General features: G+C 36.6%; 1 protein-coding gene and 1 long non-coding RNA gene across 5 annotated transcripts; one reads left to right on the top strand and one right to left on the bottom strand.

The window, feature by feature from the left end:
* Positions 1–47,990: 47,990 nt before the first annotated feature.
* Positions 47,991–96,975, top strand: LOC128868187 (box A-binding factor). Of its 3 annotated transcripts, none has more exons than XM_054110029.1 (7): positions 47,991–51,167; positions 80,926–81,412; positions 81,716–81,926; positions 90,796–90,968; positions 92,037–92,201; positions 93,454–93,550; positions 94,359–94,690. In XM_054110029.1, the coding sequence occupies exons 1-7, from the start codon at positions 48,295–48,297 to the stop codon at positions 94,688–94,690; spliced, it is 4,338 nt and encodes a 1,445-aa protein (XP_053966004.1). In that variant the 5' UTR covers positions 47,991–48,294. The 3 variants fall into 3 exon arrangements, with proteins under 3 accessions (XP_053966004.1, XP_053965989.1, XP_053965996.1); XM_054110014.1 differs by having other exon boundaries at positions 47,994–51,167; positions 93,838–96,975; XM_054110021.1 differs by lacking the exon at positions 90,796–90,968 and adding an exon at positions 91,611–91,723 and having other exon boundaries at positions 47,995–51,167; positions 93,838–96,975.
* On the bottom strand, positions 91,071–119,213 carry LOC128868215 (uncharacterized). Of its 2 annotated transcripts, XR_008455083.1 has the most exons (5): positions 116,254–119,213; positions 94,386–95,125; positions 93,066–93,804; positions 92,021–92,402; positions 91,071–91,318 (listed from the first exon to the last, which is right to left on the bottom strand). It is a non-coding gene; the product is annotated as an uncharacterized LOC128868215 (long non-coding RNA). The 2 variants fall into 2 exon arrangements; XR_008455082.1 differs by lacking the exon at positions 93,066–93,804.
* Between the last annotated feature and the right edge of the window lie 24,966 nt (positions 119,214–144,179).

The raw sequence follows: 144,179 nt of genomic DNA, 5'->3' as shown, positions 1-144,179 counted from the left end.
ACATTCATATAACATTTCATGCAGGCATATACATATGTACATACATACATACATATGTACATAAGTAAGTGCCTAAGTAAAAAAGTGTGTACATACATAAATGTTCACTAGATTTGTTATGAACTAAATGCGAGTACTTACAAATGCATACATACAAATATTCCATCTTTTTTAAAATCTTCAGGTTACCTGGATTGGTGCCTCACTGCCTCTCGGTATTGTCCGGGTTCGAAAACTCGAGCAGGAAACGCCAAGCTTCCGAGTGTATTTTTGCCAGGAAAAAGCTCCTCACAAAAAACTATTTGCCTTTCAGAGTTGGTTTAAAACTGTAGGTCTCTCCATTTGTGGAACAACTTCAAGACGCCCGCCACAAATAGGAGGAGGAGCTACAGAGCTCTGCCAAACACCTAACTGAAGTGTACGCACCAATTATTTATTTTTGTCCAAGATAGGAAGGTGGAATGTAATACGAAATAAGCTTAAGCAAATCAGAGGCCTATATTATTTTATGAGAGGTCTAAACAAAAGCCTTGGAATAGTCAGGTAGATACCTCTGAAATAAGACTTTTTTTCAATTTCAAACGTTTTTCAAACGAAATTCGACATTTTTAAGAGCAACAAAATGCATTGTTGTATGAAACGTAACAAGCAATGAACTGAATATTGTTGACAGATGACAGACGAAAAAAACAAGACGTTTGGGAAGGCTTAAAAATACTCCTAGCGACATCTATGGACTAATAGCTGAAAGTCTCATTTCATAGGTATCTATGGTACTTGTACTTGTAGTAATGGGTGATCAGATTGGATATACTTTTTCCAATAGGATTTGTTTGACAGATCACGCGTGACTGCTGTCAAACATACAATACATACATATATACAATACATATTTTTTCAGTATTCATTGACATTTCATCATGGAAAGACTTACGACCCAACAACGTTCAGTAATCGTACGATTTTATTACGAAAATCGACGCTGTGTGAAAAGTGTTCATCGCGCAATCAGGCCAATTTACCATATGGTGTACGTAACCGTCCTACCAAACGCCCTATTCGACAAACCATCAGCAAAATTGAGAATAGTTTCACATAAGCGGATGATAATCGATCGATTAGACCAAATATAGTCCGATGTGAAGAGAATATTGCGGCTGTAAATGAAAGTTTTGCCGAAGACCCGGAAGAATCGATTCGGCGCTGATCTCAACAACTTGGCCTATCTTATGGCACTACTGGCGCGATTTTACACAAAGATATTGGTTTGGAAGTGTATAAAATACAGTTGGTCCAAGATTTGAAGCCGGCAAATCTTCCAGAGTGTCATAATTTCAGTAGTTGGTCTCTTGAAAAGCTCGCCAAAGATCCGCATTCTGGGACCTGAGTTTTGTTCAGCGATGAGGCTAATTTTTGACTTAATGGCTAAATCAATAACACAATTGCCGTATTTGGGCTGAAGAGCAACCCAAAGCCGTTCAATAACAGCCACTACATCGATTAAAAATAACCGTTTGGTGTGTCCTATGGACTGGAGGAATCATCGGTCCATATTTCTTCAAAGATGACGCTGCCGCCAATGTAACAATAAATGGCGAACGCTATCGCGCCATTATAAACAATTTTTGGATGCCGGAAATTGAAGCCCGTGATCTCCAAAGCACTTGGTTCCAAGAATCCAACAATGCTGCACTTCTTGCTATACAGTCCATGAAACTATGGATTTACTGCATCGTCGTTTCGGTGAGCAATTTATCTCTCGCCTCGGATCAGTGGACTGGCTACCTAGATCGTGTGATATCACACCTTTGGATTTTTAATTGTGGTGGTATGTAAAGTCTAAATGCTTTGTGGATAAGCCAGCTTTGATTGGTCGATTGAGGCATTGGAAGTCAACATTACTAAAGTTATTCACGAAATACCAACCGAAGTCCTCCGGCGAGTCGCGAGTCATTCAAAATTGGTGTTTACGGATGGCTGAATTACGGTGCAGTTGCGGCCAACCTTTGAAAGGGATTAGCTTTAAAAAATAAATCTAATAAAGATTGCCCAATCATTTTGAATTTCCGTTGTGTTATTTCAATTTAAAGTTCGATACCTATAAATTGATCACCCTTTACTTGTATCTGTTGTACTTGATAGCCTTAAAGCTATACAGTCCCCAAAAAAAGATTTTAGAAAACTCATAACCCTAACAACCCCTGCGCACTCATCTGCACATGATTGGGATGTAGTCCACTGGCTCTAGTCATTTCTGCGACCGATTCCCGGAGACTCCTTAAATAAGGTGCTATAGCGCGGAAAACATTGAGACATCTCCGGCTCTATTTTCAGTTTTATAAAGGAACTGGGCTTGGATGAGGTACTGTGATGAGTAGAGTGCACAAAAGGCTATGACGTCCAAGTGCAAACCTCAAATCTATCTAAAACGCATTGGAAACTTGTCACTACCTGTTGAAGGACGAACACCTAACTGAACTCGCACAAAATCGCTTTGAAGAAAATTAAGGATTTCTACAAGTAGCCGACGGCTTTCCTCTTATTCGAAATTACAGACCTTGCGCGTTCATGTTTTTGGAAAATTCCTAACAAATTTATATTTGCCTCACCTTTAACTGGAAAAAAGTTTGTTCTTAAATGTTTACTGATAAAATGTTAAACTAAATACCAATTATTATTTACCTACATACAGTATTTGCATAAGCATTGAGAGCAAAGAACTCTCGATTTGATTCCATTCGAATCGAGCCTCTGCGCAAACAAGTTGTGATAGTGATAATCAGGTTTAGGTTCCCAGTGCTTCGTACCACACCTCCAACTTGAGTCAAAATTCAACTGCAAGTACATACGACAGTACATATAAATATGTATGACAAGCGGCAGTGTACTCTGATAAGGATACCACAACGATAAGGATAGTCATGAAAATCGAAATCGGAGAATGACAACATATAAGCGCACACACATGCACACATTTCATAGATGACGGTTAAAATTAGTGCAATCGCTTAGCCAGCAAAAGGCTTTATCGCTGGGCGGCGGAGACGGCTTGTCTGGGCATTGTGAGCTCATATCACGACGATGAGCCAGTATCAGGGCTTCCGACAAGTGATATCTTCCTGGGCCCGCTTGGTCAATAGGCCAACGACTATCGGCTGAACCAATGATATGTACGTCTGACTGGAATGGCGCTAAATGTTAGACTAGTATTGGTTTGCATGGGTGTGTGTATGTATGTTTACTTTTCCAAAGGTGATATGAAACTTTTGTGATAAGTTTTAATCAGGAATTTGTTATTGCGGTTTTTGTTTTAGAATTTTTATTAGTAATTTTAATTTCTGTTCGTTATGTTGTGTTCGCTCTGTCGTAACTTAGTTGCGATGATGATAAAAACGAAAACGGGCATTTTTTAGATTCTTTTCCCGGGTGGTAGGCGGACATACGCGCTTGTCGTTAGTCGTAGGAATACGGTGAGCAAAGTGGGAAGCGTCGCGTAGTGTAGCGTCACACAACGTTTAACCATAAAAACTGTTTGTGTAGCGAAATTTTATAAAGAAAAAAAAAAAAACAATTCATATTTTAATATTTTTAACGCAGTATGTTGCATGTTGCAATTCAAGCAATCAGTGTCCGTGGTAATACCATATTCACATCCATGCAAATTTCTTGTGAAAATTCGTGAGTGTTTAATCCCGGTTAGCCGCATGATTATCGAGCGCAGCGGGGGTGGGGATGCTGCTAATTGGGACGGTTGGTAAGAAAGCGAACTTACCCTGCAAGACAACTGAGCATCAAATAAGTGGTTATATTATCCTGCTGAAAAATTACAAAAGTGCTTAGAAAATCAGGCATTTTTGTTCTAGCCTTGAGAAAACACTGAGTACTTTCGGATTGTGATATTTATTATATCTCTTTTCCGCTAACAACAGTTCCATATAAGTGAAAAAATTTAACTGCAGTGTCTATATCTATAGCCAAAACAACTTATTATTTTAATGCTTACATTAAAAAAAAAAACTAACTAAAAAACTGCGTATTGTTGCCATCACAGACCCTTCAGCATCTAAAGAGCTCACCATTGTCGTGTAGGAGCAATTTGTGGGTGTAGCGTTGTAAACACCTTTGAGCTCACGTGTGCATACCAATATGAAGACATGCAACCACACATACATATGTATGTATATTACACGTATAAATCCACATATGTTAATTATGTGCGGCCTATGTGTACCTATTTTAGAGGTGAATATGTGACAAATTATCATCGCATACTTTGAAAAAGTTACCACGACTTTGTAGGTAGCTTAACAAATTGGAATTCAGCGGCTACCTCAGTTTAACCAACACAGCTGCGGAGAAATGCCAACAATGCTCGGCAGTGAAGCGAACGTGTTGACGACTCGTAACACCGCCAGATAGTTGACAAATATTGCCAATAAACATTGTGTACGCCTTCCAAATGCGCTTTGAAAAATAGGGGGAAGAAAAGAGATTATAAAAGTCATCTGAGAGCGGTTAGACGCAATGCCTTTTACTCGTAAACGTGTGATTGTGTGAGCGCATGAGTGTGGCTATTTTTAAGTGTTGTTTTGCATTGGCACTTATGGGTAAGTTGTTGTGTGTTTGTTTTATTTTGTTTGCGTGACCAGATGCCCAAAGCAATGCAATTATTTTGAATCCACGATGCTTCCATGTGTTCACACTTAAGCCGCAAAATGTCCCTGAGACGCCCACAAAAATGATGGACAACAATATTATATGATTGTAAAATATAATGTTGGCATGTATGTACATATGTACATAAGGGGTTTAATTTAATGTCATGTACATACATACATCGATTTTTTATACATAATGTCGAATAATATTTTCTGGCTAGTCATCGCGGTACGTATAAATTTAGTTAGTTCGCGGCTAGTGAGAAATAAAATAACTCTCAAATGTCGTCGGACAGATTTATGTATATACTTATTTATCTACATATGTACATACATACATATATGTATATAATGTGTGATCAGATTGGAGGTACTTTGTACCAATAGGTGATAGGCGTGACTTTTGTCAATCTAAATAAAGTATTCATTAACATTTCATCATGGAAAGACTTATGCCTCAACTAAGTTTACAAATCGGAAACGATTACAAAAAACGTCGCTCTGTGAAAAGCGGCTAGGCCAACTCATGATGATGAGCGATGAGGTCCGATTTTAGCTTAATGGTTAGGTTGATAAGCAAAAGTGTCGTATTTGGGCTGTAGAGCAACCCGAACACATTCAGGAACAGCACTACATCAACTGAAACCAACCGTCCAATTATTTAGGGTATTGCCGTACATTCTTCTGAAAATTAGTTTATTTGTAGCCTTGAAAGTCATAAGAAGGACAAATTTTGTGAAAAAATTAATAATTTAGAAATGCATTCAATGTTCAAAATTTTGGTATTATATAAAGTTTTTAATGTGAAATATCGGTTCGGACCTTTTAGACCTGAAATTTGTTTCGTTTTTTTTGCTTTTTAAGATGCTTTTATCAAAAAAAATAAATTTTTTATATATTTGTTAAGAATTTTTGGAAAGAATTTTGGTTTTTGCATTTTCGAAAAACACCCTCGGATCTCCTATTTTTTCTTATTTTTCACTATGCTCAGTAGTACGAATATCTGAAAGTTTCATAGTAGGAAAAAAATTATTAATTTATTATCAGGTTGTTGACATCTAAGCCAGACAGCTGTTCCAGACTCTCGAACAGCGGTTTACCCAGAGTTAACATTCTGTCCTTCCATAGGGCAGGGCATTCGCAGAGGAAATGGAAGATTGTTTCCTTTTTGTTTACAACTGTGACAGCAGTATTGTGAGGTATGCCCATTTTGGCAGCTTGTTCTCCCACAGACCAAAAGCCAGTTATGACTGTCGTTAGTCTTCAGGCGTCCCGTCGTTTCATGTTTATCAATGTTGACGATTGCTTAAGGTTGTAGGTGGGCCATAACGTCTTGCTAATTTTGCATTTCCTCTGGCCTCTCCACCTACAATCTGCGATTTGGAGGTATTTTAGGGAAATTGCACTCTTGACTGGACCTAGTGGTGTGAATACCGATTCTGCAAGAGCGTTATTCATGTCAGATCCCCTTCTTGCCAGTTCATCCGCTTTTTCATTACCTTCGATGCTCCGATGTCCCGGGACCCAGATTACGGTAACTTTATGGTTTTCGCTCAAGGTGGTAAGGCTAGTCCTGCTTTTTTCTACCACTTTAGAGGTTGTTGTAGCCAAACCCAGTGCCTGGATTGCAGCTTGGCTATCCGAAGGAATATCGATATTGCCCTTAAAATAGGGATCTGTGATTAGTAGCCTACAAGCTTCCCCAATTGCCAGTACTTCCGCCTGAAAGACAATACAAGCATTAGGGAGACGCACAGATCTTTCAATTTTAAGTGTATGAGAATATATATCATCTCCAACACCACAATCCATTTTACTGCCATCTGTATAGACTTAGCCTGTAAGAATTTATTATATTCATTGGCTTAATAAATAAATAATTAAATAAACAAAAATTCTAGTGATTTATGCACGTGAAGTGGTTCGTGTGCGCATTCGAGAAGACAAAAACTCAGAGAGCACAAGCGGTCTTAACTGTGCAGAATTCGTTGTTGTATTCACGTCAAAATGCTCCTTAATCTAACGGCGGCGACCTTAAGGGGGGATCCTCATGTAGAAGCCTGAAAAAATCGATTTTTTTTCGATAATCTGAAAATATAGTATATTAAAAATAAACTGTGAAATTTTCATGCCGAAACTCTCAATATTATAGCTTTTACAGCCTACTAACTAGGTAAAGAGCGGTCCGCGCGCTCCTGTACCTCAAACTTTAAACCCATTTATCTCGAAACAACTTTCAACTCAAAAAGTTATCGACCGATTTATTTGAAGTTTGGTGAGGTCTTTCTGTCCATTACTATCGGAAGGATAAACCTAAAATTTCAAATATTTCGCGTTGATAAATTACTTTTTTGGGGCTAAAAATGTGAATAAAATAGCTCTAAATTCTGCCTTTTTTTAAAGGCTTATTTTATAATTAATTTTATATTTGTTTTTTAGTTTTGTAGGTTCATCCTTTCCGTTAATATGTTATAAAACAAAAACAATTTAATTTTTTTGTTTCAGATCGATAGATTAAGAGTAATAAATAGAGCAGTTTGGGACCTCGCGCCGTAGGCAGCCGACAGGAAATAATCCTGAGCCGCCATTTTGGAAAAAAATGAAAACATTGTTTTTTGTGCTCTCGAAAGGTTAAATTAAGTTGTGTTAAAGTTTCAAAATAATATATTGTAGTTATTTTATCACCTTTAAAAATATGTTTAAAAAATGACCGATTTTGAGGCTTCTACATGAGGCTCCCCCCTTAAGTGAGCAAAGAAGCGGCGAAAGCGGCGAAAACAGCTATCATAGCTTAAGTTACTTCTTCAATTGTTTTTTTGTTAATTATAAAATGTTAAAATATAAGAATGTGATAATAATTAAAAATGTATAAATTGTGGGTGCCATGTGGCATTTTTATGAGTAAATAGGCACGTATGAACGTGTTTGAAATTACGTAGAATGCGTCGGTAACGATGTGTAAGTATACATTTAAATAACAACAACAACAAAATAAGAGGCATAAAAATGAAACAACATTGCCGAAGGACAACAATGCCATGAAAGTAAATCGCCCACGACCGCATTAAATAAAACCAAATAAGTGAACAATTTTACATTCAACAACAAATGCAGAAACCAAAGTGTAAACAACAAATAACAAAGCCTAAATAAAACCGAAAACAAAGCGGAAAAATAGCAAACAAACACATCTGAAAAGAATTAGTGAATCACACAATGAGACACACACAAGGGCACAAGGGTCAAAACAAATACAACAAATGTAACGACAGCAAGGCAAACAAAAGGAAACAAAGGCAAATAAGTGAATTAATTGTAAATGACGGGCGACCAGTGGAAAGAACGTGTCCCCATACGTAGACATATGTATATATGTACATACTTACACAAGTTTTCTGTATGTATGTGTGCAACTACGTTGAAAATATTTTATTATGGCAAAAGTATGTTTTTAAAATTTGTACCTGACGCTCCTGCACCAACAACAAACAGCCAGCGCATGCACTCGTACGCCTGTGCGCTGATTCAATAGCCAATGCGCGCCGCTGCTCACGTGTCGCATCTACCTGTGGCCATTAAACACACACACCTCCGTCTACATACATACTTATATTTATCATTATTTGCCAGGATATGTCAGGCTCATTTTCAATTTCGTTTGTCCTTTTGCACTTGTGTCTGTCTGTCTATCTGTTCATCAGTTTGTCTGGGTGTCTTTTATTGACTAAACGTTCGACCTGTCGCAGTTAAGGTTCGGTTTTTGCCATGGGCTGGCCACTTTTAAATATTTCAAAGAGTGATTGTTGTACGATACTTAAAATGTGTGTTGACAGCAACAGTAATGTCTTTTTCCCTAATTTAAAGTAATGACCGTACCAAATGAACCTGCAAAGAGCGATCCATTGCAGAGATTAGTGGTAATTGGTGGGTAAAATTTAGTGGCCTATTGATTTCAACTTCTTATCTGATTTAAAAGTCAGTAGCAACCAAAACCTCAGGTTGCTGTTAATTGAAAGGGATTTGAAATGTTACTTTAATGTCATTACGTAGCTCATGGAATGCATAAATAAACGAGGTAATCGCTTGGCATAATACAGCACAGACATAAATCATTGAGTGGAAGTGGAGGACCTAAAGCTTGACATTTGGTTCCGATTTGTATGACTAATGGAAGTGAGAAATAGGGGTTTCTTATTCTCGGTTGGCTCCGCAATCACTTGGGTAGTTTTAGTATTCGAAATAACAGAAGCGCGACGAATTACCAAGTTTCACGTATTTTTATTATTATTATAGTATTCATATTTTTAAAAAAGTGTAGTGCAATCTTTAACAAAAACCATATAACTCAAATCTTGCAAAATTCATAAAAACTTAACAAATTTCGAAAAAAAGGTACACCCAAATTTAAGAATTTTTTAGAAAAAATTTGGGTATACAGTTTTATAAACATAAATAATTGGCGCGTATTCTTCTATTAGATGTTTGGCTGAGCTCCTCTTGCTATTTATGGCGTGCGTCCTGATGTTGCTCCACAAATAGAGGGACCTACAGTTTTAAGCCGACTCCGAAGGGCAAATGCTTTTTATGAGGAGCTTTTTCATGGTATAAATACCCTCGGAGCTTTGCCATTGAAAGCCGAGTGGCCATTACAGGTGACGAAGTTGACGAAGCTTGAGTACCTGCTTCGGCTTTCTTTACCTTCTGTTTTCTTCATTTGATATGTCTTTCAGATAGACCAGCACATGCATTCGAAGCCGTAACTTAAGCCATTTTACTGGTACTCTCCTGACTTGCCCAAGCTTTAACCATTGTCAGAGACTTACGCGGTACCAGAGAGCCGTCAGAGGCTATTGAGAGACTTTCCACCATCTCCACATTCTTCACAGCTTCGATATCGGTATATAGCTCTCACTCATTCGGATCTCTATTGACATAGTCAATGTGCCATTTTTCACCGCTAGTAGCGTGCTCCGAAGCCCTGCGTGTCAGTTCCGGTCGTAAGGGGACGTGGGGTTTGGGTCTGCACATCCGATGCCCTAGACGGGAGGATTTCCCAAAGGTGGGTGAGCTCATGCAGATAAATCCTTGTTTAGCCTCCTACATTAAAAGTGCATTTTATACCTACTGCAGGGTAAAGTAATAAGGGGATAAGGAAAGGACTTTATAGGATATCGTGGTAGGAATGACTGGTGGACGTTGGTACGGTAATCTTCGCATGGTGATTGAATGACTACCAATTCGGCCGATCCGCGGATGGATGATTAGTCAATCCCCATATGGAGCTTCTCACTTAGTTCGTGGGGAGTTAGCCCCCACGAGATGGGGGTTAAGCCACCACTTAATCCTCATCCCCGCGGAAGGAGACCAACCTGATGAGGCTTACAAATGCTAAGCTATAACTTATTTTTGATACTCCACACATTTATAGTAGATTGTTTAAGTCATTTTGCAGTAAAAGAACATCTGACGAGCGTAAATGGAGTAAGTGGAAATTTTGAAGGCGTAAAAATTATACTTCCCTGTCCATGTGAAAGCTTAGTGAATGTAAAGCTCGTGCAGCTATATGCGTATTTATGTACATATATATGTACAATATGTATGCCATTTTATTACGGAGTGACCATTTTAATGCTAGAAGTAAATACAAATTTATATTACGTAAATACTATATGTATGCCCGTACGTACATATGTATGTAGGCACGCATATACTTTGTTAGGCATATGTACATATGTATGTATATGCCTAAGTGCATGAATATTTCCAGCGAATAATTGAAAAAAATATGTACTCGTATTAAAAATTGTTTAATATAAATCACTTTGTTTTGCAACATCCATCGACGTCGTCGCTTTTTCCTTTCCCCAGCTCAGCTTATGAAAACACTTGCAGTTCAGTACAGTTCATCTCAAGCGACGCTGAATCGAGTCGCGTTTTTCAATTATTTTTATTAAAATATTGCGTATGAGTGAATGCGAGTATTAAAATGAAATATAAAATAAATTATAATAAATATTATTTTCCATATGTATGTATGTATGTATGTATGTATGTATGTATGTGTATATGAGTATTTAAAAGCAATTGTTATGGTTGAACTTTGACAGGAAGTCGTTGAGTAAATAAGTCCACTACGAAATTAACACAATAAATAACCATTTACATACATATGTATGTATGCATGTGCATATACATATATACACAGTGACAAGTGCGAGTATTACAGTTTCTTTTGTTTTCCAAACCCAAACCAAGCAACAGGCAACAGGCAAATCAAGTCAAGCCCAAGTATTTTAATTCTTTCTTGCTTTGTTTTACATATTTTCACTGCGCAGTGGTTTGATAAGACCGAACTCATATACGACTCGTATGTAAGACTCATGCACACATTGTACATATGTATGCACTTATTATATATACGAGTACACACATAAGTATGTACATTTGAATTCTCTGCGGGCAGTGCCGCAGTCATAAGGGCAAAACGCTGAAGCTTGCGATCAAGATCAACACAACCGATTTTTTAATGCAAGTAAATGTCTTATTTCGCTTCATCTTCTCGATTTGTTTGCAATAAAAATTGACAATCTCCTTCGTTTAAAAATCAACAACTCCACCACTGTTTCGACTGTTGCCAGGCAGACTTTGAAGAGTTTCGTATTTGTGAGTTTTCTATAGGGTTTTCCTAACAGAGGTGTTATTTTGATATTCAAAGAAAAATGCTATTTTTTAATATAAATGATCGGATGTTTATTTCATTATAAAGAGGAAGCTATGCCGTTAATAGTGGAAAATAACATCAAGCAAATGACCACCACGACCACGCTTACAGGACAATATCCTTTTCATGAAATTTTCCATAGCCGAATTGTGAATTGGCTGCTCAATGTCCTCGATAGCCTACACTGGTCCGAGGCGAGAGATAAACTGCTCACCGAAACGACGATACAGTAAATCCATGGGCTCACGGGCTGTATCGCAAGTAGCGTCATCTTGTTGGAACCAAATGTTTTGGAGATTACTGGTTTCAATTTCCGGTATCAAAAAGTCGTTTCTCATGGCGCGATAGCGTTCGCCATTCACGGTTACATTGGTGACAGCCTCGTCTTTGAAGAAATATGAGTCGATGATTGTTCCAGCGCATATGCTGTTTTCGTTGGATGTAATGGCTGTTCTTGAATGACTTCCGGTTACTCTTCAGCCCAAATATGGCAATTTTGTTTATTGACGTAGCCATTAACCCTTTCGGTCCGAACGGGACTTATATGTCCCGGCAATGTTTGAAGATACCTACAATTTTGATGGGACAAAAGACTTTTATTTCACCCATTGCAACTATTAAACATATAAAATAATTTGTATTTCCGTTAGCGGCTTTCCGTACCGAAAGGGTTAAGCCAGCAATGGGTCTCATCGCTGAACACCATAAGTTGGTCTGAACGCGCGGTGAAAATTTTTCAAGAGCGTCGATTTTCGTAATACATTTCGTAAAATGTACGATTTGTAAAGGTTGTTGAGGCGTAAGTCTTTCCATGATGAAATGTCGATGAATACTAAAAAAGAATTATGTATTTAGTTTGCCAATAGTCATGCGTGATCTTTGAAAGAAACCCTATTGGGAAAAGTACCTCTAATCTAATCTCCCTTTACATACCACTTTGATCAGAAAGTTCGCGGAATATATTGAGAAAATTCAAAATACAAGCTCATTACTCAAAAGTGATGTTAACGGCCTCAAAGTACTCCCCATCAACTACAACGGGGTTATGCCAGCATTTAATCCAGCTATCGCAACATTTCTGGAACTCTATTTTTGGTATAGCCAACAGAGCCGTCTTTTGATTTTTTCATTACTTCCTTTCGATTGTTAAAACGCCTTCCCAGTTGTAAACCATTAATCCATAAAAACTGTGAGTACCACCCTTTTTTACTGAAAACGACGTGGTTTTTTTGGGTCTTGATTCATTCGGAATTCTCCACTTAAGCTGCTGATGTCTGTAATGCGTGTACTCGTAATTTAAGCCCACGTTTCGTCTCCAGTAATGATGCGTTTGATGAATGTTGGGTCGGTTTCAGCTTGGAAATTATGAATTTGGTGGTGTTCGATATCAACGCGGCCCCTGTTTTGCGTGTAACTCAAGTCTTTTGGGGTCAACTTTGCAGCAACACGGCGCAAGCCCAAATGTTTTTGTTGTTTTAATAATAATAGAAGCCCAAATCATAAACTCCAATGTCTTGAACGGATCCATAAGCAATGTTCAAGTCATCTACCAGCTCACTGTTGGTCTACTGGTTAATTTGCGGTTGCTGATCAACTTTTCTTTCACTTTATTGATGGTTTCATTAGTTTTCAAGCTTTCGATGGTAAGGGCCAGCTACTAAGTTCGTCATATTCGATGGTTTCACGAGCTCTTCTGAAGCGTTCATGCCACTTGTAAACGACTGTCGGTTATTTTCTTTAGAGTATCATTACCAAAACAGTTTTCCAACATTTCTAAGGTTTTCGCACAATTGAATCCAGTTTTAAGGCAAACTCGTTGATGCAAATTCGAATCCATTTTTAAAACTGTAAAAAATCGAAAACAAATGTCAAGCAATGGCCATAATATTTTTTTAGGAATGTTAATCGCAAATATGGCAACCTGACAAAAAAAAAAACCTTAAAAACGATGTGTGTACCACCTTTTTAAGTGTTCACCAGCGAAAAATCGCTTTTTAACATCACTTGGCTTCCACTTGAATGGCACCCGTAGTCCTTGCTTTTGAATAATTTCCGTAGTTTTGAGACGTTTCAAAGTGAATGGTTGCATCACTACCAATGAATCTGGCAGTTATTTTTGTGCTTCATCAATTTTTTTTTTTTTTTTTTTTTTTTTTTATTGAAACGTTATAAATATTTAAATACATTTCATTCTATTACACCTAGTTCACAACTATCAAGTAATATTATTTTATTAAATTCAACAGTATTTACAGGAAATACGTATATAACTGGAAGACACCTGACAGAAATGTACATATATTTGTCAGTCATCGAAATTTCTGGAACAAGATCATTTGGTTTTTTTCGTTTAAGTCTCCGGCATTGGTCATCTAAATTGGCAAGTCGCCGAGCCTCCGGGTTAGTATGTTTTTCGAGCCTTTCGGCATGAGCTACAGCGTAATGTTTGACAACTTCTGATACTAATGACATCTTTAGGCGATGTAAATCAGTGTTCCTCACATACCATGGCGCGTTTACTGCGTTCTTTAAGAACTTGTTTTGAAATCGTTGTATTTTTTCGATATGAGTTTGTTTGGCACAGCCCCATAGCTGTATACCATAAGTCCACACAGGTTTAAATACTTGTTTATAAATTAAAAGTTTATTTTGTATGGAAAGAGGAGACCTCCTTCCAGTAAGCCAGTTTAATTTTTGCATTTTGAGGTTTAATTCCACGTGTTTTATTTTAACGTGCTCTTTCCAGCATAGTTTGGCATCAAGCGTCATCCCTAAGTACTTCGCCGTATTGGAGTAAGGAATTTTCGTGCCAGAAATATATACAGGATTATATTGAATTTTTTTGTTTGTAAAATCCACATGAAGTGACTTGGCTTCATTAAGTTTTATACGCCACTTTGTAGTCCATTCGGTGATTTTGTTAACATCTTCCTGAAGTTTGCGAGAGGACTGTGTCTCATCATCTCCAATTGCTAAAATGCACGTATCGTCAGCAAAGGTAGCTATAGTGCTAGTCTCAGAGATCGGTAGGTCAGATGTGAAAAGCACGTAAAGTATAGGGCCAAGGATACTGCCTTGTGGAACCCCGGCTTTAATTCGCTTTAGGCTTGAATAAGAGCTATCGCACTTGATCCTGAAATATCTGTTACTTAGATATGAAGTAAATAGGTCCGAAAACTCCTTTGGAAGCAAGATTTTAATTTTATGGAGTAGTCCGTCATGCCATACTTTGTCGAAGGCCTGAGCAACATCGAGACATATGGAAGAGCACACTTTTTTCTTTTCAATTGCTTCTTCTATCACATTTGTGATCCTATGCACTTGTTCGATTGTTGAGTGCTTTGCTCGAAATCCGAACTGGTGCGTAGGAATAGGGCGTTTGTTTTCAATCAAAGGCTTTAACCGCTACAGAATTATTTTTTCGAGTAGTTTGGACATTATAGGTAGCAAGGAGATTGGACGGTATGATGACACTTCGTGAGGACTTTTGCCAGGTTTTGGTATCATTATTACCTCTGAAATTTTCCAGTACGTTGGCACATATTTTAGCTCAAGGCATGCATTTATAATTTTTATTAGCCGAATCAATGTTTTTTGCGGAATATTATTTAAGGTTTCAGCGGTGATAAGATCGAAGCCGGGTGCTTTTTTAGGTTTCAGGAGATTTATTTCACGCTTTATCTCTGCAGGCGAAGACAAACAGAACTGGTTTTCAGCTTGATGAATATCTGTAAGCAATGGTGCATGATGTGCTTCATGAGGCTTAAATGTTTTTTCTAAGTGATCAGCAAAGACTTCCGTTTTTTCAATATCGCTCTTAGCCCACAAGCCATTGGGTTTTTTAATTGGAGGGTTTTGTATAGTTGGTCTTTTAAGGTATTTTGTAGATTTCCATAGGGAGTAGTCAGTACTTTTTTCCGCTGTTAGTTCCTGTACATAGTGATTGAAGGATACGTTTTTTAGTTTATTAATTTCTTCTCTTAAATGTTGAGTAATTTTATTTAACAAAGTTTTTAGCGATGGTTGTCGGGTTCGTTGCCACTTTTTTCTTAACTTTCTTTTTTCGGCGATAAGGGAATATATTTCATTTGGATAACGAAGTCCAGGTTGTTTTGCTGTTTGAGTTGGTGTGCTATACCATGCGGCATTTTGGATTTGTTGGGTAAGCAATAATACTTCTTCATCAATTTCATTATGTGACGAGAGTGTATTTTGTTTTTGAACGTTTTGATTAAGCGTATATTTGAAATACTCCCAATCAGTAAACTTGTTGGTCAGTGTAGGCGCTTGTTTTTTAAGTTCAATGCCTTCACTTAGTTTTAAATATACAGGTGAATGATCTGAATTTAGGTCTGTTCCTTCATATACTAGCAAGGATTTTTTGCAAATTTTTTTACAATGAAGAAGTCAATTAGATCTGGAGTTTTATTTTGGTCTGTTGGCCAATAAGTAGGTTTGCCGGTGGAGATAAATTCACAGCCAGTTTCTCTTGCAGCTTTATAAAGTTCACGACCTTTAGTTGTTGTGAGTCTCGAGCCCCAATGAACGTGTTTTGCATTGAAAACTCCTCCGATTATGAGTCTCCCCATATGCTTTTGAAGTAGTTGTTTATACTGCTCTGATTTGATATTATGTCGTGGAGGACTATATACCGCAGTTAAGCATATTTCGTTCGTTTCGACATGCTATGCTAGTGGATTGAAATTCTTCAATGCAAACTTTTTCTTTTTCAATATGTCGTATACTATTTTTAACCAGAATTGCACTTCCTCCTCTGGCGTTGTTTAAAGGGTGATTTGTATAATAAGTGCTGTAGTTTTTCATCTTTGCATATGTATGGGTTGTTAAGTGAGTTTCTGATATAAGACACACATCTACTTTTTCTATTTGAAGAACTAGTTCTAATTCGTTCAAATGTTTTGTTAAACCGTTCGCATTCCATGCCATAATTCGAAGAGATTTCTCCATCCTTATAAATTTTTATTTGCGAGCTTTTCGAGTCGGTCCAGACGTTTTTCCAGAGATTTATAAAAAGTTTCTTGCTGGTTTAGGAGCGAAAGAATTTGGGAAAGTGAATCATTACTATTGTTTCCATTGATTCGAGATTTAGGTATATTTTCTCTTGCAATATCTGCATATGTTTTTGTTTGTGCTGTTTGGACTTGGCCTTGCTTCATGAATGAGTCATTCTGAGTCTTTAATAATTTTCTATCTAGATTTCCTTTGAAGGCATAAGTTTGACATCAGTGGTGTTTCTTGCAAGGCTTTTATATATGGTGGCGCAAAATCGGAAGATCTATAATTTTTAAAGACGTCGTACGTCTATTATATAGGGTTTTTCAATAAGGGCGGGTAGATGTTGAAATGGAACAAAATGGCGTTTGCTATGTGGCACGTAACGCCGTCCTGCTGAAACCACATGTCGTCTAGGTCCATATGGTTCAATATGGGCCATAAGAAATTGGAAGGGCCCCCCCGTCTACCGAAAAATGGGCGCAATGCGCGCAACGTTTGCGTTAATGAACACTCATTTTGATAATAAAGTTTTATTATTTGAACGTGCTGTTCAATCGTGTAACTTGCCATGATGATTTGGCATAAACAACTGAATAATAAACAAAAGATTTGACAGATTTCACCAAAACAAAATGGCTGCCACAGGGCGCCAAAATCGACCCGCGCCAATTGAAAAACCCTATATATGACCCTTGTGAACTAGACAGCTGCAGTATACAAACAGACAAGCAATGGAGCGGGTAAAAGTCAAAGTGAAGATTTCCACCACTCAAAATCGTTCTTTTTATTTTGCAAAAAAATATTATTTAAAAATATTTTGCGAAAACAGTTATTCAAAAACAAAATTGGATGATTAATTTTGCGCCCTCGGTATGAATACATTCATATGTATTTGTCGATGTATTTTTGTTAATATGCACGCACATACGTAGACAGATATGTATTTATACCTGATCAGACAGGCGTCGCTTTATTGCGGCTGGATAGACTGGCTGCTCTTTACAAGTACGCATGGACTTGTAATTATACTTGTATATGCATATGTACTATATGCATGCATTTGCATATGTGTGTATAAGCGCGCATTCTCATGTCTCGTACATATATGTATGTACATATGTATGTCGTGTATGGTTTAAGCTGTGTGGCAATGCCACGTCTTACGAGCTATTTAGATAGATATTTAAAAAGTTTTCCATGCCATCAGGGCGCTGAAGAAAGTGTGTGTGTATGTATTTGAATGAAAAACAATGGTGGATTGAATTGAAATTGTTGAAGAAAATAGTTAATTCTTTAAAATATTATTATATTCGTCGAATTGCTTGCGTCAAATCGGACTCTCTCCATACTAGTACGGAACGAGTCCATTTCGGTACGATAACAGTTCGTGTTCAGTTCTACATCTGATTTTCTATCAATGTGACCCAGTCCCCCCCCCCCCCCCCCCCCCCCCCCCCCCCCCCAATTGCTCGATAAGAAGAAGATCTAGAGACCGCGATGAATTATCAAATGTCTTAGACGTTTAGTGTGTCAACCATTTCTTATTAGTGTTGTCTTTTTGAAAGATTCAGCTTCCCGACAGTCTCTATTTTCAACACTAGGGATTACATTATGCCTCAGAATATTTCAATAGTCAGTTTTGATTGTTGAGAACTCAATGTAAACTAGGCAATCAAGTTCAGATGCTGCCATACAGCCTCAGACCATAACTGAGTTTCCGCCATGTTCGCTGGAGTTTGGGAAACATCGGTCGATTATGTATTACAATTTTCAAAGTGTATTATCGGTGCAGGAGTGCATTGATGAACTTACTTCGACTTTTGGTGTCGCATCCCATTCAGATACTGTAGTCAAATAAAGCCATATGGCGTCATTTCTTATGGCTTTGTAACACTGCGTCCTAACAAATGGTCGCTCGTATTCGGAAAATCTTCACCGAGACAATGCGAACTCTCACTTCTCGGCTCACCTTGTAAAGTTCAAAATAAACAAGTCTGAGCTAAATTAGAAACGACAGGAGCTTTGTTCTGATAACTTCGAGTTTATTTGTTCAAAATAGTCCTCTCTGGCCTCGATACACTGTTTTGCGCGAACTAAACGATTTTCGAAAGAGTCTTTCAGGTCATTGACAGAAATGTCCTTCAAGATATGGGTACAACACATTTAGGCGGTCTCTACGGACGCAACACGTTTTCCGTTCATGGCCACAGGTAATTTTTCGAATAGGTAGAAGTCACAGGGAGCCTATCAGGCGATTATGGCGAGTGATTGATGGTGAAAATGCGATTTCTAGTCAAAAAATCCGTCACAATAGTGGATCGATGAGATGGTGCATTATCATGCAATAAGCGTCAGCTTCCTCCTTCATGGCGGATTCGACAAATGCGATGCAACAAACGCTTCAAAATGTCGACGGTTTGGCCCATTGGCACGTTGGGGTCAATTCCCTTGGAATCGTAAAAAAAAATTAGCATCGACTTGATTTTTGACCCAAACGCGATTTTTTGGGTGGTGGCTCGTCTGGGGCTTCCATTCGGCACTTTGACGCTTAGTTTCAAGTTTATGTTGGAAACACCTCATTTCGTCACCAGTTACAAAGTTGTAAAGGAAGTTCTCGTCTTTTCTCGCCTCTTCAATGAAGTCTTTTGAATGTTGAATTCTGAGCAATTTTTGGTCCTCAGTTAACTTGTGCGTAATGGAACGTGCCCAGACCTTTCGTAAACACAAATTAGCAGTTTGGAGATATTCAATTACGATTCTATGAATTTCTACGATGATTTCGGTTAATTTTTTATAAATTGACGAACAGTTTCGATGGAGTTTTCGGTGACTACTGATTTTGGGTGGCCCGTATGTAAATTGTCACTTATGCCCTCACAATCATCTATGCAACGTGTAAAGCATTCATGAATACTAGCACGAGATAGACAATCATCGCCATTAACTTTTTTCGTCAGTTCGAATGTTTCGGTAAACGTTTTATCGATTTTAAAACAAAATTTCATATTAGCCCTTTGTTCGAAACTCATTTTTGTACCGGTGACACAAACATACTGACACTTTAGACGCAATAACTTCGCTTCCACTGAACCGAATGTTACCAAGCTTTCACTGGAAGTCAGTTAGGGATGTTTCTTCCAACGCACTAACTCATTAAAAATGGCGCCATCAAAAACATGTTTATGACGCCAGTCTTGTTTATTTTGGACTTCACCTTGTACCGGAGAGTTTTCAAGCACTCAAAAGATTCAAGTAATGGGGCATCCGCCTTACAACACTGATTTGGCAATTAATGATTTTACTTTGTTACCGAATATCTTAAATATAAGTAAAATACAAGGTCGATGCTTTGAAAATTGGTTCAAGCGAATGCAGAAGTGAACTCTTATTGACTTTCAAGGAGAATATTTTAAAAAATAATAAAGCCATTTTCATTATTATTTAGATTGAAATGCTCATTAAAGCATTCCATTCATCTTTTTAGAATATGATTGGTGTCAGCAAGTAGATTTCCACTACCGTCCCTACAGTAGATCGTCCTAGGGTTGAACTCTAATCTATCATTATTGTGTTCATACCTGATGTAGAAAAACGGAACTAACGTCCTTAACCTACAACCCAAAATTAATTTTTGCATGTTTCGCAGTTTTTTTGCATTATTTCATTATTAAGCGCAAAATGTAAAACGTAACCCTTCTTTTCTACTCAAAACAAGAAATGTGAAGTAAAAGTTTGCTTACAAATTTCTTTATTGTATAAAACTGGCTCAGTTGTTTCACTACATTCCTAAAGTAAGCGCCTACGTGTACGTATGTATCCATAGACTTTTTCTCACCCGTAAAGTTCTATTAGAATGAACCATCAAATGGGGAATCGTTTTGTTGTTCATGAGCCATGACTTCAATTTCAAAAACCGCTTGGTGTGTTCCCTGCCCAGCTAAGTAAGACAATACCTGTCCGTCATTTTAAAGTCAATGGGAGCCACCTTCACAGACGCTTACAATGGATACTTAAGCGTGTTGAAGTCAGGTATTTCATGCTTGCCTACTTCTAGGGAGATAAGCGCTGCAATGCGTACTTCTTTTGACAGGTAAACAGGTAGGCGAGTAAGTAAGCAGTTAAGTAGGTATGCAGATATGTGTGAGTTCTGAATGCGAATACAATTTTATCAGTTCGGTTAGACGAACGCGTATATTTATGCAATGAGAACGTTAGCAAACCGGTAAATGACCTTTACCGTATTTGCTGCTTACGTATACGAAATTGGTTACCACAGGTGCGGGTGAGTTGGTGTGGAATAATTTCTGTGGTTTAATTGCGGCTTAAATTAGTTTTATTTGTGTTTTTAGTTTATCAACAAAAGAATTAGGCGAAAATTTAAATGAAATGCTAAAGCAAAGAAACCTAAAATTATAAATGAAAAGAAATGATTAAAAAAAAAAAGTAAATCGCAGAGAAAAAAAATCTATGGCATAGCGTCCAATAGGTTTTCATAGCACTCACAATAAATCATCAGTGACGCATGTTAAAGTGACAACTGCATCAGGATGTGGCTGGGCATTGGACACCATATGGCCAACAAATATGTATGCAAGTATGTATGTGTGACATACACAAGCGCATTCGGCTGATTGCTCTCTCGAGATGCGCTATGAATTCGTGCGTGTTTTCCAGTCAATCGTTTGATTTATTATACGAAAGGATAATGCGCTGCCGATTGTTTGCTCTTTCTGCGAGTTTGTTGTCGTTGTGGTGCTTGTTTGTTTGGTTAGGTTAATTGTCAAAATTCACACTTGAGCAGAGATTATCATTGAAGCGTGGAAGTGGTCATACGAAAGATTTTGTGCTGCCATGCATGTGTAGATATGTATGTATGCACATGAGTACCAATATATACACACTTATAGCATACGTTCGATATGTGGGACGTGTAATTTATGTGAAATGAAAAGTGAGAAAAAGTGGACTGCATGGCTTTGTAAATATGCACAAATGTGTGTACTGCTTACACATACGTACATATGTATAGGTATGTATGTGTAAGCAGGCACTTTACTTTAAAATTTCTCAATTTGGGAAAATAATCAGTTTAAGCAGTTTTTTATGATATTTCCACAAAATGAAATGATCTGAGCTCTGTTCTAATTATGTAATACAAATCGTTGTTACTTTTTATGAATCCTTTAGTACCAGCACATAATTTTTATATGGATGTCCCCAGAGTGTGCCAAACGAACGATTGTCAAAGAACATCCCCACACACACACGCATACATACATACCAGTACTGCTTCGCATAAAATTCATAAACGAGAATTTCAGTTTTTTCTAACAAACTTACTTTCATATCTAAGTGGAATTGAAGTTCAGTAAGAAGATATCTGTTTTGACATATTTATGACTGGGCCCAGGCGTTAAGGTTTGGCTGAAAGATTCTTGCGTGAATGCACATACGCGCATACGCACTTATGTAGGTATTTATGTTTATGATTATGCAAGAACAACACTTTCATATGTACATTAATGTTCATTAGGGTGCGTCGTTTTTTATATTTAAAAAAATTTTTTTTTAATAAGTATTTCTTACACACTATGAAATGCAGATTAATGTCTAGTTGCTAAACCTGGACATTTACAGAGAAAGTGCTTCTCTAAAAGATCCTCACAGCTTCTGTAATGAGGGTTAAATGGTAAACCTAGCTCTTCCGCTTATGAGCCGAGCGTTCAATGACCACCAAGCAGAGGTACGAGTTTGAAAATTTAATGGTGTGGAGTTCCCAGGACTTTCTGAGCCCTCCTTCTATTGTACTGTGGCCACAGGGTTTTCCAAATAGCACATAAAGAAATTAAGCTCCATCTTTTCTGCGCTTCCTAAGAAATAAGTTGTGCAATTCCTCTCTGACAACAGTCAGGGGGACCTCCGAGAAATGTTACCTGTACATCCAAGAGATTTGATCTCCTCCTTACAGGAGTTGGCTAGTTTGGATCTTCACCATGGCATAGTCAGAGCCTTGATTGCATCTTGACTATCAGATAAAATGTTAATATCTCCCTTGTTTCCATGTTCCCTAAGCATTTTGCATGCCTGCAGGATCGCAAAGACTTCTGCTTGAAAAATACTAGCAGTGTTCGGCAGTTTAAAGGAGATAGATAAATTGGTTGATTTAGAGAAATACCCAGCTTCGACTCCCGATTTCATCTTGGAGCCGTCAGTGAAGACAGAGGTGTCAGTTGTGGTACAGACTTTCCCCCTCGTTCCAATCCTGCCTACTTCGAAAGATTGCCCTGACTCGACCCTCAAACTCTAGTTTGCGGATAGAGAGATTTGTACGAAGCTCCGAGAAATACGGTGTTAATTGCCCAAAAATGCTACCATGTCCCTTGAGCGTACCTCCAGAGGCCAATCTCCTGACATAAAATCGGCATTCAGGGCAGCCCTGGAGCAAGTGCTACATGCTCCGGTAATGCTAATACAAGCAGTCCTTTGCACCCTCTCCAGCTTAGTGATGTTATAGACCTTCCCACCAAACCAGGCATCCGTCGTTAAAATTGGGAGAAGCACTACGTTGTACATCCACGACCTGTGGCTTGAGGCCACATTTATTGCCAATTTTTAATGTGTAGCTTCCAATGAGGTTTGGAGTCAATTATGACTCTAAGATACCTACATAAAGATGGAGGTTTATATTTTCTGGCAAATAGCACCAGCTTCGTTTTGTCGAGGGAAACGGTAACGATATCATTACGACTACGTATGCTACTACCTTTACCCCACCCCTATTTAAACGAGTTAGAACTTCGTCAATAGCTATTAGCCAAAGGTGGGGAGAGCGAATTAAATTCTCCAAAAGTTCTAGAAATCGGGGCATTGGAAGCATAATTAGTTCTAACAATCCCTAACTAGCAAATATCATAAATTCATAAGTTTCGCTGGGGAATACAGAAATTAATTTTCTCGAGTAGCGATTTTTTCAAGAGTATATTAAATATATCAAAATAAGTGCTCTGTATAAGTATTTGAAAATTTAGAAGACCCTAAATGGTGTAGCCTATAGCTTCTTTAACATCTCTTCTTATCACGATAAAGATGTATAGTTAGCCCGTAGTTCTTTAAATACCTCTTTCGTGAATGATGGTTAGAATTGCTGTACGCCCCTCTTTTGGCGCGACGAACAATAGAACCACCCTACGCGTGTGCACTTGCTCGATGCTCTTATGGAGGTTTAGCTATGAAGTGTCATCGCTGTATTCCAAGATGCTGCTCGTATCTCATGTCACGCTGACGTATTTATGTACATCTCTACGGGTATATTTAGTACATTTTTGAAATTTGGTATTATATTGCAAACGTAAACGGCAGTGTTACATACAAATGAAGACTCAAATAAAAACTCCTATTTTTTGTTTTATGAGGAGCTAAAAGTGTATGTAAATGCATTACTGTGGTTTTACAAATAAAATTTAATTTGTGGGTCAATGAAAAGAGAGAGAGAAAAAATGTGAAACTTGTGGTTTTTAATGTTGCTGATTTATTTTCTTTAGTCATTTTCTTACTCACTTTACACAACAGCAATCCTGTTCGAATTCCATATAGTGGCTATGTGGATTGCTCTTGAAGTGGAAGGATCATTGAACTTAAGGCAGTTTTTAGCTTCTCAAGAGAGGCCAAGTTAGGTTAGGTTGTAGTGTTTGTCCACTATTGTAATGCCGCATAGGGAACTGGTCTTTATCTCTCAAGCTCACGGAAACTGTTCAGAAACTATAGAAGATCTTTGATTTCCAACGCGCTGTTCATTTTGACAGCTAAAACAAGATCCGTGATGTGTCGAAAATTGAGTTTATTAAGCCAGGTATTTATAAAATTATCGCTTTTTACTTGAATTTTCAATATTGGATTTTTTTTTATTTTTTTTTTGTCGGGACAACTAGCAAGTGCAGCACTCAAACATTAATTGAGTCCATTGTACTACACTTGGATTCCCTTTAAATTTTCTTTAAAAATCTACCCGATCTCCGAAGAAATCTGAGTAGGAGCCAATATGGTCGCTTCTTAACACATCAGTGCCAAAGACACACAGGAAGTGGTCTGCCGTCTCATCCTCCTCTTCACAAGTTGGACAGAGTATACTGTCTGAGATGTTCAACCTTTCCATGTGCTTTGCCCACAGAAAGTGGCCCGTCATCAGTCCAACCAGCCGTCTGCACTCCCCTCTGCCTAATGACAGAAGGGTTTGCGACAGTCGATCGGACATGACAGGTAACATCAGTTTTGTCCATCTGCAGCCTCTCTCAGCCTGCCAAGCTCGCTTGTGGGTGGTAGTTACCCATTTGCTAACCGTTGCTGTGATGGCCGCAGAAGGGAGTGGCAAAACGGGCTCTGGGCCAAAGAAATTGGCCTCAGAGCTCATCTTAGCTAAGGAGTCAGAGGTCTCGTTACCCGCGATACCCACGTGTCCCGGGACCCATGTTAGCATCAGGCTATTATGTCTACCGACATAGTTCAGCCTGGACTTACAGGACTTGACTACCCCTGATGTGGTTGGAGGGCTGTCTAAGGCCATAACCGCAGCTCGGCTGCAGACACATATAGATCTGCCTCTCCATCGTTTTTCCACAACAAAGTTCATCGCTTTAACCGCATACACCTCCGCTTGAAACACAGATGCATGCATTCCAAGAGCGAAGTGCAGTTTTGTCCCGCTGGATTCCACGTAGACCCCTGAGCCGGAGCCATACTCGGTCCTAGAGCCATCCGTAAAAATGCGAAAACAGTGTTTGCCGGGCTCATTTTCTGAGTCTTCCCACAACTGAGCCTCTGGTAGTACTACACTGTATCTCTTTTCAAGTACGACTCTTGATGGCATGGAGTCAAGGGGCATGGAGAGAATCGTTGGATCGATGTCCATGCCTTCTCTGTGTTCCAATGCCGGACAAGGGCCGTACCAGTTCCCACTGTGTTTCAGTCTGCAGATGGCCTTCAAGGCCTCTCTTTGGATGAAAGCATCAAGTGGTGGTAAACCAATCAGAGCATCTAGTGCCGGGCCTGAAGTAGTCGGAAAAGCTCTGGTGCAACAGATGGCCACAGTGCGATGTAGTCTCGATAAGGTCCTCCTGACTCCCACTAGAGAGAGTCTACTCATCCAGACCACTGATGCATAGGTGATATGGGTCTTATCATAGCCGTGTAGATCCATAGGACCTTGCTAGGAGAGAGACCCCACGTTTTCCCAAAGACACCTTTGCACTGCCAGAAAGCTGTCAGTGCTATGAATGCCTTTGTTTCAACGTGTGATTTCCATAGGAGCTTACTATCGAGGATTACTCCAAGATATTCAATTTCCTTGGATAGCTGGATTGTGACTCCTTTTAGCTTTGGCAGAACGAGCCCATCAAGCTTCCTCCTTCTGGTAAAGAGGACAATACCAGTCTTGGCGGGATTTGCCGATAGTCCATTCGCACAGTACCAAGTGTCAATCCGATCAATATTGGATATTAGTTTCAAATATTTGAAATCAATTTTTAATAGGAACTCAAAACTTTTTCACCATCTGAAAGTTAGCGAATTGGCAACCACTGGCAACTGGAAGAAAGAAATCAGCTGATATGGAAGAAATCGAAATTCTGCTGATCACTGCGCACAACTTTCTGCCCATAGATGCAGAAAAATGTTGCATTGTTGAGTTTACATTTACACTAATATTTTGGGCGTTGCTAAGATAAATAGTGTCAGCTGACTCGGGGTTACATACCGGCGAGTTTACGTCTTGACTAATTTCACTATTAAATAAATAAAGTAAGTAATTGGTGCGTACACTTCTGTTAGGTGTTTGGCCGGGCTCCTCCTCCTATTTGTGACGAGCGTCTTGAAATTGTTCCACAAATGGAGGGACTTACAGTTTCAAGCCAACTCCGAACGGCAAATATTTTTTATGAAGTTTTTGCGTGGCAGAAAGGTTTGGCGGAGGTTTGTCATTGGCTGCCGAGGGGCGAACGTTATTCGAAAAAAAACTTTTTCTATCATTTGGTATTTCATGCACGAATATTCGAACCTAAGCACGCCCGAATGGTAGTCACGTACCAATGTATTCGGCTGCGGCGAACTATTACTGTTGAGTTTAAGTTTACTTATAGGCGATTCAGTAAATAGAACCAGGTATTTCAGGATTCAGAATACATTCTCCATTTTGGTAAATTCATATCCAAATTCATGAGTTCAGAGTATTTTTCTGAGCTCAACTTCCTCAAAAAATTATAGTATAATGACCCCAATCTTCCCATCTTCACCAAGTCGTTTCTGTATCTGTTTCGTTCGGCCTATTAGCGTTAAGTTAGTGCTCATAACTAACAGGCTGAGGTGTGGATTTTAGTCGGCTCTTAATGGAGAAAAATGCCTCTTATTAATACTGCTATTAAATAAACGGGATAGAGGGAAAGTGAAGAGAAATTTTTCTCAGTTTCTACATAGTCACTGTTCAATTTTTATACCGTTATTCGAATATAAAAAGCACACAAAGTTGCTACATATAATTATTTTTAAGTCGCTTTCCGTTAAAGTTTTGGAAACAATTATATAAAGCACATACCTTGCCATATAAAAGTTCAGCAGTGCATCGCCTGATCTTAAATAAAGTTCATACCACTGCCACATGACTCACGCCATATTTTGTGTCCGTGTCTGCTTAAGTGTGAATGGCTGCAAAAAATGTATAAATATAATATGAATTTACAGATGCATGCACAGTTATTTTACCCTTATCAAATTGCGTTCAAGTGCACTCCACAACACTTCGACAGCTCAGGAATCCTTTTCATTCAGCACTGATATGCTGCAACTAAGTAGCAACATTTGCATTTAAATACAACTCAAGTGTCTGCGGTTGGCTCACCAATAGCGGAGATTATTAATTGTAAATATGCATAAATATCATTATCAGCATCGTTATCAAGTAGTAAATTAACCAATTAATTCTACTGGTTTCAAATTTTTGATAACAACTTTCTCGCGCATTCATTCATCTCAAGTGATTTGATAGTTGGAAATAAATGTTTTTTTTGCTGTTTTTTGGTTAGCTATTATTTTTGGTGATCAAGTGGATATCCTCCAAATGCAGTTAAGTAAACTTTTTTGAATTTGTTTTAAGTGCATGTGCATACATATTTATATGTTTATTATATGCCACAAATAGCCAGGCACCAATACTCAAATTTTGTTTAAAAAATTCAATTCATTTATAGATTTGCGAGGAAAAGAAGAAAAAATATGTGAAGTTTTACCATTTCTAAAATTTCTAAAGTTGTTATTGAAAAACCCTATAGGATAAAGTATCGCGTCTTGAAATGACACAAAAAAACTGCGAGACACGTAAAATTAATTTTGGGTGGTAGATTAAAGATTTGGGTTACGTTTTTCTGGATCCGGTAATTTTTTCAGGCATTTCGATTTTGAATTTGCATTTTCTCTCATTACATTCAAAGATCATTTCGCTAGGACGATTGTAACTGAAAAATATGAACGAAAATATAATGATTTTCTAAGGCAGCTAATTCAAAATATTATATTAATTCAAAAAATCAGATACAAAATATAAAAAAAATTTAATACAAAAATTTTATAAATAAATGTAAAAAAATCCCAAATTTGTAATAAATGAATTGTTAACTAATTGAAAAACGGAAGCCTTCTAAATGAATGTTGAGTTTTGAAAAAATCATAGTTTCAAAAGAGACTGCAATTTTTTTCGTTAAAATTTTTGGGTAAATTGCTTGAGAGGCAGTGCAAAATTCTAATATTTTAAGAAAAGTATCTGATTCAGAAAAATTTCACACAGATTGGTAACAATAAATTAAAAATTTTTCCACAAAAACATTTTTAAAAAGTATATTTTTGATTAAATAAAATTAATTAAATATGGCTGGCCTCCAACACCATCACACAGAGGCTACAATCAAAGGCCTCCGCATCATCTGTAGAACACTATGGCAAATCAAACGCAGAAAGTGGCGACGGATACGTCACACGCTTAGAAAACCACAAGGTAGCATCACCAGAATGGGGCACTGGACTGGAATCCGCAAGGGAGCAGAGGTCGCGGTTGGCCAAAGATTAATGGGGACCAGTGTATCAAGAGGATTTATTCTCATTAGATACCGCATATTTGACAATTGCCCAAAAAAGTATTGGAGTCAATTGGTGTAAGGAAATGTTGAAGAAACTCAGCCGCGATGTTAAAAAGCACGTCATAGACATCATAGATTGTAACAGGCGACCATGTCGTAGATGTACCACTACAAAAACTTAAAATAGTCAATTATGATTAGTACACAACTATTTCTTTGCCACAAGTTCTCGGAGAATTAAGGAAAACAAACCGCCGAAGAGGAGTCATCCTTTACCAAAACTTCATCCTTCACTCCAGAGAGCTTTTGAACATCCAAAACATCGAATTAATGGATTATCCACCCTACAGCTCTAATTTGGCATCTGCTGATTTCTTTTTGTTTCCGAACATCTAAAATAATATGCGAAGTCAAAGTTTTTCAACGCCTGAAGAAGCTATTGAAACCTTCCAACGCTTTTTATATATCCCTTCTGAGTGGCAAAACTGCTTTGAAAATTGGTTTAAGCGAATGCAGAAGTGTATTGACTTCCAATGAGAATATTTTGAAAAACAATAAAGCCATTTTCATTCTAATTTTTTCTGTTTTAATTATTGGGCGCTAAATGCAAAAGGCAACCCTTGTAAAACAAAGAATAATATTCTTAAAATGCATGCAATTCGTTTTATTTGTTAAAAAACAGTGTACAGTAGTTTTAGGTTTATTGAACTAACTATCTGAAACTAATTTACAATGAAAGTACTTGGATCATGCGGACAACTAAAGGCAGAATTTTGGTGATCAAACTCCAAATGTATTTGCATGAAGCTAAAAAGATTTATTTGTTACATTGTGAATTAGATTTATTTTATTTTAATTAATAGCATTGTTTTTTTATTTTCATTATTAATTTTTTTTTTAACATAACGAGAATTTAGTACAAAAGATCCCTTGAAAGAAATTCTGGTTCCGCGCCTGTGCCAAACCCAGTGAAACACTCAGAGTTTTTTGCATCATTATGCAATTTTTTTTTATCATAATTCATTGAATAATTTACCTGAGCGCATTTCAAAAAAGTGTAAAAACAGTTAAATTTCTTATTTGTGTGAAATATCTGATTTGGAGTTAGAAGTGGAATTTTAAAAGGGCGTCCTTTTGGCTCTTTTTTTTTGGAAAAGTTTAAAAAAGTAATGCATTTGTAAAGTCACTGGAAGGTGGACTCTATGTTCCACGAGGAGATCAGAACAGTTCTGGAAAATCACTTCTTGGAAAATTTAACTAGGGGACTTCTCAGGCACATGAACTAAAATAGCAAATAATTTGACTTAAAATATTCCCAGGGAAAATAATCTATCTAATATTGGTTGCCAATCCATGCGATGTAATCAACTGCTTGTAAGTCGTTTATAGAAAATTTGCATCATTTGTTCGTGCTGGTATAGCGATTTGGCATCAGAGACTGAATAATAAGCCATACAGACTCTGCCAAAACAGCATGACCGCCACAGCCTGTCATCGACCCGGAGCGCATGCACTAAACACCAAGTAATCAGTTGCAGGTTGCAACCAATTACGAGCGTGGCGAAGCCTTTCGCTACCGTGGGTCAGCTACTATATTTAAGCTAAATATGCGTGTTAGCCTAAAATAAGAAATTATTGAATGATCCTCATGCGCTTCAACAGCCTTAAGGCACACAAAAACACTTTCCGACCGCTACAGTTACGCGTTAAACATTTCTAAACACCCAGCGTATTAGAAATGTGGAATTTGGGTAAATTGTGCATGACTGTGAAAAGTAAAAGCAGCGACAACCAAACTCTTGAAATTAATTTAAAATTTAGCTCAGTTATTATGGCAAACAATTCGCCTCCGTAGAAATGACGTAGGTCCATTTTTAAATGTCTGAGCAATTTTCAACTACACCACAAATTAGGTATGAAAATTAGAAAACACAAATACTTATGCATTCGCGTGCATACACTGCTATTTCATAAAACTCTTACGCTCATCAAAAACACATAAAATATTATGAGGCATTGAGTTACAGATTCTATAGACGCAAGTGGCAAGCAAAGCGGCCACGCAGCCGAGGACATTCGAGCGTACCGAAAATTCGAAAAAAGGTGAAGAAGTTCAAGCGCAAGAACAGAAATCATGAAGTCAGTGGCAAAAGTGTGAGAAAGAAATTTTTCCATTTAATAAGCGAAAATTGAGTCCATGGTTTTGGGAAGATTTTACATGTTTGTGTTTACATTTGTAAATATGTATGTGCAAGTGAGTATTTAAATCATGTGGGTGCACTTGTTAGCGAATTGCAATAAGGTGGACGTAGAATTTTCTTAGTGAAAAGTCGTAAAAAGTTCCTTTACTGCTAAAAGTGCGTTTCTATTTTCCTGGCTGACTAGACAGCTGGCGTGCAATTGGTGGCGTCACGGGCTCATGAAAATTTCTCAAGTGGTCAAGTTACGTAAAAAAACCATATTTTCATATAAACATACAGAAAAGTCATAAAAATTGAAATTAAAACTTTCTAGAAACTCGTACATTTGTACATATATTTAAATGTTCACATATTGCATGTAGTGGCGAGCATGAAAGGAAATGCGATATTGCATTGTAGAGACGGAAGTTTTATAGCCTTTTTATGCCCTTTTGTCTATGCGCCATGGATTTTCACTTGGAGTCAATATTTTTGATTATTAAGTCTGCCGAAAAGGCGTGGTTTATATACGAAATATGCTTACTAATATGTAATACCATACGAGTAAAGGGTTTCCCAATAAGAGGTGGTATTTTGATAAAAGATCAATGGTTTCGTTACTTGTGTGGCACGTAGCGCCGTCTTGTTGAAAATAAACGTTGGCCAGATCAATACCATCCAATTCCGCCCATAACAAATCGTTAATCATCTCTCGATAGCGCAATCCATTCACCGTAACTGTTGCTCGAGCTTCATTTTTCAAAAAGTAAGGTAAGTAAGGCGGCCGCCGTAGCCGAATGGGTTGGTGGGTGATCACCATTCGGAATTCACGGAGAGATCGTTGGTTCGAATCTCGGAGAAACCAAAACTAATAAAAACATTTTTCTAAAAGCGGTCGCCCCTCGGCAGGCAATGGCAAACCTCCGATTGTATTTCTGCCATGAAAAAGCTCCTCATAAAATATCTGCCGTTCGGAGTCGGCTTGAAACTGTAGGTCCCTCCATTTGTGGAATAATATCAAAAACGCACACCACAAATAGTAGGAGGAGCTATGCCAAACACCCAAAAAGGGTGTACGCGCCAATTATATATAAGGTCACACATTGAGGATAGAGAGGCTTTTCAACTCTTGGATTTTCTTGCCCCAGATCCGACAATTTTGCTTGTTGACGAAGCCACCGAGGTGGAAATGGGTATCATCACTCAAGATGATTTTTCGATGGAATTCCGGATCATTTTCATGCATTTCAACGACCCAATCAGCAAAGACACGTCGTTGTTGATGAATGGCCGGCTTGAGTTCTTGAGTTAACTGGACTTTATAAGCCTTAAGACCCAACTATTTAAGCAAAATACGGTGGAATGACGTTGGTGGAATGCATAATTCCAAAGAACGACGAGTAATGGATAAACCTGGGTTTCTTTCAACACTTTCGGCTACAACAGCAATATTTTCGGCTGTTCTTGAACGACGTGTACGGGTTTTATTCCTCACATAACTAGCTGGTCCCAACAGTTCGAATTTTTTGACCAGTTTCTGTATTGCGGTCCGATTCGGTGCTTCACGGTGAACCAAAAATGTTCGAGTTTTACGAACCGTCTCTGCCAAAGTTTCACCATTTCTATAGTGAATTTTAATAATTTCAATGCGTTGTTGAGGCGTGTATCGTTCCATATTTATTAATGGCGTAGTTTCTACTTGTCAAATATCAAAAAATGACAGCTTCAAAAGTGACATCTACCGAAATAGCGGGTTATTCAAAATGACACCTGTTATTGGAAAACCCTTTGCTTGCGTCAGCGTAACTATACAAAGTAAAAGTATTTAGAGCAAAAATGTTTTGGAGCACATGACGGACAATTTTTTTTTTAATTTATATATACTTTTTTTAAAGTCCGGTCACACGTGTGTGCACATTATTTACTTATATATGTGTGCTTGTAACGGGAGTTTTTACACGTATAACACTTTTTGGGCCAAAAATCACAAGTCGCATTTCACTAATAATGCGTGGAATGCTGGCTTCAGAGTTGCAGTTGGCTTATTAGCACTGATCAGACGTACCAACTAGAGCTCCAGAGACACGGGTATCGAGTAATGGGAGTAGCTCCTTAATCGCTCGAACTCGTTCACTACTCAAATGCTCGAATATTTGTTCGAAAGCTTCGAGCTTTTGAACAATTTGAGCAGCTAAACAAATATTGCAAAATTTTATTTGTCAGCAGTTGCTTAATTTTCCAAACACTCTGTAAAAATAATTTGTAAAAATTAACCAAAAATGTTGACAAAAAAGTTAAGGTTATGTAAAGCTGGCTGATCTGCAAAAATATCTCACTTAGACCCCTAGGGTTCATTGTGTTGCTAGTGTCTGGCATGTGGCTGGAGTCAAAGACATCATTTTACATATTTCATAATGCACGTCTTCGCGAGTTTTAACGAGCCGTCCAGCCTTTTGTTAGCAAATCCTTCAATAATGGAAAATACGTTGATCCCAGGCACATTTGCCGAGCCCTACAGAGGTCTAAACTTATTTTTCGGTGCACAATGTGGGGTGAGACAGTATCCCGTCAGTAGTGCAACCAATATTTTACAGTTTTTCCCAGACAGTGATAAAATAAAGTTAGCAGTTTTAGTATTCCCGGTCCTTAGCTTATTTTTTGCAGTTTTGTACGAGGTTGAGTGTTCCCATATCGACTGCGTTTCCAGAGCTAGCTCCTCATTTAGTTCCGTTTTCAGAAAGAAGAGTGTCTGATGTGCTCAATCTGGGCAAGCGATAAGGCAGGTATTTGCGAGCTCGTCAACGCTCTCATTTCCTTCTATTACTTTGCGTCCTGGTATCCAGTAAATAGTGACTTGCCCATTTCCGCAGAGTTCATCTATTTTGGATCGGCATTGCTAAACACATTCCGAGTTAGTGCAAGGAGCTTTAATCGCCGCTTGACTATCAATGGAAATATTTGTCCGAGTATTAAGAGCAGTTGATGCTAGAGCTAATTCAGCTGCTTTTGTTTGTTGCGGCATAGATTCTAGCTTGAAATGTACTACAGTAACTTGGGAGTCTCACAGATTTTTGAAGATTAATTTGCGGACAAAGGACAGCCGCTTTTTTTCCTTTTGCCATTTTGGACCCAGCTGTAAAGAAATTGTATGGAGGATATTTGGATTCTAGACCTTTTTGCCATCATTTTTGCTCTATAATGACGTTAGGTCTTTTGCCAAATTTAATTCGAGGAATCACATACTCTGACCTTCCGTTTGAATTCAGTCAGAAAAAAGTCAAAATAATAAAATTATTACTTAATCGAAGGTTCGAATCTTCGTGCATGAAACAGCAAAATGATAAAACATTTTTTTTCTAATACTTGTCGCCCCTCGGCAGACAATGGCAAACCTCTGAGTGTATTTCTGCCATGAAAAAGCTCCTCATAAAAACTATCTGCCGTTCGAAGTCAGCTTAAAACTGTACGTACCTCCTTTTGTGGAACAACTTCAAGCCGCACGCATCACATCGGAGGAGGAGCTCGGCCAAACACTTAACAGAAGTGTATGCACCAATTTTTTGTTTAATTTTATTTTACTACTAGAAAAAGTTCGAAATATTCGAACTAACACTCACTCATTAGACGAGACCATTAAACAGGTGTGCATGCGTTCTTGTTGCTTCAATTTCCCATACTCTTCCAAAATGTGCCAACAAAATAGAGAGCTCTAGTACTAACTGCAGAAGTAGTCCTGATGAGGAAACCATTGACAACCCTATTTCTTGAGATCATTTGACTGTCAAAAACTAGTACGGCAAACTGCACTGTTTTACTGCAGGTGATAAACGAGTGGTGGGGTTCAGCTCACTAGACACGGCTAAAGCCTGAGCCAGCTCCCAGGCGAGAGAGGAGACATCTCTTCGACGAGATCCAGCAGCAGGCACAACTGCAACTACTGGACCGGGTAGTTTATAGACACACATTAAACGAGATTCAATGGGAGACTTTCACCACCTCCCTAAACTCCCGATGCTCGAATGCTGTTATCGGAGTCCAATCACCACTTGTTGCAGACGAAGAGTTTCATCTGCCTCGTGGAACTCGCGTACTTTCGGTACAATTACGTTCTGGATAGCAGGTTAAACTCTTACTTATCCAGAATCGACCCCGACATACTCAAAATAAGTCCGGCATGTGAAGGTATCTCGTACGATACTAACCATCTATCCTCAAAGATTATTCAAGAATGTAAGAAAAAGCTTAATTCTATTGCAAGACGCAATACTCTTGCATCTATATGAATTGGCCAACTGCGGATCAGCGGCTACTCCACAGGGAGCAGAGCCAATAATCGGCTTCAGTTCTACAGGAATCATGAATAGGATCGGCGATTATGTATGCAATTTACCAATCTACATAAAAAGCAATGGTCCAGTCTACATAGAACGCTGCAGAACTGCAAGGAGTTTTGTGACAAGCCCGAACAGAAAACGGTGGAACTTTCTTCTAAACTGCACTATTTAGCATTTAGCCGACGGTTGGTATTCATGTGGGGAACCAGAAGAGAATGTTGAAGAATATGTTATCCTGAGAGAATATTCTTGCATGACGATAGTCCTATGTGTTTAAAAACACCCGTTATATACATATTGATTGCTTAACCTTAGTCACCTTTATACAAATTAAATTTTAAAAATGATTGATAATATTTTTAGCTTGAACTTTGTTCAACTCGCTGAATATTAGGGGCACTCATTTTGTAGAGGCATCAAACAAACACTGATTGTCACTTCGAACGATGACTTGAGCTTTTCACATATATTTCATTGACTTAATTCATTAACAAAAAAAAAAATTTTATGAAATTTTAATGTACCGCAGCAGACGTCATAGTTATTTATTATCTCCGAGTTCAAATTATAATTTTTTTCATATTTTTCAGCAGCCAATTAAACACAAATGCGCTGAATACTTTGTAGCTAAAGTTTAATTTGTATGCACATAAAACGGGCCTGAAGCTAAAAATATGTTTTTCCAAATTTTTATATAATTGCGTGTATTTTTTTTATATTTTACTAACATTTGCCCGTGGTTTCACTTGCGTATAAAATAAAATTCCTATAAAATACTTAGCAACATAATTTTTGAAAACAGTTTTTTTAAAGAGCAAGGCGAACAATTTTTGTTTTTAGTTAACATTTTTTTTATATCTGTTTTAATGTAGATACATATTTTATATTATGAGGCAATTCCGATACTTTTTGAAATGAAAAATAAGTAGCAACGCCATTCAAAAAATACTTGTTAATTCTCAACTAATGTTCTCAACTTAATTTGCGTGATATACACAACCTAATACTTAATTCGTCTGTACTATTATTTACCACCTGCGTCTAAGTGTTAGGTGGCAACGCCACACACAAGTAATTTTAATTAAAGCTTTGTGCATTGTTTTGAACATTCTTTTTTGATATCCTTACCTAAACTTTTAAATACATATATGACTAAAATGAAGTAACTACACATTTGCATTGATATAAATATGTATGTATGCAATTAATCAATTTCATATAAAAAAAAATTGATGGCATCACTTGTTAAGAATATTTTTGTTTTGAAACTTGCTTAAAATCCTTTAATTTTACATTTATATCTTAGTATTCCTTGTGGAAAGGGACTAAATCAACACAGCGCCACTGTTAGAATTGACTAGAGAAACTGGGCTAAGACAAGCGATCAAAAAGCGATTCTATTTGCTGCGCACTTGGAAAACAGCCTTAGCCCTAATGAAGGCACTGATCAAACTGCCCTGAGATCGATGAATATACTATTTTGTTACATCAGAAGAAGTTAGTAAGGAAATGAACAAAATGATGCTTAAAAAGTCACCTGGATTTGATTTAAAGTCCTGAAGTCCTTCGTAATCTGGCAAAAAATTGTGCCTCCACTTTAGGTGCGTACCTATATATTGGAAATTCGTCGAATTTTTTATGATACATGAGCCTGGTAAGCTACTCAGGAAGTGTCTCCTTACAAGCCAATATCTCTGTTACTTTATTATTACTGTGTTAACATCGAAGCTTTTAAAAAAAAATACTTTTAAAGCTCTACAGTCACTCATTCACTAATTTAGTTTCAGAAAACATAGCACAACGCTCGATCAAATACACAGAGTCGTAAGTACCATAGAAGGCACTATGCAAAAGGAAAAAGTGTATTCAGCCATTTTTCTTGATGTATTGCAACTTTCGACAAAGTATAGCACGAAGGACTCCTCCCAAAGCTCAAGTCCATGCTGCCACCCAATACTGAGAGGTGCTTTGGTCTACTATCTTAAGGGGTTAGGGGTAGTCAGAGGCCCGAAAAAATGATGATTTTCACGAATTTTTTTTTGCTACTTAATTAATTTATTTAACAAAAATAAAAACATAGCATAAAAACATCATGTTTTAACTTAACTTCACCAAAATTTCAAAAAAAAAAATTAATAATTGCAAAAGTTATCGCTGTTTGTGTGAAGCCCGTTTCTCCAGAAGTCCCTTGCGGTGAACATCACAAGTCCTTGCAGATTCATCTAAAACCAATCGGATGAGAAAAATTATTTTTATTGATAGATAATCTCGAGCCGGATCGAAGCTTTTTTTTTTTTTTTTCAAAATGAACAAAATGGCGGCCTCAGAAAATTTTTTCCAGATTTTAGAAAAAAAAACCAACAGTTAATTGTTAAAAAAAAATCGAAATTTTTGAAAAAAAAAAAAATCCTTCGATCAGGCACAAGTTTTTTATGTTTTTCAAAAGCTGTATAAATGTTATTGAAATCTACGTAGCGGTTTTTAAGTTACAGTGTTCACCAGTTTGAAAAACATAGTTTTGAGAAAAACGCATTTAAAGTTTTGCTATCGGCTCCGGAGCGGCCGAGCGCCTTAATTGTTGAATAACTTGAAAAGTATTTGTCGGATTCACTTCAAATTTTTACACAATATTTTTAAAACATTATACTTTAAGAAAATGCAAAAAAAAAAATCGATTTTTTGAAAATTCTGACTACCCCTAACCCCTTAATGATAGGTACTTTTGCGTAAAACACGAAAAAAATATTCGTCTCCAAAATATAAACGCAAGCGTTCCACAGGGAAGCATTTCGGGTCCTCTACTATATTTCCGGCATACCCATGATCTACCATCGGCAAATCGGCAAGTAACTGCAACATTTGCGGATGACACTGTCATACTGCATTGACTGCAATAATACCTACTAACGAAAACGCAACGAATAAGCCACAAGAAGCTGTTAACCTTATCGCTACGTGGGCCAATAATGTAGTAGTTTTTTAGTGATGCTCTTTCGAAGAAATTTTGCTATATTCATATTTGGTGATAAGTAATATTTGCCGAGCCTATAACGTCCATCACAGACTTTGCAGCTGTTTTACAGCAAATCCATCACTTTAAAATAAAATCACTTTGTAGTGATTACAAAGACTCCAACGACCGAAAAACCTCAAAACAAAGTATGAGCCAAGTAGGAATATGAAAATATTGCAATCGGGCAGATTATGGAACTCACTTCCGAGTGAATTTTAATGCAAAGCCAGAAAATTTCAAGGAAATTCATTCGGAAGAGAATTACAGAACCTGCCCGAATAATTGCAAATCGCTCATTTTTACATACTTCATGTCGATATCAACAGTCTGGCCAAAACTGTACCAAACCACAATTGAAGTTTTTGACTACCCTACAAGAATTCGATGATGGAAATTAATGTATAGAAAATTTTGCTTTCAATATTTTTGATTTGGCTGTAAATTAGTGCAAAAGAGACCATACATCTATTTTTTTACATTCAAACAATTATACGAAAAAGTAAAACAAATAATACCAGAACTCAAAATAAATACTATTTACTTTGTGCAGCCTAAAAGCGCGCGAGTGGCCTCAACATTGGAAAGTCATAAATATAGGTATATATTTTACAAAAGCGCCTTTTCGGCGTTGGAAAGATCAGGTGAAACGCGACCACCTGAAGAAGAAGAAGAAAGCATTTTACAACTTTTTATTTACAACTACAATATTATTTTACATTTCCTCCTTCGAAATGCTATTTCAAGAGATTTATTAAAAATTCATCAACTTCAATTTAAAAACATTCAAATTGTATTGAAATGTTTGAAATTGAACTAAATTAGATAACTACTTTAAGAGAAGGGCAGGGATCAAATGACATCAGTTGAAAATCATGCAGCTGAATAGAATAAGAAAATCAATCGCTATGATTAAGAAGAATTTTTAGCCTTAGTTATGTATTCATTGCTAATCCGTGTTAAAAGACTACTTTGTCACATAATCGGTTCTTAAAATAAAGGTAGTAAAAATAAAAGCTTCTGTACATAATCTGCCAGACATTTTCAGGTGTTCACAACAATTTTTGCAAGGTGGTTATCAATAGGTTGAAGTTTTGTATTTGCCTTTGTTTGTTTCCATTCTTAGTGAAGTTTCGAAATTCGAACAATCCATTTGGAGAAACAAAATACATCTAATTACTCCAGCTATCTCACCTTCTATCAAGGGGAATCTATGTTATGTATGGTGATATGAGCAGATTAACTGATTTCTTGTTTTTGTTTTCTTGAACCTTTAACATTAAATTGTTAGCACAAAATGAAATGAGGAAAGGCCGTTATATTTTTTAACTCTACTCTTACATAAAATGTGGTTATTGGTTAACCGTCATAACCTTTAATAGATGCGCGTTGCTTTCTATAAATCTGTTTTGGTTCAATCACCTTTGTCGTTTCGAATGTCAGTGCACTGCAATTGGCAAACATTTCATATTTTTAGTTGTGTTGTGATACTCAAAGTGCTTTGATCGTCACCGGTTATCGAAAAGATAGCTTTTTCGAATTTTGAAACTTTCCTTTTATTAGCGCACACATTTCCGTTTTTTTTTGTTTGGTTTTTATGATGAGTGCAGTCAATTCAGATATGTCTGTTCATCCATCCGCCTGTGCGTCCTTTATAACAATGGAGTTTGATGCGCATTCTTCGTTATCAAATATTTATCAAAGGTAGGTTGGAACGATGAACTGTATGAGCTTTACGACTACATACAGGGTTTGATTGAAAAGTAATGAGCCTTCCCGTGTCTGCCAAGCGATCAACCGAATCGGCTGGTAGGGGAAAATGATTGTTGGACCTTCCCCTTCCACTAGAAACCGGTCCCAGTTCGCTGGCAACAGCGGTGCAGTCAACATCGCTCCGCGCGTGAAAGCTGTTTTAAGAGTGTGTTAGGATTTTGCAGTGGCGAAAATGCAGCGATCTTTGGAGAAACGTTACTCGATCAAATTTTGCGTAAAGCTAAACAAAACGAGTACCGAAACCTACTCCATGACCATGCTGGTCATCTTTTTTGACTCTCGAGGCATCGTCCACAAGGAGTTTTTACCTCCAGGAACCACTGTAAGCGCGGCATGCAAAACCGCGTCGCCCGGGTTCGGCCCGACCTCGTCAACAATTGGACCCTTCATCACGACAATGCGCCGGCGCACACCGCCTTCCTCTGCACCTCTGCATTTGCCAAGATGGAGGTTCCGGTGCTCCCCACCCTCCCTACAACCCAAACCTGTCCCCTCCGGACTTCTTCTTGTTCCCGCGCCTGAAGGGGAGACGTTTCGACTCCATCGAGGCGATCCAAAAAAGTGTGACAGCCTAATTGAACGCGATTCCGGCAGATGAGTTTAAAAAAAGTTTCCTGCAGTGGCAGGATCGCTACCAGCGGTGTATTCACGCTCAAGGGTCCTATTTTGAAGAATATTAGTGGTATAAGCCAAAAGGTTTAATAAAACTGCTTAAAAAAAACAAGGCTCATTACTTTTCAATCAAACCCTGTAGACATTGAGCAGTGAATAAAGATTCAGCGGCTACGTTGGCTGGGCCATGTCGTCCGGATGGATACAAACGCTCCAGCTCTGAAAGTATTCGATATAATATCAGCTGGGGGTAGCAGAGGAAGAGGAGGGCCTCTCCGCGCTGGAAAGATTAGATAGAGAAGGTCTGTGCTTCACTTGGGACGTCGAACTGGCGCCTGTTAGCACAAGACAAGAAATGACTGGTGGGTTTTGTGAGACTCGGTTAAAGTCGCGCAAACGGTTAACGCGCCAATCAATTAGAAGAAGTTTATTCTTACGAAGTAAGAAATTGAAAAAAAAAATTTATTAATGGGTGATGCAAGTTTTTGTGTTTGGAAAGTATTTGTGTTATTGAAAATTGTTTTGAATTTTTTTTTTACCATTTGGTACCACAGGTTTTGACAAGGTTAGTCATGTAGCGTTGCGCAGTTTTTTTTTTCCTTGTTCACTCCTCTCGGGAGCAAGACTCAGTCTTGCGTTGGTTACGTTAATCGATTTTGATTTCTGACAGCGTAGGTGATTAGCCTGCAGCTAAATGATGCGCAGTCAAACAATGGTTAAAATGCTTATGAAAATGGTCGTTTTGGAAGAGATGCAATTCACGCATTGCCTGATTTTTCATCATGAGCGTTGAGGCAGATAATAGACTGTACAGATAACTAACTTCTTATGGTCTCAATCGGATAGCATGGACCTGGATTGTATGCTTTCTGCAGAAAAGCACCACAGCGTACGAAACAACTTCCCGTTGCGAGCGAAGTTCCCCGGATGCATTGGCTCATGAAAAAACAAGGTAAAATGGCAGCCAAGATCTTGCGGTTTGACATCATTGGACTTCTTCCTCTACTACGTGAGAAGTATGGTTTACGTCAATAAGTCCGAAACGATTTCAGTGCAGAATAACGAAGTGATAAATGATATCCAGTCCGAACTTAGATTAAAAGTACATACAAAGAAATACTATTTGCTTATGGGATTAGGGGTAGTCAGAGGCCCGAAAAAAGCTAGTCAATTGCTTTAGCTTACAAAAATAAAAATATCACATAAATACATCATGTTTGGACTTGACTTTAGCAAAACTTCAACCAAAAAAAAAAATAATAATTGTAAATGTTATCGCTGTTTGTGTGCCCCATTTCTACAGAAGTTCCTTGCGGTGATCATCACAAGTCCTTGGAGATTCATTTAAAATCAATCGGACACGAGAAATTAGTTTTATTAATAGTTCAAAAAACATAGTTTTGAGAAAAACACGTTTAATGTTTTGTTACTTGCTCTCGAACACTCCGGAGCGCCTGAGCTCCATTTCTTAATTGTTGAATAACTCGAAAAGTATTTGTAGGATTCACTTCAAATTTTCACACAATATTTTAAAAATATTACACTTTAAGAAAATGCAAAAAAAAATTCAATTGTATGAAAATTCTGACTACCCCTAACCCCTTATGCACATTCTGGGTTGCCAGAGAAGTTGTAGTGAACATTTAGAGTAAATGCCACAGACTAAAAAATATGATAAAATAAAAAAAAAAATTAAAAATTATTTTGAAAAATTTTGTTCTGGTTTATTTATAAAAGCAAATCAGCGCTCGTATTTGATCAAACTGTAATTAGTTGTATGTATTTACATTGCTTTTCGTAGGTAATGCGACCAACACAAGAAAGGCTTGAAACTCTTTTCGAAACCCCTCGAAGTTCGATTAAATGGTTTAAGGGGACAGATTCGAAATTTTTTTTTGTTTGTTTGTTTTTTTTTTTTTTTTTAAATATATGAAATATTTTTAGAACGTAAATTTAAGTATTTCTTATATTATAGATCGTCAACCGTGACGACTCTATTCTTTGCGTTCGAGCGCTGGGAGAGGTACAGTTAAGATGCCGACTTTAGGCGCGTTTTTCTCAAAACTACATATTTCGAATTGGCGTACACGATAACTCGAAAAGTTATTGACCGATATGCCTGAAATTTTGCACACATTTTTTTATGATATTACTTTCTATGTGTTTCAAGTTTTCGAAAATTTCTCGAAAAATTAAATTTTTCGAAGCAAAAATAGTAGGAAAATTCGCACCGAAATTCATTTTTTTTTTCAATTATTGGTAATTCATATAGAAATTATGACTTTTCGAAAATTTCTCGAAAAAATAAATTTTTCGAAGCAAAAATAGTAGGAAAATTCGCACCGAAATTCATTTTTTTTTTTCAATTATTGGTAATTCATATAGAAATTATGACTTTAATGAACAAAAAAAATTTTGGTTTTTTGTATTTAGGTCACGTCACTGACGCCAATGCTACAATGACCGCCGATTGAGAAGCCCCGCTGCGACCTTCCTGGAAGAATTGAGTGTACATCCGCCATTTTAAATGATTAAAATAAAAAAAAATTTGTATTATTTTAATGTATAAATAAACTGTATGCCAATTTTGAAAAAAATATATTGGCTTCTTCATTTTAAATAATTTCAATGAAACTCAGAGAAAATATGGCCGTTTACAGGTATCTGCCCCCTTAAAGGCATAAAGACTTCTAACTTAAAACAAGCACATGCAATCAAATCATCATACGAAGCTTCTACAAGTTGGCACAAAATTAATCACCCTCTCGCAAGATTTCATATTTATTTGGAAATGGCGTCGTACGTCAATCGTATTCGACACTTCTGATCTAGACAGCCGTAGTAGACAAATACACAAGCACTGAAGCGCGCAAAGGTAAAAATAAAGACTTACATCACTCAAATCTATTTTTTTAATTTATTTAGCGAAAAGATTATCCAAAAACCAAATTGCCTGATTAATTTTGGTGCCACCTTCTGCCAGTGTAAGAATTTTGTTTCCATATGACGTAAGAAAGTCACATGAAATTTATTTATGTAATATTTACGAGGAGGTACCTAATTACTTATTCCGTATTTGTTATTTGCTTTCGAAACCCAACCGAGTAAACACATAAATGCACTAAGTAAACAAATAATATTTTCGATATTTCTTAAACTTGTCCTTGAATGGTGAAATCGAATGTAAAGCAGCGAGAACACTTAAGAAATCAATCGCTTAGAAAGCTGGACAAAAACCGCAGGTAATGATCCTTTCAACACGTGCCGTGCAGGATGTTTCATGAAAACAAATTTGATCAGTCTGCCTGGTGAACAATAATAATAAATTGAATGAGCAAAGGGCCAGCTCAACACGCTTACGAAAATATAAAATGCCATTTATGTACATACATACATACGTGCATGTACCTGTATTTGTGCTGTTTGAAGGATTGCCAAAATATTTTTGTAGACGATCCTTTTTGTATTTGCTTATTATTTAGTTGTAGTTGTCGAAATGAGTAAACAACAAATGGTAGACACAAGACATACCGTCGGACTAAATAGAAAATAAAGAAAGGAAAAGTAGAAGGACACAGTGAATGTGGCAATGATGTGGAACGTATGCCAGGTAATGTAAAAAATTACGTATGTACGTATGTATGCGCGTACTTATTTTTTCTATTCAATGAGTGGAAGATAAAATATTTTAACTTTGGGAAATAATATCCACTGGGCTGACCTTTAGACTAGCATAGGTACGTACATATGTATGTATGTACTTAACATTTTTTATACCCGCGCGCACCTCAGCACAAGGGTATACTTTTGGTATAATTGGGCATAATTTTTTCCCATAATGGTGGTATGTGGTTAGCGGTAGTCAGAGGCCCGAAAAAATTATGAATTTCAATAATAAATCTAATGTACATAATTGTCTATATCTATCTCGATTCCTTATGGGGTTAGGGGTAGTCAGAATTTTCAAAAAAATTGATTTCCTTTTTTGCATTTTCTTAAAGTATAATATCTTAGAAATATTGTGTGTAAACTTGAAGTGAATCCGACAAATACTTTTCGAGTTATTCAACAATTAATAAAGGGCGCTCGGGCGCTCCAGTTTTTCTCAAAACTATGTTTTTTGAACTTGTGATCACTGTATCTTAAAAACCGCTTGGTAGATTTCAAAAAAATGTTTACTGCTTTTAAAAAACATAAAAAACTCGTGCCTAATTGAAGAATTTTTTTTCCAAAAATCTCGATTTTTTTTTTATTCAATTAATTGTCGGTTTTTTCTCGAAAATGTGAAAAATATTTCCTGAGGCCGCCATATTGTTAGTTTTGAAAAAAATCTTCGATCAATCATAAGATTATCTATTAATGAAACTAATTTTTCTTGTCCAATTGATTTTAAATGAATCTCCAAAGACTTGTGATGATCACCGCAAGGGACTTCTGAAGAAACTGGCTCCACACAAACAGCGATAACTTTTACAATTATTACAATAATTTTTTTTTTTTGAAATTTTGCTTAAGTCAAGTCCAAACATGATGTATTATTGCTATGTTTTTATTTTTGTAAAATAAAACAATTGACTAGGAAAACAAAAAATATTTAAAATCGTCATTTTTCCGGCCTCTGACTACCCCTAAACCCTTAAAATAAGTCGCGGAAAACGTTGTTTTTGTTTTGGATTGTTTTAAAAAAAAAACAGATATTCCAAATGGATCATTTACACCTTAGTGGACACAAAAGGCAGCAGATTAACCAAATTGTATTGTCACTCGAAAAATTTGCATGCAGTAGTCTGGTCGGGTCTACTTTAATGGAGTCGAGACTAGATTAATGCAACTCAGGAAAATGAAATTAATCGTTCGAGTCAACTTTCGCAAAAAGGTTTCAGCTAAACTAAATGTTGAAACCGAAATAATCTTTGGCGTATTGACAGTCTGTCTAATAGAAGCGTGACTTACAGAATTCAAACTTAGAATACCGTTATAAAGAAAAAATATTTAACCAGCATATTTGAAGAACTGTGCTGCAACTGACCATGATTCTTTAGCTATGTCCTAATAAAAATCCTTCATAATAAGTAATGAGAATGCTTACGAGAAATAACGGTGGATATCTCTAGGATACCGGTTTCTTAAAGAAAACAATATAAACAAGTTTAGGGAATTTTAAGCAATCAAGTTTTCTTTAAGAAATCATCGACTTACATATTTGCCCTAATTTATTGGTTTTTTTTTATAATTGACGCACACATCCCTGTTAGGTGTTTGACTTAGCTCCTCCTCAAATTTGTGGTGCGTGGGGTGATGTTGTGCCACAAATGGAAGAACCCAGAATTTCATCTTAAGTCCTTTACTTGCGCACCTCCACTTCTAGACAGCGTCCGCAAAAGGCACTGGAAGTAATGCCAAGTCTCAACGCATTGACGGCTTACGGGCAATGCCTGGTAAGGGGTCTTTCAACAATCGAAAGCTGAGATCTTGCCAGCCTTGGAAAATTCTGATCCACGTGTGTCCAGAGGCATCTCAATATTACAAGTTGGTGTACTGGACCTCAATTTTCACCTAGCAAACAGTCCTTTAGACTCTCTTCAGCTGCTTAACTAATGTTTTTCTTCACCAGACGAAGACTCCGAACAACAAAATTGGCTTAATAAAAATGTTGTAGAGCCAACAACGCTACAGCTACAGACGAGAGGCCCACTTTTTATCAATGGTACCACCACAGCTATGCAGGCCAGTTGTTGCTTCTCAATTTTGGGCTTCCCCGTTAACTTTTTGTAAAGTCTTAGATCTTAAAGGCGCTGGACCCTGCAGAAAGTCTCAACGAAGCACCCCCTATTGAGGGGATTGAGCTCTGAATATCTTATAACACAGTAGCCGGGCACAGTCAATGGACCACTTAGTAGATACATTTGGCAAGGCAGGGATGCCAAATCGTACAGGGTACCCAAAAACTTTCCTCTTACAATAAGTACCAGGTCAAAAGGCACCACCATATAGAGTGAAATGTGCAGTTATTCAAATTTCTCTACAAGGAAAATTTGGACAAGGAAGTTTCTTATTTGTATATTTGTATTTTCATTAAAGTTTCTTGTTGAACTCCTATTGAATATCACACATTTCTTGGGGAGAAGCCCTCACTTTTTTTATATTCTCTTTTGGTGATATTATTTTTCACATATAATTGTTAAGAGCCGTATTTCGTACAAAAATAGTGAAAGAATCTACATTTTTATATGTCTAGACCTTTTAGAAATGCACCGCGAATCGAATCTAAAATTATAATTGCTCGTACGCCTCAATGATAAACAAATTATTAATTATAATTATTTTGTAGAAATAATAAGACATATAATTTAATATTTTTTACTTACAATATTTTAATTATTGTAAATATAAAAATTAGAGCTTTTTAATTAAACAAAAATTTTCTTTAAAAAAATATATTTTAATATCGTTTGTAATCCTTTCCATCGTTGCGGTTAAACTGTCTTCCGCAATAATTTATAAAAATATTATACATATATATATATACGAGTCTAATATAATTTAATAAATAATATGCTTACTTTTTAGTAAAATTTGAACTTTAATCTTTGCCAAAAATATTTATTATCTAAAAACAATAATAACATACGAATACTTATTCTACTTTACAAACAAAATACCCCTAGTTCATAATAAACGAATCCCGTTACTCTTTTCTATTTGCATATATGCAAATATCACTATTTTGTCATGCCTGGAGTACCTAAATATATACGCCAATAAAGGGTACCTACAAATACACTAAAGTGGGCGTAGTTTACGCAGTCACCCTCGCCAACGACATTTGTAGAAGCGAGATAGCACATTGAAAGCTGCAAAATCACTGTGTGCAAAGCAGACAAAGCGAATGACAGAAGCCATCAATAAATCTGTGAAGTGGTGAGTTCCACTGTCACATAGTGCTGCGCTTTTAGTGCTACGGCTTTAGTAATGGCTGAGGTGGATTGAAAAGTGTGGATACAAAAGCAAAAATCAACAAGTAGCCTATTAATTAAATGCTTGGTTGAGTGAGGAGAAAAGTTTTGCGCTTGGCTAAGAGAGAGCGAGAGAGAGAGAGAGAGAGAGCATGGCACCCAAATTTTTTATACTGTGCGCATACGCTTGTGGTTAATGAGCGGCATTTGCTAGTGGTTTCAAATGTGCCAGTGAGTTGCGGTGGGAGAGTAAATGAAGCTACTTTGTTTGGCAGCTAATACGCGTGTGAATGCTTTCGGATATGTGTGTGAGAATGCTTTATGTGATTGTTTGTTTGTTCGCTGGCTAATGCTGATTCCTACGAGAATTGAAGTGACTTGTGGTTTTTGTCTGAAGTTGCCTTTTCTCTGCTTTTTGTGCGATGGTATGGTGTGGTGTGATGTTATGGAAGCTGGATGTGCTACACAATTGCATTGGTTTTGTTGTTTTCAATAAGAATTTCAACGCTCTTCACATTTGCTGCTGTCGTTTTTATATAAATTCATGCATATGTATGTATATACATTATTTTATTTATTTAGTTTGTAAAAAAACATTCATTTCAGATTTTTTCGTATGAATGTGCGGCAGCTTTTTATTAACAGCAGTTTAAGTAAAAAACGCGAACGAATCGCTAGGCGCGGCGCGTGCATTTTCGGAAAGTGGAACCAAACAATTCTAATAAAAATTAAATTTGGTATACCGATTAGTGTGTGACGTGTGATAAAAGAACGTTTTTTTGTTAAGTCCTCACTAACTGAAAGTTCTTGCAGTAAATTGTACAGTTCTTGTATAAAATTTTATTTTCATAAAAATACTTGTAAACATTTGCAAGAAAAACTAAAAAGTGCTCAAATGCGCACGGTCAGAGTAAAACAATGAAATTTCCTGGGCGCAACAACAACAAAAGCTTCACAACAATAGCCGCAGCTCATAGTGCTGGCGTCAGTAGTGGCATGCGCTCCTCAAAATATGCAAACTCCAATAAGGACAACAACAAGGATACTGGCAAAGACCGACGTATGCCAAGTTTGTTGTCGAATGCGGTAAAAATGAAAATTACAAAGTGCAATGCTACCAAATTGGCGAATGCAGCCAATGGAAATAAAGGCTCAACAGCAACAACAACAACTACACCATCAACATCATTCAATAACAATATCGGCATATTGCTGAGCGAGAATCATATAAAGCAGAGTGCACCAGGCGCACCAGACCCACAAGGATTGCAATTATTGAGCCAGCTCTATCGACCCACGCAAGGAGGTGGTGGAGAGAGTGGGGAGTTGAATGCCAGGGGATCATATATGTTGAATGTGTCTGGTATTGGTGGTGTCGACAGTGCATTGTTACGCGCGCAAATGCAACAACAACCGCTCTACTTGCGGCAGCAGGATAAGCTATTGACTGAAGACGCAACAATAACAACTTTAGTGGAAAATCGCTATGCGCTCGATGTTGCAGTGCCTATGGACACAGGAGTGACAGTGAGCAATGCTATGCGAAAAGAAGAACAACGTAGCTCGCCACAGCCAATGCTATCCGGGCTGGCAAGGACAACAAAGACGTTCACAGGGCCTGAGACGAGCTCGGCAGAGCAGTCAACCGTGCAACAACAACGACAATGTATGCGCAGCACAGACGAGAATGGTGAGCAGGGAAGAAATATCCACTCTCATGAAACGACCCCAACAGTGTCTTCGTCATGCACATATGCGATCTCGCACTCGAATACTCGATCGTCATCACCACCACCACCACCACTACCAAAAACACAATCGAAACCAGAACACACACAAGCAGAACAACAACAACAACCACCTTCGTCGTCATCTTCGTCCGCACTGCCTTCGAATTCGCCATCGCATTTGGCTTCGTTGCTTGCGCTGCCTGCCAGTTCGCCGTCGCCGTCAGCGTCTTCTGCGGCAGGGACAGCGGCAGTGTCCGTGTCGTCGTTAAGGTCCGCGACACCACAACTTATATCAGTTGTCAACGAAACATCAAACCAAACGGTGTTACGTACGATCGCTGAAGCCCGAACAACAGCAAATGCAACAGCGACAGCAACAGCAACATATATAGTAACGGCCTTTGAACAAACGTCAATTGACACAAAGAGAAAAACTCCCACAACATTTGCAACGAATGCAAATTTCGAAGTGAAATTAGAGAATAACGAAGACGTCGAAACGGATAACCAACACCAGCAACGACAAAGTAGTGACGTCGTTGTTCGGGATGGTGTCGGCAACACGGATCAACAACAGTTAGCGTCGCGAGATAAAAATGCCAAAAAAACTGATAAGTGTCGAAATGCGATAACAACGTCTACGACGATAACAACAACAAAAATCATAACACCGACAGCAACAGTGCCGCCGCTTGAAACGACAAATGTCGCGCAAATATCGGTTATCAACAACAATAACAACAATAGTAATAACAGTAATAGCAAAATAGGTGTTTGTGTGAACAATACGAATTCAAGTGAAATTAAAAGTGTAAAAATTAGTGATGAACAAAAAGAACAAGTGGAAATCCGTAAAGCAACGGTAGATCAGCAACAAAGCGATTTATTGCCGTTGCACTATCGAGGGGCGAACAATTCAGTGATTATAGCCAACTTTAGCTGCAACAATAGCAACAGTAATAACAATACCACGACTAGCGCTGAACACTACGAACAAGAAGAAGAGCAACCAGCTGCAGTACAAGAGCAACAGCAACAACAACAGATTTTGCAACACGAGCAGCAGCAGCAGCAAGATCAGCATTTTGCCGAGTCGCACTATCTGCGATACGCCCAAACACTAGTGCAGGATAACATCACCGAACAACAACAACAGCAACAACAATTGCTGCAACTCACCTCGAATATACTCAACGGCACCGATCCCAATTTAAATTTGGTCGTCGCTGCGGAGTTGCAACAGCAACAGCAGCATCATCAACAGCAGCAACAACAACAGCAACAGCATCACCCACATTGGTTGTCCGCGTACAATAGCTGTGCCTACGATCTATCGCGACATCACCAACAACTGCAACAGCAGCACCATCAGCAACATTTACTACAACTGGAGCAACAACAACAGCAGCAACACCAACAACAGCAGTCCAAAGAGCTGCTCGATAAAACCGATTTAATTGCCTTGCATCCATCACATCTGCTATTTCCTTCACATTTGACTTCAGCGGCGCCTTACGTACACTCACCTCCGCCCCATCTGCATCCGCACACACACCCGCATCATTCACAATTTATCGACGACAATATGCGCAACAATTTTAGTTTGTACGCGCCTTACGGTAGCAATCCACACGAACATCTGCAACACCACGCGAACACCGGCGCTGCGCCCAGCAGCATCGATGAAGTCATACAGGATACACTCAAAGATGAGTGTCTCGAGGATCATCATACGGGCGTCAGCTATTGCACACTGACGACAGTGCCCGACTTAAAGGATGCCTACCATCATCAGCATATGTTGGCGGCGGCAGAGCAGCAAGTGTTGACACCCACCCAACTGCATCAGTTGCATGTGGCCACACATCTTCACAACAATTCGGTTAGTTCGGGTGGAGGTTCACCTTCGCCTACGTCACTTTCACATGGCGGTGCGGCAGATGTCTCCAGCTTTACACAACTCACAAATGCGACTACCTATCGTGATGTCTACGGTAGTTTTACACCTGACCACACAGTCATGTCGCTTTTTCCGTCCTCGCTGAGTCCGGTCTTGTCTGGGTGAGTGAATATATTTTTTTTAATTTTATTACTTCTTTTTGCTTATTAAACTTAAGGGATACGAAAGAATTACAAAGTGGGAATAGCTTGTGAAAAGAAGAAACCGTTCGTACTGCTTAAAAAGTTCTATAGATATAAACGATTTATGAAGCCCTAGATTGGGTGCCCAACTCAGCTCTATCTTAAGTTTAATAAGGGAACTCGGGTTGGCTGAGGTATTGTGATAAATAGAGGGCACAAAAGGCCATGAGGTTGAAGTGAAAACCTCAAAGATAATTTAATCCATACATCTTAGGCACTTAATCCCCGATGAATTAAAGCATCTCTCATTTGAATTTACTATCAACTTTTCGTTGCTTTGTTTTGAGACGCTTTGAAGTTGAGCTCCAGAAAATAATTGCTTTCTTGCATATCTTGATTTTGACTTAAGCCACGTCCAAGCTTTGTTTGGCTTATTCAAATCTTTGCTGGCCAGTCCTTTGCAGAGTCGAAGGTGTTAAGGCAATTCCTACAACGTGGCGCAGAATTAAGCATTCAATTTTGTTTTTGAATAACTTTTTTTGCTAAATGAAAAAAATATTTTGAGTGATGGACATCTTTATTTTGACCTTTATGCGCTCCCTTGCTTGCATGTTTGTATACTGTACCTGTTCAGTTAACAGGTGCCAAATATGATTGACGTAAGACGCTTTTTGCCAAGATTATAAAACTTGCGATAGGGTGACTAATTTTGCGCGATAAAAGTAATGCATATTTTTAATTAAGAAATGCGATCATTTATTGAATAAAAATTAAAGATCTGTCTTTAAAAAACGCTTTGAATTAATCACTAACCAGAAAAGTTCATATTTGACGAGGTGTAAACATAAACATAACAGGACGATTCTTCTACATATGGTTCAAGCAGCTCACAACGTCCGGGATTAGCCCACGTATCCTCTGGTTAGCTTCCGAACACCCGTTCGGGAGTGAGCTAACGTGAGAAGGCGAAGCATCCCAGCATAGCTGGTTGTGCGCTGGGTTTGGGACCCGCCACTTAAAAAGCCCCCCCAATGAAAACAGCAACAAAGCCTCGGATGAGAACTTCCAACACTGATGACGACCCCTGCAAACGAAATAAGGAATACGATTTGAGGGCATGCACCTGGAATGTCCGGTCCCTTAATGGGGAAGGTGCCTCTGCCCGGCTGGTTGATGTCCTCGTGAGAGTAAAGGCTGACATCACTGCCATCCAAGAGATGCGATGGACGGGGCAAGGTAAGAAAAACCTAGGACCTTGCGACGTCTACTACAGCTGCCATGTAAAGGAGCGCAAATTCGGTGTAGGATTTGTTGTGGGAGAGAGACTTCGTCGCCAAGTACTGTCGTTCACTCCGGTGGACGAGCGTCTCGCAATAATCCGCATCAAAGCGCGATTTTTTAACATCTCGCTAATTTGCGCCCACGCCCCGACGGAAGAGAAGGACGATGCGACCAAGGATTCTTTCTATGAGCGCTTGGAACGTTCCTATGAGCGCTGCCCCCGCCACGACATAAAAATCGTGCTTGTCGACTTCAACGCCAGGGTGGGCAAGGAGGGAATTTTTGGTCCCACAGTCGGAAAATTCAGCCTGCACAACGAAACATCCGGCAACGGACAGAGGCTGATCGACTTCGCCGGGGCCCGAAACATGGTAGTCTGCAGCACCAGATTCCAGCATAAAAAGATACACCAAGCTACTTGGCTGTCCCCTGATCGAAAAACGCGAAACCAGATCGATCATGTTGTGATAGATGGAAGACACGCTTCTAGTGTATTAGATGTACGTACGATCCGAGGAGCCAACATCGACTCGGATCATTACCTTGTTGCAGCCAAATTGCGCACACGCCTCTGTGCAGCAAAAAACGTACATCTACCTACGCAAAGAATGTTCGACATCGAAAAGCTGCAATCACAATAGACAGCCAGAAGATTCGCCACTCGACTCTCACTCCTGCTCTCGGAGAGCACTGCCCAACACACCGGCATGCGCGAGCAATGGAGCAACATTTCTCGGTCCCTACGTACCGCCGCCGAAGAAGAATTCGGATTCCGGCGAGCCCGAAAAAACAATTGGTACGACGAGGAATGTCATGCTGCCGCAGGAAGAAAGGATGCCGCCTATAGAGCCACGCTGCGATCGGGCGCAACGCGAGCCATGTGGGATCGCTACAGAGAGCTGAAAAAGGAAGAGAGACGTATTATCCGAAAGAAGAAACGTGAGGCCGAAATACGTGAGTGCGAGGAAATTGAGATGCTGGCCAATAGGAACAACGCCCGAAAATTCTACCAGAAAGTTCGGCGGCTTACAGAAGGTTTTAAGACCGGGGCGTTTTCCTGTAAGAACAAAGACGGTGATCTGGTGACTGACGTACAGAGCAATCTTAAATTATGGAGGGAACACTTCTCGAACCTGTTAAACAGTGACAGCTGCGCATGTCATAGAGAAAGTGAAGATCCCGATACCCCAATCGTTGACGACGGAATTATCGTTCCGTTACCCGACCATGACGAGGTGAGAATAGCAATATCACGGCTCAAGAACAACAAAGCCGCGGGCGCCGACGGACTGCCGGGTGAGCTATTCAAACATGGCGGCGAGGAGCTGGTAAGGTGCATGCATCAGCTCCTATACAAAATATGGTCGGATGAAAGCATGCCTGCCGATTGGAATTTAATCCATAAGAAGGGCGATCCTGCAATTTGTGCCAATTACCGCGGGATTAGTCTTCTAAATATCGCCTATAAGGTTCTAGCGAGCGTATTGTGTGAAAGGCTGAAGCCCACCGTCAACCAACTGATTGGACCTTATCAGTGTGGCTTCACACCTGGAAAGTCTACCATCGACCAAATATTCACAATACGCCAAATCTTGGAAAAGACCCATGAAAGGAGAATCGACACACACCATCTTTTCGTCGACTTCAAAGCTGCATTCGACAGTACGGAAAGGAGTTACCTGTATGCCGCTATGTCTGAATTTGGTATCCCCGCAAAACTAATACGGCTATGTAAGATGACGTTGCTCAACACCAGCAGCACCGTCAGAATTGGGAAGGACCTCTCCGAGCCGTTTGATACCAAACGAGGTTTCAGACAGGGTGACTCGCTGTCGTGTGACTTCTTTAACCTGATGTTGGAGAGCATCGTACGAGCCGCAGAACTTAATCGCTCAGGCACAATATTTTATAAGAGCGTACAATTGTTGGCGTATGCCGATGATATTGATATCATCGGCCTTAACAACCGCGCTGTTAGTTCTGCCTTCTCCAAACTGGATAAAGAGGCAAAGCGAATGGGTTTGGTGGTGAACGAGGACAAAACGAAGTACCTCCTGTCTTCAAACAAACAGTCGGCGCACTCGCGTATCGGCACTCACGTCACTGTAGACAGTTATAATTTCGAGGTTGTAAAAGACTTCGTTTATTTAGGAACCAGCATTAACACCGATAACAATGTCAGCCTTGAAATCCAACGTAGAATCTCTCTTGCCAACAAGTGCTACTTTGGACTAAGTAGGCAACTGAGCAGTAAAGTCCTCTCTCGACGAACAAAACTAACACTCTACAAGACTCTCATCATGCCCGTCCTAACGTATGGCGCAGAAGCGTGGACGATGACAACATCCGATGAAGCGACGCTTGGAGTGTTCGAGAGAAAGATTCTGCGTAAGATTTTTGGACCTTTGCACGTTGGCAACGGCGAATATCGCAGGCGATGGAACGATGAGCTGTATGAGCTTTACGGCGACATAGACATAGCGCAGCGAATAAAGATCCAGCGGCTTCGTTGGCTGGGTCATGTCGTCCGAATGGATACAAACGCTCCGGCTTTGAAAGTATTCGATGCGGTACCAGCTGGTGGTAGCAGAGGAAGAGGAAGGCCTCCTCTGCGTTGGAAAGATCAGGTGGATAAGGACTTGGCTTCACTTGGTGTGTCCAACTGGCGCCGGTTAGTACGAGAAAGAAACGACTGGCGCGCTTTGTTAAGCTCGGCCAAAATCGCGTAAGCGGTTATCGCGCCAATTAAGAAGAAGAGAACATAAATTTTAGAAAATTACGCGCCCTTCAATGTACGTAAAGCTGCGATTAGGCGTGTCTGTGAAATACTTCACATTTGTTTTGATATTTGCGATAAAAATTTGAATATTGAAACGAAAAATTAATTGACTTAGTCGAAAATTATCTGTGCTCTTGCGACAAAACGCAAATGTTATCAATAATTCTTCTTCAATATCAGCTGTTTATGGTTACGACACCACTAACGGCTAACAGCTTAACGGTTGCATATCTATATATGTACGTAGTAGTAAAACCAAAAGTAACCACGTAACAAAATCTTCTAACGCTCACACAACAATCAAATTGTGCTCTAAAAAATTGGTTGTTGCCTGACGGTGGCACCAAGTATTTAAGGATTAATAATGTGGAACGAATTCACCGCTAATCGAAAACAGTAGAGTGGTGAATTGAGCCCGTACCCCTCATAATAGAGGTCTCTTCTATTCGCCACTTATCTACTCAGGCTTACTTGACGAACAATTTGCATGCGAAAACAACAAGAAAGTTATCGAGCAAAATTCGTCGCTAGCGAGTACGGCTGTACCTCATAAAACTGGTATAACTCACCATTTTACAAACAAATGTAATTTTAGGCAGCTCTATTCTAGCGCTGCCCAGATATGTTTATTTATACCAGTAGCTTCATCTATTCGCCAATTGCTAACGCTTGCCGAAGAGAAGAGACCCAGGCAGATTTTACCCCATAGTACGACTAGCAACAAAGGCGGAGGAGATAAGAACATACTTAAGTTTGTGGAGATTAGCTTCAAAAAGAGATTTTAATCAATATAATTCGTCAACATGATTTGACACGTCTCTACTAGGCGAAAAATTTGCATGCAAAAGCAATAACAAAGTTACCGAGCAAGATTCGCCACAAGCGGGTGTGGCTGTACGTCAGAACTCAACTGTCAACTGATAATGAACTTTCTGATATTAGGCAAGTTTCATTACTAATACTCATTAAGTGCTTCCAAGCAATTGTCATTTTTGTCAGTTCTTATCCTGTGATGCCAACGTACCTTTATTTATATATATTTTTGTCCTTTTCGTTTATTTCAAGTCTAGAATATAATTATAGTTTTGACCACTTAGAGCTAATATGAAAGGACATTTAAAAATCTTAGAAAGCTTCCGACATACTCCTTTTTCTTCTTGATGTCGTATAATAGTCAATACGTTTTCAGTTTCCACAAAATTGCGTGTAACCTTAAAAAATACCTGCAGGAGGGGTAGTTTTGCTCACAAAACACGAAACTTTGTCTAATCTCCGAAACTACTACAAAAATTGAAATGCAGGTTTCAAAAATAACTTCTCGCAAGTGTTTTGGGGCAATTTCCATCAAAATGAGTTCGCTGAAAGAAGGTTAACTTACAAGACACACATTTTACTTGTTACTTAGTATAAGCTGAGAAACGGTATCTACCAAGCAAACGACATAAATATTCTAAACTTCAATGATATATATGAGCATACATATATACGAGTGTATATATATAAAGGATAAAGCCATAAAATAAGAGCTCTTGATTTATTCCATTCGTTCACAAAAAAGTGCAGAATGGCTGCGCTGTTTCCATTTTTTTGGGAAGCAGTGAAAACTTTAAAAACAAAAGGCGATTTAAAGGCATTTGAAGTGGTGATTCATACACAATCCAACTAGCGCTTCTGTAAGAATATATATCTGCTCCAACACCAAAATCCATTTTAGAGCCATCTGTATAGACTGTAATGTCGAAGTTGTTTAGTCAGAGTCCCTTAAGGGATTGTTCATTAAAATTTTTATATAAATTTTCTAGTTATATTTAAATCAAATATGAATTAACAAATTTTTGTTTAATGCAAAATTTTGATTTCATACCATTTTTGGGTCCGTTTATTTATTATTTAAATTCAGTTTGTGCTCTTTTCCTGAATTGAATTGCGAAAAACTGCCATACAAAAATTGGATGATGGGAAGTAACACAAAAAAAGTATTTTTACTAATATATAAGCAAATTTTTACAACATTTTTGGTTTGGTTATAAACTAGAAGGGCGGTCTCCTCTGCATAATCTTTTTTTACATTCAAAAAATTTATAATATATGAAAGAGTAAAAAAAATAATATCAGAATTCAAAAAGTTATTTACATAAAGGGTGGTTAAGTTTCAAGGGCTGGTGTTGATTTTGCATAAAATACAATTTTTTTAGGAAATTATTGTCATTTCTCTTTATTATGATAATATTAATATTATGATAATTTTAACAATATATGGCTCAATTACGTATGGAATATCGGCCAAATGACCGCCGCGGCATCGGCGGCACACCTCCATCCGATGGCCCAAATTTCCGATGACGCTGAGGCATAATTGAGGTTCTATGATGTTAATGAGCCGAATTATTTCATCCTTTAGCTCTTGAATTGTTGCTGGCTTATCGACGTACACCTTTTCTTTCAAATAACCCCAAAGAAAGAAGTCCATCGGTGTCGTTGACGTTTAGGTGTGGTTCACATTCAACATCGGCCCTTGAAATTTAACCACCCTTTATAAGTCTCTTACAATGGGCCCGTTGCGGCAGCGAATTCGACTGAGAGCGAAATAAATAATCAGAAAAGTCGGAAATAACAGACAAGTATAACTTAATGCGTAATGCAAGGTGTCCTTTCGAAAAGTGGAGCACTTAGTTTGTTGGATGGCAGGCGAAATTCCTGATAGCACACAAGATGAAATAGCCAATTTGCTCCCCTTGTAGTTCTATAGCTGGGCTCACTTGATGAAACATTTTCATTTGAAAGCAAACCCGATAACTTTGGGTTAGTTATCTTTTCTCACTTTGGCCTTAAACATGTGACAGCAACTTTGCTCTGGCATTGCCGAATATTTTCAGCAATAGTGACCAATGACGATAGATCAAATGGATGAATCACTGTTCTTGTGCTAATGTATTTATCTAGTTACTTAAGTATCTATAAGTATTATTTGACCCATCCTATTGTATTATTATTAAGTAATAATGCACAGCGTCATCTAATGTGGCCAATTCTCTTGACCGCTAGCTTATAAATAGGGGCTTCTAATGAACTTAATCTCTTCTTTACGTATTGTTCCATATCACCAATAGATTTGTAGTCAGACCTCCTACTTAGGTGTGCGAGTGTTCGTCTTGCGAGAGCCTAAACATTCGCAAAAGATGTGCTCTGACGTTTCATTGTCCAGCGCGGAAAAACGATAGACGTTATTAGATTCTACTAATCTTAGTTTACATCTCTATATAGCTTTAGCAGCCTACTTGATGCTCTCCTAGAAGAAAAGTTAAACTATTTTAGCTACTTCCGTCCCAGACTTTCCATCCAGTGTTGTATGAACTCCGTGACTTTCTGGTGGAACCAAATGTAATTTCATTTGTTTTTTAATACATTTACTTTAAGGTGATATTAATTTTCATGACAAAGTGGAATTTACCCTTGTTAATTTTATTGTTAAAAGCTTTAAGTTGTGAGGCTCAACTTCTTAATTGACTCTTTTCTTACCTACTTCATTGAACTCATTCCTAGATATTCATTTTTTCATTTTTCAGAAAAATTAATTTGCATTTTAAAAATCCCCGTTTTCATGTGAATATTCAGACATATGTATACTATTTACATATATTTTACTATTATGAATGCTGTGTATATATTTACATACAGTGGCGCGCTTGACTGAGTGAAAGATGATTTTGTTTTAATATTTACAATGTTTTTCGAGTTAAAATTATTCGTTAAATTTGTGTTTTAATATTTTCTATTCTTTAACCAAAACCATAAAAATCAAGCTTTCAAACTTTATATAAGAATTAGAACATTTCAAAAAAAATTTATTTAAATTTTGAAATTTTTGCTTTGGATTTTTTTTTAATTTTCGGGTACTCAAAGAGATGGCTCATGAAATTTTAGTGAAACATGTTTAAGTTCTAAGCGGGTAAAAATTTGCTTGGAGTTTTATTAGTTTTTGCTCTGACACCTTTTTAAACGTTTTTCGTATAAAATTCAATTTCTTTTGAAAGCAAATGCACAAGGCCATTTGCAATGGAAATCAAATAAGAAAAATCAACTGTAGGGCCTTTCAAAAGTGACGCCTAGATGTCGGTAGTGAATCATTTCTAGACTGTATCGTTTTTTATGTCAACTTCGACATTTGTCAAGTAAGCAGATGTAAAATTTTACACGATAGAACAATGCTTTTAAGGGGTTATATACCTTGTGAGCCCGAAAAAATGGACGATTGTCATAATTTTTTGTAAATATGTTTTAGAACTTTTATTCAAATGAGGCATATATCATACTGAAGGGTAACTCTCGAAGAATACATTTTGGTGTTTTTATTTTAAAAAATGTTATTATTTATTGTTGATAACGCCCCTCGCCCGAAATCCGTTTTTTAGAAGAGGCTTGCGGTGATCACGGTAGCGCATGAGCAGCTCAAATGAAATCAAAAGAATTAAATGATTATTGTAGAAAAATGTTTTTTAGTGAATCTGAACGGTTTATTTACCCAAAAAAATGTTTCTCGACATGAAAACAGATTTTTGAGGGGTTGCAAAATTAAAAAAAAAAATTAATTCCAGCAAACTATGCAACTATTTATAACTTTGAATTATGAACTTTCAGATTCTCGAGGTTGTAACTTCGAATAATTAAAAAAAAATGTATGCAAATCGTTCAAATAGTTTTTGATAAATGATAATGATCACCGCGACGGTAATTTTCAAAAAACACGACTTCGAGAAATCGCGTCTAAAGTTTTGCGTGCACTTCTCGTTCCAAGAAAGGTCGCGCCCTTCCACGGTCTGTAACTTTAGTTCTAGTGCTCCGATCTTTATGATTCTTTGAATTAATATTTTTAAGATGTACTTTTAGAATATGCCATAAAAATTTTCGATTTTTTAGTCCAACCCCTTAAATTATTGAAACTTATAATGGAAATGATCGACCTTTAAAAAAACGCAAAATTGAGATTTTTTTGGTGTTAATAATCGTTCGAATGAGTCGACAATTCAAAGGTTGGTGAAAAAATGTGAAGAAATTGGTTCTGTCGCGCATAGAAAAAGGACTGGCAGATCAAAAACTGTGCGTTCTGTTGAGAATATTGCGGCTTCAGCGTAAAGTGTTGCTGAACCACCTGCAACATCGCCTTCAACATCAATAACTCGACGTTCTCAACAATTAGACATTCATGAATCGACTGTTTGGCGGTGAACATTTAAATTATGCCACTTTTCACATATAATTGTATAAGAGCCATATTTTGAATAAACTGAATATTTTGAAACCAGAAAGAATCTAAATTTGTACATATTTTAGTTGAAAACAACATTTGGGCGCAACGTTTGAAAGAGCTTTTATGAGAAAATTGCAAGAGCCATCGTCAAACAAATTTTTTTAGATCAACGCGATTTCCTGGCGCTGAAAATTTTCAGTTTACTACACAAAAATTCTTCTTTCTTAGATGAAAAATTTAGATTTTTTTTTTTAGTTCTATATTAAGTTTGAAGAATGACCACCATTAAAAAAAAAATAAAAATTATTAACTTTTTAATTTTTTTTAACTCTATATAAAGTTTAAAGAATGAGCAACATTTAAAAAAAAAGAAATTTAACTCGAAAAACATTGAAAATATAAAGAAACTACATATACAAGGTGGCGCAAATTTGATCACTCTATCGGATGGCTTACGTAGTCGAATGGGTTGCTGCGTGACTACCATTCGGGTGTGCGTAGGTTCGAGTCTCCTTGCAGAAAGCAGAAAAATGATAAAACAAGTTTTTTCCAATACCGCTCGCCCCTTGGCAGGCAATGGCAAACCTCCGAGTGTATTTCTGCCATTACCATGCGAAAAATTGTGTGCGGAGTCAAATAGGGCGAGGAGGAGGAACTCGGCCAAGCACATAAGAGAAGTGTACTCGCCAATTATTTATTTTACTTTATCGGAAGATTTATAATTTTTGCAAATGACGTCATTCGTCAGCTGCAACATACAAACAGACAAACAATAGAGCGCGTAAAGGTCAAAACAAAGATTTCCATCACTAAAAATTTTTTTTTTATTTCGTAAAAAATTGTTAAAAAACAAAATTGAATTATTAATTTTGCGCCAGTCTGTATACAGTATGTTCATACATACACACAAATAATATACATATTTAAGGTATTTCAATCTATTTTCTAATTAGTCAGTTATATGTAGTGAAGTGTGTCTGAAACAGGTGCAGTTTTACCTGCAAACATATGTATATATTCGCTTATATAGTTATACACACATATGTAGATATATATTTAAATAGAGCACAACGCAAACTTTCAGACAACTCAATTCAGTTGTACTAAGAAACATAACTTATGACAATTAGGAATTTCCGGAAAACCTACTGAATTTCGTATTTGTTTTTTTCATGAGTGATTGATGAAATCATTAAATGTTTGCACTTTGAAGCCGAAGTCTAGCGAAAACGCAAAAAAGGCGCCGAAATGCAAAGTACACGTGATACACAAGCACTTACGTACATACGTGTGTATGTATGATTGTGTGACACTAAAATATAAATGTAAGGTAGCAGTTGAAAAATTAAGTTGCATTTGCCACTACGTAAAATACTATGCGAGTGCATAGAAGTTTTGTTGAAGAAAGGTTCACTTTTTTTGTGACGCCTCAAAAAAGTGCAGTGCCAATTTTTTAGGTTGCGAGCAAAAGGCGCGTGCTTTTTTACCCATTTCAAGCGACGAGTTGTAATTTGATTTTTTTTGCTTTACGCGAAAAGTGACAAGTCAATCAGTGCCAGTGTAAACGTCATACGATTCACATTCACCTGTGCTCACAGAAACATATGCACATACTTACATATGTATGAGTGTGTATACATGAATGTATGTATAAGTATGTACAGCAAAGCACTCCTCCGCCACATTTTACACAACGGTTTTTTTTCGTCGCGCTGATGACTAACTGTATCGTGATCGACAATTGATTTTCAATTTTATTATTGTCATACAGAAAGCAAGAACTCCACAAACACACATGCATATGTTCTACATACACACATACATATATCAATTTATTAACGTGTCTGCAAATGTGTAGTTTTTCCTTAGAGCCCACCGTCTTCCCTTATACTCTGCCTACCTAAAAACATAACTCAGTGCTCCTCTACAGAAAATCTTTCGCATTCATTGAGCAGACCAGCCGGGCTGTAGAATGTGTTTGTAACGAGCGTACGCGGCTTTGTCGCCTTCACATAAACATATTCATTATTACTGTGCGCATATCGTGTTTCCATAAAATAATATAACAATGTCATAACAATGGTGAGTAAGTTGGGCGAGGAAGGAGTAGAGGTATAAAAATAAAATATACAGCAGAGTAGCTTTGAAAACAAAATATGTATTTACGCTTAGGTACCTGCTACATACATACACATACATATACATACATACATATATATGTATACATATGCTTATATGTATGTATATTCCTGTGCGTTGTTTGCGAAAAAAAACGTTAGTAACTTAAGGAAAATATAAAGCCGAGCAGCCGCAAAAACATGCATCATTTTCTATGCAAACATGCAAACTCAGGTGTTTTCTGTGCCACCGCGTGCTCTTGCCACGTCCTCCACCCTTGCAGCAACCACCTGTTGCTGTTATTGCTGCTGTGGCGTATGCGCCGCGGTTTAGCGTAGTTCCAAATGCGACGTGCGGCAACTCTGATTCTCAGCAGAAGGTGTCAAGAGGCAGCAGCAAGCAGCAATTCTACTCCCAACGGCCACTTGCTCGTAATTTTAGTATTTCAACAGCAAGGTTTGTGGCTGGTGATTTGCACGCAGATACATATACATAAGCTGAGATATACATACATACATATGTGAAGTATGTCTACAATCGTTAAACTGAATTTTGAGGCAGGTTGCTTTTCATATGCAAAATTTTGCACTGATTCTATTTTCTGTGTCATTCCTTGCTTTTGCGTACGCTAATACTCAGATGTGCATAAAAGTGGAGTAGTTTTATAGGGGCGTATACTGTTTACCTTCAAGCTTCACTTGTTTTCATCAAATGTATACACAAAAAAAGTTTATAAAAATATACAAAATAGCAAATTATCACTCAACCGCGTTCTAAATACACATTCCCGGTAAATCAAGTACATGCGCGAAATTTTCTTATATGGAAGAAAAATCCTAGCAGCGTCAAAATAAAAGAAAAACTTGCCAAAATTCAACGATATTTTGTAGCTACTTGAAACTTGCACTTTGTTATACTAAAATTTAATGGTCTATAAAAATGCATAGCCAGAAAAATTCTAGAAATTATGGTTAAAAAGTTAATAGATTTGATAGAATTTTGAGAAATTTTAATCTTTGCATTATATAAAGGGTGGTTAAGTTTCAAGGGCCGGTGTTGATTTTGAATAAAATACAATTTTTTTAGGAAATTATTCCCATTTCTCTTTATTATGATAATATTGGTATTGCTCAATTACGTATGGAACAAAATATTGGCCAAATGGCCGCCGCGACCTCGGCGGCACACCTCCATCCGATGGTCCGCATTTTCGATGACGCTGAGGCATAATTGAGGTTCTATGCCGTTAATGTGCCGAATTATCTCATCCTTTAGCTCTTGAATTGTTGCTGGCTTATCGACGTACACCTTTTCTTTCAAATAGCCCCAAAGAAAGAAGTCCAACGGTCTCGTTGACGTTTAGGTGGGGTTCACATTCAACATCGGCCCTTGAAATTTAACCACCTTTTAGATTAGGTTCTGGTGATAGTTGGTCCGTAAGACCGTTGTGATACCCATGTGAGCCACGGGAACCTCATTTATTTATCTTCATGAAACCATTTTGCGGCTCTTATGAAGCGCAGGATTGGTCCAATCCTCACGCCAGATAGTTCCGTAACAGAATTGAAAAAGTATCTACCTAGAAAACCTGCTCTGCTTTCGGCTATGGCTGGACAAATTTAGAGGAAGTGCTGAGCTGATTCTTGCTCTTCCTCTTCCTGATATCTATAACCTCTACAATATCATGGAAGAAAACTCCTAGTCTCGAGGCATGCCTGCCAAATAGCCAATGACCGGTTATACAAACCACGACCTTCGAGATATCACCTCGTGAGAGGCTAAGCAATTCCTTTGTCTTTTTTTTTTGTTCATTCGCGGCTATAGTATGCCAGCTGTTATGCAAGTGTCTTCAGCTTGCTTATTCAAAAATAGTTATTTTTAAATATTTTTTCAAAGTAATGGCCATCTCGCATACTTTCCTCGTTTTGTGAATGGCGCGTGAAAAAAAGTTTCTCTTTTCTGCTAATCATCGGGCAATTTTTTGGAGATTTGGCAACTGAGAGTCATGAGAAAACCGCATGGCGCGTGAAGATTAATTCGCATTAGGGAACACCACTTCGCATGCAATTTTTTATATTCTGGTGGGTTTTTGGATCGAAAAACGGTTTAATCCTATTAATTGTTGTCGATAGCTTTTAATTGTTAAAGTTTTAACGGATTTTAAAACTCATATCATATTATAATTACAATTAAAAAAACTGTTGCTGTCCGCATATCGTAGTTTAGAAGCAGAAAACTCGATATAATTAGCAGTGCAAGAAATTAGTTGTTGGTGTATGGGGATATACATTTGTATTGGTGTGTGTGTATGTAAATTCTGGCTTCATACGTATAAACTGGATAAATTAACTATTCGTGTAAGAAATTCACTGAATAAGCGAATTATGCGGGCTTATAACAAAATTGAGGCGAAATACCTACATGCACGTAAACACCCATACATCCGAATAAAGAGAGGACAGTAAGCAACTGGTGCACACGTGTCACACGTGCCTGTGCCGAGCGCTGAAGTGTGACCAATTTCCGGTTAGGAAGGGTTAAATGCAGTTGAGCTTAATAGGATACCCAGGGTAGGCATCATTGCAGTATTTACACACATAAGTGTATATGAGAATATATAAAGTCTTGGCCATAAAGCAGATAACTGTGTACCGTAACAAAAATTACGATAAATATCGTCTTGGGCAGCCAGGTGGCCATCAAATCAATGGAGGCAGTTATACTAAGAGCAAAGGTTGCACAGGAATGCCTGGTAGCTCTAAATGATATTAGCACCGTCTTCAATGTCAGCCCTATATGGGTTCCGGGTCATAGCGATATTGAAGGAAATTGCAAGGCCGATGAGCTAACCAGAAAGGGTACTAATCTTCTACTACTTGAAAACAGAGGCAATATTAGTATTCCTATGGCAACTTACAAATTAAGGATAAAAAATAGTATTCTCCAATAGGTCATGGAGAGAAGAAAATGCTAACAACAGGCTAATTTGTCCGCAAATAGATAAGAAAAGGTCAGCAGAAATGCTCAACCTCTCAAGAGAGAACATCTTGAGGGTTATGCTTGTGCCACCGGTCATTAGCTATGATATTTGGCAGGCATTCCTCGAGACTAGAAGTTTTCCCACTTGATATTGTAGAAGTTCTAGAGATGAGAAAGTGGAAGAAACAGTTCAGCACTTCCTTTGAAATTATCCAGCCTTAGCTTGGAGTAAAGCAAGGTTGTTAGGAAAATACCATTTTGACTCGCATACGAAACGGTCTAAGTGAGTTGGCTTATGCCGACTGCCACAAAAGCTTAACCTAACCTTACATTTGGAGTACATTGGGATAAATTTCACTTCCAATTCGGTGATATATATTTAGAAAATATGCTAAGTCAAGAGTTATTAGCCAAGCCTAGTTGGGCAAACGATATCTTTCATTACGCTGCAATTTTCTCAAGCAGAACTGTATCACCGGGTACACACACACACTGCACGTCCCAGTTTCCTTTCCTCCATGCATTTGTAGGAAAATATTGCATATGTATTTGTTACATGCACACATGCACCACTATATAAATACCTGTGTGTGGGTGCTGCATGTTTTTTATGGTTTTCGTAATGAGCACCCGCACCATTATTATGAGGCATTTGTCGCTGCCGAACAGTAGTTCACACAATTTGTGCGAACTTGAGTAGCTAAATTTAACTAACATTTTCCTTGTTTTCACATTTGAACTACATTTTTTTACCATTTTCCTATTCTCCCTCCTTTTGTCTCTCTATTCTACGCTTGCGCTACAAATTTAAGTATTTATTGAGGCTTTTGCATTTTCCTTGTACGAGTAATTTTAATTGGAAACGTGTTTTGCATAGTGAATAATTGTTTGGCGTTTTCGTCGTCAAATTTCAGGGCGAACGACAACATTGAACATTTAACACTCAATGTAGGAGTATTGCAATATGGTAATATAAGTTTGTATGTATATGTGTGTGTGCTTTTTTTCATAGGTGTATGTATGCGTAGTGCAATGTTTAAAAATTTGCTTTGACCTAAAGGTGTTTTTGTTTTTGTTTTGAGAGCTTTAGAGCTCTCTGTCAAAGCCGAGTGCGTTTGCTCAGAGCAGCTGTTAATCCGTAGCGCTGTGGGTGGAACTTCTCTTTGAACATGTAGCAACAAAATAACGGAAATAGTAATTTTTCTAACGATCATTCTTCGTTAGGCAATAAAATGGCTGCTCATGAAATTCATTTGATGTTCAACGCCGGCTTAAATATAATATTTGGGAGAGTTGATTTGTAGAGAAAAGTTAAAACTGTCTTTTAGATCGAATTCAAAATAAGTAATATAAGAAATGAAAAATATTTAAATTATGGATCAAAAAACTTCGAGTTCATAAATTCTAATTCTGTTTATAATAGGAGTTCAAGTGCGGGGAAAAATTGTAGTTGTGAACTAGCAAAAAAGATTTTTCAAAGGTGACACCCAGTTGTAAGTAGTGAATCATTCCTATGAGATATCTTAACAACGCATTCAAATTAACGAAACTTATTATCGTGATTTTGCTGATCGAAATAATCATTCGAATGAGACGACAATTCAAAGGTTGGTGAAAAAATGCCAAGAAACTGGTTGTGTCGAGAATAGAAAAAGGATTGGCAGATCAAAGACAGGACGTTCTGTTGAGCATATTGCTGTCGTAGCGCAAAGTGTTGCTGAACAACCTTCAACATCGATATCTGGACGTTCTTAACTATCAGGCATTCATGCATCGACTGTTTGGTGGCCATTTAAATAATGCAATTTTTCACATATTTTTTACTAATTATTTAAATTGTTAAGATCGTATTTGGAATGAAAATAGTGAAATCTGAAAGCGTCTTAATTTTTACATGGTTTGTTTAAAAAAAACATCTAGGCGCGTCTTTTAAAATACTGTTTACTACCAGTTCAGTTTTCAGCTTAACCAGTTCGTGTTCTATCTTTTTCCATGTAAGCAAGTGATATTAATAACACGACAATGTCCTACGAAATATCAATTGTCTTCTTCTTCTTCCTTGCTTTTGTCCCATTTTACTTAGGGTCAGCAGTCCTAGTTCATAATCGCCAATTTTTTCGCTTTCGATCTGTTTCGTCCATGTACTTTATAGTGGGGTCGCCCTGGCTTCCTCGGCGCCGTAACGATGTTCAATGAAGACGGCTTTCTTGTATTTTTTGCTCAATTGCCATGATTTTAAGGCTTCCACGAATGCATCAGTTTGGTACTTTGTCCAATGTTGTGACCATTGTCAGCCGTCTCAGCATTTCCATTTCTGCTGTTTGAAGTTTTCTTTCGTGGGTGTTTTCTTGTTTAACGATGCTGAGTTTGCCCTATGCTATACATCTTCATTGACTTCTCCGACATTTGTTACAACGTAGCTCAAGTACTTAAAAATGGAGGCCTTGTTTGGTGAGCTGCCATCCAGCAGGATCGATGATCTGTTCTACGTTACCGGAACGACACGGACTTATATCCGGCCAAGGACTGGTACTCCTGCAGCATTGCTCGTCCATGTATGGGGAATGTTTATGCTGCTACAACAACAACAACAAGGCTTATTGATGTTGAATTGGTGGAAAACTTGCAACGCATGACCTCTATCTTTTCCCTACTTATTTTCAGCCCATGCGACAAGTTAATGGCGATCATTCGGTGGGCTATCCGTAGGGAGCAATAATTGATAAGCGCGAATGAGATGGCAGATGGTTCCTGAAATTCTAAAGTCGGATGATATTGTAGTGACAGGTTTTATTTACTGTCGCACTTGCGTTAAAGCCCTGAAGTATACCAGAAGCCAAACATTTGGAACGCCACAATTGCTGCAAAAGCATTCAGGATTCGTTAGTTTTGACATCTGTCGGAGTATTGGACAAAAATGAGGCCTTTGAGCAATGCATGCTTTGGGCCCTTTTCGGCAGTAAATGGTATAGACTCGCCATCACCACGGCCACGGCTCGAAATGTTTTGTGACACGAGCCACTCGAGACCTTTGAGACCTTCGATTGATTCGAATGGAGCTGGTGACTCGAAAGCAGCTTTTGGTTTTGTAATCGTATTTGAAGTATTTTTTGTTTCGAAATATTTAAAAAAAAAGTTACAATTTGTTTAAATTTTTCGTTGAACATATATTAATTTAATATATTTGCTGCATTTCCTATATACACAAACTAGTTTTGTTGTACTTCATTTGCAGATACTTCTTCGCAGTAAAACTTCTTTAATACGAATCCCAGCATATGAAAAATCAAAATTTCCAGACTGAGATTTCAAACTAAGCCGAAACAGCCATTAATTTCAAACAGAAATGGACGCGAGTAAGATATTCTGCCTCGTTCTAGGCTGAAGTAAAATTTTAGGAGCGCCAAAAAGTTTTTAATTCATCGTTAAATTTCTAGAGAATTGAACTCCAATAAACTGGAAAAATTTTTTTCAACTGTATACAAATTCTAGTAATGTCTCTAAAATGAAAATGAAATTAATTCTTTTTAATTTAAAAATTTTTACGAATTTTTATTTTGTGAGCTCAAGTCAAGCAGACGTAAGAGTTTCAGAAGATAACTCCTAAACGAGATCGCCACACGACACATTTTTTGTTTTTATTTAATTTTTTTATTTTACAAAATTTTTTTTGCAGTATTATTATTTTGTGAGCTCAAGTCAAGCAAACGCAGGAGTTTTAGAAGCCGAGAAGTATTATTAATTTAATAAATTTTTTTTTATTTTATAAAAATTGTTTTGCGGCGCTAGTAACAGAAGCCTTCGGCGTAATAAAAGTAATTTATTTGGTTGTTTTATTGCTAAAAGAAGTTATTTGAAGTCTTTAGAATAGTTGGAATCATTTAAATTGTAATTATAAAATACATAAAAAACAATTTTTTGTTTAAAAATGCTTTTATGTACGATTTGTTTTCTTTGAGAGACCTTATGTTTTCGAGAAGAGCGAAAAAAGGAGAAAAATTCTTTGCGATTTAAATGATTATATTTTTATCCGAATATTTCGTTTCATGTTTCATTCAAGCAATTATTTATTTGGCCTGTTATGACAATGAAAAAAAAATATTTTTAATTCATATCTTCTTCTTTTCTTTTTTTCTTGCTTTAATTCATATCGACTCAATATTGTTTCGCTAAAAGAGGTTGTACTGTACTTAAAATATATATATTTTGTATATATACAATCAGATATGTACATACATATATATCAATTGTTATGACAATTAATTGTTGTTTTTGTTTGGCTGCATAAATTTGATCCATCACAACAATAACAATATTACCCACAAAAGCACAGAAAAAAACATGCAAAAATCAACTAAATAGCAACATTACCAACAGTGTGAATGTGTGTATGTAGGTATGTATGCATGTAAGTAGTTTTGTTACTGTTCATAACTTCCTATATAACGCTGAGTAAGAATCGGCGCGTACACGTACAACTCGACAAAATATTATATCAGCAGTGGCGAAAAACGCTTGCATACATACATCCATGCATGCATTCTCATCTATACATACTTACGTACATACGTTTTGCGATACAAACATTGCATATGTCCAAGAAAAGAATACTAAATATTTGTGTATTTGCACTAACGATGAGATAATTTCCAGCGCACGTTCAAGTGACCCACCACCTACTCACCCATCAATTGCACCAGCGATCCAAACCACTGACCACCTCCGTTCCAATGCAAGAAACGCGTCAACCATGCGGCGGAATTGATGGAGTTCACTTTGTGTGCGCTGGTATGGCGTTGGGTGTGTGGTGTGCTATCCAGCTACACCTGCTTATCACGCAAAGACGCTGCGCTGGCATGCACTCGATGTGACACTTTGTCGACTGCTTAGATTTGGAAATTTGATTGTGTCCAATGCTGGTCGGGCAGAGTCGAGAAAATATTGCATTTTGACGCGTTCACCAGCAACACAGCGCCCATAGATCCATTCTGCAGTGGCAAAGAATTTTCGTTCTACTGCTTTATACTTAAAGTGCAATACCAATTCGCTTTTAGCCAGCTATCATTATTAGTAGTGTTGTTGGTGTTTGTTGGTACTATTGCTGCTGTTATTGCTACCAACTTTCTTGCTTTGCTTTGTTTGGCTTATGGGCAGTATAAGATTTTTGTTTTTCCGCGTTTGCAGCTTCATTATGCAAAGACGCGTGCCGTGCGACAGACGTTCCGCTTTGACTTTTTCAACTCGTTTCTCAGTTTTATTTGCTTTTTGTTTGGTTTTATTATTTTTAGTGTTCCACTAAGTCGTTTTATGTTTGTCATTGTTAATATTTTGCGACTCAGTCAACAGTAGTGACAATTTTCCCACTGAAGTGAAACGTGTTCGAACGAAATTAGCGACGCGCAGGCAATGCTTCTAATGTGACTTTCTTCGTTTTTTCAACCAATTTGTTTGTGCGCGTGGAAAGAATTTATATGGGAAATAGCGGATGAACACTAAAAAAGTGATTGTGCAGACATTTATGTAAAATAATGAAAAAAACGAAGGCTTTGAGAAATTGAAATTTTCTAAAAGTTAAAGTTCGCAGTTTAAAAAGAAAATTCGAATGCGAGTTTTATTTAAACAACAGTTAAATTTATAAAAATATTTTCATTTGATTTGTAGAAAAATATGAAAAAATATAAATAAAATAATGAAAATAATACAAAATGAATGAAATGAATAAAATAGTATTAGAAAAAAAAAAACAAAATAAATAAAATGAAATAATATATAAAATAAAAAAATAAAAATAAAATAATAAAAAATTAATGAAATAAAGTATGAAATTAAAGAAAAATATGGCATAAATTAAGTATTATAAAATAAAGAAAAAGTTTAAAATATATTAAATAAAAATAATAAAGATAAATAAAAGAAAATAAAATATACAAAAAACATGAAATAAATGAAATAATATAAAATAATAATAAAAAGAAGAAAGAAATTTAAAATGTATTAAATAATTAATATAAGAAAAAAATAAAATGGATGACATAAAATATGTAAAATATAAAATAAAAAAATAAATATAAAATAAATAAAGTAATTCAAAATAAAATAATGTTAAATAAAGAAAAAAAAATTTAAATAAATAATATATCGCGTACACCTTTTTTGAGTGTTTGGCCGAGCTCCTCCTCCTATTTGTGGTGTGCGTCTTGATACTGTTCCACAAATGGAGGAGGGACCTACAGTTTTAAGCCGACTCCGAACGGCAGATATTTTTTATGAGGAGCTTTTTCATGGCAAAAATACACTCGGAGGTTTGTCATTGCCTGCCGAGGGGCGACCGCTATTAAAAAAATGTTTTTCTTAATTGCTGTTTCACCGAGATTCGAACCTACGTTCTCTCTGTGAATTCCGAATGGTAGTCACGCACCAACCCATTCGGCTACGGCGAAGTTAAATAAAAGTAAAGTTAAATAAAGTTAAATAAAATAGCACAAAATAAATAAAATAAAATAATATAAAATAAATAAATTTAAATAAAATGTAAAATAATATAAATTCAAATAAAATATATTTTTCTTTGTCATAATTTTGAAAGTTGTACTAAATAATACTTAGTTTGATAGCCTGCTTTAAATGATAAAATAAAATATAAAGTAAAAAAAAAAAATAAATAAAAATTATATAATATAAATAAAATTACATAAAATAAATGTAGCAATACAAAATAAAATAATATAAAATAAAGAAAACGATATAAAATAATATTAAATAAAGAAAAAAAATTTTAAATCAATAAAGTGAAATAAAAGAACACAAAATAAATTGAAAAAAAAAAAAATAAAATTGTATAAAATAAAAAAGTTTGAAGAATATAAAGTCAAATAAAGAAATGTATTTCTTTGCTATAATTTTGCAAGTTTTATTAAAGGATACTTCCTTTGATAGCCTGCTTAATAATTATATCTACAAATGTGGCAAAATATCAAAAACATCAAAAATCAAAATCAAAAAAATCCGTCTCAGCACCCAAATTAATGCCCATCGCATTGCGTAATAATTGATGGGCTAGGCTAACCCCTGACCCATTGATGACATTTCTTGCCTACGTTCGGACGTGAACATCTATTCACCTTAAGGCCGCTTTGTAGTAGATTCGATTAATAATACCTCTAAGAACCTAGTCGTATGATTTTAATTTTTCCATTGTTGGCTTTGTAGCATCATACCAGGTTTCATTATCTGCTTATGTGGAAGTATTATTTTTTATTATTATTAGGTAAGTCCGTTTCGTAATTTGCATCGATTGTAATATGGAGGTATTTCAATGTGTTTGTATACATATATATACAGAAGTTTTGGCTAGAATCGATACTTAAAGTATGATAGTGAGCAAACGATTTTCTAACGAATCAGCACCCGATTTTTAAAAGCACTTTTCAGTGCTCAGTACTGGATATTAAATTGTAAATAGCACTCAGTATGAATTCATAGCACTCTTTAACTGTGTTCCAATAGTCAATGAACGGGATGGGAATACAAATTTTACAAATGTAACAACAGCGATTAGATCCTGATAGAGATCTGATTCAATTTGTGATCCATTCTGTTCGCTTTGGTTTTCGTTCTTAGTTGGCAGCGCACCTTTTTGTTATTGGTAGCACTGACAGGTGAATGAAGTGATATGAAGAAAATTAGAAAACCTTTTTCGAAAGTTTTTATTTCCAAGATAAGTTTCATGTTGAATGAGATTTTTTGAAGAAAATTTAATGCTGCGCTATTAGGCGCATTTGAATTGATTAGCTCTTGGAAAACTTTGCTGAAATATCAAATAAAAATCGGTGAAATATATTTTTATTGAAATTGTATATTATTTACAGGTTCTTCATCTTCCAAACAACTTGTTTTGTGTAGAATACATCCACATACGATGATTTTAGCAATTGAGTCCAAGTCTGTATTTTCCTTGCAGCCCGAATATTCTTTTGCATATCCGCTCATATTCAGATACCTTTGAAGATATTCCATATTTTATGGCCCCCCGTTCTAGTGAACCCTTTGCATACTTTCAGCATACCAAATTTTTCATTCACAAAATATTTCCTTCCAAGCAAAACTGTTGCAGATCAATAATTGAAATAACTATCGAATGCATTTGAAGAGCGAGCGTGAAATGAAGCAAAACAACAACAGAGTTGTAAATAATAGCAAATATAATATGACAGCATTCCCTTTTAAAGCAATAAACGATCAACTGGCAAAGAAACGCGATGACTGTTTATACAAAACGCCATTGAAGCCACTTTTCTGGTGACTACCCAGCCAGAAGTGTGGCCAGCAAAATATCCCTTTTTGTCTTGGCTTTGCCCGCTGCCGCTTTTTTTATACTTTTATTGATTGTGACTAGAAAAATATTGAATTTGACTACCAGTCTTTTCATTCGAAACGAGTTGTAGCGGGGAATAAGTGCCTACTCGCATAAACAAAACAACAAATATCCATTGAGCTACTGACTTGGCTGCTGCAGATCAATGATCAGCGTTCAAATGCAGCGCACAGCACATACTTTTGAATGACTGCAGAGTGTTTTTTGCTTTTTTTTATTTTTCTTGTTTTTTTTTGTGTTTGTAGATCCATACAAACGAATTTCACTTATTTGAGGCCTTGTATTTCTCTAAACAAAAAAACTGTATTATTTGTGATGCAATTGTTGTTGTCGTCATCACTTAAAAATTTGCAAGTTTTGCGCTTTTTTGCGCTCACATCCCAGAAATTTGTTTATAATTTTGTGGAGTTATTCCACTTATTGAAGTTATTTTTGTTTTTGGGCGCACTGACAAATTTTTATTAAGTTGCGTTGTGCATAAAAGCGGATTTATTTGAGTCATTTGAGAGCTGTGTAAAATTTTGCGCATTTGCTCGTTTCTTTGCAACCCTTTGAAGGTTTTTATTTTCGGTGAGTGTCTCTTGATGTTTCATGCATTGCTGTATTGGTTGTGTTTACTAGCCTGTTACGAATGTTGTGTTTGTTCGTGGGTGGTCGGATTCTCTCACTAGAGTGTCGTATTGCAGATGCTGGAGGAGTTGAGGAGTTATGCGAAAGTACACCAAAGAAGTGTCGCAGATGGGCAGTTTTCACGTTGTGCGTTTTTCCAAAATACGGTTATATAAATATGTATAATGGCAAAAGTAGGTCAGGAGAATCAACATAAATTCATGTTTTTTACTATTGGCAGACTACAGTAGGGATGAACACTTATTTTAGAACAAATTGAAACTGATTATGACGCGTAAATATGTACACCTATGGCCAAAATAATAGAAACACGTTATTTTTATCACTTTTTTAAATTGTATTTTCATTAATTTTTTTACAAAAATATTATAGCTTATTATACAATACAAGAAATTTAATACAAATTAAGATTTCAAACGTATACAATTTATAAGAACTCGATAAATTGTTATTAAAATTCAGTCAAATAGTAAGCGGAATTTTTGGTACGTAGTTTTATAGCTCATTAAACTCTAGTGCAAGGTGGCGCAAAATTAATCATCAATTTTGTTTTTAAATAATTTTTTACTAAATAAAAAAAAAAATGGTTTTGAGTGATAGAATTTTTTATTTTAACCTTAACGCGAATAATTGATAATATGGATTTTACTGCAGCTGTCTAGTTCACAAGTATCAAATTTGATTGACATACGACGCCATTTATAAAAATAGAATAAGGTGCAAACTCGAGGTGGCTCAAAAATCGCGTTAATTTTGGATAATTTTTTTCAATGAGGGTATTGAGTATTTTCTCCTTATAACGATTTGAAAAAAAAAAAATTATTAAAATTTAATGGGATAGAAAACTGGGCATCAAAAAAACAAATCTAAAAAATAAAAAAAATAAAACAATAAGAAAATTCAGGCAAAAAATTAACAAAAATCAATAAGGAATTCAGGGGAAAAAATTAACAAAAATAAATGAGAAAATTCAGGCAAAAAATTAACAAAAATCAATAAGGAGTTCAAGGGAAAAAATTAACAAAAATAAATGAGAAAATTCTGAGAAAAAATTAACAAAAATCAAATCAAACAAATTCAGGGGGAAAAAGTAATAAAAATCAATTAGAAAATTCAGGGAAAAAATTAACAAAAATCAATGAAAAAATTCAGGGGAAAAATTTAATAAAAATCAATTAGAAAAGTAGGGGGAAAAATTAACAAAAATCAATGAGAAAATTCAGGGAAGAAATTAACAAAAATCAATGAGAAAATTCATGGAAAAAAATTAATAAAAATCAATGAGAAAATTTAGGGGGAAAAATTAATAAAAATCCATGAGAAAATCCAGGGGAAAAAATTAATAAAAATCAATTAGAAAATTCACGGAAAAATTAACAAAAATCAATGAGAAAATTCAAAGAAAAAATTAACAAAAATCAATGAGAAAATTCAGGGGGAAAAATTAATAAAAATCAATTAGAAAATTCAGGCAAAAAATTAACAAAAATCAATTAGAAAATTCAGGGAAAGCAAATAACAAAAATCAATTAGAAAATTCAGGGAAAAAATTAATAAAAATCAATTAGAAAATTAGGGGGAAAAATTAACAAAAATCAATGAGAAAATTCAGAGAAATAATTAACTAAAATCAACCAAAAAAAAATTCAGTTAATTAATTAACTAAAATTAATGAGAAAATTCAGGGAAGAAATTAACAAAAATCAATGAGAAAATTCATGGAAAAAAATTAATAAAAATCAATGAGAAAATTTAGGGGGAAAAATGAACAAAAATCCATGAGAAAATCCAGGGGAAAAAATTAATAAAAATCAATTAGAAAATTCAGGGAAAGCAAATAACAAAAATCAATTAGAAAATTCAGGGAAAAAATTAATAAAAATCAATTAGAAAATTAGGGGGAAAAATTAACAAAAATCAATGAGAAAATTCAGAGAAATAATTAACTAAAATCAACCAAAAAAAAATTCAGTTAATTAATTAACTAAAATTAATGAGAAAATTCAGGGAAGAAATTAACAAAAATCAATGAGAAAATTCATGGAAAAAAATTAATAAAAATCAATGAGAAAATTTAGGGGGAAAAATGAACAAAAATCCATGAGAAAATCCAGGGGAAAAAATTAATAAAAATCAATTAGAAAATTCAGGGAAAGCAATTAACAAAAATCAATTAGAAAATTCAGGGAAAAAGTTAAAAAATTAATGAGAAAATTCAGAGAAAAAATTCATAAATCAATGAGAAAATTCAGTGAAAAGATTAACAAAAATCAATGAGAAATTTCGGGGAAAAAATAAAAAGAATCAATGAGAAAATTCAGGGGAAAAAATTAACAAAAGTCAATGAGAAAATTCAGGGGAATAAATTAACAAAAGTCAATGAGAAAATTCAAGGAAACAAATTATCAAAAACCAACGAGAATTTTGAACCACTTCGAACTTACAGCCAGTTGTAAAATCTAATGGCCTATAAAACTGCGTACCCAATTTTTGTTTGAAAATTCTGATTAAAAAGTGTGAAATTTTTATGAAAATTTGCTCGAATTTTAGTGCAAATTAAAAAAAAGAAGGGCTTGCCAAAACCAGTGAAAATACCGGGATTCTATTATTTTGACCATGGACGTATGTATGCACATATGTATACCGACAAAAATGCGAAATTAGAAAAAATTCAAACGAAAGGATGCTACCTACTCAACAAACAATTAATTTTTGTGAGCAGTATTCATCATGCATTAAAAAAACACTTTCCAGAAAAGTGAACTATTTTAAAAAGTGTATATTCGAACTATCTCAGGCATCGTTTTTTTCGATTCCACTGCACAAAGCCGACGACAGTTATTGAGTAGAGTTGCGTTATGGGTCTGATTCTTCTTCTTGTCCAACAAAATTTTAAGCTTATGCTTCCATGAGGGAAGTCTTGAAACTGCATTAATTTGTTTTTTTTTCATTCTGTTCTGTTTCTCTGTTATACTGGTAGAACTGAAGTTATTTGCCTTTAGTTTTTGTTAAAATTACGAAATTGGAAAGTGTACTTCGTTTATTTTACAAAATTTGCTAGATGACAGAAAAAAAAAATATTTTAAAAATATTGTTTTTTTAAGTATTTTAAAATAAATATTTTTCTTATATCATAAAATACTTTTAATACTAGAAGTATTTTTACGTCACCACAGAGCATTTCAAACAATTGCACGAAAGGATAAATTAACAAAAAAAAATTAAATGAAAATATCATCAAATGAATAAAATTATCCAAGAAAATTAAAATGAAAAAATCGTTAAATTCAATACTTTTTTTAATTTTTCGCACTCAAATTAAACGTTTCGCTAATAGCTTTAAAACGTTGCAGGACTTACGATTTTTAAGTGAAAATGTCAACGCTGTTGACTAATTGATAATTTTTTTTCACAAAAATAATTCAAACCAAAGGAAAAAAATTAAATTTTAAAATGTTTTTTCCCAACTACAACAACATGTATTTCAAGAGCTATTGTTATAGGTAAATATCATTCAAATTATTTTATAAATTTAATTTTATTACATTATTTTTATTAAATTATTTATATATCAAAAACTAAGTTTTTGAGACATTTACAGTCATTTTATTCATTCATTATAATTTTATATCTAACCCTGTTACTCAGAAAGCTTGAGTTCCATCCAGAAGCATTGAGTTGGATCCTAAAATATTTGTAATATGATATTTTCTAAAAATATTCAAAAGTGCATACAAACTTGTCAAAGAACTAACTTTGTTGCGAGCTGAACTTTCAGAGCGTAAATATAGTTTCATAGTTCTTAGAATATGCAGCTGCTTCAATAACTGTAGCTGCTCCTCCTGTAGCTGTTCCTCCTCATAATACAATTTGGTCTCCTCCACAGTTCTTGAGGTTTTCAGCAACCTGCCCTACATACTAATTTTTTCTTGCTTACTTACTTAATTGACTGAAATAACGGTAAGGCCGAATAATGTCTCGCCAGCTGTCTCTGTTTTCCGCACACCTCTTCCAGTTTGTTAAGCCAAGAGTAGCCAGATCATCTTCAGTTTGGTCCTTTCACCGGACACGAGGACGTCTTCTTTGCCAACGACCGCCAATTACCGTCTCAAATACCTTCTTTGCCGGAGAAGTTCATAACATCTTTTTTTGCTGCCATTATAAAAAACTAATTTTTTCGGATCATCGTTCATCGTTTATCTATATATTTCATTTAGTTTACTTTTTCCGTTTGATTTGACAGCTAATTTCGATAAATTTCTGATAGAAATTAGGGTATACAACAATTTGTTCGTAATTCGCGAGGTAATTCGGACTGCTCTCGAAATTTTGTATGGCGAATTACGTAATTCGAAGGGTAATTGGGAAGTGAATTACGAAAGAGAGAACAACTTTTGGAAATGGATGAAGCTGCGTAAAAAAGGCAGCCCTAGGCTGTTAAGCTTCTCTGCAACATTTTTCCAAAATCTGTCCTCCTCGTCTTTTTTTGGTATTTGGTGTAATTCTATCCGTCTTATGGATTTTCTTGGAATATTTCCAGCAACCCCGCGTATTAACGACGTGTTGCTAAAGCTTTTTTACCTCCAACGAAAGCTCATATATAAGCAAATTTCTCAACAAAAAAAAAAAAAAACACTGAACAAAACTTTTATTTAATTTAATATTCATATTTTACTAATTTACTGTTTTTTGTAAACTGGTAAAATAGAAGCATTTATTCCTTCCTGAATTTTATTTTGAAACTTTTCACCGACAACCAAAACACGGCATTATAAATTGTCGTGAAATTGCGCTCCGAATGAACTGAATGATGCCACTCTACGAATCTCGAATTTGCGACGTAACTATTCGAACTCAGTAATGCCTTTTTCGTAGAATTTAATTACCAAAGCCTTACCTACGAGTACTTACTACTTTTCACAAAAGTCTTACTACGATGGGTTGAGTGATAGAGCAGAATACCTTTTATTTTTGTGTTAAAAATGTTTTTTTAAATTTCCATGTTTTTACATATAATTCTGATTTTAGAACTGCAAACCGGTATTTCTTCTTTATTTTACAAATGATATTACTCTCACTGAACAGTATCTGGGAGTCATTTATTCCAATGAGTATAAATACAACTAAAATAATATCAAAAATTTAAGGAATATATTTTTCCTTTTTTTGCTTTGGGATCATCTTATTTTTATATACATATACACTTATTCTCACATAATTAAGTCAATTAAAATTTTTGCAATACTCACATTTTCCGCTATATAAAAATTTTCCGAGTATATGGAAGAAAATTCTGTACATCGAAAGTAAAATCAATGCGAGCTTTTAGCCACTTTAAACTTGCACTTTATTAAGTTACGAACTTGGAATAAAATTTGTAAAAACTCGCCAAATTTTCATCTAAATTTCAAACTATTAAATCAGTTTCATAGATCATTGGATTTTGGTATAAATAAATGCAAGTTTCAATTGGCTCCAAAATCGCGTTGATTTTTGACAATTTTAACTGCTGAGTTTCTTCCATATAAAAAAATGTAGAATAGGCGTTAATTGGAAAAATGCACAAGACCGCATCCAGAAAAAATTCTCTGTGATTCTTGATCACTTGAAACTTGCACTTTATTACAACAAAATTAAATGATCTATAAAATTGCATAGCCGAAAGTTTTCTAAAAATTCTGAATGAAATGTTTGAAATTTGGATGAGAATTTGACAAATTTTTATAAATTTTATAAAAGGCTCGAAACTTTTCTTATATGGTAGTTGTTGCAGAATGAACTATATTAAAAAAGAAATGACTGAAATTACAAAATAAATAAATAATCAAAACGTATCAATATGTGATGTACACGCAAAAATTCACTTTTTTTTGTGCTGTCGGGACAAACTAGCAAATACAGCACTCAGGCATGACATGGAAAATTTACTAACTGCAATACTTAAAATTATTCAAAGACTTATGTCTGTATATGTATGTACATATATTGAAAAATTCAATCAGAAGAAATACGAGTCTCACAAATTCACAATTTTCAAATGTCTCTATGTTTATTCCATAATTTATGAGTTTTTTTTGCGGTGATAAAGAATTAATAAAACACATTTTATATGCGATATTTGAATTATAAGTATAGATGTACATATTTATTTTAGTACATATAAACACATATACATCCAGACACTTGCATTTCAAGCGATTTATAATCAAGTATTTTCTTTGTTTCTTCCTTCACATGTTTTTTATGCCATCTGCATTGATGATGATCATCCTCCGCCTGATTCTCGCCAAAAATCGCATTATTTATACGGCATATTGGCGCATTTTAGCTCAGTCTACCCCGGATCGCTGTTAACACCGGCCACCAATGGCATGCAACAGTATGGCATGCAGCCAACCAACGCAATTTCAGCAGCATCAGTCACTAACGTCTCATCTGGATCCCCATCCCATCAGCCAGTGCATTCGGCCGCCTCCACGCCTGGTGCGCATTCAACAAATTCTATCGTAGCAGCGGCTACCACAGCACTGGCCACCGGTTCCGGTTCAAACTCCATCAGTAATGATGACTACGGCTCGCCGAAGAGCAACAACAGTAGTAATGGTGGTGGTGGCGGTGGTGGTAGTGGAGCGAACAACAACAACACTGCTGGTAGTGGTAGCAGTGGGCCGTTGCCAGCATTTCAACGCATCTCCAGTTATGGTGGTGGTGCGGGCGGCGCAGCTGGGGTTGTTGGTGTGGCGAATGTCAGCGGCAGCGCAACAACGGTTGGCAGCGGCGCCGATCGTTACACATCGTTGACAAATTATCGCACAGTGAGTATAGTCGTAAAGGAGCGAGCGAGCTTATAAGGTTGTTATACATTTTGTATGTATGTATGTATGTGTGTGTATGTATGTATATGTACGTACAAGCCTATGTAAATGCATGCAGTTTTTTGTGAAATGTATGCAGTAAACCGCAAGCCGTTGCACTCAATGTTATTTTCTTTATTAGTTTATTTTTATTTTTTTTATTCTTTGCATATTTTCGAAACTGTTAATAGGAATAGTATTATATTCTATTTTTCGTGTTTTTTTGTTTATTGTATTTGTGTTTGTGTTTTTTTCTCGACACAGAACGACACATGGTCAGGTCATTATGAGGCAATTAGCTACGCGCCCACATCGGTCGTAACGAGCGCCGCCGGCCTGGTTGGGAATACGAATGTAATACGCAGCTGCAATGGGCGTGCGGGCCCAGGCGTTGGGGTGGTTGGCGTTGGTGTAGAGGGCTCTGCTTCAGCCAACTTGGCCGCACATTTGAGTGCATCCGCATCGTTGACAGCAAGTGAGTAGTCAGTCAAAAACAAGTAAACGAAATTTCCGTTTTTCTTTTTATCAAAACAAACAATTTTATTTATAATTTATTTTGAAGCTTACTAGAAATACAAAAAAAAAAAAATAAGAAAAAAGTAGAAAGGTAATTCGTAACTAGCAAACTTAGTTTTTTTTTGTTTTGTGAACGTAAAATTATTTAAATAACACAATTTTTTTAGAGTAGATTTTCGTAATACCAGTAGTTTTTATTTTTGCTTATAAGGGCTTGAATCCTATTTGTCATACATACATACATATACACATTGCATTTTACTTTTTACTTTCCAACTATTGTAAGTTTAGCTCGATATTCTCATACTTTCGAGCGTAATTATTCATGGGTTATTATAGGCAACTCATTTTTCGGACAGAAAGCTCTAAAGCTTATCACTAATATTTAAATGTGTATGTGGACAATATTAATTGCTTATACTTTAGACTTTTTGTTTATTTAACTTAAGTATAATACATTTGTAGATATTTTATGTGACGGGCAAATAAAAAAATCGTGTGACCTCTCTCAGGTGAAACTGATAAAAAACATTTAGAAGCATATACCAAGGCGCCCTTGTCAATATTTCAATATGGTTTATTAAAATATTTGATTAGCAAATTATATTTATGCCCCATGTGGTTGGACTATTTCAAACACATAACTAATGAACTCCATCTGGCATCGCATGGACCAAATCGGTCTGTATGTGACTGCAGGTCAACCAGTTCAACCTAACCTAACCTATATTTAGGTGACTCGATTAATACTACAGGTTCGATAACCTAGTTTTTAACTTAAAGTAGTTTAACAAAATACTCATTTCTTGTCATGACCCGTCAGTACCTCAATCCATTTCTTGTGCACGTATCTCCATCATCTCCGATTATCCATCTCCGTGAGCCCCGATTTACACACAGAGACATCTGGAAAGGGGACACTGGAAATTCTCTTCTGATGTTTCATTCGTGGCAAAATTGTTTTCGGCAACATTTGTTGCTCTTGACGTTTACTTCTTTAGCATCTTTTGACATTTTCATGTTTTGACATTTCTTTCATTCGTTTAACCGTGGTTTTTGTGGTTTTTATAAAGTGAAGAAAATAATTTTTTTGAATTTAGCGCAAAAAAAGTGATACTCCATTTACAGCTATTAATTCCGTGAATTTTAAGTTAAGCATTTATACATGAAGTATTTTTACTTCAATTTTTTTATATTCAAGTACAAAAATTTGTATATACATATTTAAATGTAAATAAAAAAAATCAAATGATTGTTTGTTTGCCTTCTTCATTAAAATATTGAATAAACTGTTGACGAACGTACTCCGCTTTACATTTTCGCGAATTGTAGAACATATCCGAACCAGTTTGGCGGTTATTGTTTAAATGCAGTATCACGTTTTTTTGGTGCTTGGGTATCTAGAAGTGCAAAACAAAAAAATATGATATTTTAATTCAATGTCAACATATTCCATAAGTGGTTTAAATCATACCTACTTTACTAGCAAGAATCAACCTGTATTTCTCAAGCAGCGTTCTGATGTTTATCATCGTTGATTTCTTCCATTTTATTGGAAACCAACTCAAACCTCAGAACTTTTTCCCACAAAAGCAGAAAACGAATGAAGCAACCATCAAACAGTGTTTTGCAGCCAACTTCAAGTTTGACAAAACGCATAAGAAGCACAAAACGTGTCGCTACTACGAGAGACGAAACCCCCCTCTCTCCCCCACCCGTCCTTCTCCCACCAGCAAAATGTTTCCCTTCCAAATGTTTCTCTGTGTGAATGGGCACTATGTTAGGTAAAATTATGTCTAAATCTTGGCTAACAGAGCTGTTAATATAGAAAAATATTTCCACAACATTTAAAATTTAGCAGTGGTTCAAGATGGAGAAACCAATATTTATCCCGGCGTTTATACTCCACAGTATTCTATTTTAAAAAGGAAGTTGACAGATTTAGGTTTTAGTGAAAAAAAATCAATTCCAGAGGAACAGCGCAACATTTGCAGATATTTTGTGGGTTAAAATATTTGAGGTTATACAAAAGTAATGCATTTAGATACTTGCGTAAGTATGTATGTATGTATGTACGAATGTATGTATGTATGTACGAACGTATGTATGTACTTATATAGTTCTTCCAAACCAAAAAACAAAAACCACACAAATAGTTCCTTCAAAAATTTTGTGAAGGAATTCGCACCCCAGCTGAAATTTTACCCAGGTTACGCAAATATATGTACATATGGATATGCATGTATGTACGTATTATACATATGTAAATACTTACAATTTTTCCATCCACATCCATACGCATGAACTTTAGGCTACATGGAGACATACATACATACACATGCACATAAATACATGTTTGCGCATTTTATATGCGAAATGACCACATTTGTTCACGTCAGTAAATCGTGCATGCATGCATACTTACATACATGCATACTTATGTATGTAAATATGGCATGTCCGTATTAATAGCTGCATGTATTTACATATGTACATATGCAGCTATGCAAGGGCACTAAGCATACACTGATCCTAACTAAACGAGCGCTAATGTTTTCTTAAAAATATAGCAAGCGGCTGTTATTAGTAAGATTCAGAAAGAAAAGTTTTTTACGTCAGAAAGTAATGCGATTGATAGCAAACATATGTACGTACACGTGTACATACAGACATATGTTGAAACATAAATATTTATAGTAAACTACCCATTTACGTACATATGTATGTATACAGCAAAATGTTAGTAATGAGTGGAAAAAGTTAGAACACTAGAAAACAGTTCCACAGTTCATTTTCAAGATGAACTAAAATATTTGAGAGCCATGGAAGAAATCTTGCTATATTTCAAGGTATAGAACCGCATTGCAAAGCTGCCCGCTCATCCAATATTATTTGATGCACTTTTATGATACTCATTCTAACCCGAGTTATGATAACCTTCAGTAGTCACACTGGAGTGTGAGCCACCCCACAAAATGTTTGATGGGTTGGCGTTCTGCATCTGGTGGTCTCTAACATCTGGAAATATACCGTTAGCTGTATTTCAGCAACTCCGATTTTACTCTTCGAATCAAAGTAGTATTTCCTCAGTAATTGGTACACACCGAATTTATTTACGTAAAAAAAGTGAATGTGTGAAATTTATTTCAGTGTGTAGTTCGCGCTTTTTTGCATATACAGTGAACGTCAAAAGAAAGTGTACACCATATATTGACAAGTCTAGGACACTATCATCGCCATCAAAATTAATTATTTCATCATCCAAATCAGATAAAAAAATCTCCACCTCGCTTTCTTAGAAGCCGACTCCTAGACCACATTGCCATGATTGCTCTAAAATAAAATCACTCTTTATAGAAATGGAATTAAAAAAGGTTTAAAATTCGCCATTGACAAAACTAAGCTAAATATTATATATGTATGTGAGCAGGTACTCTCAGCGTCTTATTTTTAGAAAAGTGTGCATCACATTTTGACTATTTATTTATTTTCAAATTTTAATTAATTTTATGCAAAGATGTAGTTCATACTACTACAGAAAACATATAAAACAAATAACTAACTAACTAAAAATTCACTAATTTCTATGTATGTATTTGCTATTTTTCGTATTCTCAACGCTTTATTATTAGTTTATGTAGTTTTCTGAAGTCCAAGATAATTTTGAGATACATTGATTTTGTTTAGAATGCAAAGCTTATTTCTAATAAAAACTTGAATAAATTCCAAGAATTATTATATTATTTGATACCTTCAAATACTTGAACTTGTTTTTTGTACCATTAAATAAATTAAATTAAACAATTCATTTAAAATTTATTTTCTCTAAATACTTACAAAAAAAGTGTAAATAAAAATGTTAGCTCTATTTGTGGAAAAAAGTTTTTGAATTCGAGTGAAACTTACACCAGTGAGTCGTTTACGATAAAAAATTAAAAAGTAAAAAACAGGTGTGTCTACCGAAGGTTAAAGAAATTTACTGCTACTAATCTACTTCAATAGCTTCCGAACACCCGTTCGGGAGTGAGCTAAAGTGAGAAGGCGAAACATTCCAGGATAGCTGGTTGTGCGTTGGGTTTGGGACCCGCCACTTAAAAATCCCCCCCAATGAAAACTTTAAAAAAGCCTCGGATGAGACCTCCCTATACTGATGACGACTCCTGCAAACGAAATAAGGACTATGATTTGAGGGCATGCACCTGGAATGTCCGGTCCCTTAATGGGGAAGGTGCCTCTGCCCGGCTGGTTGATGTCCTCGTGAGAGTAAAGGCTGACATCACTGCCATCCAAGAGATGCGATGGACGGGGCAAGGAAAGAAAACCATAGGACCTTGCGACGTCTACTACAGCTGCCATGTAAAGGAGCGCAAATTCGGTGTCGGATTTGTTGTGGGAGAGAAACTTCGTCGCCAAGTACTGTCGTTCACTCCGGTGGACGAGCGTCTCGCAACAATCCGCATCAAAGCCCGTTTTTTTAACATATCGCTAATTTGCGACCACGCCCCGACGGAAGAGAAGGACGATGCGACCAAAGATTCTTTCTATGAGCGCCTGGAACGTTCCTATGAGCGCTGCCCCCGCCACGACATAAAAATCGTGCTTGGCGACTTCAACGCCAGGGTGGGCAAGGAGGGAATTTTTGGTCCCACAGTCGGAAAATTCAGCCTGCACAACGAAACTTCCGGTAACGGACAGAGGCTGATCGACTTCGCCGGGGCCCGAAACATGGTAGTCTGCAGCACCAGATTCCAGCATAAGAAAATTCACCAAGCCACCTGGCTGTCTCCTGATCGAAAAACACGAAACCAGATCGATCATGTTGTGATAGATGGAAGACACGCTTCTAGTGTATTAGATGTACGTACGATCCGAGGACCCAACATCGACTCGGATCATTACCTTGTTGCAACCAAACTGCGCACTCGCCTCTGTGCGGCAAAAAACGTGCATCTACCTACGCAAAGAATGTTCGACATCGAAAAGCTGCAATCACAACAGACAGCCAGAAGATTCGCCACTCGACTCTCACTCCTGCTCTCAGAGAGTACTGCCCAACAAACCGGCATCCACGAACAATGGAGCAACATTTCTCGTTTCTACGTACCGAAGAAGAAATCGGATTCCGGCGAGCCCGAAAAAACAATTGGTACGACGAGGAATGTCATGCTGCCGCAGAAAGAAAGGATGCCGCCTATAGAGCCACGCTGCGATCGGGCGCAACGCGAGCCATGTGGGATCGCTACAGAGAGCTGAAAAAGGAAGAGAGACGTATTATCCGAAAGAAGAAACGAGAGGTTTTGAGATGCTGGCCAACAGGAACAACGCCCGAAAATTCTACCAGAAAGTTCGGCGGTTTTAAGGTTTTAAGACCGGGGCGTTTTCCTGTAAGAACAAAGACAGCGAACTGGTGACTGACGTACAGAGCAATCGTAAATTATGGAGGGAACACTTCTCGAACCTTTTAAACAGTGACAGCTCCGCATGTCACCGAGAAAGTGAAGATCCCGATACCCCAATCGTTGACGACGGAATTGTCGTTCCGCTACCCGATCATGACGAGGTGAGAATAGCGATAACGCGGCTAAAGAACAACAAAGCGGCGGGCGCCGACGGACTGCCGGGTGAGCTATTCAAACATGGCGGCGAGGAGCTGGTAAGGTGCATGCATCAGCTTCTATGCAAAATATGGTCGGATGAAAGCATGCCTGCCGGTTGGAATTTAAGTGTGCTCTGCCCAATCCATAAGAAGGGCGATCCTGCAATTTGTGCCAATTACCGCGGGATTAGTCTTCTAAATATCGCCTATAAGGTTCTAGCGAGCGTATTGTGTGAAAGGCTGAAGCCCACCGTCAACCAACTAATTGGACCTTATCAGTGTGGCTTCAGACCTGGAAAGTCTACCATCGACCAAATATTCTCAATACGCCAAATTTTGGAAAAGACCCATGAAAGGAGAATCGACACACACCATCTTTTCGTCGACTTCAAAGCTGCATTCGACAGTACGGAAAGGAGTTACCTGTATGCCGCGATGTCTGAATTTGGTATCCCCGCAAAACTAATACGGCTATGTAAGATGACGTTGCTCAACACCAGCAGCGCCGTCAGAATTGGGAAGGACCTCTCCGAGCCGTTTGATACCAAACGAGGTTTCAGACAGGGTGACTCGCTGTCGTGTGACTTCTTTAACCTGATGTTGGAGAGCATCGTACGAGCCGCAGAACTTAATCGCTCAGGCACAATTTTTTATAAGAGCGTACAATTGCTGGCGTATGCCGATGATATTGACATCATCGGCCTTAACAACCGCGCTGTCAGTTCTGCCTTCTCCGAACTGGATAAAGAGGCAAAGCGAATGGGTTTGGTGGTGAACGAGGACAAAACGAAGTACCTCCTGTCTTCAAACAAACAGTCGGCGCACTCGCGTATCGGCACCCACGTCACTGTTGACAGTTATAATTTTGAGGTTGTAAAAGACTTCGTGTATTTAGGAACCAGCATTAACACCGATAACAATGTCAGCCTTGAAATCCAACGTAGAATCTCTCTTGCCAACAAGTGCTACTTTGGACTAAGTAGGCAACTGAGCAGTAAAGTCCTCTCTCGACGAACAAAACTAACACTCTACAAGACTCTCATCATGCCCGTCCTAACGTATGGCGCAGAAGCTTGGTCGATGACAACATCCGATGAAGCGACGCTTGGAGTGTTCGAGAGAAAGATTCTGCGTAAGATTTTTGGACCTTTGCACGTTGGCAACGGCGAATATCGTAGACGATGGAACGATGAGCTGTATGAGCTTTACGACGACATAGACATAGCGCAGCGAATAAAGATCCAGCGGCTTCGTTGGCTGGGTCATGTCAACCGAATGGATACAAACGCTCCGGCTCTGAAAGTATTCGATGCGGTACCAGCTGGTGGTAGCAGAGGAAGAGGGCGGCCTCCTCTGCGTTGGAAAGATCAGGTGGAGAAGGACTTGGCTTCACTTGGTGTGTCCAACTGGCGCCGGTTAGCACGAGAAAGAAACGACTGGCGCGCTTTGTTAAACTCGGCCAAAATCGCGTAAGCGGTTATAGCGCCAATTAAGAAGAAGAAGAATCTACTTCAATTCACAACTCAAATCTCAACCAGACTTAGAGAAAAGTGTTCCAACATAAATAATATGGTTAGTTGGTCCAACACAAATGATATGCCATTGAATGATACGCCAAGAAATTTTATAGAGCTTTCTTTTCTCGAAAACATTTCATGAAGTACCGACATTTCGAAAAAATTGCCATACGACGTGCTATAGTTTTGCATATTTCATGTGAGGAAAGAACAAGAAAAACTCAACTTTTGTACAAATTATATATTTTATACAATAGAATATAGAGAAAGGGTATCTCGAAAGACGCGTCTAGATGTTGTTTTAAAAGAAAACATGTAAAAATTTAGATTCTTTCAGGTTTTATTACATTCAAAATTTTTAATTTTTTATTCGAAATTTTATTTTTGTTAAAAGTACGGCTATGTGGAAAATGACATCATTGAAATGTCTCTTATGAACACGTCTACAGTTAAAATCCTAAAAGCCTAATTGTTGAGAACGTCGAAATATCGGACATCGATGTTGCAGATTGTTCAGCCACACTTTGCGCTACAGCAGAAACATTGTCAACAGAGCGTCCTTTTCCTATCCGCGACGGAACCAGTTTCTTCAAATTATTTCACCAACCTTTGAATTGTTAACTCATTCGAACGATTACTTCCCACAAACGAATTTTGCGATATGTTGTTCTTCTTAAAGATCGACTATTTTCATAATAAGTTGCTCTATTGTTGCTCTCGTTGCTCTATTGTGCAAAATTATACAGCTGCCTATTAGGCAAGTGTCAAAGCACACATAAAAAAATAGGTACCGCCTAGAAATACTTCACTACTGACATCCAGGCATCACTTCTGAAATAAGTACTCTTTAATACATTTATCGCCATACATTTACATTTGTAAACCTATTAAGTTTCGTGGGTCTGTAAAGAAACAAAATTTTCCTAACATTACAATAAAATACAATATTATTCGTTTTTGAGACGCATTTTTTCAAAAGAATAAGCATGCGGTTTAGCCAACATTAGAGTTATCATTGCCATTACATTCAATGTTATTTGTAACATAACTGAGAGGTGGGTGTATAAATGTGAGTCAGTGCAATGCTATAATATAGTAGAGTAAAGTATAAGTATAGTAGAGGATGTTAAGGAACATTTCCTGGTAGCAATACTAAACTTGTCTGCTTCGTATATTTTTGAGGTAATGTAAAATAAGTTCTCAGATACAGTTTTATGAATTAATGTAAACAAATTGGTATATCATATCTAATTATCGTTAATGAAATCCTACAATGTCTTACTCAATAACTTAAAAAAAAAAACACTTTTTTGTATAATGTAAAAATGTGATAACATTTTATGCAGTCATCAAGTCCCTAAGGTATACATATATTCACAATTTTAGACTTAAGAAAATAGTGAACAATATATGTAAACAATTTCCTTAATTTAGTTTTAATTACCTACTTAAGTAGAAAAATGTCTACACTGAGAAAAAACAAGTATTTTTTTGATGTCTTGTGCTTTCTTCATTTGAAATACTTGTATCGGGAGAGAACTTTCTAAGCTTTCTTTTCCATGCATAAGATAAGAGAAAGCTTAATAGATTTCAAAAACATATTTTATTCTTAATACATACATACATATGTACATTCAAACGTTACAAAATATCTTAAATACTTAGCATTCGATTAATTTTTACACATTTTGCATTTATATATGAATTTATTGAAGCATTTTACGATGCCGATTTTATCACCGATGGGCGAGAATGTGTCAATTGTGGTGCGGTTTCAACTCCATTGTGGCGCCGTGATAATACCGGACATTATTTGTGCAATGCGTGCGGTCTCTATAATAAAACGAACGGCATGAATCGTCCATTAATAAAACAGCCTAGAAGATTGGTAAAATAAAAATAAAAAATTCAAGTGAAACAAATTCACACTATTTACACTTTTCATTCATTACACATATTAAACAAGCAAATTAAAAAAAAAACTGAGAAATAGATGTTGATAGAAATATATTTCAAACTCTGAGAAAGTGTGCAAAAACTTGTGAAGCAAAATTAAAGTTCATATATTTGCTTTTTTCTTGTACATAAAAAAAAAAAACAGAATTAAATAAATCTTATAGAAATCCGCCTCCGCTTTTGCCTCCGTCGCCATTCACCATCACCATCGTTGTCGTTGTACATAGTTGTTGTTGCGTGAACGTTCTCGCTTCATTTGTTGATGAAATCTGTTTCGATTAACTGAAAAAAAAAAAAAAATATTTATTCATAACTTTAAATTACGCATTTAATTTAATTTTATATAAATGCTAAAAAATCATGGAAAGATGCACGTTTTCCTTTAGATGCATTACTAACTTAGGTTGCCTTGCTTCGAACTTTTCGCCCAATTTTATTTGTTTTGTTAGTTTTCGTTGTAAACAAAAAAAAAAAAAAATGAAATGAAAAACATTATAAATTATAAAAAATGCAAAAAACTAATTTTTTGACTGCTAAAAAAATTGTTCTCATAAATAATTCATAATTATTGCAGTGGCCGCTGAGTCAAGCGGGGATTTCTATAAGAGCTATCCGTTTAATGTGCCGAGTCGGACGGCAACAGCGTCTGCCGAGGAGCATGTTAGTCGTTCAAGTTCGCGCCGGATGGTAGGTGACACAAACCAACATACTTACAATACATACATTGTTACATTAGATGCCAGAAACAAAAAACAAAAAATAATATTAAAAAAATTAAAAAATAACAACAGAAATATTTAAAGTACAATTTAGACAAAAAAAAATGCAAATATCTTTCATACAATAATGAATCTCAATTAATATAAACGCACTTTAAAAAATGTCGAGAGCAATGTTTTGTTCGTCAATTTGCAAATGTTTAATATATGCAATGATAATTTAACTATTCGTCTGTAAATTATTTTATGTCTATATACTAATTACTTTTTTCCATATTTAGAGTGCTTCCCGTCGTGTCGGTCTCTCCTGCTCAAATTGCCTCACAACGCATACTTCTTTGTGGCGTCGCAACCCCAACGGTGAACCCGTCTGCAATGCTTGCGGACTCTACTTCAAATTGCATAGCGTGAAACGTCCATTGACCATGAAGAAGGACACCATACAAGTAGGTTTTTACATTGCAATTTGTAGTATATTAAAATGGCGAAAATATAAAATAAGGAATTTTAGGAACATTCATTTATCATATTACATATATACATACATATATGCATGTAATTTTCATTAGAGTGTTAATAAATACAATGCGCTGACTACGATATTCGCTGCATAGCCGCCTATATGAGCTGTGTGCCATAAATGCATCCTGTAATAGAAATAACTATTGTTTAATGCCGCCTAAAAACGAAATACACATATGTAGTTCTCAAGAGTAGTCTAAGCGTTTTAATCAAACAAATTCGGAGAGCTCAATAAATAAAATCCATGGCGTCAATATCAACAACAATCAGTATTTTTGGTTCTATTAAAATGTTTACTAAAAAATCGTTTATGCGTAATTTATATCTTTATAACATCGTAGCCATCAAATTTTTTGCAACCAAAAGGCGCAACAATTTAGTGTTAGCGTGAAGAGCTCACTTTGAAGCAAGTAATGCCACGTAATGTTAAATCTAACATTTACCGAAAAATGACAATCGTTTCTGTTGAATCAATTCTGTTTATTACCGTTTATACAATTATCAAAAAAAATATCGTTTTTAAAGTAAACGAAATCCAATCACTTGCATTAAAATGTAAATCGTAATGTTAAATTGGATTCGCTCTAACAGCGAATGTTAATGTGCTCTTGGTAATGTGTTCAGTTAATGAAGATTTATTAACATTCTCTGGCTCTAATGAGTGACCAACTTGTTTATGCACGCCTTACGAAGGCAGCCACGACATTGTCTGCAAACGATGTACAGCTTCGTGTGTTTGAACACGAAGCCAATGCAGAGAATGTTAATGAAAATGGAAAATACTTAACAGTAACATTTGCGCCTTCTCATTAACATTCTCTGGCTCTAATGAGTGACCAGCTTGGCATCTTCTGCAAACGAAGTAAACCTTCGCACTAATAAGCTCGTCGAGTTATCTGGGTTAAAGAAAGCTCCTTCGCGGCTCTAGTGCTGCCTATGGTTGTTCCTATTTTACTATTATTTGATGTTTGCCACGGTCCGCTACGTTCTCTAGACCAACTCGTCGACGATTGTTGCTTTGACTTTGACTGTTACTGGTTGCTAACAAAACTAAAAAATTTGTATGCCACAAAATTTTCGTAACTAAGTTTCGAAAAAAAAATTCAATTAATTATATAATACATTATTAGCCAAATAAAATTTTAACCTCAAATTAATCGTTCTTCTCCGTTTCAGACTCGCAAGCGTAAAGCGAAGGGCACTAAAAGCGAAAAGCCCAGCAAAATCAACAAATTACATGCAAACTCCAATCCATCCACAAATACCAACAATGGTAAGTTTTCGAATGATTTATAATAATTATTATTATTATGTTTTTTTGTTTTATAAATTATTCTCTTTGCCCGAAGCATGCGAAATTAATTGTTTTGTTTTGTCTCCTTTGCTTCTTCCTCTCTTTCACACGCGCGCTTCATCGTCCATCGTTCATCGCTCTATCTCGCTTTCTCACTGTATCTGTGTTTCTGTGTTCCTTTCGGTGGTATTACTCATCAACTGTACTGAATTCATCATCTCAACTAACTCAAACTAAAACAAACAAAAACAAAAACATACAATCAGAACTAAAACATCTAACAACTAACTTGCAACAGCAACAACAACAACAACAACAGCAGCAGCAGCAGCAACAAATGCAAACCACGCAATTGTTGCAACTGAAACAGGAACCGCAGATGAACAAGACTGTAGTGCAACACACGACGCTGATGTCGCCAACAACAAATGATGGTAGCATTTCACCGACGGACACCAAATCACCGCTCATGGGCTTGCTGCCTTCCTCACCGCTAACGCCACAGCAGCAACAGCAGTTGAAAGAGGTGACTGCAATGCAGGAGCAACAACAGCAGCTGCAGCACTCATACAATCAGAAAATGTCACCAATGACACACATACACTCACCAATAATGTTCTCATCCTCATCACCCACACATAATGGGCATTTGAATAACAGCAGTAACAATAACAACAATAATAATAATACAACATATAGCAATAATAATAATAATAACAACAACAACAGCAATAATGTTATAAATAACAACAACAATCATATTATTAATAACAACAACACTTTAAAGCTTATGCAGAAACAGCTGCAGACTCACCAGCAACAAATGCAGACACAGCAACAGCTCGCGTCATCCTCACCGAGTCAACAGCAGCAGCAGCACCAACAACATCAATTAATGGCACAGCAACTTATGCATCTGATGCCGCCACACTCTTCCCCCTCAGCATCGGTATCAATGCCCCCAACACCGGTCACACCATCCACACCGACGACAACACTGCAACAACACCAACAGCAACAGCAACAGCATCACCATCAATCGACGCAGCAACAGATATTTCAACAATTGACACACCAACATCAGTTGCAACATGGACAACAACCGACACATTTATCTAATCTTTGCAACTCTCTGCACTATCATCAGCATTACCTGCAGCAGCAGCAGCAGCAAATACAGAAACAACAACACCTTGATCCACAAAGTCCAGCCGGTTCGGTGTCGCCAGCGCACTCGAACTTCGGCGAATTGGTGCCGATACATGAAGATTCCATTAAAATCGAGCAACTGCAGCAACATCACCGGCAGCATCAACACCAGCATTCACATTTGCTGCAACAGGATGTGGCACTCAGCCGCAGTCCATCGTTAGAGGAGGATGAAATGCTGTTTGAGCTTCAACAACAACAACAACAAGGTAATACACAATCAATTGCACTGCACATGCAACACCACCAAGACTTGCATCAACATCACCAACCAAGTCTATTCGAGTTGCACGAATTCGAACGCAAGTACGAACGTGAGACTGTGGTGAAAACCGAGTAAGCGAGCTGCAAGTAGAGAGAAGTAGAGAGAGTGAAAAAATGGTGATAGCAAAAACCAAAGTATGCATTTTTCAAACACAAATTATGCGTGGGTGTGTTTTTTGTAAGATGTGAGTGGTAATAGATTAAGTTGTTTTTATTTTTTAATTTAAGTTCTTTTTTTTTAAGAAATTTGAATTCATGTGGCAATAGACTAGGCAATAAAATACTATACTAAGTAATTGTAAATAAATATTCATTGTGACGTAAACGTACCGCATTCATTTCATGTGGGCAAAAATTTTGGTATAAAAGTAGAGGAAAAATAGTTGTAAAAAATAACAAAAAAATACAAAAAGTTTAGCATATTTTCACCCATTCAACCCCAATGTTGCCTGAGAGCCTTATCGCATGTTTTTCGGCTTCCCAGCGCAATAATGATAAATTACAAGATTGCCACATGCGTGAGATTATGTCTAGCTGTTATGTAGCAAGTGGAAAAGCGAAGGAGAACGGCTTAGAACGGATTAATCCGCTCGTGAATAACAATAATAATGAAATATTTTTTCTTTATTTGCATGTTCATTTCCGAACGCAAGCGATGGCACAATTGAAGTTTCAATACAACTCAATTACAATATACAATTTAAAGTTTCCAAAAAAATATTGTTGGTGAGTTCGTTAAAAGCTTGACTGTCTCTTGCCACATTCCCCAACTCTCTGACGTTTCCTATGCCTGTCCAGTGTCTAATATTACGCAACCAGAATATTTGTTTTCTCCCAATACTTCGCCTTCCTTTTATTTTACCATCCAGGATGAGGTGCAACATTTGGCACTTGTAGTTTCATAGAGTATGCCCTAAGCTGCCTTGCTTCGCTTCACCGCGGTGAGAAGCTGCCTACTTCGGTTTATTCGGCGAAGAACTTTACTGTTGGAAACATGATAAGTCCACGAGATTTTCAACATTCGTCTGTCTGTATATTCGCATTTCAAAGGCTTCTATCCCGTTCATGTCAGCCACTTTAAGGGTCCATATCTCCTGACCACACGTAGCATTTGACAAAACGAATTTTTAACTGCATGTTAGTTTCATGATTGCAGAGCACTTTTTTATAGTTGCAGAATGCTGAGGTTGCCATTTCTATTCGTGTTCTCATTCATCCAACATCCAAGGCATTTGAATTTGGATACTCTTTCTATGGGTTCACCTTGCATCGATAAGGTTAAATTATTGTAAATATTTTATCTACATACAGCCATGAATTTAGTTTTAGTTGATTCTATATTGATCTTGAGGCCGTATTTATTGCCGTATTCACCACCCTTGTCTAAAAGGCTTTGTAGATCTTTTATACTCTCCGCAACAAGTGTTGTGTCATCAGCGTACCTGATGCTGTTAATAATCACACGATTTACAAACAATTCAACAACAAAATTTAAAACAATACCCACTTATTGTGTCAGCTCAATAACTGACTCTGTTAAATTTACTGAGAGCGGGATAGCGGTTCGCGGGCATCGCTAATTCCTGCATTCTCTTCATCGTGTTACCAGCAGCGCTCTTTTTATTTTTAAATACGAAATACGCTCTCAATAGATAAACCATAAGTACTGGAACCCAAAAACACAATTCTTGTACGAAAATAAAGTAAAATTTAGTTGTTGCTGCTTATTAATATTTTTAATACCTCTTCTTACACAAAACAGTTGAATACTCAATTTGAGAGTTTTAACAAAAACGTCCGAGCGAGATTTTTTCTGGGTGACTTCCGGCGAGTGTGTAACACAAATTACTCTCTTAAATTACAGCCCGAGAACCGACAAAAAAAAACACAAAATCCGCAGAGACACAATGGTTTGGGAGGCATTTGGCAAATTGGGTTTGAAGGGTTAATAATAATTTAATTGTAGTATTAAAATAGCGTTAAGAATATAATTATACATACATACATATATAGATACATACATACAAACATACATACATATGTGGACCCATATTTATATTGAAAAGCAATCTCAACTAATTTAAATTTATCTTCAAATTCTTCAGTGTTAGCCCAACAAAGTGTAAAAGTAGAAGAAGTTTATGTAGGGCTAATTGTACGTTATTGCTAAGCTTCAACTTTTTATTTAAGCAATACACACCAAAAAAACAAATACTATTTAATCTATGTAAATGCAAATCTACAAGTAATTAAACGAATGATTAGTTGATAAGGAAATCCAACAAATTCTATGTCTTGAGATTTATTTTGTATTGCATGGAAAGCGAAATTGTTTTTTTTAATAAAAGACAGTCGATGAATTTAATAAATATTTTTAGTTATCAATATGCTAAATTTTACATCTATACATAAATATATAAATAAATATTTCTTTATTTAACATATGTCGCTTTCTCCACACTAGTTTGTAAAATAATGTACGAAAATCTCATTTACTGTTAGTCTCTATATTTACATACTTATGTACATATATGTAAAATAATATCCGCTAATAAAAACTTCTTAGTTTTTTTGTTAGATGTTGACTTTTATTTGAAGTAAAATGTATTTGTCGAGTAGGCGAAGTTTGTAATTTGCAAAAAACAAAAAACAAAAAACAGAAAAGCTTTCACACGCACTGAGCTTTTGGCCACAGGAATTCAGAAATTATCACAAGCAATGCGTAAGTACAGGCTGTGTAACCTTTTTGCATTATTTTGAAGCTTCTTTTGCGGCAATTTTTATTTACTTAATAAGCCAACAACTTTTAATTGAAACTTGCAGCCGAAAGTAATTTTTTTTTCAAATGGCCAAAGTAATTATTTTGCTTAGAGGCAAAATTAGAATTATACAGGGTGCCCTAAAACTGCGTACTTTATATTCGGGAGTTGTAAAATAATGAAATTTTCATCTTTGCTTCGCGTTGCTTTGCTTTGGTTAGTGGCTGCCAACGGAATCGTTTCCAAATGGTAAAAATTCCCACTTTGACATTTTCACTGCGTTACTAAGAAGTTGCTAATGGAACGGATCATTAGTAGGAAAGTTGGCGATTGAATCAATGCAGTCATGAAACCAGTAAAAGTAGACACACAGGAAAATTAAATTTTTGAAATAAATTTATTATCACTATTGTAAGATTTCTGTATATATTCTAACCCTACTTCTATACATTCCACTAAATTTGTCATAACATCTGTCAACATTGTGCTTTGACTTTGCTCCGTTTTCTCATGTGGACACTTTGATTAAAATTTTATTTTCAAAATGGCATCGAGAATGTTGGATCGTTGTATTCGCACGTCAAACTACGAAATGGCAAGTGGTGTTAAGATTGTGATAAGGTAAGGAATTCGGTAATTTAATTTAAACTTCGGCGAAGGAATATTCAATAGAGACACGGCAATTTTGTATTTAAACGAAACAGAGAATGATTGAGAGCTTGTGTAATAACTGCGAGTACATCGGCAGCGATCGTCTCTTTAGATCGTCTCGTTCATTGTGGTGCTCACACTCACCAACGTTACGTACGCCCGTATTATGTTGGTGAGTGCGAGCACCATAAATAATTTTTTTTTCGAAATTATTAATTTCCAAAAATTAATGAAAATTAATTTTCAAAATTATAATTTTTATGTTTTCAAAATTAATCAGAAACATTTTAAAAATTATATTATATAGATATTTTCAAAGAGACAATAAAAAAAACAAATTTTTTTCTGGTTTTGTATTAGCTTTTGTTGCATGATTTTACATTCACTTTATTGATTTTTAGCAACTTTTTGCTTACAATATTGCTAATGGCTTAGAATTTCGGTATAATTTTCATTTAATTTTCAAAAGTTGCTCGCTCGTGAGCATCACTATTCATCTGTTTTTATGCTAATATGATCAAAATTTGACCAGCATCGAAGCATTAAATATAAGTTAGGGTACAGTTATTAATTCGAGGGGGTTGAGCACTGCGATCTGAAAGATCTATTGTGCCCTTTCTTGGACTCAGAGTATTCCTCTGTGCCCAATTTATTGAATATTTTTTAGTATTTGTGGCATTTTATTGAGTTTTATTTCCTCTTCTGCTAAAATATGTTTACGCAGGTGTTTGTGCCGCTGATTTAGACATGATGCCGTCGCAAGTTTGGTGATTTCCTCCCCCACCTTACAAAATCGGCTATATGTACAATAAGATGATAATTTAATCTATAATGCTATAATTGCTGTGATGATCCTTAAACTCTTCGTATTTAATGCCATACAATCCTTAAAACGGTTTTGGTTAAAGATACCTCTCATTGATTTAGTTTGCGATCTACCGGGTTTAGATTGCCCTAATATGATGATCTTCATTGTCTTTCCTCTACTTCCCGAATAAGAGAACAATTACCTTTTCCAGGGCCAGAAAATAGGCCTGGGCCTATAAATGGGGAGGCCGCCTCTTTTTCGGCTAATTTAACTGTTATTACAGTCCCTTTTTTGCGAAGTCTGTCAAAGCAAGTCAAGTGTCGGCAACAAAGTATGTATATACATACACACATATATTCAGTATCGTTAAATTTTGTAAGCAATTTACTTAATAACTGCCAGAAAATTAAATCTCTTCTCGTTTTACACGACAAACACGTTTCGAAAAAAATTTTTGTAAAAAGAGAATTAGGTGAAAACAATATAAAAATTCTTTTTAGATTTCACTTAAGAGTTTATTGCGTGCTTACACATTTTAATTCTTTAAATATATTATAAGAAATAAATTATTAAACGGCGAGAGCAAAATCTACCGAATCTTAGAGACTTTTCGTGAGATTAATTTGAAAGGTTCGTACACTCTATTTGCTCTATGAGAATCAAGAAAAATTCATAAAATATTAAAAATCGTGTTAAAACAAAACAATTCGTGTAAAAAAAAGATTTTTTTTCTCTCTAACTCGTGTTAAATAAAATTGGTGAAAAAAGAGATTTGATGGGTGTACCCTACATGACAGCTGACTATCATATAAGCACTCATATTATCATCATTACTATCCTCCTTAAACTACACATTTTCGTTCTAGCAATGGGAAAGTTCTGTTAGTTTCCTTGTCGGTGTGATATTTTATCTTTCTTTTACCAATACCAACATTTATGTATGCACGAACACGTTTTTAGCTGTGTTTGCATAGGAAACCTAGTGATCCCACTATAAAAATAAAGGAGCAGGAGAAATTGCTGCTCACCCGTTATTTTAAAAGTTTTATATTATCTGATGCACGCTGTGTTAGTGAAGACATTTACCTATTTTGTGCATATACATATATGTTTGACTGAGAACAGCCAACTAACCCCACTTTCACAAAAAGTACAGGGAGCTTCATATGAACAATAACTATCCGGTTTGTGTTAGTGCTAAGCTAGGACAAAACCTAGTGATCCCAGTATAAAATTAAAGGAGTAGGCGAAATTGCTGCTCACCCGTTATTTTAAAAGTTTTATAATATCTGATGCACTCTGTGTTAGTGACGACATTTACCTATTTTTTATATATAGGTTTCGTTTTGACTGAGAACAACCAAGTGACCTCAGTTTCAGAAAAAGTACAGGGAGCTTCATACGAACAATAACTAGTTGGCTTGTGTCAGTGTTAAGCTAAGACAAAACCTGCCTGCATTTTTATCTTTTCCCGTAGGGTGTTTTATTTTATGAGATTTTTGTAGAAAATTGAGTATGAAAATACCATAGAATGTTAATAATTCGTAATATTTAATAATAATAATTAACATTTTTTGATTTAGCCCATCCTTGCTGTAATTACGCAACTAGGAAATTCATCCTTCTCAGCATTTTCTGATTTATACTACGGGGGCACGCTCATGCATTTGCTGTCCAGCAGCTTATATGTACATATGTATGTGTACGTGTCGGGTGCAAGACGCTTCCCCGCGAAAAAATCTAAAATTTTTGATTTTCATCACACAAAAGCCGACAACAAGTATGTGTGACACGAAACAACTACGACACGCACACATATAAGCTTCTGGACAGGAAATGCCTAAGCCGTAGATTTAGTACACCATTGCTGTAATTACGCAACAAGGAAATTCCTCCTCATCAGGCAGCACAAAGCGAGCCTTATAAGGAATAATTCATCGATGCGGTTTGTAAAGTTGAGTTTTTCGGTTAGTTGAGAAATCGGTTCTAGCTGCCTTTAATTTCACTGGTTTACAGCCAAAATGCACCAGAGACGCGGTTATGAAATTCCTATGTAAAATCACCGTCTGATTCCGAAAATCAAGGTTATTTTTTATTCTATGGTAACGTTTTCGAGATATTTACGAATTACCGTTATTTCAAAAAAAAAAAAAAATCGGCCCACTTCATCATATATATCTCGAAAACGAATTGAGGGATTCCAAAACCGTTTAAAGCTTTTAAAAGGTAATAAAATTTGCTATAAACTGTGTGTAAAACACTTTTTGCTAGACCCTGCAGATTCAGAGATAACGAACTATCATAACGGATTTTTTAAATTTTTTTTGTAAAAATATAAAAAAATGTGTACTTTGAGAGAAAGGATTTTTAAAACTTTTTATTTTTTCGTATATTTTTTGTTTCCACTCTAAGCTCTGTTTTATTACAAAAAAAAATAAACTTTGATTCAACAAAATCGATGAACTAATACAAAAGTTACAAGCATTCAAGTAAATATATCCATATAGTAAAACTTAAGTACCCTACAAATAATAGCATATGTAAATACATATGACTCTGTCTTAACTCTATGATCTTATTTTATAATTCAAAAAGTTATGTGTCTTGTTTTGACGTTTATTTATATAAGGATCGGTTTCTCTTATGAGAAACCAACAGTAGTCACCCATCATAGCGACATCCCAGAATCCTTGATACCGACTTTGAATCATTTTCATTTGCTGGTGAAACCTTTCGCCATGCTTGTCACTTTCGTCGCCAAGATTTTGCGGGAAAAAATTTAAATGGGAGGGCAGAAAATGAATTTTGAAAGACATATTTACTCCTGAAAGAAAATTAAAAAGGGAATTAGATAAATACATAGGTGACACATTAGCATATTATTTTCTTAGGTTGGATTAATCTTCCAATTCAGAACAAATTTTGGTCGTTCTTGTTTGTTCGGAGCAGGGTAATAAATTCAGATTAAGATAAATTTAAAAATTTGCTTTAAAATTTTTTGTTTAGTTTTAAAGTTAACTGAGAAAACGGTCTTATATGTGTTTTTTATTTACCCATTTCCGCATAGTTTTTGATTAAATCGTTCACTATCAGCTCGAAGTTAGGACTTTTGTGTTTGCCTAAAAAAGAAGTAACGACCTTTTCAAAAGAGTCCCACGCCGCTGCCTCCACTGGTGACAATAGTTCTTTGAAATGGGTATTGGCCATTATTTTCCTTATTTGCGGCCCCACAAAAATCCCTTCCTTTATTTTTGCTTCTGAAATCTGTGGAAAGATTGTTTTCAAATAATGAAAAGCTTCGTCTTCTTTGTCCAAAGCCTTGACAAAGTTTTTGATAAGGCCGAGCTTGATGTGGAGCGGAGGTAGAATTATTTTTTCCTTCTTTATAAGTAGTGAGTATTTTATGTTATCCACCCCAACTTGAAACTCGATTCGTTCTGGCCAATCCTTTATGATGTAGTGGTCTTGACGTGCTCGGCTATCCCATTTGCATAGAAAGCAACAGTATTTTGTGTATCCAGATTGTAGACCAAATAGCATTCCAACGACTTTTAGATCGGCACATATTTTCCAATCATGTTCTTCGTATTTAATTAATTTAAGCAATTTTTGCATTGTCTCATATGTTTCCTTCGTATTTACTGCATGCGCGATCGGGATAGATGGCTTTTGGTTGCCAATATGCAATAATACGGCCTTTAAACTTAATTTATTGCCGTCTATGAACAATCGCCACTCTTTTGAGTCATATGGCTCACCAAACTGTTTAAATAGACCAGCAATGTTTTTGCAATAACAAACACTGTCCTTCTTTATATAGTACTGGGAGAATTGTTCGTGACGAGTCCTATAATATGTTACTTTAACATCGGATGAAACAAATTAAATTGTTCCATACGAGAGGCGTGTAGTTCGGCCTTTTCTTTTGACAATTCCAAATCCCTTATCCAATCATTGAGTTGTGTTTGTGACAAAGGGTTTCTTTCGTTTTCCGTTTGCAATCCAGTACAACATGATGCCGCGTAATCAGATACTGCTGTTGACAATGAAACTGGAGCCGGAACTAAAGTTAAATTTGATTCTGGCAATGTAGCTTCCGTTGAATTTAGTTCTGGTAATGACACTGTAGATACGCTCGCATAGGTTACTTTTCTTGACTTTCCAACCCCAAATACTTTTGTAGTACAAATATAGCAGTCCGTTGAATGGCAAGTTGGTTCCCTCCACTTCATTGGTGTAATAAATTTCAGATGTCGCCTAAATAGATAGTTTAAGAAATTAGTCAGATATACATTAAAAGAGAGAAAACTCCTAATTTTTACGATGTACCTTTTGGTTCCGATTTCCGAAAATATCAATTCGACTCGACATGTGGTGCACACAGTATTCGGTGGCCATGGTTTTTCATTGTTTCTAGGCTCAATTCCATAACACTTATGGTATGCAAATTTCAAAGGATTTGAAAACACACGTCGCATCCTTTTAACGATAAATTCCCCGCAGATGAAACAGAACATATCTGGATCATTTTTACACTCAAACTCTCGCGCCCTTTTATTCATATTATATTTTTAAGTAAATGACGGATTATAAACTGTAATTAGAAAGTGAACAGTATCCGGCGATCCTTGCAGAAATTATGAAGGAACGAGGCACATGTACTATTATTTATACTTACATAGATCAACTAAAAATGCAAGCCTACCTATACAAAAAGGTTCCCTAGTTATACATAGAAAACACTACCTGCCTTAAACATATGAACTTGCTTGAAATGTATCTGTGTTTGAGATAACGACACTAACAATTTTTTGTATCTAATAACCCTTCCAAAATCTACCTGTGACTAACTGACGTGCGAATACTAACACATATTACCAGTAGGGTACTTAAGTAGTAAATGGATATATTTACTTGAATATTTGTAACTTTTGTATTAGTTCATCGATTTTGTTGAATCAAAGTTTATTTTTTTTTTGTAATAAAACAGAGCTTAGAGTGGAAACAAAAAATATACGAAAAAATAAAAAGTTTTAAAAATCCTTTCTCTCAAAGTACACATTTTTTTATATTTTTACAAAAAAAATTTAAAAAATCCGTTATGATAGTTCGTTATCTCTGAATCTGCAGGGTCTAGCAAAAAGTGTTTTACACACAGTTTATAGCAAATTTTATTACCTTTTAAAAGCTTTAAACGGTTTTGGAATCCCTCAATTCGTTTTCGAGATATATATGATGAAGTGGGCCGATTTTTTTTTTTTTTTGAAATAACGGTAATTCGTAAATATCTCGAAAACGTTACCATAGAATAAAAAATAACCTTGATTTTCGGAATCAGACGGTGATTTTACATAGGAATTTCATAACGGCGTCTCTGGCGCAGAAAAAAAGTTGAAATTTGTGATCCAGTGTTTTTAGTTCACACGCAAAATGAATATAACAAACTTTCTTACATTTCTAGACAAAATCTCCACAACACAATTTACACCTACATACATATATACATACATACATATAATATGTACATAGTTTCGTTTACTGTTTACCAATTTCATCCACATGATCACGAATGCTCCGCAAAGTTGCTGAGGCGAGTGAATTAATTTCCCCAACGTTACACTCCTCTCCCTATCCTTGAATGGGAAGTACGAGGAGTATACACATGTTTGTATGCCTCCCTGCATAGCTGGTTTGGTATGTATGTACATATGTGTGTATATTCAAAAAAAGTCGTTTTGGGATCTATTTACTGAATAATATTTACGCAATCAACAAACGTTTTCTTTGATAAGATAAGAAATTTCGTTTTATTGAGTTTTGCTTTTTTGTTTATTCTTTTTTTTTACTTTGTGGCCACAATAGTTTTATTAAGGTGCATTTGATCGAGCGAAAAAATAATAAAGCAATCATACATATACTTATACACACACTTTTGTACAATTAATCGCATGCATGCATCTATAAAAATACATACGAATGTATGTGTGTACAAAGCTATAACTGTGTGAGGGGCTCATTTCAGGTGGCCCAAGTGCAAATAATTTGTTTTTTCAAGTCGCACGTACATACATATGTATGCGTGTATGTATGTGTGCATGTGAAAAATATGGTATGCCAAACAGTCCATTCCACAAACGTGGAGAAAATTCACATAAAAAAAATTGTGTGGATTTGCTATATGGAGAAAATGCGCAACTCCGTCAGGGGGGAAAAAATTATAAAATATCGGCGGGATCTTCTAGCAACTTCAAACTGTCACTTTGTTGTGCTAAAATTTGATGGACTTTAAAACTGCGTACCCAAATTTTTTCTGAATTCTGATTAAACTTTTGAAATTTTTATGAAAGTTTGTGCAATTTTTCTAGTTTTTGCATAAAGTTGAAATTTTGGTTTTTATAGTTTTTTCCTAGACAATGATCTACACTTTTACAACAGAAATAATGAAAACTAAAGAAAATTAATCAAAACTGGGCTAAATGCTAAGGTGCTATCAAGGCGTGCCAATAGAAGGTGGTGGTCTGGCGCTGCTCAAGGATCTATTCTTGGCCCCGATCTCTGGAATCTGATCTACGATGAGATATTGAGCATAGAAATGCCAGAAGATACATATTTAGTGGGATACGCGAACGATATAGTGGCGGTCATACCAGCTCGGGACACTGAGGACGCTAGAAGGAAGCTGAACCAAGTCATGGTAAGGACGCAAATATGGCTTGAGGACCACGACCTGGAACTCGCCAAACATAAAACCGAAGTTATCCTTATGACACGAGGTCACAAGCCACTCGAGGTCAGCATGCAAATAGGCGACACGTCCTTAGTGACCCAAAAAGTAGTAAAATACTTAAGTATTCAACTTGACTGCAGGCTTACTTTCTGAGCCCAGATACGGCATGCGGCTACCAAAGCAGCAAAGGTCACGGGTATGCTAAGTAGATTGATGGCAAGCATCGGTGGGCCAACTTAGAGCAAAAGAGAGCTAATTATGGTAGCCACTAGCTCAATTCTCCTGTTCTTTATTTACTTTAACGTGCTCGAGGCCACGAACAATCGCTGGTTGTGATTTTCCAGCGAAATATAATGCAATCAGACTATTACGTTTGAAATCCATTACTGATTTTCTTTTTTCGCGTTTACGCTCGGCAAAATGCTTCTGCGCGCTTGTAAACAATACTCTGGATTGTCAGTAAGCCAACTAACACTCAGCCGCTGCCCGTGCATTAGCTGCGCGAGCGCTCTGAAGTTGGTTACACTTCGAATTACAGGGTCGGGAACATGAACTTCAGGTTACTCAAAGTCCTCTAAGTAAACCTTATCGTTGGTGGATTTTGTTCATCACCAAGTGAGCGCCTCACCACCATCAACCAATTTTTATATATTAAATATTAAATTATTTTCCAACTTTGATTAACTTTACTAAGCACCATTACCATATCGCAAAATAATCGTTTGTGAAAAGACAGATACAAAGTGGCTGTGAATATGAACACTTTTTTTTCACTTCATGTTTACACATAACGCGAATGAACCCCCCGGTGATCTCTGCTGGTAAATGGTACAACTTTTGAAGAAAAAATGGCTATCCAAAGGGACACATCGGTAAGGCATCGGCACATCTACGCTTTTATAATATCAATGTTAGGCGAGACACCATTATCGTCTTCTAGTCGGACTGGCAATAAAGTTTGTAGTAAAGGTGGATAATCTGACAAGCAGTTGGTGATACTGGGATCCAAAAAAAACAAGTTATCGCAGCTGTTTAAGGGGTAAGGGATAGGCAGAGGCGCGAAAAAATGATGATTTTCAATACTTTTTATTTGCTGGTCAATTGCTTTATTTTACAAAAATAAATGCCTAGCACTATTACATCGACTTGACTTTAGCAAAATTTTAAAACAAAAAATTAATAATTGTAAAAGTTATCGCTGTTTGTGTGGAGCTCGTTTCTCCAGATCCTGCGGTGATCATCACAAGTCCTTGGAGATTCATTTAAAATCAATCGGACAAGAGAAATTAGTTTTATTAATAGATAATCTTGTGTCTCATCAAAGCTTGTTTTCAAAATTAACAATATGGCGGCCTCAGGAAATATTTTTCAGATTTTCGAGAAAAAACCCGGCAATAATTGTTTAAAAAAATCGAAATTTTGAAAAAAAAATTCTTCGATCAGGCACGAGTTTTTTATGTTTTTCAAAAGCCTTTTGAGAAAAACGCATTTAAAGTTTTGCTACTTGCTCTCGAACGCTCCGTTGCGCCCGAGCGCCCTTTATTAATTGTTGAATAACTCGAAAAGTATTTGTCGGATTCATTTCAAATTTTCACCCAATATTTTTAATATATCATACTTTAAGAAAATGCAAAAAAAGTCCAATTATTTGAAAATTCCCTAACTAAAATTTCAACTAATTTTAAGTTTATTAAATTTTGTAGCGAACCTGTTTGCGATTGTTTTTCTTTTACTGTTTTAGGGATTTCCAGTGATGCATTTTTAAAAAAGTCGCCTGCCGCGCTTCCACAAAAACATAAAATAATTAATTTTTAGTGTCCATTAATGGTTACTATTATTGTTGCAATACTTTTTTATACATTTTTTTTGCAAATAAACAAGAGATAGGCTATCTTTAGATTTTATCAACATAGTAAAATAAACATATGTTTTTATTTACAAAAATTTATCAGTTTCCGTTATCTCTTCTGTATTCTCTCCATCCTTTTCTGAATTTTCAATATCTCCCTCTATCTCACTCACTCTATCGATCAACAACTGATAATGATAGGAATGGTATGCAAAAATTCCGCACAACGACCGATTAAGAATCTTGAATAAATGGTATTGGTATCAGGGATGAAACATCAGTGACGTATGCAAGCTGCAGTGCAGATAAGACCCGGGCGCCTCTTACAGATTATGAAAGATTATCGGAAAGAAATCAAACGAATAAATGAAAATGAAATGCAATTACAAATGAATTGGGAAATGTAATTTTCGTTAACTTGTAAGGTTTGATGTGCCATTATTTGATGTATATGTATGTTTGTATATATGTATGTATATATATTTGGGACTTACATTCCTTCGTTGGATGTTTGGCCGAGCTCCAGGTCACATTTGTAGGCTGCCCCTTGATGTTTTCCCAAAAATGGAGCAACCTATAGTTTTATGCCGAATCCGAACGGCAGATATTTTCTTATGAGTGACTTTTTAATGCCACATTAGGAGATCTACCATTGCCTGCCAAGGCGGACCGCTAATAGAAAAGCTTTAATCAACGAACTCGATTGATTACTTCATTAAAAATAAGTCAAGTTTTAACAATTTATTTATTTTTTATTTAATGTAAATAATTTGCTTATAAAAACGTATCTCTGCAACGCTCAACAGAAATAGATTCCAATGTTGCGCCGCTCTCGAAGATGCCCTATTTAGAACAGTGATCAAATTGTCTTCGACATTTTTTTTGCACCACGAGATGTGTGCCTCCGATCATAGTCTTTTTCAAGTTTCTAAATCACCTATAAATTTTCTTCCGCAAAAGGTAGCATTAGCATACATATTGAAGTATCTGGATGTACTTGACCGTATCCATATTACCTTCAATACGATGCACTGGTTCGACACCGTTCCACGAGGAGCAGCCAAACACCATTATTGAGCCTCCCCCGTGCATTATGATTCGTGAGATGAACCTGGGGTCAAATGCTGCACGTTTTGGCCGCCGCACGTACTTCCTACCACCTGGACCAACTCTACAAGGTGAAGTCCAAAATAAAGAATACTGGCGTCATAAAAATGTTTTTAATGCCACCATCTTTTTAATGAGTTAGTGCGTTGGAAGAAACATCCCTAGCTGACTTCCAGTGAAAGCTTGGTGACATTCGGTTCAGTGGAAGCGAAGTTATGACGCCTAAAATGTCAGTATGTTTGTACCATCGGCACAAAAATAAGTTTCGAACAAAGAACTACTATAATATCAAATTTCAATATCAAAATCGGTAAAACGTTTACCAAAGCATTTGAATTGATGAAAAAAGTTTATGGCGATGATTATCTATCTCGTGCCAGAGTTCATGAGTGGTTTACACGTTGCAGAGATGGTTGTGAGACAATGAACATACGAAAACTCCATCGAAATTGTTCGTAAATTTATCAAAACTGAAAACGTCAACCGTAGTTGAAATTCGATTTGTTGCATTTTAACTAGTCATTTGGGCTTACGAAAGGTCTGTGTACAAGTCAAAAATCAAGTCAATGTTCGTTTGTTTTTACGGCTCCAAGGGAATTGCCCACAACGTGCCAATGGGCCAAACCGTCTATCTTGGCGTTTGGAAGCGTTTGTTGCATGGCAACAAACGAATTCGCCCTGAAGGAGGCAGCTGTCGCTTATTGCTTGATTATGCACCATATCATCGATCCACTCTTTTGACTGACTTTTGGACTCGCATTTTAACCATCAATCACACGCCGTATTCGCCTGATATGGCTCCCTGTGACTTCTACCTATTCGGAAAATTTCCTTTGGCGATGAAAGGAAAACGTTTTGCGTCCGTAGAAGCCGTCTAAATATCTTGTACCGATATCTTGAAGGACATTTCGGTCAATGACCTGAAAGACTCTTTCAAAAAGCAAAACAGTGTATCGAGGCCAGAGAGGACTATTTTGAATAAATAAACCCGAAGTTATCAGAACAAAGCTCCTGTCGTTTCTATTTTAGCTCAGTCTTGTTTATTTTGGACTTCACCTTGTATTTATTTTCACTTCCTCGCTCAATAAAGTATAACGCCACTGATTTTGAGCCCAGGGTATGTGCTCTCGAGTAAACTGAAATCGGAGCGCGAAAAGAACTTTTGTTATCGGCTTTTCCAGGGGAGCAAAAATGTCTCGATGGAAGCCAGCAGCGCTCTTCCTGGGGTTCTGTTTTGTGAATCGATCATCCTCAGAATTATATCCTTGATTATACTCAGAAAAATATCAGCATTTCAAACAAAGCGGCTCAGTAGTCTAACCTGTAAGTGCACTAACTTGCCATCCCAGAGGTTGTGGGTTCGAGTCCCACGTAAAGCACGGTCCTCGCACTTTGCCAAATAAACCCACTTTCCCTGTTTCTAAAAAAAAATTCCTCCAACTCCATTCCTCAACCCGAAAAACTTATCCTTTCCATCCTTCCATCCATCCAGAGGAAGCTGGCCACCGCGATAAAAATTTAGCTAAGTCCTCAACCATCTGTGCGATCCTTCTGCCTGAAAAATGCGAGACAAAGATGGCGCTCCAAAGCAGTAAGAAGCTGTTGTTGCTAAGCAATGACAAGTGGGCATTCCCACTACTTAGGACTGATAGCGACAGGCTAATCACCTACCCTGTCAGAAATCAAAAACAAATTAAAGAAACCAACGCAAGACTGAGTCTTATCGAGGCCCTATGCTCTCGAGAGGAGTGAAGAAGGAAAAAAAAATCAAAGCTAATGATAATGTTTAACTTATGATATTCAGTGAAAGGCGAACGCTATCGCACCATTTTAAACGACTTGAAGCCCGTGATCTTCACAATATTTGGTTCTAACAAGACGATGCTTATACAGCCCAAGAAACAATGGATCTACTGCGTCATCGTTTCGGTGAGCAAATTATCTCTCACCTTTGGACTTTTTTTTGTGGGGTATGTAAAGGATAAATGCTTTGTTGATAAACCAACTTCAATTGAGGCTTGGAGGCCAACATTACTAAAGTGATTCACGAGATACCGGCCGAAGCCTTCCAGCGAGTCATTCAAAATTGGTGCTTACGGTAAGAGTAAGAAGCTCGAGATCTTATATTTTCAGATTCTTGGCTGAAAAAGTTGGCGCAGTTATTGTTGAACTGTAAGACCTTTAGGAACTACTTATGAGTTTAGAAAACGGAGTGAAAAACTTAAAAGGTTGAAAATTATTCGTTTAACTTTTACTAAATTTAAATAAAAATATAGTTCATTCTTTAATAAAAACTATATGAATTGAGAACTTTGTATGAAATTCAGAAAAATTCATCAGAATTTTACCAAAACGTCCAACTTTTTACTCAGAATTTTTTTTTTTTCTTTGGAGTGCCCAGTTTTTTAACGCATGCAATTTTAGTGTAATAAATGGGGGAGTGCAAATCCTGCATTAAAAATCGCGTTGATTAAAAAAGAATCTTTTTTGTGATTTATATTGTGTGTCTACTTCTACGTACGTATGTATGTATGTAAATACATGCTTTATATGAAGGAAAAGTTAAGCAAAAAAAAAAAAATTTTCAAAAATTAACGTGCACAAAAACGTGCACATTATTTGACTAGAATTGCATTGCCTATAGAGCTGCGCACTTTTTTACAAAAAGATTTATAAAAATTCAGATTAAAAAGTTGGAAATTTTGATTAAATTTTAATGCATTTTTCTGAATTTCATACAAGGTAAGGAGCTCTGATTCTCGCGTTTTCCGATCAGGAAACAGCCACGTTGCTTGGTGACTCGCTGTCGTGTGACTTCTTTAACCTGATGTTGGAGAGGATCGTACGAGCCGCAGAACTTAATCGCTCAGGCACAATTTTTTATAAGAGCGTACAATTGTTGGCGTATGCCGATGATATCGACAGGATCGGCCTTAACAACCGCGCTGTTAGTTCTGTTTTCTCCAAACTGGATAAAGAGGCAAAGTGAATGGGACTGGTGGTGAACGAGGACAACACGAAGTACCTCCTGTCATCAAACAAACAGTCGGCGCACTCGCGTATCGGCACCTTTCGAGGTTGTAAAGGACTTCGTATACTTAGGAACCAGCATTAACACCGATAACAATGTCAGCCTTGAAATCCAACGTACAATCTCTCTTGCCAACAATGCTACTTTGGACTAAGTAAGGAATTGAGTAGTTAAGTCCTCTCTCGACGAACAAAACTAACACTGTACAAGACTCTCATCATGCCCGTCCTAACGTATGGCGCAGAAGCTTGGACGATGACAACATCCGATGAGTGTTTGAGAGAAAGATTCTGCGCAAGATTTTTGGACCTTTGCACGTTGGCAACGGCGAATATCGCAGGCGATGGAACGATGAGCTGTATGAGTTTTACGACGACATAGACATAGCGCAGCGAATAAAGATCCAGCGGCTATATTGGCTGGGTCATGTCGGCCGAATGGATACAAACGCTCCGGGCTCTGAAAGCATTCGATGCGCTAATAGCTGGTGGTAGTAGAGGAAGAGAAAGGCCTCCTCTGCGTTGGAAATATCAGGAGGAGAACGACTTGGCTTCACTTGGTGTGTCCAATTGGCGGCGGTTAGCACGAGAAAGAAACGACTGGCGCGCTTTGTTGAATTCGGCCAAAATCGCGTAAGCGGTTATCGCGCCAATTAAGAAGAAGAAAAAGGAGCTCTGATTAATACGACCTTTTTCATTTAAAATTAAATTAATAATAAATTTCAGATAAAATTAAATGAAAAAAATAAATGTCGAAATTTATCATGACAACGGATGCGGGGTTTTTTCGCAGGTGTACATTAGGTCGCCTAGCTGGGCGACACCCATTGAAGTAGATCATTTTAACTAGAATTTAGAAACTTATGGAAATCGAGTAAATATCATATCTATATCGCTCGCATATAACAGAAATTTTATGCGTGTCAATCCGGCCATTTGTGCAACTAATAACGCAAACAAAAATTTAGATATTTTAATGAAATTTAGTGCACTAGAAAACGTTGAAATCGGTTCAAAATTTTAATTAAAAATTTAATTAAATATGTAGTGTTGAGTAAATATATTTGAGACCTCTTAAAGAACTCTTTAATTATACCCAGGCACGTATTTATATATAATTTTATATCAAAATATATATGTATGTGTGTGCAAGCTTCTAGTTATTTACATGCAGACGAGTACTCCTTTCTAATAACGATTTTGAAGTTGCGAATGTGAGTCTTTATTAAATCACCCTAAATATATACATATATATACATAAATACTTACATACATACATATGTAAATGTGCCATTAGACACGTATGTACATAACTGTGTACGTCTCGCTCTGTTCTCTTATCTCTGCCATAAATACTAGCTAATATCAGAACAAATACACTTACAATGCAGTGCGTCCATGTGAAGAGTTAATAAAAAAGCAAACGAAATAAATTTGATTTTTTTCCTACATATTGTATTTCATTTACAAAACAACTACGCAAATGTGGAGCAGCCAAAGGGTTAGAAAGCATTTATAAAATAATTTTATGGCTTTATAGCACCAAGTAACACTTACTAATTCATATTAATAACAGGAACAATAAGTGAATCATAAGCATTTCTGACGCCTTCGCATGCCATTTTCTTCAAGATATGCTTTCGGATGGTGAACTACAAAAATGATAAAAAAATAAAATTTTTTGGAATTTATTGATAATTTCCAAGTAATTCCTAAGTGAACTGAACTTTGGGCATAGTTTGAATCATAATTTAAGTCTACATACTTATAATTTTGAGTTAGGACATTAAGTCAGGGGATTTTACAAAAAATATTTGAAAAGAACTTTTTATGCTTCGGATTTATGAAGAATTTTTCGGTCGTTAATGGATTAAACAAACTTTTGACTGTAAAATTCAAATAATATTTACTTATAATTACACTGCATGACAAATTGAAGGTGACCAGAAGAAAATATGACCAAATTATGGGAATATAACCAAATTAAATGAAAAAAGATTGTATTAAAGCTCCCGATTTTGCTCGCACTTGGAAACTTTCGATCTACGAGAGTACTCGCACACCTGTACGATGCTTATTACTCTACAATTTTTGAGCGTGCGCTTTTTCGAGTAATTCGGGCAATTTTTTTGACTTTTTGGCAGCATTTTCTTTGTAACTTTTGGGCTTTTGGAAAACTAAAAAAATGCTGAAAAATGGAATTAAAAATTTAGCTGCTCAAGTTGCCCAAAACCTCAAAAATTTCGAACAAATATTTGAACAGTTGAACAATGAATGGATTTCGCACTACTCGATACCCTCGAGTGTAGAGGTGTGGCCAATATCAGACCATTAACTGCCTCTCAGCAATTATGAAAGAATCAGCTAGTTTGTTGATGTAACCGGGGTTTTCACAACGTTTTGCTTACGAAAAAACTGAGTAGTCCCGTAGTTGCTCCTGCCGATGGATAGCTGTACCATAGCAATAGTTTTACAGTGTCGACTCGCAGGATTTTCCACTTTGATAGGCATGCTTTGATAGCATGCACCTTCAGCGACCTCTGACGTATACGCAATTCCACTAGTCGTTCGAGACTTCTCAGCATGAAAGAAGTCATACTGACAGGTCTAAAGCTTTTGGGGCTGGTGTAGTCATCTCTTCCAACCTTAGGGACCCTCACCATCCTCCAAGAGAGTGGAGCCAGGCATGCAGTGAAGATTTTCTTCAAGGCTGCAGTCACAAACTCTATTGTTTCGTTCAGCATGACAGGATATATGCCATCTGATCCGGGTAGCTTGTAGCCGCCAAAAGATTTTATGGCAAATGCACTGGCGGCCTCATTCTCTATAGATCGGGCAACGTACCAGTCATGCCAAAAAGAAGTAGTAGCAGCTCTGACCACAGCCTTTTTCAATAAGGCCTGTTGCCGGCCAACGTTTTTCTGATTACTTGGAAAGTGAGGTTCCTTCAGCAAGATGAGTGTCATACATTGCCTCCTAAGCTACCACAACTTTGCGGTATCCCTTTTCAGGATCCTAACCAATTTCACCGTTTCAATAAGAGATTCAATACCACTGCAGAATTCCCTAAAGAAGCTCTTTTCGATTCCCGAAATATCTTCTTGTAGTTCGTCTGAACATGACGGTATCGCACCCAGTCCTCAGCAAGGTTAGTCAACACCTGGAGCTCTCGATTCCACCAATGAACGGGAGTCCGCTCAAGAAGAGATCGAATTGGACAGGATGACTCAAAGCATTCAGTTAAGGCATAGTTTAGTATTTCAACAACCGCCTCAATGTCTTCTTCCTTCCGAAGTTTTGGTGGTGTTATGTCAAAGCCCCGCAATGCCCCCTAAATTTCTGCCAGTCTGTTTTCCTGAGAATTCTAGAGGGCAGTAGCATTTTTGCCCACTGTGCAGCTCAATATACCTGTGGTCCGAACTCGAATCTTTGGCAAGGACTCTTCAGTTCTTGACTAACCACCCAAGCTTTGAATTTGATAGCGTGAGATCAACCACCTCCTGCTTTCTAGCAGTTACAAACGTAGGTTGTCTGCCCTTGTTGTGTATGTTTAAGGATACATTTAGGCATTTCATGCTATCCTAGATTGTGTGCTGAGCATTAGCATCGCAACATAGGATGAGGCCCAGATTGCACCGCTCACAGAACCTCATGAGACTGGTGGCTTTCCTAGGTGGTGGCGCCTCCAGGGAATCGTAAGGAACAGAAGCAAATGTAATCACAAACCTCAGCCAACCGCTTTTACTCTTATAACACTCCTAAGGAGCTACCAGGTCTTGGCAATAGAATTGCTCAAGACCCGTGCCGGTGAGTTGAGATGATACTATAAGACCGGTTCTAAGTCTACTCGAATTCCTGACATATAATATCGTGGCCCCTTTCAATGCGCCAAGTAACAGAGGAGGCCCCTAAAGACCGAGGGCTCTTGCACTGTTGTTGTGTGGGACAATGTGTGCAGCTGGACAAGCCGTCTATTTAGAAATGCAGTAGCTGCTTTGGAATGCTGCAAGTTAATCAGTGTCGCCGTCAAGGGACGGTAGCTACGGGAACCGTCTGTAATTCACAATGGAATGGAAGAAATAAAAAACAGCAAACGAATCTTTTTATGCCACCTGGACAAGGAGTATAAAATTTAAATGGTTTGATCAATACTTTACGATATTTAACGAGACTTTACAATGTACTATACATATAAGTATATGTATGTATATTTTATTTGTTAAATTTCCAAGCATTAAAAAAAACCTACTATTTGCGTCTGCCTGCAATTTCACTTACCTTCACTTGACATTTTTTTTCCACCACAACGACATCATTAAATTTAGTCAACCATTTGCAAAGCGACTGTCATAATTCCAAAATACAATAAGACCGTTAGTGTTTTGTGACAGCAATAAACTCTTTCAATTATTGCGGCACTTAAGCAACGCGCCATGGCGTATGGAGGAGAAGGGAGTTGCTAGCACACCCGACAAGCGACGCACCAACCAACCGCCCAGCTAACAAAGTACGAGTATTTGCAGAGCTTACAATTGCACTCGCGCATTTGGGGTTAGTTACCGTTTGAAGTGGTGTTCTGTTGGACAAGCTAAAAACGGTAGCTTCATTGGTGTGCGTGCTGGTGTGTATCAAGTGGCTGTTGGCTGGCTGAAGGGCGTTGGTTGGGCGCGATAGGCAAGCGCTGTCACATTGTCATCGCTAACGAGCTGTCACTGCAACAGTTATGGCGTACAGCAAAGGTGGCACTGTGGGCATATGCGTGTGTGTGTATGCACCTATAAATCGCAGTTGACGTACTATGGTGGCCATACTTAAATTTGTTGTTGAATTTTTTGTTGCCCTCAGCCTGCGTAATTTGCTGACTCCTTTCGTTCTTATGGAATTTTTTTTTGCTTTCTTAATATTCATTATTATTTATTTTACCTTATCGCAACCATCTTTATTTTATTTTTCAAAATGGTGCTCAGCGTTCGCTTAAACGAAGCGATAGCGCAAACGTCACATTCGTGAGCTTTCATATAAATATATTTCACTTGAGCTGCTGCTTGAGTATTTTTTTCTTTTATTAAGGCGCTTTTCGTTTTTGTCAACTGTGAATTATTTGCAATAATTTTTCGTTATTTTCTTATTTCACACGACTTTATTATTTGATTATAATACACTTTGTTGTTGTTCTATAATATGTTTAGTCACTTGTATGCCTATGTATGTATGTGCGTGTAGCTTAAATATGTGTGCACCCATACATAGGTAGTTACGAAATACTGCGGAAAATGTCATTATAAAAAAGGTAAAATGCTAACAAAAATAGGCACAATTATTTTATAGTTGGCTATAAAGCACTTTACGCCATTTGATATAGCAACGCGCGCACAAACACATTTTTCGCATGTGCATGTATGTGTGCATTCATTTCTACACACACTTGCTTGTATTTAACATTTCACACATTTATAGACCATAAATTTTTTGTTGTTCCTGTTGTTTTTTTTTGTTTTTTGTGGCAATTGTATACCCGCACATTTATTTGAAATCTGCCTTCTTAGCACAGAATTTATAAGCAGCTCTAAACAAGTCAGACGAAAACATTTATTCCGACACAAATTTACTATTTCTTTAACAATTTTGTATTTGCTTAATTTTAGCATTGTATTTGCAGATAAATTTTAATATATTTCTCGGCTTTCTGTTTTTGATGTACGCGTAAATTATGAAACGATCTCTGGCCATACGCTTCCTTCGACACACTTAATGCAATTCCTACACTTTCTCAACTAAAACCACAACTGCAAGATATCTGAAATTTTAATGGATATTTCTGTGTTTCTGGCGTTGGTGTTGTGTGTTAAATGAAATTTTCATAGATAGGGAGAGGGAAACCTTACAAAAAAAACGAAAAAAAACAGAAAAAATAATAATAATCAACAAGTTAAAAAACACACCGCACGATAATGCTTATAAATAAGATAATATGTTTGATAAAGTTATTTACCGTATTTCAGGTCGACTTTTCTCACAAGACGCAACTAAACACAACTACGCTTACATGTATATGCATATGGCCGTTCATATCTATACGTGATACCAGCAATAATAATGACGCAAAAGCGCAAGTGCAACATTCCACTAAGTGAATACATATCTACGTGTATGTATGTAAAAATGAGGCTCTCTCCTTCCCTTTGGCTATTAAGGAAAAGGAAATTCACATTCATCCCTGCTGCTTGCCAGGAAGTTGAAAAGTTATCCATTATCTCGTTGTTAAGTTGTGAAGCTGTGTCGAATGTCTAAATTTACATGGCGCCATTACAATTGCAATCCCCCAGCAGAGGCTCACTCATAAGTATTTCTCATGCGTGTTATGTGTTTAACATCATACATTTAATTTTTCTTAAATATTTCAAATTTCATATCATTGCACTTCTATAGATACTTTCCTTCTCCAACTACTGGCTGTATATCCGGCCGTAATTACACCCCTAAAAATTTAACCAATTTCGTTCGGCCTCTCATCAACTCCCTCAGCTGCTTTTTTCTTTCCCCTAACTTCACTTTCAGAAAAACCCTGGTAGTACTTAAAAAGTGCATTTGATCCCCTTACATTTTAAATACGCGTATCTTTCGAAAAGGTGTACACTTCATTTCTTCAGTTCTGCTTATCTAAAATGTCTGCTATTTATTCACTTACACACGAATACACGTACGTATGTATGTACATATGTGTATGTATGCATATATTTTTCATTTACTTTCAGATAAGGCAGTAAGTCTGTACATAAACTGCCGACTGCTCGTTGATTTCTTCATTTTTATTCATTTTATTCATTTTTATTCTCTTGCATGTAAACAGCATATGCGTATTGTTGTTGTTGTTGCTGTTTTTGTTGTTCATCACGTCACCGCGTCATTCTACATACTATTGGAATGCACTGTTTAAGTAAATTTTGCTACATCACTTAAATAAATGAAAGCTCTGTGAGTTAGTAAATAATTTAGAAAAACTCATTCCAAATGAAACAAAGTTGAGAAATAAATTCTGAAGCCTTAAACAAACACCTAAATCTTTGAAATATTTTTTTTTTTTTACGTTAGATAAAATCACTAAATTTGCTCTGAAGTTGCATAGATAGTTTTGACTGGCTTGAGGAATTGACGCGCAGCTGTTCTCACCCAGATAAACTGCCACCAACGTGAAGTTGAATGGTTACGAAATTGGTCAGATGAGTGGGGATTATTGAATCTTGAGATCGTTCTAATAAAATAACATAAAATATTTCTTAATATATTCAAGTGTATTCAAAATCATATATGTATAACCACCGAATTTGGTAATGCTAATGAATAAAAATTGCTACTGAAAGCCGCTTTGGGCTCCTTAAATGACTGGAACCCTGTCTAGCGCCTTTATTTTTTTCGTTGCAATTCAAAAATTCTATAACATATTCAATTGCACTACGCAACGTTAGGGAATTCTAGAGAATAATTCGATTTCTTTATCAGTATAATATTCTTCTGCAGTTCGGCGACCTTATCTCGTCTCGTTAAGCGACTAACTGCAAACATTGAGGAGGATCTGTCACGGTTACCTGCAGCTGTTTGGCATTCAAAAAGGCACTTCCGTTTGCATAAAAGTTGCAAAACAGCTAAGAAACAGTCAAGGCTTTGGAGCTCAGCGTTAATTGAGGCTTTTTGTGCTATAATAAATATTATATTCACTTGAGGGGAAAATAAATCCATTATTTTCCCGATAGATGGCTGTAGTGATCGACATCTGCTAAAGTATCTGTCAAACAATTTAAAGTTAATACTCGTTGTCATTAGCTGTTTTTTTGTTTGCTCCATTCAGTTGTGAGTTACAGGGTGTTAACAATGGAAGTCAAGAAGAAGAGAATTCCGTATATTTTATTGTTTCTCTTTAATAAAGGCGAAAATGCAAGCCAGGCCGCTGAACATTTGCACATGAAATGGGAACCGCGAATGCTCAAAAACCTTGACTGGAGAGGTGTAAATATGGTATTTTTTTTGACAGAGAAATTAAGACTAAATTTACAACTACATTGGGACCGCTGATGAAATCTGCACTCATCAGTATAATCCAAAGTGTCAGCTAGAGTTAATGTAGTAAATGAAAAGATCACCAAAGAATTTTTAAGTGGAAAAGAGAAGCCAGAGAGAGGAGATGGAGCGCTGAGATGTCTGGCCTGATAACTTCAATCTAGCCATCATATAGTCCCATTCTTATACTTCCTAAGTATGATTTGTTTTAGTTCTCTGTAATACTCGCTTAACCCTAACTTTGGCAAATGTTTCTTTGAGTAGCTATTTAAGCTTTAGGAAGCTACTTTCGTTTTGTGAAAATATCTTTATTAGAAATATGTTTTACTTTGCCATATAAAGAGCTATGGAAAATAATCTGCATTGAATTGAAGCACGCAAAATGCGCTTAAACCAATTTTTTACGAAGATTACGAAGGTTACCATTTTCTAGGATAATGACGGATTATCATTAACTGATTACTTGCCTAAAGAAGTCCACAATGAACCGCCAGCACTATGCTGGCTTACTGTGTCAGGCGCGTTAGGCCATCGGACAGAAGATATGCTGCGAATTGGCGCAAGAAGTGTTTTTATGCAGGACGAGGCGTCCGTTCCCACTGCTCAAGATGCGAAATATGTCTTAAAAGCTGCGGGATTCACTGAAATTCGTTAATTATCTTGTTTCCCGAATCTGCCTCCTATATATATATATAATTGGCCCGTACACCCTTTTTGGGTTTTTGGCCGAGCTCCTCCTCCTATTTGTGGTGTGCGTCTTGATGTTGTTCCACAAATGGAGGGGCTTACAGTTTCAAGCCGACTCCGAACGGCAGATATTTTTATGAGGAGCTTTTTCATAGCAGAAATACACTCGGAGGTTTGCCATTTCCTGCCGAGGGGCGACCGCTATTAGAAACATGTTTTTATTAATTTTGGTTTCACCGAGATTCGAACCAACGTTCTCTGTGAATTCCGAATGGTAATCACGCACCAACCCTTTCGGCTACGACGGCCGCCTAGTGGTTAGAAAAAAGTAGTAACAGGTACAAAGATTTTCGGACGACAGTGAGATGAAAGCGGCCGTAGGAAAGTATTTTGGAGAGGTAATCTAAAGAATATTTTTGCTGTAGTGTAAAGGATTTATGTTTACAATGTGAAAATTGTTCTGTACTTGAGTGGAATCGCGTGCTTATCAGGCAACCCACGCATCACCGTTTTTGTTTAACCTAACATCGAATATCTGGGCTGGTAATTTTATGTTTGCAATCTGATTTAGGCAGAGAAATGATATGGGCATCTCCATCGGCTAAAGTAAGAAAGACAAACTTTTAAGAGATAATAGTTATTTCAATTATATTTTATTATATTCAAAAAATTATTGTTCAGAGTCCGTGTTTCGGTGAAGGCGACCGAAAGATGTCTTTGATGATGATTTACGGTGGTGTTACCCGCTTTCTACGGCTGATGAAGGAGTGACAAAGGGATGAGAACCAAGCCCCAAACGATTAAGTAGCTTTTTTATTTTTACACGAACTTTTCAAACGACCCTCGTTAAATTTACTTTCTTCAATATTTCGTTCTTCACAGACAGTTGATTATTGCAGATTTTAAAGTTACTAGACTGGATGCACATAGATCGTGAATTTAAATGGGTTTGTGCGTTCCTACCATTCGGTAGTGCCTAGGTTCGAATTCCGCAGTGAGCACCAAACACCAAATCATACAAAAAGTTTTTTCTTTTAGGTGTCACCCCTTGACTAGCAATGACAGAACTCTGAATATATTTCTGCCATAAAAAAGCTTCTCTCTCGGATTGTCGGAATAAATTTATTTATTTTGAAATTTCAATAATTTTTTATAAAAGTATAGTTCATACTACAACAGGAACTATATAAAGAAGAGTTTCGAACCTTGTATAAAATTAAAAAAAATATCGGCAAATTTTGAACTTTTTTCTCAGAATACGGATATGCAGTTTATAGATATCATTTTTTTTTAAACATGTCATCAAAGACGTATAGTTAATAAAAAATTATTTTGGTCATTAAGCACATTCTGCAAAAAAGCAAAATTTTGTAAGTGTTGTGAAGTGTACGATTTGGACAATTATATGCCATTTGTTACCGAACATTTCTAACTGTTCTTAGCTTAAACGTGAAATTTTGAAAATTAATTTTGAAGTATAACTCATTAAAAAAAAAAAACCAAGTTTATAGATATTATAGAGTTTGTATTACATTTTGGTGGAAGTTTTAAGTGGATCAAAAATCACACTGATTTTTGAGAATTTTCTTCGGATGCCGTCTCAAGCATTTTCTCCATTTAACGCCTACTGCACATTTTTTATATAAAGGGTTTTCCAATAAAAGGTGTTATTTTGATATTCAAAGAAAAATGCTATTTTTAATATAAATGATCGGATGTTTATTTCATTATAAAGAGGAAAGTATGCCGTGAATAGTGGAAAATAACATCAGGCAAATGACCACCACGACCACGTTTACAGGACAACATCCCTTTCATGAAATTTTCCATAACCGAATTGCAAAGTAGCTGCCCTATGCCTTCGATAGCCTCACGAATTCCACCTTTGAGGTCTTGCATCGACCCTGAGCTGTTGGCGTAGACCTTGTCTTTCACGTGGCCCCAAAGAAAAAAGTCACAAGGTGTTAAATCACAAGATCTCGGAGGCCAATTGTGATCACCTCTTCGAGAAATAACACGGTCGGGAAACTTTTTCCGTAAAAGATCAATGGTTTCGTTGCTTGTGTGGCACGTGGCGCCGTCTTGTTGAAAATAAACGTTGTCCAAATCAATACCATCCAATTTCGGCCATAAAAATCGTTAATCATCTCTCGATAGCGCAATCCTATTCAAAATAACACCTGTTATTGGAAAACCCTTTAGAAGAAAACACCCAACAGCATTAACAGAAAAAACTTTTCTAAAAATTCTGACTAAAAAGCTTGAAATTTTGATGAAAATTTGCCGAATTTTTACAAATTTTATACAAAGTTCAAAACTTTGTTTTAGATGGTTGTTATTGTGGTATGAACTATACTTTTTATTAAAAACTAATTGAAATTACAAAAAATAGCCACAAATAGTCAAAACTTAGCAATATGTGGTCTACTTTATTTTGACGCTGACGATATATGAGTCCCTCATTTTTTTTAATTGTTTGCTAGTAATGCCGTAAAAATTTATTTTCTTTTCAATTTTCAATTTATAACTGGCTGAGTTAGAAATTATAGCGAAGTTTATAGCAACTCAATAAATTTAGTGCTGGTATTTATTAAATAGGAATATCGGTGCGAGCACAAAGAAACATTTTGATAGAGATATGAAAATATTCCTTATTTATGCCACTTTACTTGTGCTCGCATATTCGTTATCAGTGAGTGAGTGCTTGTTTGTGTGCATTTATGGCCGTCGGTGTACGATAGAATGTTGTAAAGCACTTTAGTATGAGCGATGTGTCCGTTTGATAGCATTAAACTCAATAAATTCGGATTTTTTTTAGTATTTATTAAACGCTTTGGAGCTTTGTTTTGGTGCGAATTCCAGGATTTACGGTTATGCGAAGCTTGCGGAAATTAAATTTACAGGAATGCTGATCGAACTAATCTTCTAAACTTTGACTTCAATTCACTTTTAATGCACACAGAAATATTGATAATATTTTCACTAACACCTTTTTCAAATTTTAAACAAACATTTAGTTAATATTCTTGTGGACATTCCGTGGTCATTGCTCTTGGAATCATGAATACACTTGCAGGTCATAATTTATCTCATTTGATTCGTTTATTCAGCGGTTTTATCTTTCTGCTTCCGATTAAAAAAACAATTAGCGCATTTCTTTAGTACAAAACATTTTTTGCTCACTTTCCCATAAAACTATTTTCGAATATTGAATGTTTGAAATTTCTTCATATTCCACAATGCATCGTAATATGAAAATCTTTTGCTTCCTGTTTTTTGTGTGTTAAAAACACCAATTACACTCACAAACTGTGATTAGATTCACCAGTGAAATGGGCCCAAAGTTAAAGGAGCAAATGAAAAATTCAAATTCAAATTATTATCGCTTATTATCTCGGTACATTATCAGTTCAAACATACCATACCTACTGATACTGGAATACAGCTGTGTTACAGATACCCACTGATATCCTACCAAATGAATGAATGGAAACGGAATTGATAGCAAATCTTCATTATCTTATAAATATTGCTAAAAAACGAAGATTAGATACTTTTATCTAGCTGGGTCAGTTGGGCATACCGTCTACCGTTTACCGAATCCAAATGGCATATACATACATACATACATACATATTTACTATATACTTTCACATGTGCTTACATATATTGGCTAGGTGTATATGTATGTATGGTATGTGGGTTGAAGAAGCGTGTTTAAGAAGTTGAATGCAATAGAAACGCGCCCCCCGAAATATGTTATTTATGTTATTTTAACTTAAAGCGTCATCAAGTCCACAGATAGGGGAAGGTACACCCTCATATATGTACATGTATGTATGTGTGTTTGGCATGCTTAAATATCTTAACGTTTGTGTGTATGAGCGCTTTTTAGTGTAATCAGGAAGATATCGGTAAGCAAATCCACTATCTGAAGCCTTCGAATGATATGGCATATCAAACCAAGTTGCGGGAAGAATTTCCTAAGCATACAGACTATTTTAATACGTAACAACATATGACAAATAAATAAAATTATTTTTAGAATTAACAGCTCGTCTAAAATATATTATGTTAGTTTGGGGGAAAAAGAAATCCATAATTTTTACGTAAAATTTTTACGCAAATGGTTTAAAACTATTTTATGGTCGATTTTTAGCTTCTGGAGCATGCTACGAGTATTAACATGCCGGCCAACTTTGATTATCTTTGTGATTTTATAGACATTTTCGATATTATCGACATTTTCGATATTATCGTCATTTTCTTTAACATCAAAAATGCCTGAACGGCATCGGCGAAATCAAAATTGTACTTAATTAGCTGTTAAAGCATCGGCACTATAAACATCATTCACAATTTCAGCAAGCAAGCCAGGCCGCATCTTCGCCTTTGTCAAAGAAAAACTGTAAAATGTACTGAATTTTCTCTTTGTTTCTCCCATTTTTAACACCCTGTAACTCACAACTGAATGGAACAAACATAAACAGCATACGAGTTTTTTTAGTTTAAACTGATCATCTTACCGACTGCTTGACAACGCTGGTCATGTCGATAACATAACCAATGTGAATTGGTGAATTTATATCTTCAGGCATCGCCACTCATTGGGCAGACATAAAACTGCTCAGTGCTAATGTAGCAAAACATAACTGATACTTATTACGAGAGTCAACTCATCATATATTTATTCATTAAATAATTAAATTAATTAAATAACAAGTTAATTTTTTTTTTCTTAGGTAAATGTATATAGTGGTATTGGCTTCTAAATACTGTTGAAACCCAAAAAGAAAGAAAAATTGTAAATATTTTAAGTTGAAATAGAAACAATAATAAAGGGTAAAAAAAAAAAAAAAACTTTCCATCGAAAGTATTCAGCGAAAAAGCGAACGAACTGGCAGGTTCTGCTATGAATAACGTTCCTGTAGAATCGGCATTCACATCACTGGGTGCAACCAAGAATGCGATTTCCTTAAGATATCATCAAATTGCGGAATGTAGATGAAGGGACCAGACGACATGCAAAGTTAACAGATCGTTACGGTCCACCTACAATTACAAACAAAGTCAATACTGACAAATATGTAACGAAGGGATGCCTGCAAACTCGCGGCGGTGATAACTGGCTTCTGACCTGTTGGGGGACAAGCAGCCAAAATCATCCCTCACACTGTCACAGTTATGAACAACCAGAGAAAAAGGAAACGATGTCCCATTTCCTTTCTGAATGCCCTGCCCTAGCGAAGGTGAGAATGTCAACCCTTGGCAAACAACTGTTCCACAGTCCCGAACAATTATCTGGATTCGATATCAACAATCGAATAAGGTTCTTAAACCGCACAGACTGGATATTGTCATGCTGTAAATAACCATTAAATAAGTTGGTAGCGAGGATGTGGCAACAAACTAGTGCGGAGGGCTAGCTGGATTCCGGATGAATCACCACTTTAACCAACCAACCAGTAAGCTTAAAATTCGACAACAAAATTTGATGGCATGGAATCATAAGTAAATATTCCTCGAAGAGCAAATTTAGTGAATTTTTTTTCTTTTTTTTTTTTGAATACGGTTCAATCCATCATGGTATACGGTGAATCCATGATCCCAATAAAGGTTGCATATTCAAGAATAGATCTTATTAGTCATAAAAAGATACTTTTCAGTGTCAGCTGGACAATAAATTCTTGAGAGTTGCATATGATAAATTCAAGCTTAGTGTTGACAGAGGAAATGACGTATTCCCTATGGTAAACAAAACCTAACTTTACCAGTCGAGTCGAGATAAACTCCTAAGTCTCTAACCGTATTAGCCATCATGCCTATCATACATAATTGGGCAGATGGAACGTGAAAACGTTAGGCTGTTACATTTACAAAAGTTAAGTGATAATCTGTGATAATTTTGTAGATTTACGCAACCTTCATAACTTTTTATAGGATGGTATAGCTTTTAATCGTCGGCGTAGAGTGAACACTCGATTTATATTTAGCGGAGATTGTAAAAAGCAATGGGTCTAAATGGCTACCTTGAAGAACGCCAGAATTCACTAAAATCGCGCTAATGTTACTGAACTTTCTGTTCTTCAGATACGATAAAGCCAATTAAGAGCACAAGAGTGAACTCCTAGTCTATGTACCTTTGCGGGTAGCAAATCGTGGTTTATGCTATCAAAAGCCTTAACGAAATCAGTAGTTTAACGTTTAATTTAAAGTGAGGTGGCACAAAAATCACTTTGAATGGCCGTATGCAATCATATGACTTTGGATAAAGTAGTTATGCTAAAGTTTTGTTTCACAATGAATTAGTAATTGGGCAGACAGTTTTGACTGTTAAGAGAAAAAATTGCAGCTATTGAAATGCATTTTTGTTTTTTGGTGGTTTAAATATTTTGCTTATCTTCTTTTTATCTTTGAATAAATTTTAGAACAAAATTTTGTGAAACTTTTTCTTCAAAGAAGTTTCAATGAAGGACTTCAGTTCAATTATCATTACTTTCTTCTTTCATTTTATACCCCTATCATTATACTGCGTGATGTTCAAACCATGTTTTGATTTTTTTAGTAATTAAAAGAGCTGAAAAAATGAAAAACTTGATTTTCTCCAAAATTTTTTGTGGTAAAGATCTCAATTACCGGATTTATTGTTATATATTCATATATTTAGATAATTGTAACAACCCAACAAATTACAATTAGAAAAATTGGTCTAGAAATTTCAAAAAATTGATTTTTTGTTTTTCCGATATTTCGAAATTATAGTATCTTAAAAATATACTGTGAAATTTTCGTGCGAAAATTCCCAATATTATAGCTTCTACAGCCCATTAACTAGGTAAAGAGCGGTCCGCGCGCTCCTGTACCTCAAACTTTAAACTCATTTATCTCGAAACGACTTTTTTCAGCCTCGGGTTGTCAAAACAAAAAAAAAAAACACTATTCAACCGAAACGTCTGAAATTTTAATATATTGTTCACAACATCAATGGCTATCGCTCGTACTAGAATCATATTATTATTTCAATTATTTCGCATTTTTTTTGATTAAAAACCTAAAAAAAAACCGATTGTTTCAAAACCGCACCATTTTGTCAATTTTTTTTTTATATTTTTCAGGTTCAGTTTTAGGAATGTAAGTCACACCCATTGCAGGGTTACACACTGCATGCTTTTTTTTGCAATAAGTAATTTGCGGGATGTCAACATTTATGCTCTACCTTTATTTAACCCAAAACCGTTATTTGTTGATATCTGAAAGAACATGACAAAAAAACGAATTACGAGGATTTTTCTACGATCATCGAATTTACGTAGGAATTCTTTTGTATTTAAAAACAAACCATTATTTATTTGTAAACCTGTGATGTCAGCCTGCATTGAGGCACAACTATTTTGAATAATGCAGTGAAGGTGCCAACGACTTTGTAGTTTTGCCATGAATTTTCGAAGTTTCATTGCCAAGAATTTACTCATCAATGAAAACAGTAGACCAGACTTACAGTACATAAATATACTTAAAATATTTTTGCTTTAAAAATTACATATCGATCATATTCATCATTTCTTTGAAGCAAACATTTGGTTATCAGCTAATCATCGCTTTCTCTATAGTTTCATGTAGCATTCGTCAATGAGCGATCAATTATTACGCGATGTTGAATTCCATGATGTTTGAATCCATTAAAGAATATTCTGAAAAGAAAAAGAAAATTTGCTTGCGATAAAACTGAAAAATACAGCATTTTTAATTCAAATGATTTAATATTTCAAAAATATTTAAGTGCTAAGTACAATATATTTATGCAAGAAATTATTATTATTGATTATTATTTGCAAGAACGCAGGCCGGGGACGCAAAGTGCCAAAACAAATAAGTTACTTTGAGATCGATTTGCAGCTTTTAGCTTTGTCTGTGGTCTCATGAACAGTCGTGATTTCATTAAATAGGCTTCGCGTCCATGTTGGTTTTGGTCGTCCTTTACTACCAGAGCCTTGCCGGCTCCAGGCCAACGATATTCTGCTGATGTCAGTAGCAGGTTTACGCATTGTGTGGCTAATCCATTTCCATTTTCTTTACCAAATTTCAATTTCAACTGATCTTTGACCACTTCGAGTAAGGAGCTCGTCATGCGCTATCGAGTTATCAGGCCACCAGACACGCAGAATGACTCAAAAGCAGCGATTTATAAAAGTTTGAATTTTTTTGTAGTTGAGATCGCAACGGACCAGGTTTCACAGCCATATAGTAGCACCGATTAATTTGAGTTATGGGGACAGATACCTGTAAACGGCCATATTATCCCTGATTTTCACAAAAATTATTTAAAATGAAGAAGTCAATCTATTTCTTTCAAAATTGGCATTCAGTTTATTTATACATTAAAATAATATACCTTTTTTATTTTAATCATTTAAAATGGCGGATGTATACTCAATTCTTCCACGAAGGTCGCAGCGGGGCTTCGCAATCGGCGAGTATTGTAGCATCGGCGTCAGTGACCTGAATACAAAAATCCAAACATTGTTTTGTTTATTAATGCCATCATTTCTATATATATATGAATTAAACAAAAATGGAAAAAAATTCGCGGCATAAAATGCTCCAACAAAAATGGATTTTGGGGGAATTTTCCTACTATTTTTGCTTCGAAAAAATTATTTTTTCGAACATTTTTCGAAAACTTGTGAATTCACATAGAAAGTAATATCATAAAAAAGATGTGTACAAAATTTCAGGGAGATCGGTCAATAACTTTTCAAGTTATCGTGTACGCCAATTCGAAAAATATAGTTTTGAGAAAAACGTGCCTTAAGTCGGCAACTTAACTATAGCTCTCCCAGCGCTCGAACGCTAAGCATAGAGTCGTCACGGTTGACGATCTATAATATAAGAAATACTTAAATTTACGTTCTAAACATTTTTTGTCATCTTCTTATATTAAATTATATTAACGTTTTATGACCTGCCGAAGGTCTAAGTGTGTCTTACGACAACCACCCTACCTACCTAACGTTTTATGAAATTTTTTTTTTTTTTCGAAATTTTACAGATATCTGTTCCCTTAAAAAGCCTCAGCTTTGTCCTGGTAGTCAGCTGCTTGGAGTACTAAATGCTTTCAAGTGCGGCGAAAGACGACCTGGCTTTCAATATCCTGTGTACGATGTCAGCAGTTGTGCCGCCGTCATGCAAGAAATAACTCAATAAAAAATATTCAACACGTTTTTATGTGATTTTCATGTACAAAAATGTCAGCACCCTCAAGACTTCGATCGTGCCAAGGCATACCGCCAGCATACAGCCTGAGTGATTGCTCAGTTGATTACTGGGCCGGCTTGTTGTCGAATTTTATGAATGGGTCAGGTTTTCCTCGCAGCCAAAATCTCTAAAATGATACGTTAACTTATCTAATGCCACTATCTATTTTGAGATATTCTGAAATAATGATAGGAAAAATCATTTCGTTGATAGGAAATATATCAGCTTGAAAGTATGATACAAAACGTAGTACAATTTCTATTCGTATGTACGTACATACACTCGTACATCCATACAACGGTACATGTTTCTGTTGAAAATGTGGAAAATTTCATTTAAACATAATCAGCAATTGTTCAGTGCGAAATTAGAGGTGAAACAAATATGCCACAAAATCATGGAAAAAATGTAAGAAAAAAACTGAATAGTAATGGATTTATTTTAGGAGAAAAAATAATAAAAAGTGCCATGAAAATATTGATTTGCGAACGTGTAGAGCAAGAATGTTTTTGTAAACCCAGTTAATTGCTCTTTTAAAGTACGTAAACATAAATACAATAATAAATAAATATACATCAAATGTCAGTTGTTTCACAATTTGTGGCAAAAGATCAAATCGCGCAACACAAAATTACAAAAGAAGCTCTTCACCTACTCCAACTGTAACTAAAACAACTCAACCACTTAGCCAATCAAGTAAAAATTCTCAAGCATTAGAAGTTTTGACATTTTTCAAGTATCCGACGATCGCAAGCTGTGATACCATATTTCAAAGCTTCAAGTGAAGTGATGTGTGCCTGAAGAAACAAAATGGCTTCCTACAACAGTTGTGAGTTTTCAACCACCTACATTATAAGCCAATTGACGCGCGTGTTAATCATAAATCGGAATCAAAGAATTTTCGTACGATTGCAATTTTTTGGCTATTTTCTAAATGTAGCTATTTTTATTTATTTTTGTTTTTGTTGAAGTATTGCTTTGAGTGCGAGTTATGGAATTATGGCCTCAGCAGCTTTAAAGCCTGAAGTACCTTACCATAGCTGAGTAGCCATTGTTTAATTAAATGTCCGGTTATCAGCTTACCAAAAACAAGATCTACAACAAATATTAAAATATTGATATTATTCACGCGAAAAGTAATTATAAAAATTATACTTCAAGGACTGATTGTGTCTCTAGTATCGACGAAAAGTGGCAGTATTTGTATGTGCATATTTCTTAGCGAAAAATATATAGAAGTGCAAAGTATATATATATATTAGCATACCTTGATCAAAAAGTACCCGGAATATATTCGGAAAATTCAAATTAAAAATTTATTCCCTAGAAGTATTGTAGTATTATTGCCTTCAAAGTAGTCCTCATCAGCTACAATGCACTTATGTCAGCGTTTGATCCAACTCTCAAACATTTCTGGAACGCTATTTTCGGTATAGCCATCAGAGCCGTCTTCGATTTTTTCATCACTTCCTTCCGGCTGTTAAAACAAGTTCCCCGTAGTTGTTTTGTGAATCGATCAAACAGAAAAAAAATCGCGAGGAGCCATTTCAGGTGAATTCGATGGCTGTTGGATGGCATTCGTTTCGTGCTTTGTCAAAAATTCACGGATAACGATCGCACTGGCGACGGTACGTGATCATGGTGCAAACTCCACAAGTTGTTTTCCCACAGATCTTCTGTATTTGGGGAATTGCTTCACGTAAAGGGCCCAAATAATAGTCCTTATCAACTGTCTGACTTTCTGGAGGTGTAAAAGAATTCGTGGTGTAGAATACCGTTGTAATCCATAAAGACCGTGAGTATGGCTTTCGTTTTTGATTGAAAACCGCGTGCTTTTTCTTGTCTGGATTGCGTGTCTCATTCATAAACCCATGTCTCGTCTCCGATAATGATGCGTTTGATAAATGTTGGGTCGGATTCCGGCTTGGAAATCATGTCTTTGGCGCTATCAACTTTGTAGAAACGCGGCAAAAACCGAAATCATTAACTACTATGTCCTGAATGGATCCATAAGCATACTCAATGGACTCACGATCTCCTCTGAAGCGTTCATATATATATTTAATTGCCGCGTACACCCTCTTTTGGTTGATTGGCCGAGCTTCTCCTCCTATTTGTGGTGTGCGTCGTGATGTTGTTCCACAAATGGAGGGACCTACAGTTTCAAGCCGATTCCAAACGGCAGAAATATACTCGAAGGTTTGCCATTGCCTGCTGAGGGGCGACCGCTATTAGAGACAACTTTTTCTTAATTTTGATCTTTCGCCGAGATTCGAACCGACGTTCACGTTCACTCTTTGAATTCCGCATGGTAGTCACGCACCAACTCATTCGGCCACGGCGGCCGCTCATAATAACTGTTTTCTCTCGAGTTTCATTACCGAAACAGTTTTCCAACATTTCCCAGGACTTCGGACCATTGAATCCATTTTTAACGCAAAATTTACTACGAACTCGTTGTTGCAAATTTTAATACATTTTTAAAATGGTAAAAAATCGAAAGCACGTCCAGAGGTAGATTTACTCAAGGCGGCGTAACTTTTACAAATAACAAGCAATGGCGATAAGATTTTAGCAGAAATGTTAATCACAGAAGTGGCAAACTAACAAAATAAAATAAACAGAACTCAAATTAGTTAACTTGGAGCGTTAGCTAACGGTTCTTCCGGGAACTTTTCGATCAAGGTTTACTTGCTCGGACTTGTCTGCCCTTATTCCTAATCGCTTTAAAGTTCGCATGCATGTCTGCGTTTATAAATTTACCTCATTTGTGTTGTTGTATAAATCAATATTTTCAGAAAATTAATTTAATTTTTTTTGTACTTCATCTGAGGAAATTATAATTAACTATCCGTCAAGCGTTTGGCTATTCTGACATTGACTGCCAGCCGTTGATGTTGTTGTCCGATTTGTCATTTGCTGGCGTCAACAGCGTGTCGCCAACAACGATGACGGCTTCCCATATCAACTTCATTCCGTTCGATTGGTAAACAAAGAGAAGCGTAAGAATTTACTACTCGCAATGGACGAAAAAAATGCGACAGCGAGGCCAAATAAAACTTATTGTAAAGGCTGGTTTCAGTCATATATAAATATGTGAGTAAATAGATATATTCAAATTATATGTGTGTGTATTATATACATATATATATATATATATATATATATATATTATATGTATGATTTCATGTATATGTATCTGCTGGTTACAAATTGTACACCAGCAATTATTGAAATACAAAATCTGTATATTTCAAGGAAAAATATTTGGTGTCCATTTTCTGGAGACTTTAACGTTCTTTGTAAAAACGTTTTGTTTTGTCTTAGAGTACCCCTAGTAAAATTTTCCTGCAAATAATTTTCTAAAACATTTTAACCTTCTAGCGACCTCCCAAGTTCTATTTTATTTAGACTTTCTGAAAAAGGGGTCTAAACGACCGTTTCTGTAAAGAGCTGATGAGTTAAAATGCTCTACAAAGTTATTTTTCGTGAAATTTTACTATATGTATGCACCCGAGCTACATACATATTTCGCTTCAATATGAATTTTAACCCTTTTTCCATTTATTCTAAAAATACTCAGAGAAACATTTCCAAACTTAATATAACCATACAAGAAAATGAAAAATGATTTGGAGATTTATTATGTGGTTTTAAGTGGAGTTGCTATTACCCCCAGAAAATTAAAATCGCTGCACAGTGCTATTAAAGACAAACCAATTAATTCCATCCTTTCCTACTAGTTTATCACTTCTTAGTATGTCGCGCTTCCAGTAAAAGAAGGAGATACTTGACGTGACTGCTGAAGTTACTCTCACATTTTTGTTTCGGATGCCCAAATTTCGTAATATTCGAATATTCAAAAATTTTTGATTGTGCGTGAAGAACGATTTTTTCTCTACTGCGAAGGTAGGCGAACAATAACATTTGCCTCAGTTGTTGTATAATGTTTTATCAATTATGGGTAGAATTGTACACCTTCGAAGCTCTTTGGATAGTTCTGGTTATCAACTGCACAACAGAAGTATATCAAAGGCAAATCTACGGAGGCAGCGTTTCACAAGGTCACCATGACGGCATTCTTGGATATGAAGGCGCCTTTAATAATGGTGCTACTAATGCCGTCCAACGGGCGTTGATAGACTTAGGCGTGAACAATTGTATCGGTAATTAGATCATTTCTATACTAGAAATCGGTATCGTCAAAGCTAGTATGGGTAATATCAACTTAACTAAGAGGATCCATAGGGGCATTCCACTTCTTTGGTTACACGAGGGGTGCCTTTATATGTCGGGATTAGAGAACAAAAACAATTTTTAATCATCGAAAATCACTTTATTGTTTTTCAAAATATTCTCCATGAAGATCTATACACTTTTGCATGCGTTTGAACCAATTGGCGAAGCACTTTTGCCACTCTGAATGAGGTACCTCCAAAACATGCATTCTGAATGCCGCAACCGCTTCTTCAGGTGTCGAAAAACGTTGACCTCTCAGTTTGTTTTTTACGTACGGGAATAAAAAGAAGTCATTCGGTGCCAAGTCAGGACTATACGGTGGATGACCCATTAATTCGATGTTTTGGGTGCTCAAAAATGCAGTTGTTTGAGCCGATGTGTTAGAGCTCGCATTGTCCTGGTGATGAGTGATCCGTCTTTGGCGATTGGTTTTCCTAATTTCTTGGAAGACAACTGGCAAACAAATGGTTGTGTACCACTCAGAATTTACTGTTCTGCGTTGTTCTAGTGGTACGGTTGCGACATGTCCAGTTTTTCCGAAAAAACAGGCGATCATTTGCTTGGAAGTGCTTCGAACAACTTTTGTTGGATTTGGCTCATCTTGAAACACCCATACAGTCGACTGCTGTTTACTTTCGGGCTCATACGCGTAAATCCATGATTCATCACCTGTCACCATGTCATAGACGTGTTTCGAAGCCCCGCGATCGTATTTTTTGAGCATTTCCTTCGACCAATCGGCACGAGCCTTTTTTTGAGCGATTGACAAATTGTGTGGGATCCAACGCGAACAAATTTTTTTGACAGTCAAATGTTTATGCAATATGGAATGTAGGTATGCTGGTCCCACTAATGCCTAAGATTGTCTCAATCTCACGATAGGTCACATGACGATCTTGCAATATCAGTTGGCGCACAGCATCAATGGTTTTCGGAACAACAACTGATTTTGGACGACCTTCACGGAATTCGTCTTGGAGTGAACTACGACCACGATTGAATTCACCATACCATCGATAAACACTGGTCCTTGATGGAGCTACATCGCCAAAAAATGAATTAAGTTCATCCATGCAATGTTGCTGAGTTAATCCACGTCGAAAGTTATAAAAAATAATCGTACGAAAATGTTCACGATTTTATTCCATTTTTGGACCGAGAGGAATCTTTTAAGTTACTGTAAACAACACAAATAGCGCTGGTATTTCAAAACGTTCTGAGTACGTAAAAGCCAAAAAGTGTCAAACTTTGCGATACAGCTGTCAGTTGCCAGATTGCAACACCAGGGTTGCCAAATCCCGACATATAAAAGGCAGCGCTCGTATATGATTAGCTAAATATTAATAAAATTTAACAGAGGTGTGGTAAAAGTGGTGGCGTACTCAGACTGGGCATAAAGACTGTGTTCTAATACGATCAGCGGGATCATTCAAGGGGCGCGAGGCGAGCTTAACTCCTGGGCCACAGGCTGTGGCCTAAGTTTAAACCCGCGTAAAACAGAACTTATACTTTTCACCACCAGATACCAGGTACCAATGTTTACCCTAACAAATATTAATATAAAGTTTTGCTAATCTCTTTCCATCTCAGGGGGAACGGAGTAAGGGACTATCACTTAACAACTTCGAAACTACAGTCTATACAGATGGCTATAAAATGGATTGTGGTGCTGGAGCAGGTGTGTATTCCCATAGACTTGATATGGAAAAATCTGCACGTCTTCCTAGTTCCTGCAGTGTATTTCAGGTGGAAGTACTAGGAATTCAGGAAGCATGAAGGTTACTGATCTCAGACTTCTCTTTTAAGCGCAATATCGGTATTCTTTCGCATTGCCAAGCTGCAATCCTGGCACTGCATTCGGTTACAACAACCGCTAAACTAGTGGAACAAAGTAGGAATAGTCTAACCATCTTGAGTGAAAACCATAACGTTACCTTACTCTGGATCCCGGGACATGGGAACATTGAAGTTAACGAAAAAGCAGATGAACTGGCAAGAGGCGGATCTGCCATGAATAACATTTTCGCAGAATCGGTATTCACACCACTGGGTGCAATCAAGAATACAATCTCCTCTACGAGTCGCGGATTGAAGATGGAGAGACCAGACCACATACAAAATTAACAGAATGTTATGGTCCACATACACCACTCCTCACACCAGGAGATTCACGGCAGTTATAACTGGCTTGTAGTCTGCCGGAGAACAAACAACCAAAATGGGCATTCCTCCCAACAGACACTGCCACAGTTGTACACAACCTGAGAAAAAGGAGACGATTTTCCATTTCCTTTGTGGAAGGAGAGAACGTCAGCCCTAGACAAACCACTGCTCGACAGTCTCGAACAACTGTCTGACTTAGTCGTCAACAACCTAATAAGGTTCTCAAATCGCACACACTGCATATAGTCATGCTGTAAATAACCGTTCAACAAGTTGGTAGCGAGGATGTGGCAATCAAATGTTGCGGAAGCGCTAGTTCGGCTTTGGATGAATCACAACTTTAAACATCTAACCAATGGGTAGGGGATGGGCCTTCCATTTGTACAAGGTGGCGCAAAATTAATCATCAATTTTGTTTTTGAATACATTTTTTAGTGAATAAAAAAGGTATTTTGAATGAAGGACGTTTTTATTTTGACCTTTGCGTATGTGAGTATCTGCTTCAAAAAAGCTTCCACGCTTCTGAGGTGGCATAATCCGTAATTGAATTTTTTTCTTCTACCAAAATAGTTGCACTGATTGATTATTTTTGTTATCGCCCATACCAAATAGAGTAGCTAATGACTAATATTAATTAAATATTAAAAATGAACCACCCAATTTTGTTTTTAAATAAACTTTACTAAATGAAAAAAAGCTGACTTTGAGTAATGGAAATCTTTAATTTGACTTTTAAGCGTTCCATTGTCTGTCTGTTTGCGTATTGCAGTTGTCTAGTTCACACGTGCCAAGCATGATTGACGTACTACGCCATTCGCAAAAATTTGACATTTTCCGATAGGGTGATTCATTTTGCGCCACCGTACTACATAGTACAACTTCATGACTCACTCTATAAATTAGAAGTGAACCTCAGCTCAAACAAACTTCAAATATCGATGCGCCATTTAAATTAAATAAAAATGGTTAAGTATCTAAGTATATTTATATACAAATGTGTATGTACATATGCATGTAAATAATTTATTAAAAATCAAGAAAGTTGAGAATTTTGATTGACCACAAGGGTATGTATGCTTGTTTTTTCCATTTACTACAACACTACTGTACACGTTTCAATTAACCTCAATACGTGCGCCTTCAAATATGGCTACCAGCTTGCTTCCACTCTTCTTTCAAAACAATCCATTATTAAATATTGCCTCGAGTATGGAGCTTTGTACACAGAAGCACACAAACAAAAAGGTTAGCAATTATGGCTGAACTCAATTTGCTTTCACAAAAAATATTGATTTGTTAGTTTTTCGATTTCGTTTCGTTTTCTAACTGGCATGTCGGAGGCCATAACAACGGCTGAAATGTGCTGATGATGTCTGCTTTCAGGTACAGAAACCATTAGAAATAATATTTGGAGAAAAAAAACACATACTTACGTACATATGTAGATATAAAATATAATAATGCAACCGGATAATGCGTTGAAACCAACCCTAAATTTGCTAAAAAGCGAGGGGAATGAAAAGGCGAGCAAATAGGAAAATGTTGTGCTGAAGGGTGAGGGCATCGGCAAACAGTGCGTTGGCAGTCTGACGCGTGTGCAGCGCAGGGTGCGGATTGCAGTGCTATGGGTGAGCTATCGTGCTCCAAGTAATGTTTGCTATTTTTTGATGTCATATCATATTTTTACTCTCCTTTTTTATTTCGTGTATGTAAGTTTGTTGGTAGACCTAAAAAGGTAAAGTAAATGCATTGAAATTTATTTCCATGTTGCTTTATATCACAATTAAAGCCATAATGGGGAACATTCTCCGTGTACTTGCTTGCGAGCCTTTATTTCCGAAATATTATATAAAAGTATGTACATATGTATGTATATATGTATGTATGTATACACATAGTATATATAATCGCATATTTACTCGAGCATTTACTTGTGTAGTTTATTATTTTCTGTTTGCCATCCTTTACTATTTGCTTTGATTTTATAATGAAATCTCGGGGAAAAAATATAATGAAAAGGCAGTAACACTTCAATGCGAGCAACAATTTGGCTTATCAGTATTTGCCTCAATTTGACGAATAAAAGCAACAGCATTTCTAGAGTGTAGAAATAAAACAACAATGACAATAAAAAGGTTACCGAAAATGAACGGTAAACAAGGAAAAACGCAAAGTAAGCGTTCACAAAATTTCATATTGACGAATTTATTGCCCAACCTGATTGAACATGGCCGATATCACGGGGCGTATGGAGTACCTGATAAGGTTGGGCTGTGGATTTTTACTTAACTTTATTGAAAACAGAAGTTTTCCTAGAAAAAAGCTACCCACGTGCATAAGTACAAAAATTGTTTACTACAAATAGGCACTTGTTCATGCGCTCACCGGCTCATTGGCTTTGTGACACACTTGTCCGCCAATTCACGAGTTGGGAGTTGTACAATTCGGTTTGGCCGAAAAACAAATACAAGAAATACATGGCTATTGCACAATAAATATGTACAAACACACATAAGTGATACTAAAAAGTGTGAGACAGTCCTTTTTTAAGGCACCTCTCTTCGATTGACTTCTATATTGAATTCTTAAAGTTGAACTTTGTAACTAATTTTTTTATTTTAGCACAGATTTAGTAAAATTTTAGTACAACTATACACATATAACAATTTGAAGCATAGACACTTTGTATTTCAGTACAAACGCATCTGGCAATTTATTAATATCTGACAATGCCAAAATCTTATTCAATGCTTATAAAGGCGACCGCCGTATCCGAATGGCTGGTACGTGACTACCATTCGGAAGTGCATGAATATTTATTAATAATTGGAATCGGGAGTCGGGAGTCGGAGCAGGGATTTTCTCTAAATCAGCCAATTTATCTATCTCCTTTAAACTGCCGAATACTGCTAGTGTTTTTCAAGCAGAAGTCTTTGCGATCGTGCAGGAATGCAAAATACTTTGGGAACGAGGAAGCGAGACAGATATTAACATTTTCCCCGATAGTCAAGCCGCGATTAAGGCTCTGGCGTCGCCATAGTGCAGAACGAAACTAGTAAAATCCCGTAAGGACGAGATAAAATATGGTAGGTAGGTAGGTAACACTTCTCTGATCTGGGTTCCAGGACATAGGAACATAGAGGGAAATAAAATTGCTCATGAGCTTGTCAGGGAGGGGATTGAATTGTCCTCAGAGACCTCCTACCCGGTCATCGGCATCCCCTTGACAGTTGTTAAAGTAGAACTGCACAAATTATTTCTCAGGAAAGCGCAGAAAAGATGGAGCTCCATTTCTTCATGTGCTATTTTGAAAACCCTTTGTTCCCAATACAATACACGGAGGACTCAGAAAGTCCTGGAGACTCCATGCCATTCAATTTCCAAACTCGTAGATGTATTTACCGGTCATTGGACGATCGCCACACATGCGGCAAAGCTAAGTTTACAATTTTACCCCCATTGGAGAAGCTGGGTACCTTCTAGAGAAGCAGACAGTTTGTCCGAGATTGATAGCTAGATGATTAAGGTCACAATCTAAATCCCTGCCTGTACATGTCTGCCTGTTGAAGATCTCATAACGGTATCTAAAGGAGCTTTAGTGCTACTTGGGGAGTGTCAGGGTAGTACATCAACCATTTCACCTAGCTAGACGAATTTTCTTCCAAACTACATAGTACCAGTCCAATTAAATTTTACTAAAGAGTGCGCGGATAAAGTTCAATTTTAGCACTCCCATGCTTGGCCTGTCCTTCTTTTTCCTTTTTTCTTTGAGTAATTTTCAGTAATAAACTCATATTTACATATCTTCGAAGGCAGATGTTATTAATGTTGCTTGACAACAAAAGAATACAACTTCCGTTAATGCACGCTTTTATGAGTACCTTTACGTGTTTTATATTTTATTTAGACAAATTCGAACTTTCTTGTGGTTTCAAGGGATATCAATATGCAAGTTATACTTGCACAAATTTTTCTGACAATAGCATGAATGTACAACAGGTTAGAGAACATTTTCCTCATGGAATTCGTTAAAAATATTATTCAAGTTTGGCCAAGTGTAAATTTGATTTTGCTACCGTTTTAGGTACTAACATCTTTTATATGAATATTCATTGCGAAAGAAGTGCACGTACGAACATATTTGTAGCACTTCATTACTGTGAGTAAATTCAAGCAAGGAGTAGAAATCAAGTCTGGCATGCGCGCGCAGAAGTAGAGGCATTAGTATGTATTAGTAGCATTGTAGAGTAAGCGTTTACTCGGGCGATAAAGTTAATTGCTCATTATGGCCAGCATAAATCATTGCGTCCTGCAGTAATAACGCCCCGCCAAACTCCAACACTGCCATTAGCAAGCAACGCCACCAGCCGCACTAACGAAAAAAGAGTAATAGCAAAGACCGCCAATAGCAGCAACTGCAACTGCAACTGCACTTCCAAATTAAATTTTATTACTGAGATTGCGGAAATGACAAAACGAATGACTTGATGCATTTTGAATGGAAAAGAAAAATGCATACAACTAAAACGAAAAATAAAAAAAATAAGAAAATAAAAACAGTGCAACTCCAACAACGAGCGCTCGTAAATTATCGCTGGCGGCACATTTGTAGCAGGCAGACCTCTGAGCGGCCTTTAGTTAGATTATTGTTTGTTCTTGTTTGAGCGCTGCGCATTAAAGCACAGCAATTGAAATTTGCTATTAGACAATCGCTTTGTTATGTTCATACCATGAGCCGCTTATATAGTCATGGTGGCAGCCAATCTATCTAAGCGTATTTGTGGTATTTGAGATATTGGAAGAGCGCAAGAAACTTTGCTACTTCGCCGGTAAACTCAACAAAATTTTTTTTTTTTTTTGAATTTTTTTACTAAATTCAATTCAATGCTGTCTGTGCTGCTACACCGATCCGCCCAACCACCTTGGCCACTTGTATGTGTCATCATTTGCTTGAGCAGCTCGAGCCGTTGGTTGTTGGTGTACGCAGTGGTGCAGCGTATCATCAGTCATATGTGTCTGCCGTTTGGGCTGCGCTCATCAATTATCACAAAACGCCATGGCCTTGTTGACTTTGCAGTTCCAAATAAGCAATAACCACCGCGTACTCGTACAGCAAAGCGTCTCCGTCAACCCTCTAGCCCTCCCTAAGCCCCATTTGCATTTTGTGTGTTGCGCGTCAGATTGCGATTTTGACATTTTACAAATGGCGTAACATGACTTCAACATTACTACTACGGACACTACCCATGGCCGGGCGCTTACAATGCCTACTAAAGTATGCTCAAAACAAGAAAAAACTACCAAATTCGCTGCCATTGGTAGTTCGCTGCAAAGTTCGGCCTGCCCAAGTGGCGCTTAAATTCGGTATTTCTTTTGAATGCTACAAAATACCTGCTCTGATTCATGTTCCATATGCGTTGTGTTTAAGCAGTCAAGTTATAAATCTCTTTGTCAATTTCTAAGTACTTTGGCATTAAAATAGCAGAACGCGTTTTTTTGTGTTTGGTTAATTAATTGAAGTCCACATTGCCGTTGGTTGGGAGGCGATATATTTTTTTGTGTTTGTGATTATTTTTTTGAAAAAGTATATTATTAATGACTGGAGACCCAAAGAGATAAAAATAAATTTAAAAAAATAAATAAATAAATAAATAAAATAAAATAAAATAAAATAAAATAAAATAAAATAAAATAAAATAAAATAAAATAAAATAAAATAAAATAAAATAAAATAAAATAAAATAAAATAAAATAAAATAAAATAAAATAAAATAAAATAAAATAAAATAAAATAAAATAAAATAAAATAAAATAAAATAAAATAAAATAAAATAAAATAAAATAAAATAAAATAAAATAAAATCAAATAAAATCAAATAAAATAAAATAAAATAAAATAAAATAAAACAAAATAAAATAAAATAAAATAACGACGACCTATCGTGAGAGAGCGCTAGACCTGTTTCTAAGAAGATACAGACATCTGAATGGGAAGCTTACCGAAAATAGCCTTGCTACAAGAAAAAAAGCAATCTTTCAACACGAATATGTAAGAAAAGAAAAGCAAGAGGAAATTAAAAGTGCAATACGCAACGAGCTACGAGGAGTGGAAAGAAGAGATGACGAAATAATACCAGATATAACCGAGGCACGCAACCCACAGCCTGAAAATTTAGCGGAATTTATCAACTTACGACCTGAAATAAATTTGATTTATGAAAGTACTGAAAGCGATAGTCCAGAAACTAATGAAGAACGGGAGGTAAAAGACACTTTCTATAATTATCTGGCGAATTATGAAGGTATGGATCCTTTACAAAGACCTAGGATACCCCGATTAGGCGAATCGGAAAAGTTAAACGAAGTGGTAAAAACACTTAACTCAAAAATTCTGCCAGCATATGCCGCCAATAGCACCAACTTGGAATATGTTAACACTCTTATTTATGTTTCTGCCCTCACTACTGTACGATTACTGGGGAAGCACCCAAAGGTACAGACATTTAAAAATACAACAACGCAAAAAACACTAGTAGTTCCCAAGTGGCAAAGAAAACTCGAAACACGAATTGCCGGTCTAAGAGAATTTTTAGGGAGGCTTACTTCATTTAAAAATGGTGCTAGATCTAAAAGGTTGTGTAGGCATATATCTAAAATCATCACGCCACTTAAACCTCAGACTGTAGAAATTGACCAACTATCGGAGATAATTGATAGGAAAGTGCAGCAACTCGCCGCTTACTCAAAACGATTAAGAAGATACCTCAAAAGTAATCAGAGACGGAGGGAAAACCAGCTTTTTCACAAAAATCAAAAGAGCTTTTATAGAAATCTGGAACAAAAAAGCAATGCGGAATCTCAGACATCGTATCCCCAACAACAAGATATAGAGCAGTTTTGGGAGAAAATATGGGCACAAGCAGAACACTTCAATGCTGATGCGAATTGGTTAGCCAATGAAAAAGAAAAATCGGACAACGTAGCACCAATGCACTTCTGCGACATTACAGCAGAGGAAATAAAGATTAGTATATCTACTACAGCTAACTGGAAATCCCCTGGCCTAGATCAGCTACACAACATCTGGCTTAAAAAGCTTTCAGTAATGCATGAAGCACTCGCAAGATGCTACAACGAGCTGTTGAAAAATACGGCTGCCATCCCAGAATTCCTTACAGCCGGAGTGATCTATCTCCTCCCAAAGCACACACCATCTGCTGATCCAGCAAAATATCGCCCAATTACTTGCTTAAGTACCACATACAAGCTCTTGACAAAAATTATTGCTAATCGGATATACGAACATTGTGAAATTAACGGCATTTTATGTGAAGAACAGAAAGGTTGCAGGAAGCGCACAATGGGCTGTAAAGATCAGCTTATTATAGACACTGTAATCACAGGATTAGCTCTGAGAAGAAGGCGGAACTTAAGCGTTGCTTTTATTGACTACAAAAAAGCTTTTGATTCAATGCCGCATGATTACCTATTAGAAATATTAAGAATTTACAAAGTCGATGCTGCCACTGTTGCCCTCTTGGGTCGCATAATGAGCAAGTGGAATACAAAACTGGTTCTAAATGGAACTGTTTCAAAACAGATTTCAATCAAACGTGGTATATTCCAAGGGGATGCCTTAAGCCCCCTATGGTTCTGCATTGCCCTCAACCCGCTCAGCAGGCTTCGTACACATAAGCAAAACGGCTTTACACTCAAAACAGAAATAAGAGAGCATACGTTCAATCATCTTCTATTTGTTGATGACTTGAAACTTTACGCAAACAAAAGGCATAAGCTTCATGAGC

The sequence above is a fragment of the Anastrepha ludens genome, chromosome 2 (assembly GCF_028408465.1).
Source record: "Anastrepha ludens isolate Willacy chromosome 2, idAnaLude1.1, whole genome shotgun sequence".
NCBI classification, from domain to species: domain Eukaryota; kingdom Metazoa; phylum Arthropoda; class Insecta; order Diptera; family Tephritidae; genus Anastrepha; species Anastrepha ludens.
Note: the sequence above shows the minus strand (reverse complement) of the source record. Positions and strands in the feature narration are given on the sequence as shown.

What these genes read in the sequence shown, in the direction of transcription:
- LOC128868187 (XM_054110014.1), top strand. Translation starts at nt 48,295, where the DNA reads ATGAAATTTCCTGGGCGCAACAACAACAAAAGCTTCACAACAATAGCC. An exon ending in CGTTGACAAATTATCGCACA is followed by an intron (nt 81,413 to 81,715) that starts GTGAGTATAGTC and finishes TTCTCGACACAG; the next exon opens with AACGACACATGGTCAGGTCA. An exon ending in TGAAGAAGGACACCATACAA is followed by an intron (nt 92,202 to 93,453) that starts GTAGGTTTTTAC and finishes TCTCCGTTTCAG; the next exon opens with ACTCGCAAGCGTAAAGCGAA.